This window comes from Anopheles stephensi, chromosome 2 (genome assembly GCF_013141755.1).
Source record: "Anopheles stephensi strain Indian chromosome 2, UCI_ANSTEP_V1.0, whole genome shotgun sequence".
Taxonomy (NCBI): Eukaryota; Metazoa; Arthropoda; class Insecta; order Diptera; family Culicidae; genus Anopheles; species Anopheles stephensi.
In genome coordinates this window covers 71,949,543-72,060,740 of record NC_050202.1, presented here as the reverse complement: position 1 = coordinate 72,060,740, position 111,198 = coordinate 71,949,543, and the positions used below count along the sequence as shown (strand labels likewise).

The window sequence follows — 111,198 nt, the reverse complement described above, 5'->3', positions numbered from 1 at the left end:
GGGGGGGGGGTCGGGGCTTGATGCTACCTTACAAGCACCACTACTATCACCAAATGTGTGGGCTTACATCAAGTGGTTCAGTGTAAATCCACCTGGTGTGACTCAGCTGTGAATTGTTATTTCTCAGATCGTTGACCTTAGAGACTGGAACCGTGAGCTTGTGTTTTGCATGCAGTGAATCGTTGGATTTAGCATGAACTAGTAGCTGGAAAGTTTTTTTTTTTTGCAAAGCGAACCAGAAACAGCTCGTTAGTGGAGTACCGTTGTACCTGCTCCAACTGTGTAATCCACACAGACAGGATGGGATGGGTGTAGGCCACCCGAACATCTTGCTTCCGGGAAGATTATAACGATGTTGTAGTTATCTGTTACTACAAGGAAGATGGCACGTTTGGAGCGTTTTCGTGTGTGTGTGTGTGTGTGTCTGGCTTTTGTTACTGTTACCCAAAAAGTTGGCTTCTGTCGACACAATGCTTGGAAGCTATACGGAGAGAGAGAGAGAGAGAGAGAGAGAGCTTTTGTGTTTAATTAGTTAACGTTACGTTTGTTCTGCACAGCTTTATGTAGCTGACAGTCGAGTCGTGAGAGCAATGATTTAAGCCATTCAATTTTTCGTGCAAGATTATAAATTCTTTTCATTTATACTAATGATCTTAAGCTTTGTAGGCAAGCAGTTGACCATAATTTCTCAACGTCTCGGTGGATTTTTTTTTCTGTCTGTCACTTGCTCTGCTTTCCAAAATCCGGATTAATCCTTTCGGTAATTCGGTAGCTTTGGTGCCGAACATTACTTTCCAAACCACACCCGAATCTTGGGGTAATGGCAACCCGAAACCTCCCAACTCAATTTAACCACTTTCCCAAGGTGACTCGTTTAAAACTGAAATTTGCCAACCACTGCCCTAGCCCGGGTTTAGCCGAAGTTGCCGGTATCTTAACCACTTTCGACACCACGTGTGTCTGCTCCTAATGGAGTTAGGTATAATTCATGGCGTGGCGTAGATCGCTCGATACTTGTCAGGGCGCGGTACTGGGCCGCTTTGTTTCGTGCTCCCAGTCACCAGGTTAAAAACGGGGTTTTGGATGCAGTGGGACAAGGCGAAGAAAGGGTGTTTCAACCATACATAAATCACACCGTAACATACCTGGCCCGGTAATTAGGCGAGCAAACTTCGTCATCCCGATATCCCGATACACACGCACCAGCAAGTTAGTGCCTACCTTACATGGTCTTAATTTGGTGGGAAGAAGCGTTTGGGGCCGGGATCTTGAGATCCGTTTAATTACACGACGAAGGTGAAAACAATTTCCCGACGATACGAAGGTTGCTGGTTTTAAGTTTTAAGCACTCCAGTCCCACTCCAACGCCCGGGTTGTAAATCGGTTCGGGTCCGAAGATTTACTGGAAACTCGCCCGCTCGGTTCCTCGTTCCAAGCGAAACTTCATTAGCAGTTCGTTGCTATCGTCAAGTGCCAGAAGGTTATCCGTGGGTGGGCTTTGCGATCCGGGGTTTTCAGATCCACCCGGACCCGGAATGGTGACAGTTTTGAGGCGAACACTCAAGAAAACCCTATTTGACTATCGTGTGTGTGTCTGGACGGAAAGAAGCCGTGCGGCCAGTTTGACGTTGATCCTTTCGAGAAATTGTCTGCACTCGAGACGGAACCGTAATCATGGATAAGACTACACCCCATTTCTTGTGTGTGTGTGTGTGTGAGTCGCCCAGTTTGTCCGAACGGGAGGACGATTTTGAAGGGTGAATAAAAATAGACTACTCAACCATATTGTATCAGCTATAGAATCGCGCGCTCAAATCTTTGCCTTCGTGGGCGTGATACAGGAAGCGACCGATTCGGCGAGGCTTTCCGGAGATAAAAGTGGGTGGTCACGTAAAAGCTCGCTGAAAACTGAAATATTCCCATCCAGCCGCTCTCTCTCACGCTCACACAAAAAATCTCTCTCTCTCGCGCGCGCCTGAAAATACTGATGCCGCGCCAGGGCACGCTTAATGGCGCATGTGGAAAAATAGCAAAGCAAACTTACGCGATAAAAGCTTTTCCACAATCGATGTACATCGATGTGTGTTTGTGTGTGCGTTAGTGTTATTTTTCCTAATCGCCACTTACAACCATCCGGCAGCGGCTCGTTCACTTCGCGCAAAGCCTTAAAAGTGGCACAAACACGGCTTGTTGGCTATTTTTAAGTATCGTCGCCGTTCAATCGTCAGCGTTTCGCTCGTCGCTTTAATCGGCGCTGGTTGGAAAATGTCCGCTCGAGATACACGTCAACCAACCGCGGAGCGCGATGGCGAGATGGTCGATTGGCAGGAAATTTGATACTTATCATTTACCGAACCGGTATGAGCTTGTGGACTTGCGGCATTAGAAAGCTGCTACGGCAAATGCGGCAAACAAGCGCGCCATTACATGCCCGCGCGTCGCGTGGTGTGGTTGCGCCGAGAGTCATTAAAGCGAGTACCTACTGGTCCATTATCGTAGTCCTGCGTAGTTAGTGGAGCAGCCGGCCGAAGCTTAGCGGTGGGCGAGATTGGATCGCTTTGATCCGTTTAAGAGCGAGTGCGCCGAGTGGAACAGTTTAAGGATAATTGAAGCGTCCGGATGGTAGATAGTTAGGAATGATAGGAATGTTCGTCTCCGATTGCCCCGGGCGCGGGTGTAATTCACGGGTACTGGATTTCGTTTTCTGCGGATCTTATTTCTATCGATTATTGGAATGGTATCAATTTATTTGTTGTGCCATTTCTTGCTTGCCGCTTGCTAGTAACATTACTGTCGAAAGACTTGCCTTGTAATCGGTTTTACCCTGAGAAAACCAATCAGAAATTGTAAATGTCCTGCAGTGAGCTAGAAATCTTTTCCTCCAGAGAGAAGAATTTTCTGATGATAAGTTCTGTATTTGATGGAGGTTAAAGTACAGACGAAAATATGAAGATATGATAACTTTTAAAGCGCAGAAGGAGCTAGTTTGTTATGATGTCCACCCATCTCCAATAGTCCGATCGGTACAAGTTGGATAAGAAAGCTTGTCCTTCATATTCTCTCATTATTGGAAGTTTAGGTCAATCTAGAACCTTCTCCCAACCTCGGGTTGGAGATTAACGAGGCAAAAACCAAAATGATGGTGGCACCACCAGCGGCCCTGCTAACAAACAGTGATTTACGCAGGGGTGATGTACAGATAGGTGACCGCACCTTCGAAGTCGTCCAAAACTTCACCTATCTGGGGTCAAAAGTCAGCACCGACAACAACATTGATGTTGAGTTACGCGCACGGGTGCTGGCTGCCAACCGGTCATACTACAGCCTGAGGAAACTTCTTCACTCTAAATACCTGTCGCGACGGACGAAGCTGGGACTGTACAGAACTTTTATAGTCCCAGTACTCACATACGCCTCTGAGACATGGACTCTGTCCAAGACTGACGAAGCCCTCTTAGCCGCGTTCGAGAGGAAGATGCTCAGAAGGATTTTTTGCCCCGTATGTGTGGAAGGACAATGGAGGAGCCGCTACAACGACGAGCTCTACGAGCTGTACGATGATTTCACTATCGTACAGCGCATTAGACTCGCCAGGCTCCGGTGGGCTGGTCACGTCATGAGAATGACACCGGACGACCCAGCCCGTAAAGTCCTTTTAGGCCGTCCACAAGGATAGAGGAGGCGTGGTAGGCCCAAATTGAAATGGAGTGATGGCGTTGATGCATCCGCCAGAACGGCCGGGATAACGGATTGGCAGACGACGGCGCTGAACCGTGAGCGGTATCGAGGATTGTTGCAGCAGGCCAAGACCGCAAAGCGGTTGTAGCGCCTGATAAGTAAGTAAGTAAGAACCTTCTCCCAATCTAGAGAGGTTTACTGCAAATAGCTAAAATGGATGTGGGCGATTAACTCCAGACTATAGCTTGCAAGTCTTCATTTCTACCAAGGATCCTTGAATTCTTTGAATACTAATTTGCTCTTCATGCAATTGTAAGTAAAACTATTTGCTAAATAGATCAAATATGACGATTACGAAAAGATTCCTCAAAATGAAGTAAAACCTAAACCTAGGCAGGTTTCATAATACACCATTTATTATGGCATAATGAGCATGTTCGAGGAGAAACTTCAGCAAATACAACGGTTTAGGACACGTAATTTTCCTATTTTCAGATCATTTCGCACTTTGATCTTTGTTTTCTGGGTTGGGGGGGGGGGGGGGGGGAGTTTCTCCACTCGCTAATGCCCCGTTGTGGTTGCGCGATAATCTTGCTCTTCAGATAATTTGAAGGTGTTCTGAAGACACACCTGCCCAGATCTTATCGACACGATGCAGATGGTTCGCTTTTCGTCCTGCCCACAATCCCACAAACTCTCCCCGAACCTCCTCGGGATGGCTCCCCCCCCAATCCCCCCTAAAAACTCTCTCCCTAATACCCCTTAATCTTTTCCGACACGAAAGCCGAGTCGTATCGAGATGAACAACGAGGCACAGGTAATATGGTCGGAGGGCGTCGGTATTACCACAGCGTCCGCACGTCCGGCGCACGTGTGGAAGGCAAAATGTAAACACAAAGTACCACCGCCGCCGCCACGATCATCATCAAAAACATCAACGATGAAATAAGCTTTCCCATTATCATCATCATTCGAAGCAACAGCCGCACCTACCCAATAGCCCGACCGTCGGGATCCCTGTTTTGGTTGCCGAGGCCCATCACTACTCTCTCTACTGTTTACTTAGCTACTGCCAAAGCAGCAAGCACGCCTAGAGCGAACCAGCCAACGGGATGGAATAGGGCATGGTCAACACCACCCCACGTACAGACACACCGGGGTATCCGGGGAAACTTCTCGGCCCCGATCGATTCACCGAGTAGCACAACGGTCCAGGAATTCGCCGGATTCCGCTTACCATATGGAGCGTTCGCTGGGAAAGCGCCACCAGCATTAGCTACGGAACACACCCGAGTCCCGGATGTACAATGCTCAACTGATATGAAAATCCCATCCCGAGGGCTCAACCGGTGACACTAAACACATACCATACGCGCCTGGAACCGGGCAAGCAGGACAGCTGAGCGGCGCCGGCGGATGGTGGAAAGTTTCAATTTGATCGCTTGGAAAATTGTCCAACTTTTTGGAAAGTGCTCTCGCTTCGTTCCCGGTCGCTTGCCCTCCGCACTGAGTGTGTGTGTGTGTGTGTACCGAACGCACAACATTCATGGCGACATATTTTCACAAACTTTCACAGGAACCTTTCGGTCCTTTCACTGTGTATGATGATGGTGTGTGTGTGTGTGTGTGTGTGTGTGTAGTTTGGCAAACATCCCATTAATATAGTTCGTCGTTCAGTTCTCCAGCCAGCAGCAGAGCGCTCACAATTATAGAGGCAATCTCGTGAGCATCTGTCCGACGGAGGTTCGTTACTTTGCACGTTGGTTAAACATTTTCAACACATACGGTTCCCCTGCTGCTGGACACACTCGAGTACAGCGATGGTGTGGTTTGCCGATGCAATCAAAATCTATACAGTAAAACCACTTTTCCGGCAAATTTTGCACAGTGGCGTTTGTGTAGGCATACAACAGCGCGCTATATTACATCGTCTCGACAGTTTCAAGAAGATAGCATATTAATCTTCTTTTGCAACGAGCGATGCATTCGATCCGATTCCCGCAACTCGTTTCTCTCATTTCTGATTATAGGACCATTACAAGACGTTCATTCGGGCGTACTATTCTCTCGGTTCAATCAAAATTACGTTCCGATCATTTATTATTTCATAAGTCTTCTCTTCATTCACAGAAATTGTTCTTGATAGTCTGATGAAATGATTTCCCAATGTTACTAATCCCATTCGAAGGAAGCAATGAGCTTTCGCTTTAATTCTGAGAAGAAAGCGCCTGCAGAAATCGATTTTCTAAACATACCGGAAGAACTCCATTAAGGAACGAAAGATGGATGAAATCTTTTATCATTAGCCATTCAATCAGCTTGGATCGATATCAAGGACCTCAAATCGATGGCAGAATACAACTCGTGGCTGAACAGTTATTTGCTATATACAGAGCATAAGGAAAATTAGTTGAAAGTAAAGGTCTCAATCCACCGCCAACTAAACTAAAGGAATTGACCGGGGTTCAAATCTCATCCAGACCGCCTCCCCGTACGCAGAGCTGACTACTTTGCTACGGGTAAAATCGAGTCACAGAAAGCCAGAAATGTCAAGCCGAGACCTCTCGAGGTTTTAGTGCCAAGGAAGAAGAAGAAAGGTCTCAATCCACCCGACATATCCAATTCCTTGGCTGCGCGGATGACATCGTCTACATCGGCCAAACCGGGGCTTTGAACGGGAAATCGGGGGGAAGCCTACCATGGGCCCAACAAACTCTCAAAGTCTAGAAAACTCCAATAATGTAGAAGACTCCATGCAAAATACACAGCAGACTAATACGTCCGACAGTCCTCTGAGGGCACGAGTAGTGGACTATGCTAACACAGGACGCAATTTTTGAGCTAAGGACTATCTTTAGCGGTGTATGTCGAGAAGGAGCATGAACCACGAGCTAGCTGAGCTGTTTGGCGATGGATCAATATCCTCACGGTTGCTCGTCTACTAGGCCCAAGGTGCACTGGGAAGTCGTTGGTTAGATCAGTTGAAGTCTAACCTGTCGGTGGTCTGGCGGATGCATCCCTGGACCGAGTTTCCTGGAAACGGAGTGTACGACACCTTGCTATGTCTAACAGACGTGCTTAACTCTGAGTAGGCCAAGAGGAAGTAGACAGCCCTCAAAAGTCTACCAGATGGATACAAATACCGCCTGGTGAAGATTCTTGCAAACTTTAAACAAATTCTACCCGATATTAATATCCCGCCAGAAGCCTCCACTTCCTCAGCGCTTAATTCTATAAATATGAATGCATGGATAAGATCACGCTTGTTTATTTGTAACGTCGCATATTATGCCAACGTTTTTCCTTTTACCCCTCCGGCCAACCACTACCAACATCCCACGCCGGATGTAGTGAAGCAATCTCACGCATTTGCTTACCATCCGTTTGTCGTCGTTCTCTCGTTTATCGACCGCTCCGGGGAGATGATCCGGACGCTCGTCTTCGAACAAGCACGAAAGACGTCCGGGCTTCTAATTGACCAGATCATACCCACTCACAGCGACACATGCTTAGGCGTGTGTGTGCCAGTGTTACGTAAAGTCACGTTTTTCCGCTTTTCGATAGAATGAAAAGTTCATCCGTTCTTCCGAGAGCGTTTTACTGATTGCGATTGCGATCGGATGTCTTCTCTTGCCTTTTGCTCGATGCCATTCACCTTCACACAGGATGAAGCCATTCCGGGGTGGTGTGGATTTTCTTCATAAACCTTCTTCTTCTTCTTGAGCAGAGATTTTTTAACCACACAAAACCGTCCGGTCGGGTGTCATTTCCTGTTTCGTGCTGGCAAACGTGGTGCTTGGACCTTGTTGATGTTTTTCCTTTTTTTTGTCGTCGTTGCTGCTGCCGTGCTTGCTGCTTCGAAATGCAATCGTTAAACTTTCACCATTATACCGGATGGTGCAAAGAGCAAAATAAGTAGTCACCAAATGGCAAGTGTCGCAGACCTCCGCCCCGGTCAACCAACCGGCGGCCTGGCCAGCGGTGGCAAACATCCGGCGGATACCCGCTCAAGAAACCATTTCCAGCAGTGAGCTCGCTAGGTGTGTACGATAAGCGGTCGTGGTGGAGAGATAGAGTATGTGGGAAGGAAAAAATACCTCCCCCCCCCCCCTTTAACCTTCGTCTCATCCCCTTGCTTAGGTGGCAATTGTCAGCCCCGGTGTGTTTGCTGCAACTGCACATCGTTAATAGAAGCTGCTGAAAGTGCAACGATTCGGAAACAATAGCTAAAGCTTTTCGGGATGGGTGGGTGTGTGTGTGTGTATTTGTTTTCTGTGCTTTTCTTCAACACCCACCACCACCACCGTATGTACGATTGTGTTGTTGTGTTTTTTTAATCTCCCTCTGCCCTGGGAACTGGCAACCGAACAAGGAAGGACACAAGCGTGTGATTTGAGCATTATCGTGTGCTGTGAAATTTTCATTCGCTCTTTTCACTTCCATTTGTGGGTGTCTCTGTGCGAGTGTGTGTGTGTGGTTTTGCTTGCCTTTTGATAACAAAAAACACGAGCTGTTGGAGGCGGGTTGAAAGCAGGGTGAAAATCGCTTGGGTCACGGTGAAGCACCTTTTTCGGGGGTTTTGCAGCAATGCACCCAACACTTGACCCACAATAATAACTTTGCCGTGGGGCGTGCTTATCGTTAAGTAGCGGAGATTATGTTGTCCAATTTCACAGTCACTCGATTGGCAAATATATATTTTTCCCACCCCCTGGAGCTTTTCCGTGTGTGTGTTTCCGTGATTGAGGCTGGCATTGGGTGCATTCCGCACCACCGTTGCAGTGAAGTGGCCCGTCTGTTGTGCAGTGCAATAAATTTATGATCCTCTTTGGCACTTGTTGAGTTGCTGCCAACTGAAACGACGCACAGGTACGAGCAGCGGTTAGCGATGTTTAAACGAAATAGAAGAAATGATTTAATGTGTGTGAGTATTTTTTTGTTTATGGTTATTATTTTACGTCAGTGGGAGGATTATATTAGCCACTGATGTTGGTAGAGCGAAACCCGCAATGACTTTGAATTTAAATGTCAGATAGTAGCATTGAATACTTTGCTCTCACCATGTTTTTTTTTACGTGATCGACAACTATTCAACTCGGAACTAATGTTATTTTTGCTTGAAAAGATATCCCAAATTGGCGTGAAAAAGTTGTATTAGAATTAACCTCATGGACGTGCATGCATGGGAATGATTTTTTTTTTTGGTTCGATCTACTTGATCTTGTGCCCTTATGGAATTGAAACATAAACCAGGCTTCAGTCTTGCCTTTTTATTAAGTAATTTGGTATTTTTAGCAAGCCAAATTTGACAGTTCCCTAGGGGAAAAAGAAAAACAAAATGGGGGAAAAATAAATATTATAAAATGCTTGTTTAAAATGAAGAGTAGCTTTACATACTCTTGATTCGAATCCCCTGCATTGATAGCTGGATATAAATCAGGGTCCAGTACATAGAACAAGCCCAGACCATTGTTTTCCAGTGAAGGGCCGCGAAAATGGATATTATTTTGGTGACTAATTCCACTTTGGAGTTCCACTGGAATCTCTTTTAAGTTCGCCAGCCCAAGCCGGGGGAGCGAGAAGCCTTCTTTTTTGGAAAACTCGGCAGGAATGCATTGAACTCAATCCGATGGTGTAGCGTCCTTCTTTCTCAAAACTTTTTCTAAATTCGATTTGATTTCATGTTTTGCGCAGGGACACTGCGCATATCAAATCGAAAGCCCAGCTCCTTCATAATGTTTCGGTTTAATTGTCCGGCACAAATCATCATTATACATATGATTTGTTGCCATAATTCGGTTGGGTTCCTCTTGCTTGATTCAATAGACCTTTTTTTCACTGTAAGCACACGATGTTAGCTTATGATAGAGGTCAACTTTATTTTGAACTGTTTAGCCAACTACAGTTTGAAATAAAATCATTGGACAATGTGTCATATTAGGAACTGTTACAATTGGAGGTATATTGTATATCCTCCTTGTATATTTAACATTTGGTTGGTTGCCGATCTCGATTTAATTTTTCCCATTCTCGTACCAATAGCTGATACTCATCCTACAGAAATACTATTTAATCTAACTCCAATAAAAAATGTGTTCTTTCGCTCCTTCAACCTAAACCACCCTCGGGAGACACTTGTTTCGCATGGTTAAGAGCTACTATTTTTAAACTTATACCGTATCAAACATGGATGGTGTGAACACGCACAATTCTCTTTCACAAGCTCACTCTGTACACTAACACATCTTCGTCTGCAGCAATTCTCGGTATTTGCCATGTAATAAATGTTTCCCCGGTAAAAGACAGAAGAAAGGCCGCAAGCGCTTCGAAAAACAGTTTGAAACTAATTAATTTCAATCGAATGAACCAACCCCGAGCCAACCAACCGATAATCACTTTTCGTGCGTTACAAAGCAGTGAGATTGATTTTTTCCGCGTAACGTCTTCATACATTTGTGTCTTGTCGGGATCCGATCCGATCCCGGACTCGGAGGGGCTACCAGGGACTGTTGAAAGGAAACGGGCACACAGTCACGGTCGTAAGCAGTCGTAAGCAGGATCAGCCCATTTTATTCTTACACAGCTTCATTTTTTCTCTCCTTCGCATCGCGCATTCGTAACTGCCGGCCATACCATGTACAAATCCTATCTGCTATAAGCTTTAGCTTTGCCGTGCTCAGTCCCTCTCTCAAATGCCACTCTCGCTTTTTCACCTCGGCGTACTTTCTTACACATATTTCGCTTCGCCGTCCCCGTTCCGTTCGGTTCGGTTGTGTCAGCCAGCGGCGTCAGTATTTACGCCAGCGGGACACAGCAAAATAGCAACCCCTTAAGTGCCCCCCAGGGGGGGTGAGGGTGGAATGGGAAAGGGGAGAGAGAATCGAAATGTTGTTGTGTCGAAACGACAAAGTTTCCGACCATCCTTTCGGACATCCGGCAACAAGGTGGATGGGTAGGTGGGAAGAATGTTTGAAGCTTACTTCACACCACACCACCAATTGTCTTCCCCTTTGCCGATTCCGTGTCGAATGTGCACTCGATTGAACACGAACTTGCTAGAAAATCGGATAAATCAATCAATCGATAAGATTTACCATGATGCCTGGTTTCTCGATCCGCTTCCCACTAATATTACTTCCCACCGGCCGTCCACCGATTCCCGTCCGCCCGTTGTGGATGGATGAAAAGTGTCATTCGTATTGAGTGTGACGGGAGTGTGTCGGGCGTGTGGGTCGAGACTGCCAAATTCACACGAATCTTACAAGATCCCTCCTAATGTCCGTGTACCTATGTGTGTGCGTGTGTGTCTCCTTCCACAACGATAATGTTCCCCCGGGGCCCAAAAGCCCGGGAGCTAATAAATCTTCGCTTGTAATGAAGACGACTCGTACACGGAGTCACACGGGATTTTGAAAATTCGATCGATCGATATTTCGACCCCCGGCGATGGAGGCGCCCGGTGCCTCGTGGTTGCAGGTGGAGGCTAATAAATTAAATTGTCCCACGACGCACGAACCATGTGCAGCATGTCGTGTTGTCTTCCGGTGTCGCGCGGGGGGGGGGAGGGGGGAGGGATGGGATGATTGTACTGGTAGCTGGTGAATGTGTTGGTACAATCACGTGCATTACACCAGGGGGAGTAGATGCGTCCGGAGTGCAACAACTGGTGCATGTGCTGGTCGAACATAATAAATGTCAATGAATTCTTTTATTGCTGTTGTTTGAGGGGTTAAAGCTAGACAATCATTTAATAGATTGGTTGTTAGAACGATCCCTAAAGTTCCCTTATTCATCATCATTTTTTACTAAGCTTTTTTGAAAGACGGCTACCTTCTCTTTGCAATATGAGCTTCGGAAAGGAAACAGCATTAATGTAACCCTACCGAAATCATGACACCAAACAGCTAAACTAGAGATGCGAAAAAGACACCACCTTCAGCAATGTGTTGTGGTTACGCCCCTACAGCACGCTTACGACACGTGAAACCATCGCGTCCTACTCCCTTTAATGTTTCTCCCATACACCGCCGAGGGTTTCCCTTTCGACCGCCAGCAACATAACATAAACAATGCTATTGTCGACCCCGAATGGTGGTTGCCGTTGTGTTTGTCACTATGGGTGAAATTCCGACACAGGTTTCACATTTCTCGGCAGGTCCTACCCAGCCCTACGGAGCAACGACAATTTTAGGCAGCCGCCGTACCGCCGGTGCGAATCTGCCCTCGAGCGTCACACTCTTGTGTCACCTTCTTCCAACAGGCTTCACTTCCCCCCTCGCCCTCTCTCTCCCTCTACGACGTTGCAATTTTCCCTTTGAAAAGTGGCCAAATAAATTTGAATCAATTTCCATTCGAAATGTAATTACTCCGCAACAAAACTTGTTTACCACCGGGGTATCATCATTCCCCGGTACGGCGGTCGGATGTTTGTTGTGAGCTAGCGCAATGGAACTGATTTGTCGAAAATATTTGAATAATTTCTCTCTTGCCACACACACACACACACACGCACAAACGTTCACGCACAAGCACTGTCCCCGCAGGGCACATACTAACAATACCGACAATGGCAATTTCCGACGAACCGAAACGACACACTTAACATTGGACACGCCGTGTATTGCACGGCAGGTGATTTTTATCGTGCCGGGCTTTGCTAGACGTCTTGTCCTAGTGAACATTTGCCTGCTGTCTTTGTAGGTGTCTGATAAGAAAACCGAAACAGTTTAGCAGCCAGTGTTAGTGCACTGTGAGAGCGAGGGGGACGGGTGCGTTTCCAACCCAGGGCTGGGAAATTAAATTATGTCTTGTCGCGCGATTAATGGACCCAATGTCGTCAACGAGCGGGGGGCGGCCTAGATGGCGCAAACGGCCGTCTCTCCACTGTCGGAGTCAATTTTCCGGAAGGAAAAACACACGCGCCCGCTGTGTCTAATTCCATTGCCGCCGGTAGCAAACGGTACAGCAAGCCGCCGCCCGGTACAATCGAGTTTAATTGAGTTCGAACGGTCGGCGAGGTGCCTTTCTCGGTTGGTGTCGCATGTCGCACCTGTCACACTGGGGGCATCCCCCATCGGAACGAGATTCAATCGGACGCGTGCGTGTGTCACGCTGTAAAGTCGTTCGCCCTGCCCGGGCCATGGGCAACGCGAGCGCGAACGCCTACGCGTCGATCCAATCCAATTCACGTCACTCTGGCTGATGCACATTTTATTTGCGATTCCTCTTTAGCAGCACTGTGGTGGGTGCGAATGGCAACGCAAATGTCACCTGACGTGTCGTGAACGGGACCCGAACCAGGTGTCGGATTCGGTTGAGGTGCTCGAATGGGTTGCTTTTGTTTTCTTTAGCGCGCAAAGATTAGAAATTCAATTGATTTCGCTTTCTAATGCAACCATCAGTTGGAGCTGTTTGAGGGGGTTTCTGGGCGTTACCAGCCTTGGGCGTCCCACACTGTAATTTTGCAGTGTCATTATTCTTTTTTTGTTGGGAATCTGTCATAAGCAATTTCGATTGAAGATGAGAGCTCTGAACTCTTTTTCCGAATTATGACAATCCAAAGGATGGCGTAGATTAAGGATAACTCATTTAGGTCATATTATGCCTTTGGAAGGACATTCTGGATGATGTGTATTATGAGCTTGCTAGGAAGTAGCTTGAGCTAAGATAGGCTCATATAAAAATTGCTTAAAATCTAGCTTAAAATTGAATCTCTCCTCAAGCTGTACGAACCACACAAAAAAGTATGAACAAAAAACTACTAACACCTGCATAAAGGTATATCTGGAAAGCATCCTTTTTGCTGGAAAATTCCTAAAAACCACATAATTAGATCTTCTAACGAAACGAAACATTCACAACCGTCTTGCAACGAAGCAACTAACTTACTAGGAAATCCTCAAAGAAAGTGAAACGCTCACAGCAGAGCATCCAAGCGGCGGGGGAGGGGGGGGGGGGGGCAAAACTTTTAAACTCCCCAGCTCGTATCCAGTTCCTTCAGCGCGCACTGCTTATAATACTGGCCGCTCCGCTTTCGCTTCCACCATTAATTCTCCCACCGTGCTTTCAGGGTAGGGTTACGGAACGGAAACTTTCCCTTGCCTAACAAGCTTTACCCTTTGGAAGGTGTGTTAATTTTCCCACCGAATCACTTCGCCGGTTGCTTGCTAGCGCTGCTGGGCGTGTACCGGTGTGTGTGATGATAACCTGCCCCAAAGCCGGTCGTAACCGAACGCCTCCGAAAACCCGAAAAACGTTCTAGCGAAACCTAACCCATCCGTTCAAATCGTCTTTCGATCTCGTCGAGGGGAACGAGAGATCCGGCCTTTTTGTGGGGGGGGGGGGAATGGGATGGGAGTCTGTGGCATTGAGTTTTGTGATTCAATCATACTTTAGGCTTACGTAAACGCTCCCCCCCGCCGAAAGGGTTTCTTGAAGGTTTTTCTCCCATTCCAGAAGATCACGGTGGTCCGACACAGCAAATCACACCTTTTCAATGGAATGGCTGATGTATGATGATGGCCTTTCCCTGATGCTGGGGAACAAAACAAATACTCTCGCAAGCAGCTCATCTGTATGGATAGGGCGATAAGTCTGACGCGAACGAGCGCAAACAGAACGCCGTAAACAAACAACGCACCACCACACACACACGCATTACCACAATGCGCACCACAAACGCAGTAGGTCATTTAGAAAGTTCCAAAGTTCACTGATCCTTCCTTCTTTCTTGCGCTGTTGTTGGTGCTACTGTGAAAACAAGCGAAACTACCGAAGGAGGGAAAAAGTTTTGCATCCATCGCCCTCCCCACTGGCTGGCTTTTCCACCATGCGGATGTGTGTGCGTGTGCGTGTGGATATGCCACCAGTCTACATCCGAGCCCGATGCCGCCGATAACGCTATCACGATGAACGGACGAGAAAGTTCGCTCTAATTGGGCAACTTTTTGCTCTATTTTGCTAAGAACACGCACACTCCCGTCGGTGTGGGAGTTGCCGGCGTGTTTAGAGGGATTTTTTTTTTCGGTATGAGAGAAGAACGACGTCAAAATACATATTTAAATCCGATGACGATTCGAATGTATGAGTGTTTACATTTGATGTAGCTTTATTGTTAAAATATTAATATTTTTGTTTTGCTGGTAAATCTTATAGGGTTAAGGTTTGACCTTTAAGTTTTGACTGGCGGCTCAAAAAATGTGTTTCTTTCTCCTAAAATTGTCTTTATCTCTACGAACAAAAACCCCAGTTAAGATTCATTACCAAAAGTCTGCAAGAAGCTTTAGAAAGAGCTAAAGCACCCGATCAGTAGCACACAAAAAACGCTCATAAAAACTTTCCTTTCTACCGATCGGAAACAAGGTTTGAACAAGCGGGAACTCTTACTTTGGGATCAGTTACAGTCGTAACAGCATCGTACGGCTCCCACTTGCCAGCAAACAAACAGACTAGCCTAATAAAAATCTTTTCGCTGTCGGGCGCACCCTTAATTATCCCGATGGCGCCACCTTGTTATGATGTGGCTCCGTCGTCGCCGGGTCCCGAGGGGTCAACTAAAACCAATTCGTCTCGTGTTTCTCGTGCTCGGTTCGCTTCGCGTTTCCCTTGTATCCCCCGGAGGAATTGTGCTGGACCGTATGAGCAGCAGCAGCAGCCTTGTTATATGCCACCGTCTGCAATGTGTCACCGAGCGTGAACGATTCGTGGCCGGCCGGGGGTCTTCCAGCTGTGAGCCGCCGGGAAGACTGCTGTGATCTTGTGTGTGTGTGTGTGTGTGTGTGTGTGTGTTATGAGCATATTTACACATGCTCATGCTCATGCTCGCACAGACTCTCCCCGTCTCCAAATCCAAGCTAAGCCCATCCATCGCACCACACCATGCTTATGCTAACAGACGAAACTAACTAACCAAACTAGGAAAGGGTGCACACACACACACAAATAAGGAAAGCAAACGGTCATAAGCCTTTGGGAGATGGACAGGGAAAGAGAAAAACTTTTGCTGCTCGAAAGAAGACGAAAAAACTTTTCACACTACAAGTGTTTTCGCGTTCGGTCACCGTCACTGAAAACGGACACCGTGGCGACGACACGGTTTTATTACTAGTGACGCATCGTTCGGAGTAATGTTTATCGATTCGGTGGCAGCGAGCTTTGAGTTCTTCAGTTTTTTAAGTTCACCCGTCAGCTTACCACAACAAGCGTAGCGAAGTCTCATGTTTTTGCCCAGTGTTTTATTGTGGCGATCAGGGCGATGCAAAAGCATTTCCTTCTGCTGCTCTGTCACCGCTCATTAATGTTTTCACCGAAAACTTTGTGGTTGACATTTTCGGTCTTGGGAAAACTTCATTAAAAATGAACTCGTTTTTAGCTCAAAGTATCCAGTGTTTTCTTGGATTAAAAGCGTAGGAAAACTAATCCGGACTCGAGTCGGTCGGTTGCTGGCGCCAGGTCCGCAAATGCCACCACCGCTCACAGTCACCCCATTTTGTTGGTGGGCTAGGACAAAAAACACAAGCGGAGTGAACATGCGGTGCAATTGCAGTATTAAGATGCAAATTGAGGTTTTCATCATGTTTGCCAGGAATCAGCAGGGTTGGACTTGGACAGTTATTTGTGGTTAGAATAGCACACTGCAACCTTATATCAAACGACAATGGACACACAATTAACTCACATGAATCGTTCGGGCGGGGAAAAGTTTTCCTCCAAAACCCTCCAAATGCAATGCAAGAAAGCGACCGAGTGATTTTAATTTGTTTAGTCAGTGACAATTTTCTGCCATATCTTTCGTATCCTAGCAGCTCGCAACTTCTCGCTGCAAATCAAATTTTCCCATCACCGACGTGTTCCTGCCGTGCTGTGTGTGCTGCTGTCTCACAATTTGAGGAAGAGGACTCCCCCCAAAAATCCTTCCCGGGAACTCGCATATCGTTCGCATGGCGGCCGAGGTTCGAGGCCAGCAAGATGAGTCGGTGGTCTGTTGGTGTGTATTTGTTTGTGTTTGTGTGTCACACTTTTCCCCCGAAACTTGCCCATAATTTGCATCTCCTTTTAAGATAATGAAACCGGTTTCTGGTGCGGATAATTCTATTATTTATTCAGCGGAAAAATCCATGTCCCCGGTGGCTTCCCTGTTGCCTCTCTCTCTCTTCCACTCTCACCTCTCCACAACCGAGGGCCAAAACTCGCCTTGCAAACACAACAAAACGCTAAGAAACGTGGATCCATAAAATGCCAAAAATTCTTCCATAAACTTCTGGTTGTGGTCCAATCGGGGGGTGTGCTTCTGTGTGTGTGTGTGTGTGTGGCTCGGCGGTTTTTGCAAGTGAAAAGTTTTATAATCACCAGCCAACATCCTGGTGAGGTTGAGGAGTGGGACAGTATTTTCGGGTCACGGCTTCCCTTATGTGGTACGGGCGCTTGTTTGTGTCAATGGGTTTTTTCCCCCGTTTTTGCGGGTGTATCGTACGCTCATGGTTTTTTCCCTCCCAGTTTAGATTTTTCGTAAAATTTTCGCGGAAGGCGATTAATGCGAGTGCCGAGGCCGAAAAGTCACCGGTGCCGGGCCGGTTTGGAGCTAATTTCTGAAATCGTTTTTTTCGTTTTTCCATCTTTGGCCAATCCTTTTAGTAGCGCCGAGAAGAGTTTCCCGTGCGATGGGATTTGGAGCGCGGGATTTTCAAAGCGGCAGCTTAGTGAATTAACATTCCCGGGACCGATTACTCAATCCAGTAACTGCTACCAGGGCTAATAGGGTAACCCGGTTACTGTGGCTAGTATGGTAGTTCTACTCGGAACTCTACTTCGGAGATTCATTTCAATTTCATCTAAAATATTCATAAACCATTAATAGCAACATTATTTAAGCTGGTATATCCAAAAAAAAAGATCCAAAAACGTTCGATTGCTCGTTATAGTCTCTTAATCGTGCAGCTGGATCGAGCAGCATTCGAAACAAAAAGGAGAAACTGAAGCCGTTACTGATTATTAAATAGAAATGTTATTGTAGCGCGGTACAACGAATGTAGCCCGTAAGTGTACAGCGAAAAGAGAGAGAGGACGTATGTTTCTTATTGGTTTTGTTCGAGAGTTTATTTCCCCTGTCAAACTGAGTGCCTTTGTACAAGATTACTGATCACAGCGCGGTGCAGCAGCAGCATCGGAATAATACTTTAAACGAATGAGAAGAAAAGCAAAGCAACTATATAAGCTACGACAATGAGCGAACGATTGTTTAGGACGAAATAATTAAATTTCAAATACCCCAATATAAAATGACTACGAAACGGTGTGTGTGTGATTGTTTGAGATGAAAATCAATTAAACACATCTGAAGCAGAATGTATGTAAAAAGTTCTAAATAAGCAAAAAACAATTGAAAATTGTAGAAAACGATTGTAACGAAAAAAAGAAAGTGATTTAAAAGTCATAAAAGAAAAGACCGAATCGTACATAAAACTCAACCATGTAAATAAGCAGCACAAACAAACATCTAAACGAAACCAGGAATCTGTCGAAAGGCGCAGATAAAGCTGATAATGCCACCGAAGAAAAAAGGATTAAAATGGAAATCCGAAATGGTTTTGCCGGCTTAGAGTGTTCTCCGGCGTTGAGAAGAGGAGCGCGAAGAAGGAAAACAAAAAGCTACACTCGAGCGTGCTATACATAAAGCTGTAAATTTATTAATACTAATATGCTGGCCGGTGAGTGTAAAAGCAAAAGCAAAACGAATCCATAAATCCATAAGCAAAACAATTGCATTCACTCGAGAGCGCGCTCTCCCTTTCTCCCTATTGATAAGACTTGCAAGAGGAAATGATAACAGCACAAGTAAAGCAAAACAAAGCAAAGGAAGAATCAATGCTGAAGCGTTAGGTAGTGTACAGAAGCCATTATCTCTTGCCGTGCGAACGAGAAAGACAGAGAGCATGAGAGTTGCATAGTGAAAATGCACGCCGTAACGATGAACTGATGAAAATGTGGAAAAACAAACCGGTGGGAAGAAACTGGTCGAGTGGTAATAAACAATATGGAAGCAAAAAAAAGTGAACGAAACTGAAGAGAAATGTGACGAGCGAACGAGGGAAGGAGAAAATAAAATGAAAACATAAAAACTTAATGAAAATGTTCGACGATCGTGGTGTGCCGAGCGCAGCAAGATGACAAAGTTAAATCATAATAATATGGCAGGTAAGTGAGTTTGTTGCTTGCTCCAGGGAACTGTTTAAACCTAATCTTGTTTGATGCAATTGCCCTTATTGTTTTTCACCGCTCGGATCGCAAACATAGCGCAAACGATTGTGGAATACGATTAGGGCAAAGGGGCGGAATAATATTGCCCATGGCTACAGTCGCCAGTCGTCAGTGCTGGATAATAGACGATAATGATTAATGTGGGGTTTTGGGGAAGTTTTAAGCCTCTTGGCCGGTGACTGCCTGTATGAGTTGTGCATGCCCTTAGTCAGCCGACTAGACTCGGCTACCCGGTGCTCATTGTAATCGGATTTTCCCGACCGGATCACGACGCTTTCGAACGATCCCCTTTTGGTGACACTCGATACCTCGAAAAGCCAACCGAAGTTGCATCGCTCGTTCCAATAGGTTACGCGCTACAACAATAGCAGTGAAGAGGTTCTAAAGTGAGTGTTCCCCAAATTGAAAACCCTCATTTAACGCTCTCCCTTTTCTAACACAAAATTCTGACACAAGCGTACGAAATGGTATTTTAATTGTTTTCATCAGCCGTACAGCAGCAGCTTCTTAATCTTATCGTCTACTGGCAGAAAGTTGCCCCGTCCCTGGTTGGCGTTCAGGGCTTAAGTCTCACCGGACAATACACCCGCAAGATACCTTTCCCTCTGGTGTGCAAGATGCAGCAAGATGCAGTTGACAAGGGAACTTTTACCCCCGTGCTCGTGCACGGCCTCACTATCAGCTAGCTGGCAGCACTGAAGAAGTCTCCCTCTTGGTGGGTTTGTGATTAGCCGGATCAACTCGCCTCAACTCTTCAACTCTCGGGATAAAGTTGTGGCGGTAAAGCGGTAAAGCAACTCGTAAACCGAGTGGGGGAGGGGAGAGAAAAGTTTTTTGCCATGCGGTCGATGGTTGGGCAAAGTCATCCCAAGAGAGAGAGAGAGAGAGAGAGAGAGAGAGAGAGAGAGAGAGAGCTCGTGGACATTGGAAAATCCGGCTCCAAACACTGGTGAGCTGGGGCTAGTACACTACAACCCTAGCTTTTCTTCCTTGCATGAGCTTTGCATGTGGCGAATGCACTCCAAGATCGTACGGAAGGATGAAAGTTTTCACTTCTTCGTCGCTGTTGATCTTGGATTTTTGCCGGATTAGAGCAAAATTCTTCCGTTGAGGGTTACGAGCTGCCCGAAAGCCGTCACGGTGCGTTGCCTCCTTCTGCCTGCTGACATTGCTTACGGTCGCAATCAAGTAAATGCACCGAAATTGAACCACAATGGCGCTGCACAACTATGCACAAACAAACTTCGGGACGTTCGTGTGTTCGGGTGCTGTGAGTAAAGCGAGACGGATTTATGCTTTTGCTAGTTCAGGATTTGAATAATACTGGGAGGAACGCTTGGATTGCATGTTCTAAGGAAACAAATAGTTTTTATTTTTTTGTTTCTTGTTTGATGGTTTGACTTAGAAAATAGTCTTCTTTCTTGTAACCATAACAATACAACCTTTATATCACTTAAATTAGTTCAGAGTCGAGAAGCTCCTTACTCGATCTATAATTCCTAATCCTAAATCGTGTACCGCTGATTGCCTACCTTTAGGCGCAAAAAAATTTCTTTAAAAAACGTATCAATTCCTTTATTATTTTTACTGACTTTGGGTAAGGCTTTGTTATAAATTTCTGATAATATTTTTAACAAGCAGTTTAATCAAGCCTTCACGGCCATGCCAGCACCAAAAAAGGAAAGTTATAGCCACTTTGTTACAGCTAATTAAACTTTCTTACAAAACTTTCCACACAGCGACAACAGCCACAAGCCAGAGATGAAAACGGTGAGACAAAATTTAATTATGGCCAGAACGCATAAATTCTCACCAACAACCCGACACACAAGAAAGCATTATGAAGAAACTAATGAAATCATAGCTAACAGATAAATTAACTGCAAATAGACGGGGAAAGGGAAAACTGCATAGAGCCATACAATTTATGGTTCGCTACTTTTGTGTTAAACCACCCGTGTTTTTTTTTTCTTCGTCGAATTAATTCTTCACCAAGCCTTGAGGGTGTTTTTATCCTTTGCCCGAGAGTTCGTGATGCAGCACGGACATGTTTATATGATTAAAGATTCGTTTAGCAGCAACAAAAAAATGACATAAAGTAACGGACAATGGCTTTCGTTGCCAGCGCCATCGTTTCTCAAAAGCTCAAAGGCGAAATAATTCTTTACGCCTTTTTTCATTTGGGTTGGTTTGCTGTGTGTGTATGTGTCTGTTTTTACCTCCTTATTTTCTAAGGATTGAAATACATCAAGCCGGTCGGGCTGAATATACTCATTAACCAGTCAAACCCTGCTCAGCACAGATTCGCGCTCGCGCTGGCATTTCACAGAAGAAAACAAAAACAGCTCCACGCATCGAGTCGTTCATTGCCTCTTGGTGGGTTCAACCCTTCAGACCTCGGGATGGGTTGGTTGAAAAATAAATCCAAAGAACGCCGGCTTTCAGGCAACGAGGGTCAAATGAAAGAATGCTTTCGAATATTTGCTTCGGAGGACAGAGATACATCAAACAAGTAAGCAAGCGAGCTAAAAAAAATCAGCGATGTAATTTTCTCACAATGATGCTTCTTTATACCGTTACTGTGAACCGATCAACTAACGGGAGCGAAAAACAAAACGAACGTCCTGTGAAGTAAAGTAAACAGTTTTATGTTGCGGGAAACTTTGCTTAATGGTTTTCGCTTTAAATAGCGTACTCGGTTATTATTTCATAAGTAAACAATTTACGGTTGGAATTTTTACTGAGGATTTTGCTGAATTTATTTCATTATAAGCAGTAATTTGTGTTATATTGCTGGATAATGTAGATGAAGGGAATGATTACTTGCAATATTAAATTCTAGAATGATGCACGCAAATTCACAACACAATTACTTACTTACAATTACGGTTTGGCCTACTGCAACCATCCTGGATAGCGAATCCCGTCTACCAATCCATTATCCCGGCCATTCTGATGCACAGGTCAACTGCATCAATTCATCACATTTTAAGTTTAGCACTCATCCTCTGTCCATGTGGGCTGAGTAGTCCGGAGCCATTCTCAAAACATGATCAGCCCACCGGAGCGAGACTAATTCTCTTTACGAAGATCATCGTATAGATTCTAGAGGTCGTCACTGTAACGGCTTCCAGCAACGGGCCCAAAGGAATCCAAAATCCTTGAACGCATCTAATAAGGTTTCGCCAGTTTTGGGCAGAGTCCATAACTTGGACAAAGTCCTTGCCTCAGAGACATATATGAGTACTGGGACTATAAGTGTTCTATACAGTTGCTGCGTCGTCCGTCATGACAATCATTTGAAGTCGAGAAGCTCCCTCAGGCTGTAGTATGATCGATTGACCGCCAGAAACTCAACAAACTCAACTCAACAAACAAACTGTGAGACCGGTGCCGTTGTCACCTCGGCTAGCGGACCACGCCGCTTAATTCAAAATTTATGATATTGTCAGTGCTGACAATTGGCCCCAGATAGGAGAAGTTTTGGACGACTTAAAGGTGCAGTCACCTATCTGTTCATCATCCCTGCGTAAATCAGTGTTTGTTAGCAGGGTCGCTGGAGGTACTACTCTTTGATCTCCATCTTGAGGCTTTGTGCCGCTTGCTCGATCCTCTGGTCATCATTATGTCATCAGCGTACGCCGCGGTCTCGATTGACTTATGGTTCCGGTTCCGGAGTCAGGGAGAAATTCGCAGCACAATTACCTTTTAATTTTTCTAATCACTTCTGAACAGTTTTTCTACGATATACACTTTTGAAATCTGATCAATCATCAGCGTCAGTGATCGAGCGTTTGATGGCAATTTTAGGGTTAAACATTAAGAAATGGCCCTCAAGCGACTATTGCTCTTGTGTTTTATCTTCCAATTAACACTCAAAAGCACCAGTCCGTGAGTCGAGATTCGCTTTACTCACTCATTGATTCAAATTATGCTCACAATCAAACACGACCTTCTTCGAACGATCCGTTGTGTTCGAGCTTCGAAAAAAAAATCCAGAAGAACCTTTTCTTAATTTATCCCCAAGGATTATTGTGTTCCCCCCCCCCCCCCTCTCTCTCTTTTTGGTAACTGCGCAACTGATGTCCTTTCTGGACGAAATCTAATGTTCAATCTTTCCGTTCTGCCCACGGATTATAACCGGAACGTTAGCGTAACATTTAGCAAATCATTTCACGTTCTTTTGCATTTCGACTGTTTTTGTTTCCTCGCCTTCGTTATTTTAGCTTAAAATCATTCGCGAAAAAAATAACAAATAAGAAAGGTTTGTTTTCGCCCATTGCTGTCTTATCGTGCTGCTCAGAGCCAAACGAAAAAAACAAACAAACCAAGACCACGATCGTTTGGGAAGCTTATCCGCTTTGCTTTGCATAATCGCTCGTCGAGAAGGACACCGGCAAAAAGCCGTCGAAAAACGCAAACATCTCGCTGATGCGTACGTACCCCACACAGCCAGCTAATGCGTTTTCCCTCAGCGCCCGAGACCGGGAATGAGCTAGCCACGGGGAGCGATTTTTACCGCAACGTTGCTACCGGTTGGTAACCGCTTATGTTCAATTAGTGTTCAAAACGGTGCAAATGGGCTATAATTAAGCGGTGAAATAGCTGACCTATAAACAACACTTTTAGACCGCTACCGTGGCTGGCGTGTCTGCGTGCCTGCCGGTTCGCTGCTTCATCCTTTAACCACCATAACAGCTTTGAAGTGATGCGTATCGCTTCGAAACGGCCGAAATGAGGATAATTTTTCTCTGTAATGAGATAGGTTGGTGGTGATTTATCGCGACCGGGTGACTCGTTTTAAGGGTTTTTTTTTGTAGGTTTTTTAGTGCGGAGGTGTTTGAAAATTAAAACGATAGCTTACCTGGTTTTGGTTTTGCCATTTGAGTGGTTGGTTTTCATTGTGTGCTTTTACAATTATACTAATCAAGATAGTTTAAACCATTCTGAAGCTATGTTGACAATTTAATACTTTTTTTAATAGAGTTACTAAGGACTGAGATAGTTTGAATACTTTCACGAGCCTTTTAAATCTTATTTCTAGCTAATAGTAAACGATGCAACCATTCTTCTTCATTTAAGTTTACTGCACAGTTTGTTATCCTTTTTTAATTAATTTTTCCTCCTTATGTTTGGCCTTATCCCATGCATTCGCAGTTATCAGCAGAAAAATTCCAATTCCGCGCTGAATTTAAATATTTACCAGCCAAGTTGTTCCGAGAGTGATTTTTTACAAGATTGCTTTTATTTATAATATTACAACAAACGCATTTAGGTTAGTATGAGTGTCGATCGACTATCTATCGGGCTGCGTTTATACTAATCAAGCTCAGAGCTGTACTTGAAGCTTTAAGCCTAGGCTACATGATGCGAGATGTCAATAAGATTTCGATTAAAAGGGTGGGAGACATGCGTAATCTACACGTCAAAAAGATTTCACCTCCTCGAGCTGAAATCTCGGAAATATTTCGCTTCTCTCCAGCCCTCTCTGTCACTTGCTATGCGTTGCCATGGTAGTTTTCGGTTGAAGAAAGAGATAGCATGAAGTGCTCCAAACAACGCGGATAGATGAACCGAGACGATTTTGACCATGTAGCCTGGCTTTTACATCAAAATAATGTAGCAGGCCTGTTCTGGTCTTCTTCTTCTTCTTTTTCATTGGCACTAGAGAGGTCTCGGCCTACCATGTCTGGCTTTCTGTGATTTGATTTTACCCGAAGTAAATTAGTCAGCCCTACGTATGGGCAGGCAGTCTGGATGGGATTTGAAACCCGTGTTAAGACCGGCGCCGTCATCTCCTCGGCCAGCTTAGGTTGGGTAATGATTTAGATACAATAAGGTAAAAATTATGAGATCCCCAATTAGTTTTTTTTTTCTGAGAAGTCAATAGTACCAACAAAAATCTGATTTTTATCTCAATTGGTTCATCCATTCACCAGTACAATAAACTCATTCTGACTGCAAACAGCAGACCCAATGATAGTAATTAAATAAAAAAAAGCGCGATTCATTCTTCCATAAAGCTACCATAAGACTTTTACACTACTTAAGCTCACTTGATGCACTTTTCTGTTTTTCCTGCTCACTGGCCCTTTTTTTTTGTTGTTGCTGTCTCGCGCTCGCTCATTTATCTGTGACTCCTGCGAAAGCTGATTAAAATCACCAGTTCCCATTACGCGGCGAAGGGAAGGGGGCAATTATTTTTGCTACCGTTGTTAATTATTCTACCCTGCTGCATTATAATGCGGATCAGTTTTCCACACAAACACACACACACACACAAACACACACCCTTGTGGGTAGAAAAAGTCCATCCGCAAAATGAGCGTCCCGGGTTTCGGCCCTGCGAGAATATAACGGCGAGTGAATTGATCAAACCTCAACAAGTCCTGCCGCTGACAGTCAAGTGTACCGGGATGGGTAACCGTTGGCCGTGGGTACTACTTGTACCAAAAATATATCCCCCATTCAAACCATTCCCTTTTGCAGACTGTGAATGGCATTGCTTCTCTTCAAGCCCTCGCTCCGCTACTCTCTTTCTCCTTCTTGCGACTCCACCTGCGTACAAAATGTGTGTACGGGGCTCAAACATTAATGTATGCATGTGATTATTTTTCATTGTCCTGCTTATTATGCTCACGCACTCGAACTCCCCTTGAGAAGCTCCTACCACTCTCCCATTCTTGTCCGATGGTTCCGCGAAAACGGACAACACTCGGCCCGGCACATTCGTCGGTTTGGACTTCAAAAACACGTTAACCGCACTTTATTAATAAATAATTGCACAGTCACATTTACACCACACTCGCCCAGTGGAGCGCTGGCGGTGGCCTGGGTTCGTGCCTTCGCTAGTGAAAAGCCACCGCACGCAGCAACGCCAGTTAAATACATCTTTTTTACTGAGACCATGGTTTACCTCTCTATTTATTGCACATATCTGCAGGCGCACTTAAGCTCTCTCGCCAACCCGCAGGGTGAGCAATGGGAAAGCTTTCACGGGTTGAGTGGAAAAGGCGGGACAGCGGAACCTTGAACTGGCCATAAATCCTAAGCCCGTTACATAAATCAATTAAAGTCATGTTAGCCAGCAGGCAGCCGGATTGTGCGTTAGCCCTTTCTTGTGTGGCTGCGAAATGCAATTGATCCGGTTCGGAATGGTTTTCTGGCTGGTTAGTTGGCGCTGGTTGACCTGTCAGGGCATGGGGAGAGAGAAAAGGAAGGTTCATGGTCAAAGCGACAGTTTAGAATGTTCCTTCGCGTGCAAATGTGGCTTTGAGTTCGTTTAATGGACAGCGGCTTTTTCTGCACTGCAGTGTCGATGTGGTTTTGCTTTGGAAATGGGGTAAACGGACGGCACTGATGCAACATAAAGAGAGAGAGAGAGAGAGAGAGAGAGAGAGAGAGAGAAAGAGCGAGGAGCACTTGCAGACACACGCAGTCGAGCGTGCGCTGATTGGAACGTTTCAAACGATACGCCATTGAAAAGATAACAGTTTAAAAGGCAGTAATGGCAATACACACCGCTGCAACGCTAGGCTCGTGTGAGGTTAGCAGCGGGCACGATTTGTGTTGGTGGTAAGCATGTTCTTTGCATACATTAGTCGAATAGGTTTTTTTGTACATAGTGTTAACAATTTCTCAAGTATTTTTAGATGAAACCCCAGGTTTTTTACGGTGCAAATTATTACAAATTAATTTCTAGTAGTTTTTTACGAGTTCTATGAATTTTCACATACCCAGAAGTAAATTATATTGTGATATCAGACGAATTCATGAGAACGTGCTGTGTGCTCGAGTATCAATTCGCTTCTGTTTATTCACTGATTTCTTTTACATAATACATTACAATAGCTTATTCTTGAGAACTCATTTGGAAATGTTCAGAACAGAAATTCAAATACATTATTTCATGGAACGTAAAACCATCAAGAGTAAAATTGCTTTTCTAAATTATATATTTGCACATTTTCAAACACAAACACAAAAATACATGTAAAACCTTTAAAAACGGGACGGATTCAATTTTTTGTTGGAAAAACTCAAAAATCTATAGAAAAGCTTCGAAAATCTTGACCCTGCGTTCTCGTAAACCTACCAGGTCTTTTTGGTTTATTCTCAAAAGCAGTTGATTACAAAATTTCAATATCGATCCGCAAATGCGTGAGGGAACTTGTAAAATGGGTTCAAATTATTTCGTAAACCATAAACTTAACAACAATTCAAAAAAGTAGGAAACCAATACAAAAGATTATATCTGTTCCTAAGTTTTCATCAAGTTTTCCTTCCTAAACATTCCTGAATGTTTAATGATAATTTGAGGCTTTTAATAAAACTTATGAGTTTTAATTAAACTTACCGTCCAACATATCCCGTAATGGATTCAACCAACCGGTAAACAATAAGACGGCGGTTCTCTTCTGTTTTATGCAAAGTTTATCATTTTCCATCCCAAAAGTCCCCGCTTGTCTAGGGGGGGAGGGGGGGTAGTTTTACTTTTATGTCACCCGGTTGCACACCACCAAGCTGCCCGAATGCTCGCCACATTTCCCAAAAACACTTGCCAGAACGAACGGTGCTTGAGACGCACACCCCGAAATGTACCAATTCATTATACTGGAAGCTGTTGTTCCATTAGTAAAATTGGTCAAACACAAGAGGAGGAAAAATACTTTCCCGGTGCTATTCCCGGTCCGCCGGTCATCCTTCGTCATTCGGGGTGCCAACTTCCGGCACAGACACACACACTTTTGCCCCTCGAAAACAATAAGTCGCACTCACCGGCAACTGGCACCCTGGGCGCTGGTATTGCACAGACGACATGACGGCCATCTGTGTGTGTGTGTGTGTGTACAGCACAAGATTAACGGCTAGGCCCGGGAAAGGAAATGAAGATAATCAACCGAACGGTTCTCGGTTCTCTGTCGACCGAAACGATCCAACCATATCTAGCGCCAGGCAGAGCAGAAAGGGGTACCTTAGAAAATGCGAACGAATAAATAGCTCCAACTTACGCCTAAAGACGCCTATTCCCGGGGATAAAAGGCCGCCATTCCCGGGGATAAAAGGCCGCCATTCCCGGTGGTCCCCGGGATCTCAACGTGACAACAGTTTCCAGCTCGTGCACTCGAGCTGCTGCTGGTGATGGGAAAAATAATTAAACCAAATCAAGAGAAAGGGAGCGAAGCACACAAAAAAAACACCAAACAAATCGGGTTGAATTGTCGCGTTTTGGGTGACGCGGTGTAACAAATGCCAAACGGCCGAACCGGACGGTTACAATTTATGTTGTAAAATAAGCGAAATAACCGGGCCGCGTGATTTCTCTCTTTCTGTTTCCGCTCACCAAAAAAAAAAAAAAACAATTGTCCCCCAATTCCAGGTCCCGGACCAATTTAGGAGCAGGGAAAAATAATTTGCACTATTTTGTATTGCCTTTTTTTCTCGAACGAAAAAAGCCTACAAAAAAAGCTTCGGAACCGATGGAGACGCCTGGTGCTTCACGGTTTTCTCGCGGTGAGAAATTTATGTTTCAATTTATTGCGTAACACGATTAGTGACTTTTGCACCTCGCATCGGGTACGGAATGCTGGGTTCTGTGAAATCGTGCTGGGGCGACACTGGTGCAAAACGAGCCCAGAGACAACAACAGTACAAGTAAGGAGGAATTTGTTTCACTTTCTTCCCGTGCTGTTCGGCTCCGTCGTCCGCGGCTGGAAAATGCCAACCCGAAATGGGGCAAACCGTCGCTGAGATTATCAGATTATACGACAAACGACGATTGCGTCGAGTGACAAATCAATCCGTGGGCTGACCCGCCAGCCAGTCAGCCAGGCTCATTCATCCAGCAAGCGTTAAGCTCGGTGGATTTCACGGTGCTCTGGGCTTCACACCAGCGCACGTCAGCGCAATAGTCACGCGGCAGCACGTGGGCACGGAGAAGTAATGCGAGACCCTCCCCCCTCCCCCCCACGCCCTGGTTCGTTCGACTGCTTGCTATGTTTTGGCTTAATTTTCTCTCGCTCTTTGGTCTTCAATGAGGTGCGCGGTTCGGCAAACGAGCCCGGGTAGATGGTATTAAGTTTATTATGCTGATGGTCGATAAGGATAAGCCGTAGAGAAGTACATCAAACGGAACGGCAAGCATATCCGTCCGGCGGCTGATTATCGGCCAGCAGTCGGACTGCTGGGAACAAAATTTAAACGGCGATGATTGAAAAGCCGAGCCCGTTATTTGAGTGAGATCGATTTCTCTGTGTGATGTGATTTCAGGATCACCTCTGAAGTTTGAAAGTGAAGTTTGGTAGTGAAGTGATTGATAGGGCTTATTTAGATTAATATAGGTAAAACACCGTTTTCGTTTTCTTGAACTCAGTTAGTCCATTCCTAAAATCCCTTTTGATGCCTTACCTTCAGTAATTCATTTCAAACATTTTTCTCTACAATGAGCGAAGTAACAATAGCACACCTTTGACTTTGACACCCTGAGTACACAGTTTGATCAGTTCTCAGCATTCACTGGTACGACGTACAAGCTTGTTTAGGTTGTCCAATTTACTACTGGACTTCATAAATGCGATGAGGAAGGATAGATTTAAGGTTTGACACTACGGGGAAACGGTCTGGATGGGATTTGAACCCCGGTTCGACGGTATGAAGACTGGCGCTGATATTGCCTTTACCACCGGATCGTCCCCACACCGTTCTAACCAATCCAAATCCATTTAAATATTGCGTGAAAATCATACTTTGGTCAGTTTTTAGAGCTGATGCCAATGAAAGCTTTTCTTGAAATGAAAAAGCAACTATCAGTTTACCAGCTTCAATACTCCAACTCATGTAAGAATCGGGTTCTTCACGTAGATTTTTACAATTATCTCAACCATCCAGGTTATTTCTTCCTTAAGTACACGTTTTTGCGATATTGAATCGTATCGATTTATGACGCTCTGCGAAGTTGAACTAACCGAGCCTCTGAGGTCGCTCCAGGTGTTCGTTGCTTGACAGAATACGCTGTACATGTCTTATGGTCACCTCAGAAATTGCAATTCTAGACTAATTAAGGCTGATGTTCTCTTATAGTTTACTTATTGTTTACAAATATCTACCTATGCTACTGTAAGAACTGTATGCCTCTGACTTATGGTTGGAAGGTTTTTTTGTTACCGATTTCAGTCGAAGAGATGCTTGATTAATGATTTATTTTGACTATTTATTTTTACTGAATGAGTTGATGATTCCATAATTATCAAAATAGGCTCATTGAACATAAAAAGTGAAAATAGAAGAATCAGCAAGAAAATGGTGGAAGCATTGCCAAACAAACAGGGTGATGCTATCCTTATTTCGCTCAGTGTCCACGTACCGATCAGCGCCGGTTCAGTAAAATCGAAAACAATCCACCATGCCACTGAACCACACCGAAAAACGAAAATTGATGCATGAAATGTAAATCCACCCCACCGGTTCAATTTTTGGTGCTCAAACAATTTTCCAATTAATTGCTCAAACGACCGGGACAAAGCATTAATAATTCACGGCCAGAACAATTCCATCTGCGTGCTGACCTCTGCTTCGACCCGGCTTCAATTTTTGTTTTTTTGTTCTTGCAGCTTGAAGCGCTGAGATGAGTAATAAAACATCGCCGGCAGCAGTGAAAAAAGTACAGACGGTAGCAGAAAAAAAAATCCCGCCCCCCCGAGGCCAACAACTTCATTCTCGACAGTCATTTGTTTTGTGTGCGGTGGAATACTGCAAAAATGGATGGAAAAGTTCCGTAGCTGTGGTGGTGGTTTTTCGCATTTTCCTCAATCTGCTTTGCTATAATGCTCTTGCTAAAGCAGTAAGCGCTTTTACAGTACGCCACGCGGTATTTCAATTAATTTTAATTTATTTATTACACACACACGCACGTACACACATTTTGTTTCATCTGCTCAATTCACCATCAAAACAATCAATTCAAGCGAAATAAATCAATTCGCTGCTGCTAAACAAACGCGTTCCTCCATTGTCTTTAAAGCTTCAAGCTTTGACGTCGGGGAACAATAAATCAGATGTCACTTAAAGAATACCGGATCCGGATACAATCCTTCAGATGGTGTGCGCTTTAAGCGTTCCGCCCGAAGGCACCGTGGCTTTCACAACAGTGGCCAACAGTTTGGTAAAAGTTTTATTGCGTAAACAAAGCACGGTGAAGCTAAATATCGTCTAACCGTTTGCTGCTCCATGTTCATCCTTTTGTCGTCGTCTTTTCAAGACCTGGGCCTGGACAGCGCACCTGGTCGAGAAAGAAGACACCGTGGATACCGAGTGGCAATACGTTAAATATTTACCCCATTGCAATGGAAAAATCGGAGCCGAAAGTTTCGTCCACGAGAGAGAGAGAGAGAGAGAGAGAGAGAGAAGGAGAGTTCGAATGTTGTTTGTTTGCCCCACAGGCATGACAATTTCGAGCGTGGTCTTCAGCTTCAGGCAAAGCCTCAAACCGACGATTGCGATCGGGGAAATAATCGATCGATGTTATTTTTTTTTTCGCCTTCGTCGCTGAAGAGTGAAAGCAACCCGTTGACAGCACAATGCACCGGCTTCAAACAACCACTAAAACATATTTCATTTCCATTGTTAATCCACCGTACCGAAAACCCCTTGAATGCATGTTCCGAGTCGTGTCCACCGTCTCTGTTCGGTGTCCTCGGTAGAACCAACCGGGAGGGTAATTGTTTTACGATTTGATGATGATTAATTGTAGATCGTTTCCGTTCGCAAAACAGGGGACCCAACATCGTAGCAAACATCGTCCAAGTCGAGACCCTCTCTCTCTCTATTCACGGTGCTTGGTTTCGCCTTTCTTCCTTGCTTCCGACCTTCCGAGCTTTCCGAGAGTTCGGGCTTGAAAGACGAAAGTTTTGCTTCCCAAAAATTCCCAAACACGCTACGAACAGCGAGCCAAACCCAGCGTCGTCCGGCCAAAAATCCGATCCCAGAAAAGCCCCGGTTAAACTTTAAGCGATAACCAGAGCAGAAAGAGCGGAGGGTGGAAAAGACTCCCCTTTTGGAATGGTTTAAACCTTTGTAACTTGCTGACCGAAATCAGACGTGCAACTTTCACCCAGAAAAAAAAAACAGCCGCGAACGAAACGAAGGTCCCCGGTAATGGGACGGAATACTTCGGATGTCCTTAAAGGATGACCTTGTCACATGGGCATGGTGGTGGTGGTGGTCATGGGCCGCGTTTGGAAAATTTCCATCAAGAAACTTTTTTTCTATTCACCGTCAATCTGCATCCGGTGGAGTCGGTGTGGCGTCGTCTTTCGCGTCCAGCATCCGTATCGGGATGGTTTGACTGTTTTTTTTTTTTTTGCTGCAGTCGGGACCGTCCCATCAAGTCGTGGCGAACAAGTTTATTGTTTGAAGCCAGTCGGGAAGGTAACACACACACACAGAGAGCACAATAGCAACAACGGGTAACAACGTCAGCGAAACAACCGCCCGGTACACCATAAATTAAAACTAATTGTTTCACGCTGGTTTTGCACACCGGGCGGTGGTGGTAGCGCTGTCTGTTCGGGAAGAAGATAAGCTCGCACCGGGCGTTCGGCCGAGGTGGCCCCACATTTACACGGTTTAATAACTCTTTTACATTTAGTGTAACAGTGGAAACACGAAAGGTAAGCTTTTTTTAACCCCTTTTTTGCTGTTCACTTTCATCGTTGGTACATGAAAATGGGAGAAGAATCTTTTAAATACTGGCTGAAGAATTATGTCTACACGTCAAGCAACAAGCGCCCAACTATTCGCTCAAAGTTTAGCGTTCATTTCTGATATCATTGTGTGCAGAGTATGCTGTAAGTATTAGTAGTATTTTGTTGAAATATTTTCACAATTCTTATTCGTTTTTGGTTTAAATAGACTTTCTTCTTATTTATTTACTTGTTATGTTCTACTCCTTTTCAGCTTAACGGCTTGTCAGGACACACCAGCCATATAATGTCTTACTAGACTTGTTAATACCAAGTTTAAGATTGACCAATTGATAGGAACAATAAGGGAATGCCAATTAACATAATATCCTATTAACAAATTTTTATTTAATTTTAAATTCGTTATAAAACCTTATTATAAAGTCTAAGATGAGAGAAGTGGAGGCGACAACGGTGCCGGTGTTCTTACGGTCGGATGGGAGTTCAAATCCCTTCGGGACCGCTCCCCCCCGACTATTTGGTCCCTGGACTGGCTATTCAACTACGTGGTAGCATTAAATCTAGTTAGCCAAAAATGACAGACATGACCTTAGACAACGGCTAGTACCTTCAACTATATTTTTCATACAAAAGCTAGCTGACGATTCGTTGAAAATTGGCGTTACAAACTCATTTGTACGGTGCTACTGTGTAGTAAAAACTGTCCATTTGGAGTCTTCTTGTCGTCTATCACCAATAATTTGTAAGCCCAACAACAACAGCTTAAGAAACTATAGTAACTAAAAAGGAAACTAATGAGCGATAAATATTGTTGAGATTGGTTAAAAGATGTTAAACTATAATGCTTCAACACGGCTTATTTTGAATGTCCCAAAAATGTTCTCGCTAAGAGAAGCAAGCTATATTTAGTTCGCAGAATAAGCACCCAACATAATGTTAGCTCTTCAATGTTCTTACTAAAAATCCCTTCCGTTTTTTCGGTACCCCTAGCAATGCTTTGTGTCTTCCAATATTGAACATCGTGTATTGATTATTCAAGGCATCAGCTTCATTTAACCCGGGTCCAAATACATTAGCGACTACAATGAAGCTCACACCGGAAAGCTGATTAAAATACTGGGAATTACAGCGAAACCATACCAAGACAGACAGACAGCCGTCACGCTCGCCAGACTTATTGAAGGAAGGGACTTAAAGAGAAAGAGAGAGTGAGAGAGAGCGAGAGAGAGAAGCAAGAGACACAGATAATTCTACATCAAGAGAAATCGTTACAATGTGCCTTTTGACTGCAGAAAATCATGATAAGCCAAATTATATTTAGACTAAGAAGACATCTAAAACACATATAACAAACAAAACAACCGAATGCTAAACTAACTCCAAAATAATAATGAATAACTAAACCACGGCTATCGATTAACAGTATCATCGGGTAAATGTTTAAAATCAAACCTTGATACTTCAACCATAAAACAAAACCATTTCCCTTACCGTTTGCAAAATAAATTATCACTATGTTGATCCTGTGACAGACAGTACGCTGCCAGCGAGCGAGAGAGAAAAAAACACCTGAAGAAGTAATCCCCTGACCATTGCTTCGCCGTCATCCAATGGATTTGTTTTAATAAGAAAACGAGTTAAATTTGATTAAAAACTTTCACCAGCTTCCGCTGATTTTGCTTCGCCGGCATTGTGCAGTGTAATCTTTGTTTAAAATATTCCAACACTTTGGACACGGCCCCAGGAGAGGAGCACGGGGCCACCCGTTTTTGCCCACCGGCAGTAAGAAAGCGCAGCAGCTGTAAAGCGTTGTACTTCGCCTCCTGTTTTTTGTTTGCCTCTGTTCTGTATCATTTTATATCTCCTCAACTTCGGTTTACTTCTTTCGCAAGCACCCGGGGATCTACGGTCGCCAATCAAACCGGAAACACTGCACCGGAAGGTACGGGGCACACCAGCACACACCAACACACACACACACACCGAAAGGTAAGTTACGGTTGATGAGGTATGGTGAAAATAAATTGTCTGTAAAATGAATGAAGCCGGTGGTGCAAGTTTTCATTTTCTCCCTCCCACCATTGGGGGGTTTTCACGCCCAAACCACAAAGCACCGGCCACCGAGCTCGAGTCAATTCCCGCCACTGGGTGCAAATACCTTTGCTGCTGCTGGTGCTGCTGGTGGCTGATGATTTATAGCCATTTCTGCGCTTCATCGCCATCGGACGGACGACGGCGGTGACGGTTTTTGCAAATGCTAAGCACGAGATTCATCTTTCAGAGTGCTGCAGCTGCTGGTGCTGCTGAACGGTTCCGGCTGTCCTGTGCATTTGATAGTTAAATTGATAGAAAAGTTAGAAAGCACACGAAACAAGTACACAGTCAACGTGGGGCGATCCTTATTGATTTCGAGGGTGCGAGCAGGCTTGGCACAACAACAGTACCGCCGACAGTGTTCAGCAATTGATTGCACATTTGCTCATTGGGGAGGAAAGCGTGGAAGAATGAATGTTTGGGGAAAATTTATCGATGGCTAATCGTTCGCTTCGTATCGCTTTCAGAGTGCTTTTCTTGCGTAGATCGATATCGAAAGAGCTGTTATACAATGAAAATGTATGAACCGATGTAAACTGAACAGAGAATGGTTGGACTTGGTTTGAAAGCTGATTCCTATGTTGGGCTGTAAGAGAAAACGACTTCTCGACGCACTTCGAGGTAACCGAAGCTAGGACTAAACTCAACTCTTCCATGTTCCTGGCATCGTAGAATTTGGGCTTCAAGACAAAACGTAGTTCAAATCCTTTGCTAAACATCTCACAGGATATACATCGCAAGGTGAACTATCGAGGAAATGACAATCAACAAAATAGTTCAGGTACTGACTACTCAATGCCCAATTCCCCAACCGGTGCCACAAGGACTCAAGATAATAGTGATTAAACCTGCTTGAAGCTGAGTGATCTGCACCTCAAATATTTAATCATGGGTCCCAATCCCATCCCGAATGTCTCCTTATATGCAGGACTATTCAGGAACGGGTAAAAGCAAGTAACAGAACGCAAACAATGGCAGGTCAAGACACAGCTCCGGGAAGATAGCACTTTTTATTACGGGGGTTCCGAAAATAAGATTGTTTCATCATATTCTAACCCACGGTGATATTCATTCTACTCAGTAATCGTACAAGCACTGAATTCCCCTTAAGCTGTACTGGGCGTTATAAAGCCCTCCCAGAAACCCGGTTAGTCTTCTCAGGAAAAGAGTATCGACGTAGTAGAATGATGGGCATTCTGTCCTGCTTAATCCAACTTGTAAATTCAATTGTCATCTAGGCTGTATAAATCATAGGAAGGACTAAATATCCTGTCTCGAAAACGTATAAAGCCTGCAACTTCTTCGCCACAGGGCTCTTCAACTTTTATAGATCTCAGTCAGCTATAACAGTCTTCTTTGAGTTGATTTTACCCTTAGCTAAATAATTATAAATGGTTGACTGTTCTAAATAAATGTTCGGACAGAATTTCAAGACCATAGAGACAGCGGACGATGAGAGAGATTAATCCGAAAGACGGTTTCTTCCTCTTCTTTAGCCTTATGACCTCCTAGGTCATGTCTGTCATTTCTGGCTTACTAAACTTATTGCTACTAAGCAGTTGGCAAGTCAGTCCTCACTACTGGGAAATGGTTCGGATGGGATTTGAACCCTGGTACTGTCGTATGAAGACCACTGTTGTCGCATCGAAATATTCTAATTATTCAAGATCGACTTCAAAGAAATGCTTTCATACCATTGTTCAATAAACAAGCCGATAAGCGGCACCATAAACTTGCGATCCATGCTTTACAAGCGACTGCAATCGATTACAACTTAAATCCAGGCTTTTCACACAATTGTCCGGATAGCGCTGCAAACAAGAAAATCCCTCCCTTTCATATCTAGCCCGGAAGAGAGATTTAAACGGACATTAAGAAACAGAATATAAAACAACCCGAAACCGGTCCGACACTACAAACTACCGCCCTAGCAAAAGAAATAAACGACTAAACCTGCTCCAGCCCAACACGGTCACGGCTAAAAGCGGGCAAAGTTCTGGGAAAAATTATTAGTCCCATAAATGGCATGATAAACGGTGCCGCCCAACGGTCGCCCCATTGCACGATGAGCATGAGCCTGGTTGCGCCAGCAAATCGAAACCATTCACCACACACACACATACAGGCCTGGTACAACGGAGGCATCTCATTCACACGTGTGCAACCGGCACCGTTTCCTTGTTGCTTGATTTGCTGCCAAACAGGCATCGTGGCCCGTTGGCGGAGGAGCACTGGATAAGTTACAGCGATTCCAGAGAAACACCCGCCCGCCGTCCATTCGTTTTCCACCCCATCGGGCCCGTGTGGACCGTGTCCATGTAACAATACCCGATCAAACCGAACAGTGCCGAGTGGTCACTAACCTGTCACGCCAAACCCAACTCCCTCCTACCCAACCATTGTCACCGGATGGTCACCTAATGATGAAATAAACATGGGGATTTTATTGTCAAAGTAACGTGGAACTTGCCTTGGACAATCGCACTTACGCTCAGCTCCTCCGGCGGGCTCCGTTCCCCGAAGTGCCGGCCAACCCGGGGATGAAGCGAATAAAAAATGGAAAGTGCTTCCTTTTTCTTCCTGCATCTGTCTCGTCTAGGGAAGGACAGCGAAGGTAAAGCTCAGCATTCAAAAGGGGTTTCAGTTTGTTTTCCGGGAAAAACGGGGAAGCTTTGTAGAAGCATATTTTAGTATTACTTTCAAAGCGGGCTTCAATCGCCTTGAAAAATGGAGAAACGCAACGCACAGGATAACAAAGTGTCAAACCGTGGATCAAACGGCAATCTAAAATCTCGACCATCAATTGGCCGGTCGGTCGGTGGGATGACGGAAATAGGCTGGGTTAAAATGCTATTTTTAACATCGGTGATAAGACGTGGATGGAACGATTATCGTTTTGTGTAAATAGGCCAGAAATTTTGTACAAAAGGTACATCACTACAGCGTTGATGTTGAAATAGGCTCAAACGGGATGATGATCGTGTTTGTGAGCAAAGCTCGAATAACTTACTGCTTTGACTAAGATCTTCAAGAAGCTGTAGTAGGCTATGGGAACGACAGCAGACAACCAAAGTTTTCTTATTTGAGTTCTTTGACACTGCAAAGGTATCGGTCTGCCATTTCTTGGTTTCTGTAGCTTGATGTACCCTTAGCTGAATAATCAGTCCTGCGTACGGAGAGGCGTTCTGGATGGAATTTATACCTCGGTCTTACCTTGTGGAGACTGGCAAAGCTAATGCCTCGTCCATGATGACCAGTCTTCTCCATATTACAAGCTTTTATAGTAGAAACATTAAGATACGAATGATTTCTAATGACTCAAAGTCTCTATAATCTCACCAAGCAATCAATCTTTAACCGATATAATACAAAAATCGCTAAGCAATTCCTCCTAAGCTTTTTTTTACCTTGTCTTGGCGTGAATTGGTGAATAATCCTACAGACCAATAAAGTGTAATTACTCAAAGTTCCTGTAATTGCAATTGCAGTGCAATTTCTTAATTGATCTTTGAATAGAAAATAACTGCCCTATTTAACACATTTCAACTCCTTCAAAAAGCTTCGCAAGAAAGAGCTTTCCAATAACGCCTCAACTCGGTTAACTTGCAAGCCTCAAGTGTTGATACTTTGGCTACGGCCCTTCACCAAGAGCCCGAAACCACTCCGATACTGAATTGATTGATCATGGACGATGATGATGATGCTTTTGCTAATGGAATGAAACCGAAATGCCAATCCACAAAGGAATGTAAGAGCGCCCACCTTAGCCATCAAAATGTAAGATTTCGTGCCAAAAAAAAAAATGCCAAAAGAGCGTAAGCTTGCCATTTTTCCCGATCCCCGGGCCAGGTACGACTCTCAGGAGGAGAATAGCGAACAGGAGAAAAAAGTATTATCACCCCGACACACACGCAGCGCTGTCCATTAGGTGAATGGATTGAGATGCAGTGAAAATGCGGGCGGAAACCACCGAAAATGTAGAACGAACGTCAACAAAACGGCTAACCACTCGTCCGTAAACCGCCCCCGGGCTGGTCAGCTGTGGAAAGCGGGAGGACCGGTGTGACCTTCGGGCAAACGGTATCACGCGCCGTACATTTTCCACGACTCTTTCCGCTGACTAACGAAACCAAAATGAAGTCCACGCGACCCCAGCCCAGTGGCACGGCGTGGCGTTCTTGTTTTTTTTTTTTTTTTTGCACGACGGGATGGTTGAAAAATGAATTTCAGAGAGTCAGGATTCGAGGTTCGGCAATCTTAAACTCAATCGCCACCGGGAGGCGAAACTGCACTGGAAGCGAGTGTGCGAGCCAATCATGCACTCCATGATTCCGGGATCCGAGCGTTGTGAGCAAGAAACCGCACCAAATGCAGCAGCACAAGCTCAGCTCAGCGACACCCAGGGACACCAGGCGAGTACGGTGGGTGAAGGTTAGCGCCGCGTCGAAAACCCATTTGGCTGTGGTTAACCCATCGGAATTCCCGGAAGAAAATGGAATAATAATGGATTATTGCACTCTCTTGCTCGTCGTGCATTGGAGCAAGACTTTGGGAGGAGAAGTGGCCACAGTGGTACACAGTTGGTCGGTGGGAAAACCAGCGCCACGGGTGGGGGGATGTAGAGGCCGAGGGACGAACAAGTAAAATAATGGTTCACGAGTTTCGACCATTGAACGGCCATTTGCTAACAACAGTCGTGGAGCAACAAACGGGAAGCACAAGAAAAAAGCCCCCCTCGAACAGAACAGAAAAGCGAGTGCGAATTTTCCACGAAAGTTTCCCAAACCCACCCAGCATTCGCCTGCGTTGGCTTTGCTGATGCGCCCTATTGCTTACGAAACTCATCCTGACCGACCGACCGACCGAGCAAGCAGAAGAAGAAACCACACTTCCTTTTCGCTCGACAACGGCCAGCTGAAAGGGAACACTTTTCATCGGAACGTGGTTAACTGGTTACTTTTTAATTTAGAAAATGGGCAAAGGCTAAAGTTTTGCAAGCGAGGTAGGTTTTACGCTGGTCCCTTACCATTTTATTTAAGCGTGCGTTTTTTGTCGGTTTTTTCGTTTTGTTTCATCGAATAACCCCTTGCTTTGGATTTTGGGTCTCAAAAACAAAAAAGTGGAGGAAATGCGAGAGCTTGCACGAAATATAGCAAGAGAATGAGAGAGAGAGAGAGAGAGAGAGAGAGAGAGAGAGAGAGTCAAAGATTAAAACTAGTGCTACGGCCCTTTGGATCGAAAAAAACCCGTTCCTTCGAGTCAGGTAAGAAGCAGCGAGGCGAAGGAATTGTACTTTGCGTAATTCAGGGCCATTTTAAATACCTTTTTTATAGTGTGCATTGCATGATGCAAAATTGCCTTTTGCTTTGGGAATGGCCTGAATTAATGCTTAAATATTAAAGAAGTGCGCTGAAGAGTAAGGGAGAGCTTAAGATAATTCAGCTCACTCGTTCCCCTTACCATGGCTCGTATTACAAATCAAGCTCGCTACTTTACCATTCAATTTTACTGAAATGAGGAGAAAAAAGTGAGAGACTTATGACTCTAAGTATGCTCCTTCACTTCTAACACTTTGTTGACGGATAATGGACATGTTAGGAAAGTCTTCCCCGACGCACGAATTACTATCCAGCAATGGGTAGTAAGCGAGTAAGTCATGTGGGGAAGCCAGAAAGAGTGAGCTAAGATCCCCTTTACCTGGTTGTAAAGCTCTTCAAAATTAGGCTCTTTTTTCACTATGAAGCTCGATAGTCTAAATGTAGGTCTGTCCTTTGGTTTTGACTATCTGCACTCACTAGGTAGCTCTGTCTTCGCTAAATAACTCTGTCCTTCATAGGTGGCTCTGCCCTCACAAGTTCCTTCTATCGTCGCTATGAAGCTCTACTTCATAGCCTACTAGCGAAGGTAGATTTTTTTTCCGTTTATTTATAGAGGCGTTGGGTCTTAGAGACCTCATTCGCCTCTTTCCTGTCTATTGTTACATATGTGTGGTAAAAACTATTGTGAGTATGGCTTAACTATTGATTAACTATTTTGTTGCTGATGCGAAAACATCGGATGAGGCGGTTCTGCAGTTGTATGTCGGGTGAGAGTATGATGGCTAGGTCGGTATCAAGTTGGCAGATGGCTTGATGTGTAGTGTAATGGCATGGCAACCGGTAAGGATGTGGCGAACGGTGATGTTGACGCCACAGAAGCTTCAAAGTGGAGGACTGGATCTGTCGAGAAGGTAGGAGTGTGTCAGGCGAGTGTGATCAATGCGTAGGCGGGAAAAGACTCGTTGGATGTGGCTGGAATCGAGATCGAGCGGAGTTTCTTGGAGAGGTCTAGGTTGTGCCAGATGGTGTTCCAGTGTAGAGCGACTATTGCTTTTGTGAACCGTATGGTGTCTTAGCGCGAAAGAGTGCTTTGTGGTTCGGCCGGACGGAGCCGACTTTCGGTGGTCAGCCGGTCGGCTTTTTCGTTTCCGTCGATTGCGGAATGACCCGGAATCCAACAAAAACTATTGCAGGTGATGAGGGAATATCGTCTAGGATCTGGATGAGCGAAGGTTGATCTCTCTAACTTTTCATTTGCTCTCACTGGATAACTTTACACTCACTGATTAGCTTTATCTTCACTTTTTGGCCTAACTTTTTTCAAAGTAACTCTGTCTATAATTTGAAGAATCTACACTCACCAGGTAGCTCTGCTCACAGCAAGAAGCTTTGTACTCACTATGAAGTTCTATCCTTAAAAAGTAGCTCTCTCTAACTTTGAAGATCTGCCCCTCACATAGTAGCTCTGTCCTCACTTTGCCTTCGCTAGAATTTATAGCTTCCTATCATACAGTTGCTCTGTCCTCAGAAAGAAGCCCTGTCCTTGCTAGGTAGTTCTTCCTTCCCAAATAACTCTGCGCGCTGAAGGAGCTGTAGGGCTGTCCAGCCTTAGGGAGCAAAGATCTATCGGAACATAACTCTAAAATCAGAGCAGAGAGAGAGAGAGAGAGAGAGAGAGAGAGAGAGAGCAATTGCCCTTTCTTCTTGGAAAAGAGCTACTTCAGACGACACCATGCTTCCCTCAGCTCTGTGTGATTGCCCTTTTATTTAAAACTCGTGAGAAAAATGCTTTGATAGACATTAGAGCAGAGAACATAGTTGTTTATGTAAGATTCATTACAAAAAAGTATTGAGTTATTACAAACATGTTTCATTGCCCCTTAATGCAAGGTGACAATAATAACGATAATTTTATAGGATAATTTTCACCATCTTTCAGCACGATGTAAACGTCCTGCTGTCACAAGATCTGCCCCTACCGCCGTCACAAAAATTAAATGCGCACCTCGCGATCGTCCCCCTTTTCACAAGTGCAAACATATTACCCCACAAGCGAATTAAAGTGCGATAAACAAATAATGCCATTCACTGGCAAACCTTCCAACCGAAGAAAAAAACCCGGTTCGCTCTACGGTGGCTGCAACGAGCACGCTAAAGCTAAATCAAATCGAACCATTTAACCGTCACGGGTAATGGTAGCGCAAACAGAAATCCAGAAATCAAAAAAGGGAGGAAAAAAACAACCCCCCACGCCAAATTTAAATGGCACAGTAAAGTGGTTTGATTTAGTGAAAAGAAAGCAAAATGGCAGTAAAGCTGGCTACTGGTTGGCGGTTGAAGCTAGGGTGGAACACAAACAATATTACGTTCGCATGACGTTCGATTTTGGAAGAGCGATTCGCGGGATACGTGCGATGATGATAAAAAACGTGAAAAATTTGGCCGTTTCGAGCGCTCAATTACTTTATTTTAGCTTTATTTGGGCGTTGGGAGGCGAAATGAGCAAAAAGTGTATGGGTTGTATGCGCTTTGCTTTTAAAATTACCACGGTTTATGATGATCGTGCTATTTATGATGCGTTGGAAATGAAGCTACTAATTTCAGGCTCTGTAATCGTTACTCGATCTTGGTAAAGGAAATAAATACAGCTTATGAGTGGTAGTCTAAAATTAAATCCAAAACTCAATATAGCTCAAAACGATGTTAGAAGCCGGTAAAAAAATGCATATGAGTTAGATCCTTGGAACTACCAGCGCTTGCTTCTATTTTAAGATACAGTACCTTTCTAACAAAACTGTGGCATTGGTTTTACGATAATGTAGAATAACCCTAATGATTCTTTCTAACAAAAAGATCTTCCACGAAGGTTGGGTAGCTGACGTGTAAATATCCTGAAAGGCTCTTATTGAACAACCAATGTGTGTGGATTGTAATCCAGCATTTGGTTTTCTTTTCAAAGCATCCATGAAGTTGAGATTGGAAATCGTCAGCAATCCATACTTGCTTTAGAGTAATGATAATATCTACAGTGGCGTTAAATTCAGTAAGATCACCTTTTCATGAGATCTGGATGAGATTTTAACTCCGATGTGAAAGCTGACGCCGTTATCGCTTTGGCCTCCTGACTGCCCCAAAAACTCATTCTCTTTCTTCTTTTCCACCAAACGATCTCTAAGGTGCACTATTTATTGGAGTTAAGAATTCCACGTAATCGGATAGTCAATCCTCACTATTTGGGAAGGGCTCAGATGGAATTTGAGCCCCGGTAATGCCCTATGAAGACCGGTGCCGTTGTCGCATCTACCGCAGGGCCGCCCCAACAACTAAACCCTCTGTAAAATGACTCTTCGGACATACAAAATTTCCTTTCGGCAAGACCGGGTATCGAATCCCATCCGGATCATACATTCCCCGTAGTGAGGACCAAATATGCAACTACGTGGTATCAATAAGTCTAGTAAGCTTATCCGATGGGAAGCAGGACCTAGCATTTCGTTAAACGAAGAAAAATAACATGCTTAATATCAGAGCTGGCCCGTGATGAAGTAAAAAAGTCTTCAGAGGAGATGAAAGAGTCCTACAGTTATTAAAACAGATATCCTTGATCGACGTTCCTGATAGTGTTTATTCTCATGTTTTAACAATTAGTTATCGAAATGATTTGTGTTACTAATTACATATAAAAGATAGGAAGGTCTAGAGATCAACTATTGCACCATTCTGTCAGCAGGCTCTTCGGTCCGAATTCTAAATGAATTCCATACAATTTTAGACACCTTTACTCTACCCAGCCAGGCGGCAGTGCTTTAAATCTCTAACAAACCACATGCAACAGAGCAACAACAAAAAAACACAGAGAACCGCCAGTATCGTAAGTGTTTGCACGATCCCTGCTATCTATCGGGCAAAGCTGCAGGCCTCCACAGCGCCAAACCCCCGGGGTGTGTTGTGTGGTTGGCTGGTGCTTGCTCAAACATTTGCCCAGCGGTTGCCTAAGCAAAGCGATTGCGATAGTATTCTGGCTATGCGCAAAAACTGACGCGCGAAAGAATTCCTCCATCACCGGGTGTGTCTGTTTACCTTAACCTTGCCCGGGACCTGGCCGTTCGGTGACGAAGTGTGCCGGGCCCAGCCTCAATTTTCTTCCCATTTCCCAGTGTCACACCGACGCGCTGTAAGAAATCTAACACGGCAAGAGGAAGCCGGGCAATGTAAAGGCGATGTCCTCGGGGGAATGGGGTGGGAGAGTAAAACAACCAACCATTCAGCCAACGCAACCGGGTGACATTTTGCATGTGTACACGGGGAAAAGCTGGCATCGGGTGGATTGGAATGCTGCAACAAAAAAAAGGCTCCCCATAAAAATCTCAACAAAACGAATGCCGAAAGCAGAAAGCGCTGGGCGCTGGGACATTCGAAATGGGTTCTTTCAAAGAATGCCTGTTTACTCGTCGCTTCTCATAATACGATGCCCGGGAAGATGTGACATTGTGCAGGGGGAGGGATGGAGTTGCAAGATTTGTTGCTCTTGAACCGATCTTCAACTTTAACCTCAGTCTCGCAGTCCCACCTTTCCTGTCGGGGTTTTTTTTTCGGAGCGCACCTTTCCCTAAAGCACACACACACACCCCTACCGAAAGAATAAACATTGTCTGTTGCCTGGGTGGACCAAAGCAAAGGGTTGGGAAGGGGTGTATGGGGCGGAGGGTGGGTGGTGAATAATACATTCGAGACCTGCAATCAGAAGCGGACGCACTCACCTGTAGCAGAGCAAACGTTTACCTTCCCATTCCTTCCAGCTCGCCTCCTCTGTGTGTGTGTGTGTTCTGAAAAAAGGACTCCTCCCTTCAGGGGAAAGACAGCCTCCTGGATGCGTTCTATTCATGTGTGTGTGCACACACTCAAAAAAAACAAAACCTTCGGGGGCCAAGATCTAGTGAGCCGTGTCGAACAAAAATACGAGAAATATGGGCGATTGAAAATTGAAAAAGGAAAAAAGCACACCACACACTCGCACACACTCGGACCTCTGGCCGTGTACTTTTTCAAACCGCGCTTTGTCCTTTGTCTTGGTTCCGTTGGCTGCATCCCCCATCTGGTCGCCGGTTAGTGATACTCTATTTTCTTATTTTTCACGAGTAAATACCGGCCTGTCGTAGGCAGTGACAGTCGGGAGGGCCCTAAAAACCCGGCACACATAAACATACCGGTGTGGGGGCACTGCAGTAAGGGTCACTGGTTTTTTTTCTTTTGGCTAATGTACAGCTGTGCTTATAAGAGCGCAGCTGATAAAATTGAAGCAGAAACTACAGTTTAATGATCGTAATTTACCATAAATTTTAAACATACATTTGATTTGGAAAAAAAACCTGTAGTATTTTTTTTAATATCAGTCTTGACTTAATATAAATATTTACATTTTTTAATATTAAAATAAGCTTCTACTTATTTGCTTATGTGCTATTTGCAAGTAGCATTGACGTGGACAGGTGGCTGCCATCACTAAGAAATGTTTACATGTATAAGCTTTTTATGAGTCCTGACGATCACTTCGGTTTGCCAAAAACTTATATTGGTCACTGCTGAGGCCGATCGACACAGGTCTCAACGATCGATGACTCGATTATCATCAAAATATTATAATGTTTTTGCTAAGGCCACCAGCTTCTTAACCTAAGTGATTTGAGACGGTGAACAACGTAGCCAGTCTTCACCAGTGCCAGATCAACCTAGGAGTGGAAGGGGTCCTCTTCGGTTAGGAGGGCTTCGTCGGCAAGGGAAATCCTAATATCTTGATCCACGACAGGACCGTGGATCGAATCCCATCCGGAAAGCTTCTTCATACTCAGGACTGAGTATCCAGCTAACTGACTGACTATCCAGACATAGTAAACCCGGAACGACAGGTTTAAGAGCTTGTAGTGTGAAAGAAAAAGAATTGAAAGATCACATAGACAATCAAGTCTGCACAACAATAATCAACCTTTCCAGAATTTTTCTCGCCATTTAGACGAATATTCTGAACCTTGGAACAATGTCTTGCCACGATAAAGCAACCAGGCGACCGTCCGAGCTCGCTTCGGGATATGATGCTTTTGCACGGTTTAGCGAAAAAAATGCTTCCAAACCATTGTGAATTGTATTCTATTTCAAACTCAGCTTTAAGCAACAATTTTTGCTGCATTTATCGATCAAACAAGTCTGTAGGATGGTAGCAAAATAATCAGCCTGATATTAATAATCTATCCCGAATGATTATTACTAGTCCACCTCGTTCCGGGGCTAGATTAACTCACAGCTCGTGGCCATAGTTGCCTGTTCGATTCGTACAGCAATTGGCTCCAAATCAAATGACAACCTTCCATTTTTTTAAGCACATAATTTCAAAGTGTCTCCCACAGCAAAGGGTTGAGACTAAAGACAGAACAGTAAAAGAAGAGGATTGGAAGGATGGCTAAGTCACATGGAATCGGATCGAATTAAATTGAAATAAAAATCGAACTTAGGCCATATTTGTTATAGTGTAACTTATTTGCACCGTGCGCAGAGCTTACTACCCTACTCGGGGTAAAATTAAGTCACAGAAAACCAGCAATGGCAGGCTGAGATCTCTCGAGGTACTAGAGCGAAGGAAAGAATTCGGCGCCGGTCTTCATACGGCAGAAGAATACGTGCCTAGGAAGAAGTAAAAGAATATGCTTTAAATCATTCGAAATTGAGATGACATTCGATCCGGTAAAAGCATTAAACCCTCTGCTATTTTATTGGACACAGTTGTACGTTCATTCGATAGTTTATCGTTTTGGGATCGGCTAGTTTTGGGTTCAACTTATTTTCTTACAGTGAGTTAGAGACTGACTAGACAATCGTGGGACCTTTCCGACTATCTTTCACAATCTTTGTACTATTTTTTAAGACTATTCACACATAATAGCAAAAAACGAATTTAAAGAATCATATGAATCCTGGTGAAAAGTGTTCACTGTGCTCGGCGCTCTGTGCAACGTTGTTTGATACCAGCATTAAAAAACAAACCCAACCCGGGTCGAGCAATTCAAAGTGGGCTCATGAATGAGCGGTAGCTGGGGAAAAAAAGTATTAAATAATGTACACAGGAGAACCGTTTCCATTCGGGTGGTGGGCCAATCGCATGAACCGTAGGCACCCTGTTCGCTGCCATTATCGCATTGCAAATGAAGTGAAAATTTGTACCCATTTTCACTGTGCGCGTGTACTGTTTGTTCCCTTTTTGCCTGTATTTGTAAGTGTAAGATGGCACAGCGAACCGAAGAAGAAAGCAAAAAACCCTCCCTGAAGGCAGCATGTGCCATCTCAATCGTTCGTAACGGAACAACTCTCGCCAAAGACAATAGGAACGAGAGGAATGTTTTTGTTTCCCCCTTTTATGTGCTGTGGAATGTGTTTTTCCTTCCTTCCTTCCTTCCTTCCTTCCTTCCTTCCTTCCTTTTTATCTACAGCTCTCTTGGCCAGCTTCCGAAAACCTTTGTGGAAGTAAGCTATCAAAACGATAGTTTTCAAGCACATTCCGCCCCGCTTTTTTTTGTCTGTGCTGCTGGATTTTTATTCCACTTTCAGCTGACAGAGCTTAGAGGGTTGTTGTGTTTTCCATCAACCTCGAATAGACTGCGCTGTTCGTCATACTTCACACGAACCGATAAAAACAAACCAAACGCAAAATCACTACAAAACTACAGAAGAAACCTAATGAAACCCGGTGGTGGTGGAAAAGATGTGAAAGTTTTCCGGCTCGCACTATAGCCCTAATGCAGACACCCATACAAAGCAAACCAACAAATGGTACCCTGCACATACTTCTGGCCGTAAAGGAAGAGGCGGCGGTAGCGTGCCGGGAAAACAAATTATAACATACAACGGTCGGAGAGAGAGAGTGAGCTGAAATAACACCGAAAACTTAAATTTAAAATTACGCTTGCACTGGTGCTGCCGCTACTACCCAACAACAGCTACGGTTCGCTGGATTTTGATTCGAGTTAGTTTTCTTGTGCGCACACTTTGTCCGCTCCCGGGAAAAAAACTTCCGGGCCTTCCGTCGGCCAGGGTTTTATTATGCGCTCAAAAAGATTGTTTTTTAGATGGCGCTGGAGGTTGTGTGTTTTTTTTTTTTTTGTTGCTTCTCTCAACGCTCTTGCTGAATGATAAGAGTTGTTCGACTATTTGACGTGAGTGAAGTTAAATAGAGTTCGGGCAACTCGTTTAACTTCTTGCCGATACCGGTGGTGCGTCTCCATGGCGAATGTGCGGATGGAGGCGCCCGGTTGTTCACTCACTCCCGGTTGGTTAGCTCACATTAAACGGAGCCGTGCTAATCATGAGCAGCGTTCATACGGAATGGGTTGTAAATGTTTCAGCGAGCTCTTTTAAAGTCTAATTTTTGAACTGTTAACAGCAAAAACATAGCTTTAAACACGAACGGAGCAAAAGCAATTCGTCTTAAAGTTTGATTCCGAACACAGGAACACAACTACGCACATAGTGGTACGATTGGTTGAGCCAAAAAAGCACGAAAATAAAATACCAAGAAAAGCATTCCGTTCTGACCACACCATTTCCTCAATCACACATACGAATGCATCCCCACCACTGCTAGCCCGACTGCACAGCGTCATCGAACCGTCAGCGAAGACCGATTGCGGCTGGCCGGTCGGTGTTCGATAAAGGCAAAGTTTTAATTGAATTGCTGCTTGCTCTAATTCGTCTTCTGTCACTTTGAAGACGGATTTTGATTCGTGGCCAGCGCGGCTGGCCGGATGTCCGGCTGGCTTTCCCGACCACTGGACGACACTTTCGAAGTGCGAAGTGGCTTTTTTCCCTGCTTCCGTCTGGCCACACACACGCATGTTCGCGAGCTGATCAACTTTTCGCATGAGCGACTAATTGGTCTATTGTTTAACTGATGGAAATCGTTCCTAGTAAAGGAAGCCCTAGGCCTTCGGAAATGTTTCATCTCCTCAACCGCACTCCATTTCCACCCCACACAAAAAGCGGTAATTTTTGCCACTAGCTCTATCTCTCGCTTTGTTCCAAACCAAATTTTCCATCCAATTGGTCGGTGCAGATCGAACGTCTAAACCGGACCGGACGGTCGGAAGATGGGTTAAATCCCACTCCCCCACCCCCAGCAGTCAACCTTAGTCTGATCGCATTCCGGCATTCACTTCCCGCCGTGATAACAAAGAAAAGTCAAAAATGGAATCGGAAGAAAAATCGGACCAAATAGACAAACGATTGAAGTTTCGGTCCTGTAGCCGGATCGGTCCAAGAAGACAGCGAGCAAAAGTTTTTCATTGGACGTTTAGGACACTAGCACCACGTTTGTCCAACGGTTGGGGGAAAAAAGCTCTCTCATAGTGTGCCAAAAGTTTAAGATAGAGTCCGTGTGTGGTTTTTCCCGAGATCGGAAGGATTGAATCCCGGAACGAGTCATTGCACATTTGCTCGATTTGTCTTCTTTGTTTTCAGATTTAAGAAAAACTGTTTTCTCTTCCCAGAATGACCTGAGCGTCGTTTTTTTCGGGTTAAGAGTGCATTGGACAAATTGAAAAAAATTCAGTTAAATTAAGCTGCATTATGATGAAGCGAAAGCCGCTTGAGCGAGCGATTCTGAGCTTAGCAACCCCTGAAAGTATGCAATTGCTTAGAAAAGCACCGAAAACCTTCCGTTGGGTTTAAATTTTTAATCCATCCATTAATTGTTTTTAAAATAAATAAACCATTTTCGATCATTTTTTTAGCAAAGCATTAAAGTATTAAAAATAAAACAATAATCCACAATAAGCTCCAAGTGGCATTTTTGTTACACATTCACCTCACTCAACTCAACAGTCGCCCTGACAGGCGTAGAAAATCTTCCACCAAAATAAAAAGCTCCTCTACATCCTTCACTTTAGCAACGCTGTGACCGATGTTTTTGCGCTTATATTAAACGTAAGACATGCGGAAATACTACGTCGTTGACAGACTGCTGTTCGGTACAACTGTTACGGTGGAATTGAAGCAAAACCCCTGCACCACATTCCACCTCATTCCACGCAAGCAAAACTAGTTCCCGCTTCTTAGTGTCGGCATTTACACAGCTAAACAAACAATCTCACAACTGACAGCAAAACCAGGGCAAAAAATGCAGAAACTCGTACAAGAAAATGTAATTGTAAGCAAAAAAGCCGGCAGCAAAGTTAAAGAAATGTTTCACCGTGCAAGGAAAAACGCCAACGCCGACTACCTCTTGCTTGTGGACATTTTGTACTACATTTAGTGGCGGTGGGGGAACCCCTCACACCCAGCAGCTATCTTAAACGAAGAAAAACAAGCAAAAATGGCGTGTTACTATCAGCAGCCGGCCTGAAGGACGCAACTATAACGGATGGGAGGTAGCAAACATGATGGACCAGAGCCCCGGTGCGGAGGAAAAACGCCCAGTCTGGACTAACATTGCTTTCCTTTTTATGTTGCCTTTTTGTTTTTGGTACTTCCACCCCTAGCACAACCCACCAGGCGAGTGTGAGTGGGACACACACTAATACACATCGGGACGAAAGGACAACCACCCCGGGAATGAATCTTGATGATTAATCATTAATCTTGCCTGTCATGTTTACATACGGGGTGAGTTTCCGCTCTCAATCTTGCTGCTTGCTTGCCGTTGGCTTCTTGTTGTTTTAACGCCACCTAGCCCGGGTTCCCGTCTCACATCTTCCCATTACGCACAAGCTCACGTGCATGTGTGTAAACGGTGCTTTAGAGTTCCGTTTACCACCGGATGTAGTAGGCCTTGTTCCTTGTATGTTCCTTCTCTTTTCCCAAGCTAAATCCCGGCGTGAATGTGTGTCCTTTCGGAACAAGTTTTTTACTTCCTTTCCCTAACTAACGGGAGGCGCAAAGCAAAAAACAAATAAACCACCAACGGAACGCACACGGAAGGCAAACAGCTGTAAAACTTCCGGTTCGCAACGCGTCGTACCAACACGTGGGATGCAGTACGATAAACCCGATCCAGCTGGCAAGGTAGTACCGGTGGAGTGGTATAAAACCACTTCACGCTATGGCTTCTGTCCTGTCCGTCCAGTTGTATTCGGTTCGCACCGTGAGACTTTTGTTGTGGTTTGAAAGCTCATTGTCCTTTGCTCGCTTGCTTGCCCGGCTGGCTGGCTGGCTGGCTGGCTGACGAACGGTACACAAATCCTTACCAAGCTTCGGGGCTAGCTGGCAGGGTGGGTTGGGAGCGTCGCGAAAGGGCGTTGAAAGATGTCCCACTGGGCAGCGTCAATTACGGGAATGTTGATGGAATGATGAGCAGTAACTGAAGTTTGTCCGACGATATTGTCTGGATCAGCTTAATCCGCGGTAGGATGTCACCGTAGTCCAACGTAAACCATTGCCCAGGTTTAATGTTGAGTTTTAAAGCAATCGCGCTGCTTTGCATAAGCACGAGGAACAATTCGGAAAAAGGGTGTAGTTTTATTACAATTGCCACGCGGTTTTAGACTGCTCATTCGTATGCCGTTTGGCGATGAACATTGCTCGTTCATTTTGCGCCTAAATGTAGGCTTTTGTCTTGCATGTTTGAAATGGGTTTTTTAAAGAGTAAAAAGAATTCAAACATAAATCCGCGAGCGAGAGAATAAAACAGCCGTGATAGGCAAACGAGACTCTGGCCATAGTTCTTACAAATTAATAGTGACAAAAGATGCAAATATGCTCACGAGCATGAAGAAACACGCGTTCGCTCCGCATTCGCCAACATTCGTCACGCCTTTTAACGCTTCCTCTAATCTAAGCCATGCTTATGTTGCTTCAACCGACCGGCGACCGTGCGCTTTTCGGTCGGTCTTTGTGCCGAAATGGACAACGCATCGGCTGCTCCCTCCAGCTAGCTCCCAACTGAATCCCTGAGCGGGGAAAGACGCAAAAAAGCGTATGCGATTTGATTTAAGCGTTACAATTTATCTCTCACAAGCTGTCTGCCGGCCTCCGGTCCATCCATATTCGGTTACGTCTGTCCGGAAGAGAATGCGTCAGTCAAATGCGGAAGGCCGGAAATAAATTGTGCTTTATGTGCGTTCAAAATAAAATTTATGCCATCGCGCGACACACTCTCACCAGCTCGTCTGATCGCCTGACGACTGGGGCTGCATTTTTCGAAACGACTAATTTATATGGTGTAACGTATGTTAAACCAAATTGGGCTTGTATCAGATTTCCATCGATGATTTTTTGCATGGAAGAAATTCACATGCTTCTTTTCCTGCAGCAAGCGAGCTCTTGAGCTTAAGTTTCAAAGGAAGAAGGTAGTCGAAAAAATAATAGATCCATCTCGCGATCTATCGTTATTCCTAATCCGATGCTGCTTTAATAATACTATTTTATTCGCACTCCTATCTCCTTCACACCCATATATCCTTCTACTGTCGCGCCACCTAGCGGACGCTAGTCCAACGTCTCGACACTGAATGCTGATGTACACAGTGCAGACCAAACAAACGTAGCACCTTATGGTTCACAGTCGGCGTTTGGTTTAACACACAAGAATAACATAGCGCAACCTCCCCAGAGCCAATCATTGCCACATTTATGACTCTCTAGACAAAATCCCAAGCAAAAATGAAAAACAAATTCTCTTAACAGCTTTTGTACTCCCATTGCCGATGTTGTGGCTGGGACTTTTGCATTTTTTTATTACTTTGAATACCTTTTACGAACGTTAGCAATCTAATATTTTAATTTCGAGGACCTTGCCGGTTCTCTCTTCCCCTCCCCCTCACGCACGGATGCAACAGAAGATGTGTTGGTAATTAAGACTTTACTCTCGCCTGCCTCCCTGTTAACCGCTCGCCTTTTCGCTCTGGTCCGCTGCGGTGGCGGTCGTGTTGGATTGAGCGGCGGCAGCACTCGACGGCGCTGCAGCCGAAAAGCCGTACATCGGCTGGAAAGCTTCCCCATCATCGCCCTCCTCTCCCTCCTCATCCGAATCGAACGTGTTGTCCGGGATGTCGTACAGGCGCACCATCGGCTTGTTCGGATCCTTCATGATCAGATACTTGCCGTCCTTCTGCTTCATGCAGATGTCGATGATGCAGCGCAAAATGCCCCACGCATTGTCCATGCTCAGATTGATCTGGTTAGCGAACTCTTGCGGTTTGAACTGCTGCGTGCCGAGGATGACGTGCTTGGACGAGTCGCGCACGTGCGCACGGGACACGTATCCGAACTTGAGCTGATCGGAACCGGCCAACAGGGCCTGCACCGTCCACTTGGCCAGCTTGCACGAGTTGTTGCGCAGCTCGTTCGCCAGGATGGCACCGCGCTGCGTGTCCAGCTTCTGGCGCCACTCGACGGCATTCGCAATCTTCGAGTCCCACTCGTTCAGTGCCTTGATCGTCAGGAACTGGGTGTCGCCCTGTGGCATCTTCAGCACGGCGTCATGCTCGCACCGAGCCACGAGCGTAATACCATTGTTCAGATCCCACTTGCGATAGCGGTAGGCAACGCTGGCCACCTCACCATCCTCATCGTCACCGATGAACGGGTTGGGCTGGTCAAACTTATACTTCGGTTCCTTTTCGCCGCTCTTCAGCACCTGCTGGCTGAAGTTGTGATTGATGAACGTGGCCTCGATGGCCAAGTTACGCGGTGAGTTCAGCGAGCTTCCATCCTCCTGCGGTGGCTCGCTTGCCGTCTCGTTCACAGTCAGCAGATCGAACTCGGTGTTGTCGCGCTTGTCCATGAACAGCTTGCCGCCGATTTTATCGATCACAATGTCCCACGAGTAGTTCGAGCGTGTGCAGCACATAATCGTGGCCAAGATGGCATCGGTCGCGTACACGTTTCCTTGCGTCTTCGACAGCTGACGGATGATCGGGTCGTCCGTCGTCGTGACGGTGTGGAAGATACGGTCGACGCTCTGCAGCGGACGCTCGTTCTTAACGTTGACGCGATCGTACGTTTTGTCGTAGTACTCGAGCGTACCGCAAGTCATGATGTCCTCGCCTTCCTTCACGCTCGGCAGCGACAGTTTGGCCAACCGCGGGAAGTCCATCTCTTCGATCGTTACCCAATCCGGACGTACCGTAACCGAGGCATCGCGAATCTTTGGCGGTGGTCCACGCATACCCCACTTACGGGTAGTACCACGACGCTGGTCACGCAGCTTGGACGCACTCTTGGAGAGGGTGGTCATGCCACCGACCTGCACGCCACCACGGGCACCACGACCGCGACCCGAGCTAAAATACCAAACCAAACAAAAGGATATTAACATTGAGCGGAGTTCCCACATGAACTCCATCGCATTCTTTCGCGTGCATACCGATTGTTGCGCATGTTGCCACGGAAGCGACCCCGCTGGTGCGGCGGCTTCTGGATCCTCGCACTATCAACCAGATGGAATGTCGTCTCATCCTCTTCGTGGAAGTAAGCGTACTGGCTGCCTCCACCGAACTGGGATGCGTACTTATCTACGGGCAAGCAAAAAAGCAAAAACGTTTCACATAAAAACAAATTAAACCCGAACCCTGTACTGTGATGAGGGGCGCAGTATTTTGAGGTTATGTTACACTCACTCGAAAACTTCTTGTCCGTCTGGGCCGTGCCCGTCCAGTCGCTGATCTTTCCTAGACGGTCGCTCTTGCTGAACGGCTGGTACGGAATGTCCTTGAACGCTTCGGGCAGCTCACAAGGACCTAAGAAAAACGACACAAGCGTACGGTGTTAACATTTCTGTGCGTTCCGGAACACGGCTGCCGGGATGACATGGATGCACATTCCTACCCCAGCTATCTTCGTTGCATTGGAGTTGCGGCGCCTCGAACGTCGCAATCTCCGGCGTACAGCTAATCGTTTCGCTCATCGTAAACACACTGTCCAACACCGACAATATGCCTAGTTTTACCGAAAAATCGACAAAATTAGGCCACACTACCGGGGAAATAAGGTGCCTTCTGTAGCAAACTTTGCAAAGCGACCGAACGTGGCTGCTTTTCTGGATGACAAGCCGAAGTGACAGCTGTCAAACGCCGTTATCAGGGTTGTACAGCGGTTCGTGCAAATGAAACAGAAGATTGAAAAATAATAGACAAACCAAATGAGCTTTATGTCGCACGACTTTCACTGACTTAGAATCATTATAATTATTTTAATACTAAGAAACTGTAAGCTTGGACTTCCAATAACAGTTTAAATCAAAACCAATAAAAGGCTTTTTCGAGCATTTATTCCGCTTCCAATTGAACCACCCTGTGCCAGCAGGGGAAAACAACGAAGACACAACTATTGGTCAATTGACAGTGAAGAAAACAACACACATATTTACAAAACTCAACTTATCACTAAACCTAGTCAACTCCGTTATCTTACATCGTATCCATCCAGCAGAGTGCAGACGGTGGCATTTAATTGAACCATCCACTCATCGAAAGTTACCAGCTAGTCCGCCAATGCCAATATGCTGGTGCTAGTGTTAGGCGACCTACACATTCCCCACCGGTGCAGCAGTGTTCCGGCCAAGTTCAAGAAGCTGCTGGTTCCGGGGCGTATACATCACATTCTCTGCACGGGCAATCTGTGCAGCAAGGAATCGTACGACTATCTGAAAACGCTCGCCAACGATGTGCACATCGTGCGGGGTGATTTCGACGAGAATACCAACTACCCGGAACAGAAGGTCGTTACGGTGGGACAGTTTCGAATCGGACTTTCACATGGCCATCAGGTGGTACCGTGGGGTGATCCGGAAGCGCTAGCGCTCATCCAGCGACAGCTCGACGTGGACATACTGATATCGGGCCACACGCATAAGTTCGAGGCGTACGAGCACGAGAACAAGTTCTACATCAATCCGGGCTCGGCAACCGGTTCCTACAACCCACTGGACACGTCCGTCATCCCGTCCTTTGTGCTGATGGACATCCAGAGCACGACGGTCGTAACGTACGTGTACCAGCTGGTGGGGGACGACGTGAAGGTGGAACGAATTGAGTATAAGAAGAATTGAACTCGGGCAGCACGAATTTCCCTCCCGCTGGGGGAAAAAAAGGCCGCCAATAGGTACCATAAAAATCGAATAACACGACAGATGTTTTGAATTTGAAGTATGCATAAATATAATTGTATTCTGTATTGAACGAAACACTATTTAACGCGGGAAAACATCATTTTGGTGGTGCTGCAGAACTGACGGAAAGGTAGCGAAACGAGCGTGCGTTTAAAAATCTCATCCGAAACCGAACACCATACTAACAACAAAATCACAATCGGCAAAAACTGTTCGTCTTTTACATTCTTCCACGGTGTCCGCCGTTTCGGTAGTCCGCACGTCTGATTGTCATCGGCCAAGTGGAGCTGGAGTGATGGAATGATGGTCAGCAGTCGGAAGCGATCTCACGACAGATTGCACCTATCTTTGGCGGCACCGGTTCCACTGCCATTGCCAACGGCGATTCGGCGTGGGGTATTGGAGGAATTACGGTCCTGCTGACTTTGCCGCAACTGGGCCTGCTGCTGTTCCTCTTCCTGCATGGACAACGCAATCGCACGGGCTAAGGCCTCATCCTCCGACATTCCGCCCTGGACAATGGCAATGTGTTCGTTTGCACTGGCGGTATGTGTTCTGATCGCACTGCTGCTGGTGCTAACGCTTGGTCGAAAGGCTGCGAATGGTCCGCCAGATGAAGCTGGTTTAGCGGTTTGTCGCTGAATGGCGGCCGTTGCTACGAGATTCCGTTGACCCGCCGCTGGTCCTTGACAGTCATGGTCCGTCGTGTGACGATGCTTCAGGCAAAAGTTTAACCGACACACGCTACAGTTCACGGGGATGAGTTCCTTCTTCTTGCAGTTGCGGTACGAGCAGCGGTTGGTGTATATTTTCTTTCGATCCGATTTGCAGAACCGATCTATGTGCGCTCCCACGGTCACATCGGGCGACACATCGCGGGGCGTCGGAACTGGATCACCGCACAGGGGACAGATAGGAACTTGCACGTCTTTTTTGTACGCTGAAGGGCACGCATGGTCCTTGTAGCTGAAGTGATCGGAGCTGCAATACAAAGGAACAACAAAGCCTTAGCTGATGACATCCTTCACGGAGAACGAGTCAGGCAAACACTTACCAAAATATGGCACCACAGGCGTCGCACTTCATCGGCAAAAAGTCCAACTTGTTGCAGAACTGCTCCGAGCAGTGTTTGCCCAAATTCGGGAACTCCATCGTGATGGTGGTCGAGAGCGTCGATTGGTCGATTGTTCTGTGCTATGTACCGAGATGCACAGTTCGTTTCACTACCGATGAGTCACTTCCACAAGGGGTTTCACTTCGCGCCACTGCGTCACAGCATTCAATAAACAAGGCGCGGAAGCTGATATGTGTATTTATGCTAGGAAAGTGCACAAAACCTGCCTGAACATTCGCGTCCTTTCGTGTGATGACTTGACAATTTAGATGTTTAGGTGTTGCTGTTCCTCTTGTCAGCCACCAACGACAGACGATCTGACCTTGAATGTGACACTGTTCGTGAATCAATAGTTATCTACAGTTTTGTTGAATCCACAACACTTTTGAACGCTTTTAATGTAAAAGAATAATTTTTATGTTGAAAGAAAATCGAGCAACACCAGTTAAAAAGGAAAAAACAGCCTTTATTTACATTCAACCGATTGTACCGACACACTATCCAACCCTGACGCTATACCGACTCCGCTGACAGCTGTCACATCGCTCTTGCGCCATTTTGTTCGGTAACGTCACCGGCGCTCGCTTTGCTTTTTTCCTTTCGCGATTTGTCAAAAAACGCGATTAAGACGGTGTGGCCGTACGGTCTGTAACTTTCGCCGTAAAAATCGAGTTTTATCTTGCTTTTGCGTGCCCAAAAAGTGTATGAACATCGACCTAAAGTGAGCCGGAAACAAGTGTACCCCAATTCACCATGTCTCGCTACGTGCAACGTCCGGAAAACGCTCTGAAAAGAGCGAACGGTAAGTAGGCGGGTTGTGGTTGGTTGGTTGATCGAGGGGTTGCGTATGCCCCCCCCCCCCCCTCCGTATTCCAATATGGACGACACGTCAAATGTCCACGTTTTGATGCGGTGTGTGTTTGTTTGTGCCGGTGGTTGATATTTCGCTTGCCTTTGCAGAATTTATCGATGTGGGCAAGAAGGCGCGTGCCCTGGACACGCTCCAGGAGGTGTTCCGGGCGAAGAAATGGAACTACAACTGGTCGGAGTCGGTGATCGAGCCGGTCATGTTCAAGTATCTGGACCTGTGCGTGGAGCTGAAAAAGTCTCACATCGCGAAGGAGGGTCTGTTCCAGTACCGTAACATGTTCCAGCTGGTGAACGTGGGTTCGCTTGAAAATGTGATCCGCGGTTACCTGAAGATGGCCGAGGAGCGCACGGAACAGGCGCAGCAACAGTCGTCCCAGGCCATCCTGGACATTGACGATCTGGACAATCTGGCGTCGCCTGAATCGATCCTGATGAGTGCGGTGTGCGGCGAGGACGCGCAGGACCGTTCCGATCGTACGATTCTGCTGCCGTGGGTGAAATTCCTGTGGGAAAGCTACTGCCAGTGTTTGGAGTTGCTGAAGGTGAACTCGCACTGCGAAACGCTGTACCACGACATTGCCCGGATGGCGTTCCAGTTCTGTCTGAAGTACAACCGCAAGATGGAGTTCCGCAAGCTGTGCGAGAAGCTGCGCAAGCATCTGGAGGACATCTGCAAGGTTTCGTCGCAGACGGCGAACGTGAGCATCTCGAAGCCGGAAACGCAGCAGCTCAACCTCGAGACGCGCCTGCATCAGCTCGATTCGGCCATCCAGATGGAGCTGTGGCTGGAGGCGTACAAAGCCATCGAGGACATTCACGGGCTGATGGCACTGTCGAAGAAGACACCGCTGCCGAAAACGATGGCACTGTACTACACCAAGCTGGCCATGGTGTTCTGGAAGGCGGGCAACCAGCTGTTCCACGCGTCGGCCCTGCTGAAGCTGTTCCAGCTGTCGCGCGACATGAAGAAGAACGTGACGGCCGAGGAAATTCAGCGCATGACGACGCACGTGCTGATTGCGACGTTGGCCATTCCGCTGCCATCGGCCCACCCGGAGTTCGATCGGTTCATCGAGACGGACAAGAGCCCGATGGAGAAGGCGCAGCGTTTGGCATTCCTGCTCGGTCTGCAGCAATCGCCGTCCAGGGCACTGCTGCTGAAGGAGCTGATCCGGTTGAACGTGCTGCAGCTGGCAGCGCCCCAATTCCGCCACCTGTACCAACTGCTGGAGGTGGAGTTCGATCCGCTGAATCTGTGCGAGCAGGTGCAAAAGATCGTGGACGACATTGAGGCGGACCCGAACTCCGTGTACGGACAGTACGTGCAAGCGCTGAAGGATGTTACGCTGGTGCGTTTGGTGCGCCAAATTTCGCAAGTATATCAGACGATCGAGTTCCCGCGCTTGCTCGAGCTGGCCAAGTTTGCCGACTACCATCATCTGGAGCGCATTTTGGTGGACTGCGTGCGCCACAACGATATGCAGATTACGATCGACCATCGCAACGGGTGCGTGCACTTCGGAACCGATCTGTCAGAGAACCAGCGCGAGGATCATCCGGACGGGCCGACGCTGCAGTCGATGCCCTCGGAGCAGATCCGTTCGCAGCTGGTCAACATGTCGGTGGTGCTGCATAGGGCCATCGCTACCATCAACCCGGATCGCAAGAAGGCCGAACGGGAGCGGCTGCGGGGGCAGATGGTGCACCAGTACAAGGAGAACGCGGACAAGGAGCACCAGCGCATCCTGCAGCGGCAGAAGAAGATCGAAGACCGCAAGGAATACATCGAGCGCATGAACCAGGAGCGCGAGGAGGAAGAGCTGCGCCAGCAGGAGGAGCAAGCGCGTATGCTGAAGCTGGCCGAACAGCGCCGACTGGAGGCGGAGAACGAGGAGCGCGAGCGCAAGCGGCACGAGAACGAGCTGCAGATGATGAAGGAGCGCAACATGAAGGAGAAGATCGAGCAGATCAAGCAGACGGCCACGGGCCAGAAGCTGCTGAAGAAGCTGGACGAGGAAGAGATCCGCAAGCTGAACACGGAGGAGATTGCGGCCCGCGAAGCGGAAGAGCGGCTGAAGGAGCGTAAGGCGCACGAGAACAACCTGAAATCGCAGGAAAAGAAGATCGACTACTTCGAGCGGGCCAAGCGGCTGGAGGAGATTCCGCTCATCGAGAAGTATCTGCAGGACCGCTCGGTGCAGGACAAGGAGTTCTGGGAGAAGCAGGAAGCGTCCCGCATTGAGGCAGCGATCGCCGAGCGCAAGAACGCGGAAGCTTGCCAGGAGCGGTTGAAGCGCATGTTGCCCGATCGCGACGTTTACTGGCAGCAGCTGAAGAACGAGCGGGGCAACCAGTTCGCCGAGAAGCTGAAGCAGTTCAACCAGGCGCTGGAGGAGGAGCGCAAGCGTCGGTTGGCCGATCGCGTCGTTAAGCGTCGCGAGGAGCGCCGTATGAAGTGGCTGAAGGAGAAGGAGGAGGAGCGGCGCCGCATTGAGGAGGAAATTCGCAAGCAGAAGGAGGAAGCGGATCGCATCGAGCGCGAGCGTCGTGCCGAGGAGCGCCGCATTGCGGACGAGAAGAACCGACAGCTCGCGGAGAAGCAGCTGGCCATTGCGGAGGAGGTGGAGCGCAGGAGAAAGGAGGAGCTGGAGCAGAAGCGCACCGAGGAGACGGAAGCCCGTCGTGACTGGCGTACTGGCGGTGGTGGAGCTGGCGGTGGCGGCGCTGGTGGCGCTTCGGCCGCTGCAAGTGAACCGAAACCGGAAGACAGCTGGCGTAGAGGACCGGCAGCAGCTTCCGCTAATGCCTCCGCCGATGAACCGAAGAAGAATGTCTGGCAAGGTTCGGGCCGATATGGACCGGGGCCTCGCGACCGCGCCGGTGCTGGTGAAACGGGTGCTAAAGACAAGTGGCGCTCGGGACCGGAAGATCACGAGAAGGAGCGCGACGGCGGCGGTATGCGCCGGGGCGGAGACATGCGCCGCGGACAGGACGACCGTGGACCGATCCGTCGCGGTGGTGATGACCGTGGTGACCGGGACGATCGTGGCCCAATGCGTCGCGGTGTTGGCGGTGCTCCACCATCGTCTGGAGCTCCGCGCCGTGGAGATGATCGTCCGGGTGATCGTGGCTTCAATCGCGATCGTCGTGACGATCGTCGTGATGATCGTGGCCCGCGCGGCGGTGACCGTGATCGGGATAACACTTGGCGGCGCGGCCCAGCCGAAAGCAACGATGAGAACCGACGTGGCCCGGGACAGCAGCGTGACGAAGGACGACAGGACACCTGGCGCAACACCCGACAGGAGCCTGCACCCAAACCGAAAGAAGAACGACCACAGCGTGAACCTCGCCCGCAGGAAAATGGTACAAAACTGAATGATCAGTTGGTTGGTTGCTTGCTTGGCCCGGGTTCTTATTCTGCTCTTTTATTCTTCTCTTTTCCAGCTCCGCCACGCAACAACGCCGGCCCAGACGACGACGGATGGACGGATGTGAAACACCGTTAATTATGTTAAGATGTGTGCTGCTCTCCCGGCTTCCACTGTCCACTTTACTACTACGGGGCTACTGTCTGCGGCTAATGCTGCAACTATTTCACCAGCAGATCGGAACTTTAGCAACAGGTTCGGAACACATATAACCCATTGAGACGCGCAGCGCGAGCGAAGTGAAAGGAAAAGAGCGAAGGAGAGAGAGACAGTGGCATCTCTATGCTTAGGTAACTTCACAATAAAGTATAATAATTAATCCATACGAAAAAAATACTTATTCTGTGCGTTCGTGCATAACGGAATTCAATGTAATCATTACTACTGTCCTCATTTTGCTATCGAACATGGAATGCGGGGGAATTAAATTAGTATTATGGGATGTTAATAAAAATGTGTTTTTCTCAACAAACAAGACGCTTCAGTATTGGTTAGAGTTAGCATACAGCGAATCGTCGCTCGTTAGGTTCTGTTGGGCTGGTCATGTCATGCGAAAGGCACCAGATGAATCAGCCCGCTAAAAGCTTTTTAGGCCTTCCCTTAATGCCCTTTTAAACAGGTTCATCCACTTCCGTAAAATCGTTCGTTTCGTTTTCACCAAATTTATCGTTTTATTCACGTAAACTGTAAGTTAGCATAGCACAAACGATTAATATCGCTACTTAAATGAAAACTCGTGACGCACACGCGCACCTCACACCGCAAACTTCACCTCGCAAAGCTCAAAGTCCTGCAGATCGATGTTGATCGCGTTCTGCTCGTACTGCTTCACGTACTTCCGCACCAGCGCCTCCGTATCTATGCAGTCCAGCTTCTCCTGTATGCGCATGCGGAGCGGATTTTCGATCGCATCCATTATCTGGTACCGCAGCAGATTCGGCAGTATGTTGACTGCGGCCTCAATGACGTAGTCGAGCGTACCGGCCCCATCGCAGCGTACCTGGATGTTGCCGAGCTCGAGCTGAATGTCTTTCAGCTTGAGCTGCTTGCGCAGATCCAACGGTTGCTCGACCTGAAATTCGACGCGTATGTGCTCCACCGTAAACTGTGCCCGGCCGGCGTGCGACAGCATACCGCGCCCGATCGACACCTCCCATTGCGTTGAGCCAACGATGCGCTGCGTTGCCACGTGCATCCCGAGCGTGGCCGAGTTGTTCTGCATCGTGACGGAGATGTCGCCGTACCGGTAGAAGTTGGACCCTCCGCTGATCCACGTGTGCATCGTCTGCATGCCAACGATACCGGCCGTGTTGTTGTAGTCCGGCACGAGGAACGGATCGAATCCCTTGGCGCGGACGATGCCGCGCATCTCCCCGATCGCCATATCAAGCGGTGAGATCGAATTGGGCAGAACGAAGTCATGCTCGACCGTTATGTTCAGCATCCGGCTGTCGACCTCGTCACGGATCTTCGTGTACGCCTCGGACAGCATGAACGGTTTCATCGTGTCGTACACCAGATTGGACGCGGAGTTGACCACACTCTGGAAAATGCTGCCCATGAAGCCAAGGTTCTGAAAGTCCATCGCCATATCGTCGAACGCAATGTCCAGCTCGATGTCCTTCGTGCGCAGCGTACCGTCCCGCTCGACGGCCAGCGAAACGTTGGCTTTGGTCAGCACGTTGCGCATCAGCACCGTGAACGGACCCTCGGCACGGTTAAAGAACGTGCTCATCGTGTAGTTCCCGTTGACCGTGATCTCGTCGATCGAAATCTGCGTCGTGACGGACATGCTGTTCAGCTCGGTGTGGAAGTACCGGATGCGGAAGCGGGACATCCCGTGGGCCAGCACATTGCGCAGATGCATCTTGGCGAAGGAGAACGATTGCTTTATCTCCGGAATGGGCATCGGATCGGGAATGGTAGCGCCCGGCAGCCCGACCGGATCCTCCTGCTTGTACAGATCGATGATGGCGAACAGTTGCTCCGAGAGCATCGTTTCGCCCGCCAGCTGCATGTCGGACCGGTCGCCATTCTTGGGCGCCGCTGGAAAGACAAAAACCGATGAGCCGGACAGTCCGCAGTCCGCGCGATTGCGCACCACGTCGCTACATACCGTCCGGGGTGCACACAGCCACACTGATAAGACAGATCAAATTGATCCACAATAGGGTGATTGCTCCTCTTGCCATCGTCGCTGACGATCGCCGCAACACAAACACACTGCCACACGGCGAAACAATTCTCTAGCACACAAACGCAAACGAACGCAACAGATTGAAGTTTATGCGTCCAATGTCGATTTACAACTGGCCTCGGCCGCTCCCGAGAGCAATCACGCTGCCAGCGATCTTGGAACGGCCGGCCGCATCTTATCACCATTATCGCAGTTTCTTACGGACGGCCGATGACGACGATTCGATCCTCGCTGTGAGCTGTGAGCTGTGTACCACCGAGGGGTTGGCGGATCGCCTGCTACAGGAAGATAGTCCGTGAGACGTCCACGGCCGGCCGGGTCTTATCAGCTGCGTGCGAAAGACCGTTCGATTTGAGCTGTGGACCGAAAACGTGGAATTTGTAAATAAACTCAAACGAGTGGATTTATTTTTAAGAAGTGGTTCAAGTTATAGATTAGTCACTCGTGTGCTGCTGCTGGCTGAAAGTGGAATTAAACATGTGGAACAAAGGTGTCGATTAATGGGCAACAGTTTGGTGTTCTGTTGTGGACTTCAATTATCTACAGCCAAACAATCGGACTAGAGCGACCATATTGCTCTCCTTGCCGTCCTTGGTGAATAAAAAAAAATAGTCGGGCTCGTGTGATGAAGGTGGTATGATCCAGTCGAGATTTGAGCCCTTAGCTATGCGTTGCACGTTCTTTTACTTTACGGATGCGATTAAAAATTTATGCTATATATTCAGATCCAGATTAGAAGATAAATTTTGCGAGCCAAGAGTGGCAATTTTGAAAGTAGTTAAGCTGATTCGTCATGGACTGATTTATTCGCGGCAACTTCAGTCGAATGTGTACCTTTGATAAGTGCCGTTGTACGGAGGCACTTAAACGCGCCAACTTGATCGATGAGAGCTTTTTGTAAAAATCAGTATCTTAGAAACTGGTCAGATTTTTTTAACCGATCTAGAAACGGAATAAGATCAAAAATTAGAATAAGAGATTGAAAGTCATATAAAAGAAAATATGTTCTCTTCTTAACTCCTATATATTTTTTAACGACTCCTTACGTCATTTCTGGCTTGCTAGACTTATCGATACAACGTCGATACGGGGAGGTGGTCTAGATGGGATGTGAACCCCAGTCCTGCCTGAGAGTATTTCTCGATAAATTGAAGATTTTTAATACCCGAATAATTGGGTTTTAGCCAAACTTTAACCAGACTCGGTACCATAAAAAATTATAGATACATTTTTTTTTATACGTTTATTAAAACAGTACTGGTCCGGTGACTTAAGTTTTGTTTTATTCAAGAAGAATGAGCCTTATTCCTTAAAATTTCTAAAAAAAATCAAAACCATAAATATGTAAAGTAAGGCCGTTGACAGTACAGCGTTAAGCTGTCAAAATTAAACATAAATAATTAAATAAATAAATAAATAAATAAATAAGTAAATTAATAAATCTATCCGCCGATTATGTCCCGAATGAGGCACATTGCAAAGAGGAAATCACCTTGCAAATACGTATGGAATCAAAAAATAATATCATAAAGGGTGGATAAAATGGCTAAAACCTTAAATTTAGTGCTTAAACTACAGTATTCATAAAGTAATGTATGAAATGATAATTTATTAAAATATAAAACAAATCAATCAAAGCACAATTTTGTGTTTCCGGAAGATTATTATTATCCTTGTGTTATTGAAGATTGTGTTTGCAATGTAACTGGCTTAATACTAATTTCGCATTAGTTTAAGTCTTCTATAGGTATTTTGGACCTGTTACTTCTGATATTCCATCGTGTTTAAGAAAAAAAAAACTTTTTACCGGGATTCCAAAATATATCATCAAGCCAATCATTTAATGACCGAGTAAACCTGATAAAAGCACAATATATTTAATGTAAGATTGAACCTGATCAACACATTTATATTATTGACTTTTTACGGAATATTAGGTTTTGGTCAGAATTCAGCCATTTGTTAGGGTATTTGTGTTTAATATTAGGAAAATTTAATTATTACATTGAAATTGTAAACAATTTAAAATAAATTTTATAAAATAAAGTGACATTTAAACTAAATCACACTAATGACAAAATATTTACAGTAAGTCAATGGGAATATTACCTGGGGTTGATAAAGAAAAAATGAAAGCCCCATATGTACTTATCCCTTGACTAAAAACTACTGTACCTAAGCTTCAGCAAATATATTAAAAAAGTTAAAAATAAGTTCCAAAACTTTTATTCCCTTTTTTTCTGTGTACCCAAACACACACCAACAGAGGGAAGAACAGTTTCCGCACCAAATGTTTTCCACTAGCTTCTTGAAAGCACAGCAAAAAAAACGAACGTATAGTTAGCCTTCTTTTACCGCAAGCACGTGCTACCGAAACGGGGGTTTGCGGTTGGCCGCGCTGTTTGCCGCATGTGCCGTTTGAGTTTGCATTTCCGGCTGCAACATGCTGTTCACCTACCCATACACACACACTCTCTATAATTTATCCGAACTGATAGGTTTTGATGTGAGCTTTAAGGATTTTTTCTGAGTCGATCGATTGCAATTGCGAGGTGGCCATTTTGTTGCCTTATCGTTGCTGGTAATTACCAAGCTCCGAATGGTGATGCAATTTTCCCTTCTTTATTTCACCTGTTACATCGCAAACACAGGGCCATTGCTTACAACCGTACATTAATTCTTCCTAGATTTGCTAGTTTGAGTGACATTCTGTCACTTTCATGCTGGTGGTGCGCCATTTACGCCGTGCTTCAAACCATAAAAGAACACACCGAATCCGGGCGTGGACCGGGCGGTTCGATTTCTCCCGCTGCACCGCGGAGTTCCGGGGTTTTCCGGGTGCTTTGAAATTATGACGAGCCGAGAGAGAGCGGGAACGTTAATTAGTTTCCAGCAGCTGCCGGTGGTAGCGGTTTTATTGTTCCGGGATTTCGCTTTTTCGCAACGGACCCGCTGCAGCAAAACTGGGACACAGAGAGAAGGCACATTTGTGAAGCTTTTCTAAGGACTCGGAACACCGTCCGCTACACTGCCGTTCCACGTGACGGGCGCCCGGGACTAGTTGTGTAGGTAATGTATTAATTTCGCCGTAGAGTAGCAAACGCAAGCGATAAATATCGCTGGCGATGGAATAAATCCCGCGAAAATCAGTATCCAGTCCCAATCCAGTAATGGGACAGCAGGATCTGAACGGGACCGGTGGGGGGGGGGGGGGGGTGGTCTTAAGGGATTAAACCGGAAATGCTTCCGTTGATAAGTCTTTCATTCGATTTTTATTAAATTGCAACCTAGCGGCCCTGTTGTTTCCCGCTCTCCACGGTCTTTGTGGGCCCGGAAGACAGGGCCCGGTAAGCGCCGGCGTAAGGTATGTACTAGGCATAATTATCTTTACGTGAGACGAATTTCGATGCCGGGCTCGGGTGTACGTGAACTTAAATAATGTTTTATCCTGCTCCGGCTCCTCAACGCAGGTTCGGTCGGTGGTGCGAAAGGTGAAATGGTGGGAGCCGGAGGATGCGAACGCCACGCCCCAGCTTTGGCGATGGCGATTACGTGCGATGATAAATTCGAGGGTTAAGGGTTATTGTTGCCACCCGGGGCAGGTAATCTAAAACGTGATTTAATGTTCCGATAGAGCAGTATTTTTTGCTTATCTTATAAATTATAGCATCGTTGGGCGAAATATTATTGCTGCGCCGCTTCTTGTACCGATTTGCAGATTCATCATACCGGCACCGGTTGCGGAGGGAGCGCGAGTTTTTAATTATTATTTTGCTACACTTTGCTAATTGTTTGCCTCTGTTGTTTTACAACTTTTCCTAATATTAACTGAGAGTTTTTTCATTTGTTTTGTAAGCTTTTTTTAAATCCCACTTTTGCATCAAATGCCAAGATGAAACTTACGTGAAATAGTTACAACTAGAGTTTGGTGGTGTGCTTGAAGCTGGACTAGGCCCCTCGGAATAGCGCCTGTGGGCTAGGCTCTTTTGACTAGGCTCTTTGGAGCAGGCCACTTGGACTTGTTCTAGACCCGTTGGACTATGTGTTGGATCCAAGGGGCCTTGTCCAATGGGCCTAGTCCAATGGGCCAAGTTCAAGGGGCCTAATCCAAGGGGCCTCCAATTCCAAGTCCAATTAGCCTAGTCCAAGAGGCCTTGTCCAAGGGGCTTCATCGATGGTGCCTTGTCCAAGGGGTCTATTTCAAGGGTCCTAGAACAAGGAGCCTGCTCCAAAAGGCCTACTCCAAGAGGCCTGCTACAACGGATCTTCTCCAAGGGGCCTTGTCTAAGGAGAAGACCCATTCTGTCCATTAGGCCTAGTTTAAGCGGCCTAAACCAATGAGCCTGCTTTAAGGGGCCTAGTCCAAGGGGCTTATTCTAAGGGGCCTGCTCATAAAAGCCTGCTCGATAGGGTCTTGTCTTAGGGGCCTTGTTCAAGGGGCCTTGCCCAAGTGGCCTTTTTCCTAGGCCTTGTCCAAGAGGCCTAAACCAATGGGCCTGCTTCAAGGGCCCTAGTCCAAGGAGTTTAGTTCAAGGAGCTTGCTCTAAGGGGCCTGCTCCAAAAAGCCTGCTCCAAAGGGTCTTGTCTAAGAGTCTTGTCGTAGGGGCCTTGCCCAATGGGCCTTTTTCCAAGGCCTTGTCCAAGGGGCTTAAACCTGTGGGTCTGCTTCAAGGGGCCTAGTCCAAGGTGCTTGCTCGAAGGGCTCTGCTCAAAAAAGCCTGCTCCAAAGAGCCTGGTCTAAGGGGCCTTGCTCATGTGGGTTTTTCCAAGGGGCCTTGTCCAAGGGGTCTAGTTGAATACAAGGGGTCTAGTTGAAGCGATCTGCTCCAAGGGGCCTAGTCCATGCGACCTGTTTCAAGAGGATTATTCCAAGCGGTCTCGTCAAAGGAGTCTTCTATAAGGGGTCTAGTCCTAGAAGCATAGTCCAAGAGACCTGCTGAAGACCTGAATAAGAAACCTGCTCCTAGGGGCCTATTCCAAGGAGCCCTGAACCAAGTTTCCCAGGACGTCGTCTAAACCCTGAGCATACCGAGAAGAATGAGCAAAATATTATTACACCCTTATTTCAAAGTAAAGTAACAACTTTGGCACCCTGTCCGATTTGCTTTATTATTCATCTTTCGGTCAATTCTACGGACTCGGTTGAATTAACTTCGCAAAAGAAGTAAGCACTTAACGAGCGCCGTGTCATTAGTGTTGAGTACTGAATCAATTTAATTACATAATTATTACAAATAAATGACAAAAGAGGTCGACCAAAACCCGTTTGACACCTTCCCAGCACGAGCAGTACGCCATCGATATTAATGGCTTTTAATCCGATTTGACTCAATATCGAGCGCCGACCCTGCTGCTCGTCTAGTGTTGTTTTGCAATCAACTAAAACAAACACTCTACAAAATAGTCAAACTGCAGCAAGCGCCACCGGCTGCCTGATTCGGCTGTCACCGAACGAGCGATTACAAATTCATTAGCAGCAGGAGCGTTGGTACGGTTCCGTCACGGCACAAGGGCAAGATCAACAGTTGCGCTTGTTCGTACACCGCCCAGAAACATCGCGCCCAACCCAACGCGCCGGGACGGAAATAGGAACGGAACTCGTCATCAGTCTCGAGCCCGGTTGCCTTCGTGGGGGTTGCCGCACGAAGCTGGAAGCAACATTTTCCACACTTACCGTCTTAATACTTTCTAATTAGTTCCTGCGGCGTTTTCGCACCTTTCGCCAGCAGCCATTCCAATTTTTTTTTTGCTTCTTCTGCTGGTGCGCCTCCTGGTGGTGTTGATTGCATAGAAAATGTGGACTGTGCTGGCTGGCTGGCTCCCGTTTCCAGCCGCGTCAACTCCTCAACTAATCCTTTTCATCTCCTTTGCTGGCGCAATCGTTTTAATTCATCGCACCAGTGTCAACTGGTTGTCGCTTTTGCTGAAAAGCAAAACTTCGCTAATTTATGCACGCGAAAGGCAAGTAAATACAAGAAGCATACCTTAGCACACCTCACCTCGAGCAAATCCCCCCCTCCCCATCCCTTCAATTCCCCTTTTTGCCAGCTTTTCCAGAGTGGTGCAAGAAAATGCTTCACAATAATCCAGTGGCTGGATTTGGGTGCTCTGCTACGGGGCGTTGTGGTGTGCGGTGTCTCGTCGTGTTTCAGATTATTTCCAGCGAAGGATAAACTAGGGTATGAAAACGTGATGAACGTATAAAGGAGAGAAAATAAAACAAAACGCACCGCCCGACTCGGGCTGCTTACTGAATGGATGGTTTAAAATGCGATGTACTAAGGAGCGCTGGCAGCTACAGGAAGGAAAGCTGCCTAGAAGCATCACCACGACGGTTGTGACAGTTTCCATGAATGATTTAATGCAACTAGCTTTTCCTTGGCGCACTTTTACCTCACCTCTGATTACGTATTCAGGGAGCTCCAACCGAAAGGCACACACACACACACACACACACACACACAGCCAGAGCATCTTGTGTGAGGGTTAGTTTTATTCACTGATAATTACCACACTCTGCCAGCCAATGCCACCCAAACCTCTTTCGGGCGTTTGTTACTCGGTTTGTTACAGCTTCATTCAGCCCGGTTCTGATGAATAGTAGCATTTCGTGCTTTTTTACTTTATTTTGTGCAAATAGAATGTACAACTTTCGAGTGCCGAGGTGCGAAACACATGTCATGTGCAAGTTGAGAGTAGCCAAGCCTTTCAACTCGCTTCAAGTAGCGTCAAACTCGACATCCTGTAGCCGGGCTGAAGTTTCCCGATTCCGGTGATCGCACTTAGAAGCTACCCAACTTAACATCATGCCAGTGAAGTTTAGGTGAAGCTTTGCTAGCTTTCTTGCCTTTTTTTCGTGTCTTGGTCGTTCACAACCGTTGTTGGGAATTATTTTTGCAACTCGAACTACACCAAAGCCCGTTAGTGTGGATCGCATTTGGAAGACACGGTCCTGTAGCTCGTTATGTACCACGCGAGTAGGCGAAACGAGCTGTGCCTAAATTTAATAAAAATTTTCCTTCTCTAGTGGTACAAATAAGCTTCCAGAAAGCAATATCTAACATTGGTCTACGATTAAATCAGCTATTTTTAGGACTTTAGGACTTAATGGTCTTAGACGCCAAAATAGCGTTCGAATCCCGAACATTAAACCCTTTGGTACTACGCTATATACCGGCTATTCTTGCGGACGCATCAACGTCATCACTCTACTCTACTACTTTAACCAATCAAGCCTCCTCAGTCCATGCTTCATAGGTTAGAAAGGTTTCAGGACTGATGATGAGTGGTAATTTAGTATGATTTGAATAGAGTCCATGTCTCAGAAGCTTATGTGAGTACTGAGACTATTTATCTGCCCGGCCAAATATTTGGCACATGAAGGATAAAGCCTTAAATTTTACTCTATGAAATGATCAAAAACTCTACCAATTGAAATCCTAAAAGCTGTCTTCTTTACTGTCAACTACAGCTCTCTTCCACGGTTAACAACGAAGAGCCATGTTTGAATGCAAGCGCCTAAAGTTATGCAAAATTATGTTTAAATTTGTCACAGCTTAAAGACGGTCATATTCTACCAGTCGGACGCCTAGCCGTTGGAAGTTAAATGTTTTAAATGAAATTGTGATTGAACATGGCTACAATCATTGGCATTTAAAGCGCCCTTTGATTATATCTCAACCTTCCTGCCTTGAAAAGGCAAATGATCCCCGTTAGCATTTTTTCTCATGTTTGCTTGTGGTTTTCCCTGACCCTTTTGTTTGATGATTTGTAGAACACGTTTGAACGTTTTTTTTTCTATTTACGCTGCGCAGTTAGATGTATCCATTTGCATTCAAACAAATATTAAAAGTGATAAAGTGAAATGAAAGCCTTTTTTATCAAATCACTGAAACCAACCACATAACATAGAACTATTATTCACTGCACACTATATTCTATCGAATTGGGTTTTCATTGAAACCTTATATTTATTTTTTTGTATTTAAATCAAATAAAAACGGTTATCCAAAAATTCAACCCTCGTTCCAGGAAGGCATACTTTATGAATCGTAAAATCGAAACCAACTCAAACCAGTAAGGGGCAAGCCATAATAAACAAGCATCATGCGTTGTTTTTTACACCAATATTCCTCTAAATGTGGAACGCTACCAATCCCCTTGATTTTGGTGCTGGAATATTTACAACAGTAGCTCCCCGTACAAACAAACAAAGAAACGAACGAAAAAAAACCGCTCTCTGGTTTAGAAAACCATGCAAAGTGTGTGAAAGCTGCGTTACTAATTCTCTAAAATTCAAAGCCTGCGCTAAAGCTAAAAAATGCATACCTCACGTTTCGGCTGCCATGCGTTCACGTGGACTCAATGTAATTGCCTTTCGTGTTTCGACCAAGCCTGGTTTTTCACCTGGAACTTTGGTGTTTGATGTAGCAAGCGGTAGCAGCAGCAGCAAAAAAAAGCAAAGCAAAACTTAACAAAACAAAATTCCACCGCAAACGCCAAACATCTAATATTTATCTTGTTTTGATGGTCTGAAGTTTGCGCTGCCAAAACAAATCCAAAAAAGCCGCCCTCGAGATGGCGAATGTCCATTTCAGACGGCATTCGTAACAATGCGCAAATACGTGAGCATACCACACGCTCGGTACGATGGCACGGCAGTATGCTGGTACACAAATAATGTAGCAGACGAAGAGCAAAAAGCTTAGAAACAAACACCAAGACATTTAGCGTGAAAGCTTTTTCTGAGAGTGAAACCGAAGCGAGAGCGATCGTAGCCAGAAAGGCTTGATCATGGAGTACGAGGAAAAAGAAAGAACCAAACCGAACCGTTGGCGAGGTAATTTGGGGTGGAAAGTTAGATAGATTTGGCATAGAACGGCACTCGACAGTGTGATGATATGAGTGTGTGCATGTGTGTGTATGTGTGTGCGTTTTGTCCTTTTCACCGATTTTGAGTAACTCTCGGAACTGCTTCAAGACACTTGTGCGAGATTTATCATCAAATGGTAAAGTTTTGCGCACTTGTGACAATGGTGACGCTGTGATGTTGTTTGCGATGCTCCCCCCCCCCCCCCCCCCCCGTGGACATTTTCGTGGTGAAAAACTTTTCCCTTGCCGCAGAGAATCGACTGCACGGCGATGGCGAGAGCAAGCAATTGGTGAAGGATGAAATAAGAACCTTTCCTTCAAATTACCAACCAAACGATGATTGCTAGTCTGGCGAATGGGGGCACGGAATGGGAACATGAGGGGGAAAAAACACCGAGATAGTAATTTTTGCTGACGCTCGACAACTTCGATCCGTCCGGTTTCATTTTCCGAGCTCTCCATCGCTCTCCAAACGATGATGATCATGATGATGACGATGCGTAGCCGACTTGGCTTCATTTTAAATCCGCTTCATCCCCAGGAGCCAAGATCGCAATAGTGTGCGAGCGATTAAATGGCATCTTATCTGAAATAGAAAATCTATCCTTGTGTCCTTCATTCCCCGCTGTCCAGCCCGGGGGCAGAGCCTCCCCTGCCGGAAGCTTGAGAGGTTTGTCATTTGAGCCAGTCCGGCAGGTAAACGGAGCTGGGGAGCAAACGGGGCAGAAGAGCAAAAAGTTTCCACCATCGAACGGACGGATTGATTGGTGCCGGGGAACGAGTTTTCTTGCGACGCGGGTAAAGTTCTTCGTTAGAAGAACGAACGGCTTCCTCTAATGGATTTCCGGACTCTTCTTCCGGACGTCCCGTTGACCGGTTGCCATTTTCTTTTCCTCCAGGTTGCCGGGTGGAAAATGCTTAAATCAACGTATAATTAGTGTTCGATTTTAATCTCGTTTAGCCAGGGTCTTTTAAAACTTACGATACACTGTTGACTCAAACCGAGCCAGCCTGCCTCGCAGAAGACTCGGCGCGGAAAAGGAACGGTCGTGTACGGTTAGACAAAATTAAACAACCATCCCTCGATAATGAAACGAAACGAGACACTCGCCCTATCTTCATCAAAGGTTTCTCCGAAAATGTGATTGAAGTTTCACTGTCCACCTTTTTGCCGACGGCGGCGGCTGGAGGTTGAACCGTTGGCCTACCCCGAGGCAAACAATCACGGCCAGTGTCACATGTCCATTTTATGATTAGTTTGCTCGCTCGCTTGCATGCTTGCTGGCTCGGAAGTTTTTGTGTGACTGTGCAACCAAACACAGGGACACAGGTGTGGCTTACGCTTTTGAAGGACTGAAGACACATCTCGCAACACACACATGCATGAAACCGAAACCGTATATGAGTGATTTAAATTAAATTCTTGAGAAACTGGGTTTGCTCAGGTGCTTGCAAGGGCCATCGATCGAGGGTTATGGATTCGTTCGCCATCGGCACCAGATATGGAGCAAATTGGATGGCTCGATGGTAATTTTAATTGGGCACACACACACACGCACTCGTACCTGGGCCGGACGATGCATAAATCAGTCGGTGATGGGCATCGTGTAAAGAGTTGAGAGTTGGAGAATTATTATCACCCCCACCTGACTACGGAAGCGACTGGCGACCGGTTCACCGTGACGGATGGGTCAAGGGTCCTCTAGCTTGCTTTTAATGCGATTTTCAAGAGGCAAGATATGTGATACCTTGCGATAGTATCCGAACTAGGTGCGACATGTTGGATGATTTAGGACGGAGCTGATTTATGCAATTTAAATTTAATTGATTTGTTTGAGAGGTTTGGTTTGTGAAACTGTTGTGGGAAATTTTGGATTAGTTTGGGTGGGTGTTTTATTGTATTTGCGTGTAAATTTTGGGTCATCAACTCATCTATCAACTCTCTCTATCTCTCTCTCTCTCTCTCTCTCTCTCTCTCTCTCTCTCTCTCTCAATCACTAAGCTGACGCATTGGCAAAGCCTTTGAGGCAAACAATTATGATTAATAAATATAAATAGGTGTATTAATAGGTGTAATATATAGTACACCAATTTGCTACACACAGCTATTAAGAAAGTCAGAAAGTAAACAGTTAAGAAGTCAACAGTTTAGACCGAGGCAACTTGAGATTCACAAAATATAGCGTTGGTGATCGCATTATTTAAATGGCGGTGGTATACGTTACAGTAAGTAGTTAAGAATTTCCAAAAAATCTATCAGCTCTATGTTGATTACCATTTTCACAAGAGGAAATGATTTATCAGACATTTTTTAACTAGTACAACAATTACAAATCAACTAGCACAGTAATATTTAGTAAACTTTATAGACCGAGCAACAATCTTTGCATCCAAAAGGTCTAGGAAAATGGCCATATATTTTGTATAAAGTGACCAATTTACAAAACTATAGGTACAATTTGTGCCTGTCTAAAAATCCCTTAATTGGGATTGGCTTAGTTTTGAATTTTGTTCAGGAAGTTTCGTCACAATTATTTTTTTCGTGGAAACGCTGTACAACACAGCTTAGTGGTTCGTTGCTATCGACCTGTCCTTAGCAACGTCCATCGTTACGCCTAAAGGTATGCAATTCGTTCTGCCAACATTCACGCGAATGATTTGTTTGCTAATTGTTCGGTTTTTAGCGCTAGTGTAAAATATTTTTAAACGCCACTTAAACTTCTACCACACCTGTTTTCTACGAAACGACCTCGCCCGAATGCTAAAATCACATTCTATCTCATACTGATAATGAGATGCAATTTTCAAAAAAACACACACACTCCCCATAGAAAACGGAATGTTTAATTGGTCCTTCAACAGATCCGGCGATAAACAGGCCGCTTCTAGCTAAACCGGCTCACCGCCTAATTGAGATTGAGGTGCTTGAGGTAGAAATACAACAATTCACCGTTAATTGACTGCTAAAAAGCAAAGCCAAACCTCACACAATTGGGTCCATCATCATCAACATCTCGTCCCGTCCCGTCTATTAGCTTGTTTATCGGAGAGCTTTCCTTTTTTCCATTCGCACACAGTACTCCTATTTCTCTTTCTCTCTCTCTCTCTCTCTCTCTCTCTCTCTCTCTCTCTCTGACTATTTATGCTACCCTGGTGGCTGGAGTGCAGGAAAGCTATCAGAAAATGCCCGGTTCTTCTTTTTTTTGCAGAAAAACCGCTGCAAGCACTTTTCGCGTCGAGCGGGGATTTCGCTTTTGACGAGCAATATTTATTACTTCAATTCAATACTTTTGCACAAAATGAAGTGGGGCAATCAAAATAATCGTTCGAAAATTTCCCGCCGGCGCCGCCATCCGGTGCACACTCGCCGCGTGCGAGTGTGTGAGGTTTTAATAGTGCACTTGGCTGCATTCGAACGGCTCTTGTGCAATAAAGCTGCATCCGCGATTGATGGCGCAATCGATTTTTGATGTGGTGTACGATTTTATTAGCGCGCAGAAATAAAAGCGAACGAACGAAAATGCGAAGGAAAAAAAATCAGCCCTTCGTTGATGCTTTCTTTTTCACTTCATCCATTAATGCATACATCAACGTCAAGTGCACCAAGTGTAGTGGGATGAGGAGAAGGGCGAGGGGAGGTCATGGGTGGGGGGAGGCATTTTCGTTAATGCAATCCTTGACGCTAGGAATGATGACTTTTTCCTTTGTTGTTCCACAACTTTCCACCAGCAAGGCGTAGCACGGTGCAGAAAGAATCTCACACGCACGGCGCACATTTCCGTGTTCGCTCTATAGATTGCACAAAAAAGATAATTAAATTGTAAATTGTCGGCCAAAAATCCAAACGAACATTTCGGTTTCGATGTTTTTGGTCCGTGCCGTATTTGACGAGCCCCGTTGCAAATGCAGAAGCCGTTTTTTAATCCATCAATAATGAAAGACCATCTCCAGCAACTGGGACTCGTATCAACTCGTAAATGATCGTGAATTATAGAGAAAGAAGTAAAAATATATGCGATATAGCGATAGCCGCTTTTATGAAGACGGATACAGGATTGGAAGGGTTTTTTTTTGTTGCTGTTGCACAAAATGAACGCTGCATTTAAGCACGTTAAATATTTGGGTAATAATTTATGTACCGTACCTCCATCCGCACACAATCTTTGATTGATGGTAATTTTGTTTAAAATAGCTTTTTGGCTGAACAACCTGCTTGGCCAGATCGACTATATAATGGCTCACTAGCCTTATTGATACCCTGTAGCTGAAGAGTCGCCGTAGAGTCTCGTTTTCTAAAGTCTCAAAATAAGCGAACATTTAATGTAGTTAATAGGGTTAAACGCTCTTCAAGGTGTGAGCATGGAATTAGCATAACATTTTACCCTAACCTTCAGAAACATTTCTCAGAAATAATTTTAAAGAAATAGCTAGATTACCCAACCCATAACGATTATCGAACATGAATAAGATTTTTGCCAACATGATAGTTGGTAATTTTGGTCAAGAATATGGTGCAACTTGAAGCCAAGATCCAATAAGTGCCAATTGTTTTTGAATGTGTTAAAAATCAGATTTGTTCTACATTGAAGCACATTTTGTGAAAAATTCATTATGGAGATCATGGAAGTAGTTCCTGCAATGTCCTTTCACTCGTAAGAGGCCAACATTTTGTCAGTACATCTTTCTCTTGAATTCAGTTAAGAAGAGCTTTGGATCCATGTGTCCATGAAACATACTGAGACTATGTTCAAGAGGTCTCGGCCTGCTATTTGTGGTTCCTATTACCTGGTTTTACCCGGAGCTTAATAGTCAGTTTTACGTACGGGGCGACGGTGGTGGATAGTATTTGATCTCCGGTCCTGCCATGTGAAGACCGGCGCAGCTATCGCCTCGGCTACCGGACTGCCCCGGTGACTATACATTTTCTAAACAGTTCCGTAAGTTTGCTACATGAGTTTCCACTCTAAGTGGAGAAGTTTGTTTGTTGCATGTTTCTTAATATCTTAGCTGTTATAGGTGCTGATAATTGACCCCAGATAGATGGAGATTTAAACTACATCAGACGAACAAAGCGTATTCTATCGTGTGAAATTACGAAAGAATGAATACCACTTAACGAACCAAATATTCAAATTGTTCTAGGAAGCATTTTAAGAGGAAATTCCAGAATTGTAGAACGGAGATTGCCTACTCAACAGCTCAAAGCAAACTTTTACTACGAGGAATCTGAATCGGCAGTCACAATTGAAGTTTCTCAACTGAAACATCCGTTAATACAGCTCAATAAACTGCCGATTCTCTTACTACAATTAAAAGAGCATAAATGTATGATACTCTCAACGAAATAAATGCGCTCAACATTATAACGAGAAATTTTTAAAGCTTTAAATTGTCTCACAGATACACACACAGGCGCGTGCTGCTTTATGTATGAGCCGCGTTTTGAGTTGTTCCACTTCCTTTCCCAGCGCTACAATAAACAGTCGAATGAATTTGCTTCAAAAATAACCGATCCTACAACGGGTCTTATAATGCGTTCGCTTTACACCTCACTTAACATATGCGATTACGCATCGGCGTATTCATTGATTGCTCGCGCAATATACTTACATTTCAGGGATTTCGAAAATCGATAGCACAATTTGCCTTCGTACATATTTCTTCCAGCCTGTGCGATGTGCTCCCGATAAGGGATCGCAACAGCAGAAAATAAATCGGAGCATCGTTTTTATTTACATTTTACCTTTACGCATTACCTTTTTCCGGGTTGGTCCCATCCAAGCCGACGTAACGTAACGCACGCGTTCCATTCACAAAATCATTTCCGTTTGGGGTTGGGTGCACAAAGCACAGAAATCACGTGCCAGCGGTTAGGAAATAAACGTGCTCGCCAATCTTACATTACTACTCAATTATCTTGTGCCAATCGCACGGTTGCACCAGGGGCCTAAATACGAGATATGGCAGGTGCCCATTCTCGTTCCCCGACGGAGCGTCGCGGAGCGAGCGAGGGACGATTTTCCGTTTATTAATTCATTTTCCCAAGCAGTCGCACACCCCGTCGAGTCCCAATTTTCGTTCGGTAAAATAACTCCTGACCCCCAAAAACAAAAAAAACCCTTACGTTCCGATGCCCAATGTTGATTGTTGATCCTTGGGATTTTCAGGGGGGTGAGGGGGACAAAATGGACGAACGAAGTTTTTGCGTGTTTGTCCCACCATCGTTCTCATCCCGCTTATGCGATACGATTTTTCACACATTTTCCCCGTGTGCTGGCTCGGTTCTTCTTCTTGCTCACCGGGAAAGAAGGCCATTTTCTTCAATTTCGAGATTTTCCTTTGCCACCCTGTCGATCGAACAAGCAAGAAAGGAAGAAAACTCTCATACCCATTTTTTTACATCATAATCGATTTGCCATAATTTTGTCATACGATTCGGGGATTTACGAGTGAAAGCAAAACCAGAAATGGTTTGCGGGTGTACAGAGAGAGAGAGAGAGAGGGATATATAAAAGCACACACATACACTATAAGAGACCCAGACCCCAACATCAATCCCGTGGACCGTTTCGTTCAATTCCTTTCGGCTTCGTCTGCTTTATGTGTTTTGTTTTAGATTCATCTTGCCTATCTCGCCGCACCGAACGTACGATATGACGGCCTCCCCCCCTTTTATTTCTTCGGGAGTTATGGAAAAATGGAAACAGCTTCCCTCCCTCAGTCTACCACCCCCAAGCCTCGTGTAGCAAACGTTCTATTGCGAATTTCATCAAAGTTATCAAATTTATGATTGCCTTCGTTTCGGTTCATGAACGTGTGGGTGGTTGGAACTGGGCATGGCCGGGCGGTCCCGATGTTCGTACCGATTGTTCTCGGAACAGCGAAACAGGCGAACATAGGCAGAAGCGACAAGCGACATGGTTTTATACTTTCTGCTCGAATTCTTAATCCTCGACGAAGCCGGCAGGCGAAGGCGACGAGGATGATGATTCTGTGCCCGAAACTGGCAAGCAGAACATCGGTGGGTGGACTTTGAATTTCAATTTCGTTCCTTAAATTTTAAGCCCCCTGTCTGAGCCGGGCCTAGATCCTTGCTAATTGATTGGATTACGGGCCACGAAGAAAATGGAAGTCGGTCGCAAGCAGCAGAGAGTGAGAGAGCGAATATCTTCGCCCGGTGATGACCGCAGCAACAGCATCCTTTGGGAAGCTGGGGGTAATAGGGACAGGGGGAAAGGTTGGGCAAGAACCAGTAGATTCCGGGATCACTGTTAATTCGCTAATTTATTACCCGAAGCTACCCGGGATGCCAATCACACTGGGTGCGCTCGGTACTGGATCTAATTAGCACCCTCGATCCCATTCATCATTATTAGGCCCGACCTTGGGGGGGGGGGGGGAGGGGTGGGAGTTCGATGGGTGTAAAGAAGGGAGTTTTTGGAGGTCCTCCTTCTTCCTCCAACAGCCCTTTTTTCCAATGTGCCAGGTTCAGGCATTTTCAATCAATTCATTTTTCTGGCCTCCCAACGCCCCATAAACCCCAAGCTGGGGGAGGGTTTTGGGGGAGCGATTTTTAATATTCTTAATTGGTACAGTTTTTGGCTGCCGACAGAGATTTTCGGCTTCTTTTTTTTTGCTTCGTCTCCATGCGCCACTTTGTTTTCGATTTTGTTAGCGTCGTTTTCCTTTTTTGGTGGCCTTTGACCGTTTTTTATATTGATGCTCTACGCCAGGTTTTCATGCATTCCGTATCGACGAGTGGTGTTGACAGTTTAAGGGGAGTTGCCGCAAAGCAGCGAAGAAGGAAAAAGAAGCCACACACACCCAGGCGAAGAAGTAACAAAATGCGGGCCACCAAAAGTCATCAGGCAGCTGGTCACGGGTGTCTCCAAGGTGAAGGCAACCACGAAAACGAATTACCGGGTGAGGCATAAATAAAGGGACCGAGGTGGCCACCCTCAACTCCTAATCGAATCGACACACAGATGCGAACTGTATGTGTGTGTGTGAATGCGCCCTTTTTTGCTTTAGTTTGCTGGCATCTAAACGAAAGGAAATAAAATCATGGCAAGATGTGAAAAAAATGGGAAGCTCCACTGAACCTCCATTTTAGCATAATTGAGAAACGATTGGAAAAATTCTCTCTCTCTCCCCCCCCCCCCCTGATTTAGGTATGGCCCCGTTTTTCGGTGAAGTAAGGGACATGAAAAATGATCTACAAACATACCATTTTCCTTTCCGGTGGTCACTTTGGCCGTGGTGTGCATTGGCCCGGTGCAAAAGCCCTCAAGATCGGGGGGGCACCATTTCGGTTGGTTAGGGTGGTGAAAAATTAATTAAACGTGTTTTACATTTTTCGGCCGGTTGTTTGTCGTGTTTGCTTCTTCAGTCGAACGAGAAAGAACATTAAAACATGGGTTATTCGCTTGGCAAACTAACAAAGGCAAAAAATTATTAAAAGTATTTTTTAACATTTTAATCGATGCCTCGTCAATTGCATTCCGATGAGTCATGGTGCCAAGAAGGAAGACAAAGAGGTAAGCTTGTGTGGATAAAGAAATGATTGTTAAAGATGAATATTGAAGTATCCACTAGCGAGAAACTAGTGAGAAACAACTGAATCATACTCGATCACTATTGAGAAATAATTTAAAATAATTAATAAATAGAGCAACGACAACAAGATAATTACATGAAACTTTTACTGGTTTTCCTCTTCGACTACCATAAGACAAAAAAGACGTTAAAATTAGAGTGGTTTAATAAAATTTCATCACTTTTTTTAAATTAGAAATAATTGAACTTTGCCTTTAAAAAAGTCCGAGAGGCTCTATGGTTATTAGCTGACACATTAACGATGTCTTAAGAATAAATCTCATATTTCTCACATACGGCTCATACTGAATTAAAGAATAACATCTTCCGATAAATTTTATTACAAAAATACTCTGTTAACCCATGCTAAGGCCAGCCGAGAGTCTCTACTCTACATTAATTCGTCTTGGACAAGACATCGGCTTGAGAGGGCTTCGTCCTGGACATGGTACGCGAATTATACACAACAATGTCCACCTTGTCTGGAATATTCTTTTACAAGAATAATCAAGCTGCTAGGTCTTGCTGGCTGTATAATTGCTTACTAGACTTACTGATACCACCTAGCAGAACAGTTCGATAGTGGCCCGTAAGGGATTCGACAACTGCTGGTGCTGCTGTGTGAGACCACCGCCGCTACCATCACTTTGAACCGAGCTGCCTCTTACAGGATGTTCTTCATCGTTTGAATGGATGTATGTTCTAGATGGAGAGTTTCTGCCATATTTCAAGAGTAAACAACACTAGAGGGATATCAAAGGCTCAAAAAGGTAAATATAAATTTAAAACGGTGTTTGATGCCTATTGTGATACTTACCGAGACGTACAATAGAATGTTTCTACTGAATTTCTACAGAACAAAGAGATGATTCTTACGCGATGAATTGTTCACCCTAGACGAGATCAAAATTCGTATCCCTGAGATAATATGTTGATGATGATTCTTCCAAATTTTAGTATTGTTATACCTAGCAGAAGTATCGAAAGCAGCTAAAGCTAAATAACCGGAACGCACCTTCATATAAATGAAAAATTGGTAGAGAATCAATAGAAAATGGACAACCTGGCCCTCCGCCCTATCCTATACGATCCTATAAGACCAGATTGACCCTAGAAACGCTGTTTGGTAAATCTTTAAACGAGAGTTGGTATGATTAAAAAACACAAATTAACTATTTAACAACATAAAATATGCATAAAGCCGTTGTTATGCATCCCCATTTAAAGCCAAATGAAACAATTAGTTTCCACCCGCTGTTGATGGTAGCGTTTTCATTCCCTCATTTTTATTTTTCACCTACGTTGTTCAATTATAAAGGTACTCGCCGTCGTCGCTTTGTTTGCCACCCTGTCTCGCCAGATCGATTTTTTGTTATTTTACTTTCCCCATACTGTTACGGAAGGGGGCCATAGCTTAAGCTCTATTAAGCGCCACCAAGGTTTGGGAATAAAATCGAAGTAAAGAACTCATTAATTGCACGTGAGTGTGCTCTCTCCCCCCTCTCACCTTCTCCATGTTCCAGAGTTCATGCGTCCTTTGGTAAGGGTTGTTGTTTACCGTGTCCACCCCCCCAACTTTCCACTTGCTATCGTAAGTTTGCTATTTTCAAATTAATTAGCACTTTTTACTGGATCACGCCCGAGTATCGTTTGCGTTTCTGCTCGGGCAAGCAAACAGCAATAAGTGTTACTCGGGAAAACTTCAACTGTCGCGAGTTGATGATGATGATTTAATTTGTCCAGCACTCGAACGACCTTTCGACCGGGTCGGGCGGGCTAGTGCGAGGCGGTAGGAGGGTTACGCCTTCATGAAACAGTGATTCAATGGAAAGGAAGGTTAAGTAGAATATTTCCTTTTCCAACGAACAGTATATTACAGTCTTCCATTGGTCTTTATGATTTCATGAGCTCGGGACGGTCTTAAGCGCCTCTCAGATCATTTACAAGGAATCGAACTCGACTAATGCTTACGCTTCTTCACGTGCATCACTAAGCTCATGAGCGATTTGCTGGAACAGGAACAAAAGCTAAAAACCTTTCAATAGGGTGGACAATTTATTAATTCCTCGTATTCACCCCCGGGTTGGGTGCTTCATAATAATCGTAATGCATTTAGCAAACACGTAATCAGTCAGAGTGATTCATGTGTCCTGTAATCGGCAGGGCCGAGCGCTCTCCATGCTATATTCTCCGAAATTCTTAGACGGACGGACGGACGACATCTCAAACCCGACCCGGCCAACGCTTCCGCTTAATCCTTTTCAACAAATTGCATCTCCCGATCCTCTTACGGTTTTGCGGACATTCAATGGCAACGGTGGGGCCAAATCAATTTACTACCTGGTGCTTTTCAGCTCAATCGGTAAAGTACGTTGGTAAAATGGGCAACTGCTTAATGGATGCAGTGCAGATGGTGCATGTAAAGTCGGACAAACAACACTCCAGGTCCAACTCTGGAGACCTTAAGATCGTGCTGGCTGTGGTGACGCGGGAGAAGCGATAGGAAATGACTCCCGAAGACGATAAAAACCAACAAGCGCACAACTAAATCGATATAACGAAAAAAAAACCCGGATGAAAATGTCGCTTTTTCCTTACAGGATGGCTGAACTGGTTGTAGGGCGGAGAAAAAAGAAATCGCCAAATCTGTATGAGTTAAGCTGTATTGTTAGGCGAGAGCGTGTTAGCGAGATTGATTTCGAATCTTGTGCCGGATTTACCGATAGTCGGGATCGGATCAGCGCTAGGCCAGTAGTTGATCGAAAGCCGAATTTGGGGAGGCGAAAAACTAAAACCCAAAAGTATGAGCTCTCTGTGATGGTCCCGAAAGAGAAGAGCGAATAAGAAGCTGCCAGAAGTTTTTCCTTCACGCTGAAGGGTCATCCTTTAGCAGGGCCGTAACCTTATCAGGCTGACGGATACTACACCGGGCGGGTAAGTATCCGTCCAATTTATGGGTGAAGTGTTTGGAAATGATTTTGTTTTTTCCACTCCACTGGACCCGCCTTTTGCCTCACTTGCTGGGGCGTGCTGGGGCGGACGACGCGTGTTGATTCAATTTCGTTGAATCTCACCCATTCTTCTTCCCCCGCTCGGGATTCCCGGCCCGTCGGACGGTCGTCCCCCCGTGGTCGCTTTTCCGTGACGTAGTGAAGAAGTTGTTAGGTGGTGTTAAGGGAACAGGAAATTAAATTGACAATGGGGATGGTGGTGACTTTTATCCCGATCCGCATGCGGCCCTTCGGAGCGAACGTTCGTTGCTTTCGTATAGTTCGCCTATCTCCTGTTCGCCTATTCCATCACCCGGAACACTGAACGCACGACAGGGAGGGACGACTGTCATCCTGTGTCAATATGATGACCGTCTTTCGGCACAAAATCTACGACCGGACACCCACCGGTCTCCGACGCTTGCCGGTGACACCAGGGTTTGATCTGTCACGCGTGGATCTTGCGGTTGCTCGGGCAACCTGTACGGCCGTCTGTTTCGCTGTTTGACAACCGACGGACAGGCCACGCGTAGGCGACGCCAAAGAAGCTACAAACGCAGCGCGTAGCTCGCCAAAATCGCAAGACGCATCACGACCTGTGGTCCGTCACGTAGTGTGTGTGATTTGAGAAATTTAATAAACCTTGCCAAACGTACTGAACGGCGCTACGCCAGTCAACGGAAAAGGCTACGCTTATTAGCACACATATGGTCGGAGACCACTGTGAGGATGGACTCACCACACGCACACACATACACGCTGGAACTCTTTCAAGAACGGTAATAAAATTCGGACCAATGTGAAAGGTCCGTGCGGGAGCTGTCGTGTCTTCGCTCCGCTGATTGTAATGGACGTGGTAGTGGCCACCCCGAAGATATTACGGACCGAGATTCTGTTGATGGTGCGTTTTTGATCTGTCCCGTATGTCAACACTTGTCCTCGGGGTCGAGGCAACAAGATCGACAGCGTCTGAAATGAGGTCTCGTGACTCCGGACGGTCCCTACAGATGCCACCCCTTGCGTTATGCCCGTCATGACGGGCTGTCACAATTGTGGACCAGTAATGTCTGACGATACCGGGTAATATCTTGCCTCGCACTAATATCAATATATTACCACCCTCTGGCCACGCCTGCTGCACGTACTTCACCCACGTTGCACGTCTGCTTGCTGTCGCAGTAATGGATTCTAAGCTTCACATTTGATTCAATTTCTGCGAAACGATTTATTGAACGCTTATCGATTGGTGAAGGGTGGTGACCCGGTCATCCAGCTGGGTGTGCTGTGGGTCAACTGTGTAAAATCTAGTGCTCAATATTGCTATCTGCTCGGTTGGTCAGCGTATGAAATATTGAACGTTGGTTCCATTAAAAAGTGTAATCAGTTTCAGATGAAATTGGCTTGAAATGATTCAGGAACGGATTGGTCGGGCTGGTTTTAATTGCGGACACTCTCTTGGTTCAGGCAATCAATATTGCAGGCGGGTAAGGAATAGATTGATTTTTATGGAAACTAAACTCGTCTGAAAGCTGCAATGTTTGTGTGGATACTTTGAGGACTAAAAACTGAGCTTAAGTTTAAGTAAAAAGTAGCATAAAGAAGGAAGAAACGTTTCACTTCCCATAAGTTGTAAAAAAACGTACGTAACTCCCTACTTTCTCCCACCATGTCAAGGCGAGTGAAGTATTGATCAATGAACGATCGCTTCCAGCCTCTCAGGCCATAGTCCGCTTTTTTATGGGTTTGCTTAAAATGAAAGATTGATACATCACGCCCGTCCGGGTGTTTTTGTGAAAAAGCGCACACAAGCAGGCAAGCATTAAAAACCGAACCAGGGGCGGTTGTGGCAAGAATGGGCATAAATCTTGCAGTTGCCATTCGGCTCGTTAAAAATCCCACCGGGACCCATCATACCTACGGCGCCCATCCCAGTTTGCCGAGCTGCTCGTAAAAACCGGCTCCGTTTCCATTAACAACTTTATCCCTGAAATCACTGGGGCCTGATGGGTGAGAAGAAGGCGCCCAGTGGCCAGATCACTGCTCGTCTTGGGTTCATCAACAGCGTCATCTGCCTCGTTGATGGCAGACGCTCGCAGACCATCGGACACAGACTCGTCCGTTATCGGACGTGTTTCTGGGAGATACGTGCAAAACACCAAACTGCCGCACACACACACACACACTCACACCCGACCGTTGTTGCATCCTTTCAGAAGGATGCCTTAGCGATTGACGGATGGAAACATGAGCCATGGGTGGTAGGAAGGGAGGAGCCGGTTCCAAATTTAGGGAACTGGACGATGCTTAATGGCTCACTCGAGTGTGGAACACGATTAGAACCGGCGGTGTTTGTCCGCTGCCGGCACACTGTGGATGTGAAGGATGCTTTATTTTTGATCCGGGGCCTTCATAATTCGTGCTCGTGTGTTGTTGCGAATGATGAGTGAAACCTTTTGAAAATATTCTCACATCATCATCGTTAACTTGTTTGCCTTTTTTTCTTTTGTTTAGCGAGCATATCTTTGCGCCTTGTTTATTTTGCGTTAGCAAGTTGAGTGGTGAAATGAAGAGATAGAGCTTTAAACATTTTGTTGAAAAATGCTAAGCTCGTGAGGTATAAATCTTTATCAGAATAGAGTGTTAAAGTGTGAGTTTAATTTCCAGTTCAATATTTTTGGACGCTTCACTCTGCTCTGCCTAAACAACGGGCTCAGAACCAGCAAGAATGTACTTACATGCCTGCCGCTACATCATCCAACCGGTCGCATAATTCATCTTTGCTCTGGAAGATGCTCGGCACGATAATTAGACCGTCCATCCGTCGGTCCGTCCGAGAAAGCCCAAACATGCCAATCCGTAACTAATTGGTGTTTTATGTTAGCCCATTAACATTTTCCCAGACCATCTACCAGGATACCATCCGGGCAATGGTGCTGGTTTCAGCATCAGGATCCACACACACACTATTATCCCGTACCGTCCCATTGTCCAACGATGTGGTGTCAGAAGTCAAAAAGACTCCGTACGGATCCATCCGTGCATGGATACGTGGAGTAGACCTTTGCCGGAGCAGGGCACAACAAAAAGCATTCCGTTTAAAAATGATCGTGTAACAACCATTTAGCGCACTCGGCCCTCTGTGTGTGTGTCTCTCTCTCTCTCTCTCTCTCTCTCTGGAGCGCACTAAATTTGCGCTTAGAAGGAAATTAATTAGAAGGGAAGATTGGTGGTTTTGCGCCAGAAATAGTTCATGTGCGCCTCTCCACTAAACGTCACGGCGACGCGTCTCGTGCAAACCGACACTGATAAGGGCGCTTGACCACACGACCACCATCCGACGGGGCACGCTTGATGCGTTGCGCTTGCACCAAAATAAATGATTTCCTTCCCTACCCCAAAACGGGGTGTTAAAAAGAGTTGTTTTTCGCTCGCTCGGTACACGGCTCCGAGGCCGATGTGTCCGTCAACCGAGAAGCAGTTTCACACGTGCCCGTACGGCGTGGTGCGATTAAAGCGAACCGCTAGCTTTGGCTGGCTGGCTGGAACCCTTCCAAAGAGGAATGTCATGTTCTCAAGGGCGCACCTAACAGCAGAGGACCCTTTTGTTGCAAGATAACGACGGTATGTGTGTGTGTGTGCGTGCGTGTGTGCACGAAACGTGTTCGCATTACCGAACCTGCTGGGAATCAAAGGGATCGTCGTTCCCGCAATTCTAAACCCCACCAGCACAAGCAGCCAAGTGATTGACATTCAATTACTCAATCACTTTAGTGACTCCGGGCTGCCGGATTCGGAACCACTAACGCCCGGTGTGTCACCTCTTTTTGGGGGACCAATATAACTAACTTAACTAACGTACGCCCACTGTTTGTTGGACTGTTGCTGGATAGCCCTTTATAGAGGGTACGGTGCGATGCATCCATAAAAGGCACCCTCTTATCTCGGTACTCTCCTGTTTGACAGCTCGTCAACGAGTGTGCTCGGCCATTGATGAACGTATGGCGACCGTAACATGGGGGCATATTTCCATATGTCAATGGTGATAGCGGCGTGATGGTGTGATGGTGTAACACTGCCAAACCGTGGTGACATATGATGCTGCATGGTAATGCATCGTGCGTTACGGCTTGCTGTGTGCGTCGCCCGGCACACTTACTCGTCATAATCCGGTTACGCATGCGAGTGTGCGACGGTACGTCAGTCTATTTGCGTAATTGAATGTTGTGCGTGGACCTTTCGCCCTTATTACTCGTGCGGTTTAGCATTCGAGCAAGAAATCTAAACGTGAATTTGAAAAACTTTGATGTACATCATTTGAGTAAAAAGCTTATATAAACGTATAAACGGGTTGTATTGAAGTTAAAAAATTTTCAAAGAAAAAATCTCAAATGGTGGATTTTTCTTGCTAGTTTTTTCTTAAAAACAAACAATTTAATTCATCATAAATAGGAAATTACACACTGAACAAGCTATCAGAAACAATTAATTTAATAGTACGCTTTAATTGTTCTTGTAGTTATATTGAACAGTTTTTGGATTTGGTTTCATAGTAACTTTGAGTTTATCCGGTTAAATATAAATCTGAGAAGAAACGAACGATTTTTTTCATTTGCAAGTTATTTATCTTCATACCGAACAATACACTTCCATGTAAGAACTCGTTTCCGTTTATGAACAACCAGGCGTCTCCATCGTATGGGTCGAAGGCGCCCGTCATGAGTACGCAGCACAAATTCTGAATAAACTTTTAAAGTTAATAAAAATGTATGAACGTATTTTGCAAAATTAACAACCTACCGTTATAAGCAATATGACCAAATCTTCTTACAAGAATACATTTATTGTGCCGTACTTCATTTGATTCAAAATATTTGTTTTATTGATGTTTTTTTATTGCGTAAAATTTTTGCAAAAAAACTCTATGTAAAACAACTATTTTAATTGTTTTTCCAAATACCTGGAAAACCAACAGCAATCAACTTTTCCCAGTTTTAATGCATCGGTAACAACAAAACCAAATTTGACTGTCAACGACCAGGCGCCTCCATTAATGGGAAATCAGCAAATAAAAATCTCTTTTGCTTTTAAAAACAGTTTCTAAACAACCATAAACTCAGTTTCAAATAGAAATTGATCTTGTTAGCCTTGTATGGCTGCATATGAAGGCTAAAAAACTTTACATTACGTAGATTAATTTAAAATTTTGGCTTGACTGTATGTCTACAAATACTAACCAAAAAACTGCCAGCCCTTTAGCGTACGTGTTGGTGGTCGCTACCAATCCCTAGATTGCAGTTTTTACGCTTTGAGTAATCCAAAAATTCAAAATTCACCATCACAGTGGTAGCAGTGGCTTATGGCTTTGGAAATTTCACCGAAACCGAACATGTGTGTGAGCACAGGAACCGGTAATTTCACTCGCACCGCATTCCATTGTCGATCGTGCATCCGTACCACGCACGGCGGTTATTGCGGTTTGCAGCGCTCTTTAGCTGCAGCCGGGTGCACTCTGGGCGTCTTGTTTGCGCTTTCCTGGCTGCTGGCACCCGGGCGCCACCTCAGCAAATTGCATTCACAGTGTGCGGAGCCGGACCCGACTTGGCAAACATTGTAACAGGTTGGAGAGCAGTTCTCTTGTTGTCGGCAGCTGTACAGCGTCGTCAAGCTCCGGACACGGGTGTAAAAGCCCGTCATCACCGGTTGCACCGTTTCGGGGTCCCACATGCCGTACGGAGCCGTTTTCAGCAAGGGCTGGTTTAAAGATGCGACGAACTAAAACGGGACAGCAACCGGAAGTTCAACGTTCAGGTAAACTTCCGAGCGCAATCCCGTGTGAGTGTGCGGTGTGCAGCTTCTTTGTGTGCGCCACCTTGGGTCTTCATCAGCGCTGGCGTGCTGAGCAAAGCAGAACAGACAGCATTTTTGATTAAACTCATACTGTGCCAGCGCCCCCGGGATCGACTAGTGATAAAGGTCTTGTTGTTTTGCTTCCCTTCTGATGATTCGCCTGCGGAACGAACTCTTGGCCAAAAAAAAAAAGAGGCAAGCTTTCGAAAGCTTGCAATAGTTTTTTTTTTAAACATTGTACATTGTTCATACGGGTGCAAAATCATACTTTGGCTTCCACTTGTAGGCATGTGTTCGGTGCTATTACCGCTCGGTGAAAGAAGTCATCCGGGTGCTGAATAGGACCTTAGTTGTAGACTTTACCTTGCAAGTATCGCGTTTAACTCTACGCTACGGTGTGCTATTGTTTCCTGCGGGCCTTTGTTTTGTCTCGAGTACCGTGTCCCATTCAGTATCCCGTTGTTCATCTGTTTTGGGCGGGCGGGAGTTGCTTTTGTGAGCATGATTCTGCTTGATAGATTTGGACGGTGATGACTTCAACCGACAAAAAATCGGTGCTTTTGAACTGTGCTACAACTACGTAAAGATAAAAAAAAGGTTCGTTCGCGATAATAATTATCTTTATGTGAATTTACAACTTAAGGTTCAAACTTATTTAAAATTAAATTCCCTCAACGACAGACAATAAATAAGCAAAAAACAATACTTCAATCACCCTTAAAGTTTCGAGTGCATTTGGCACTAGATTTTTAAACCCTCCCCATCAAACAGAATACTGCAGCGGAAATGTATTCTTCTCTCAAGCTTTTACACGTTTCGGCACGCAATAGCCTTTAAAACAGTGCCAGTACAACTTTATCAATTCGTTCCCATCATTGATTTATCTCAGGCTTTATTGCATCCAATCCAATCGAGGAAGCGTTCAATGTGTCACGGTAAAAGACATTGACACGTCTCCTACGTCCTGTTATCTGCGATCGGTACCTTCGAATGTCTCCTATAAGATACATAAACATGCGTTTGTAGCTGAATGCGTGAAGCAAAACAAGAACGAATCAATTTCCCTGCTGCCATCACGCGCAAACAGTGAAATTCGACGCATTACGTATCTCGACGTACGATGCATACATTATCTTACAGGACCATAAAATCTGCGAAACGATGCGTCTTGACACGTTGCCGGCAAGTTGGTATGGTACGACCAACACACACGCATGGTGAGGTAGCTGTTACCTACCTAGCTGGTGCTGGTCTTACAACACCTCACCTGGTCCTGGTGGTATAATCACGGACACTCATATTTTATGCCCTGCATTCGCAACGAACGCCCCGTAACGCGTGCTCTTTATGGCCGCGGTACCGAGCCAAGCCTTTCGATGGCTCGAATCAAGTGCGAGGACCACACTTCGGAGCGTTACGTACGAGGTTATACTCGTCCAAATGCAGCACCGCTCCTGTGCTGTGACGAGCCATTCTATACCGGCAGAGTTTTACGAGGACAATTTTCGTGCCCCCTCGTGCGCCTTATCGTACACTTATTCTTCTACCGAAGCGCCGGCATGCGGTTCCCGGTGTGAAAAGAGTTGGACCAGGCAGGCATTAAATCTTCTTATGAATGTAAACAGAGTGTGTGAGTGTGCGCCCTACACGGTTAATGATTTATCAGAACAAGGGAATCGTGAAATATATTAAGCCACTGCAATGTAACGCTTCGTGTAACTCAATGTAACAGCACAGAATTCATTGTAACTTTTCCATTTAAAATATAAATCACTTTTATATGAAATTTTAATTCAAATTCTCGTCACACCGTCACTTCGGTTCCACACAACTCGCTTCCCCACAAGCACAATCAGTCATCACAACTGTTGCAATTTTTCGCAATTAAAATTGTTTACAAGAACCGGTTCTTTGTTCGGAGTTAATTTTGCACCGGCTAGCACCAGCCACCAGAATCTACTTATGCAGCCCTTTTCTATTGTTACATTTTTCCTTGCCCTTCTCTTTAGTTCCCCGGTGCTAACAAACACAGCAACAAAAAAAAAATGAGGATGCCAATTGTTGAAATGACATTTTGTATCACACAATACACGCCTGCCTGGCTGTGCCGTATTACGAGAACAATCGGTCGCTAATGAAGGCAGAATGTTAATCATTCACTTTCCCGGTGGAAACTGTGTAATAAGGTTTGGGGCGAATGGAAAAGGCAACGATTGCAGTTATCTGCACCGTACACCAACTTTCCATCCTACCAGCTTTTATTGCTTTTCAAACAAGAAATCTACAAAGTATCCACTTTACGCCCGCTGAAGATTGTGGTGACGCGTTCTGTGTATCTGTGTGTGACCTATGATCTTTATTAGTGTGAAATTAGTGGAACTCGTTGCTGGGGCAAGTGCACGAGACAGCTATCGCACTGGATGTCTTAATTACAATCCACGCTGCTGTTGCTGCTTTGCAGCGTATTGTGCCTCCCACTTGGCTGATCTTCAGCGTGCCACTTAATTATCACTGCCAAGCGTCACTCTGTTATGCATGTATAAGCTACTACCCAGGCAACCGTCACCCGTGTGCGTTGGCGCACACTACTGACAAGGTGGAAAGTAGTCACCGAAAAGGCCTGAGCCTGGCTGCGCTTAGGTGGAATTATTTGAACCAAGCTCAATCATCGCTCTGTTTACCGGTGTTCCGGAAATTGTACAGTAAACCGAAGCAAATATTACATTGCACCGTTGAGTGAATGATCGAGCGAAGTGGGGGTACATTCAAAAACCAGCCAGTATTTTGTCACGTACAGCTAATAAACTGCGTCCTTAGCCAGTGGGTACAAAGCTTAGAGGGAAACATAAATTTTTCTCTCTCTCATCTCTTCTTTCTTTGCGAGATGTTTCACGAGAACTTGTTTTGGCCATGAAAGCGCACTTGAGCACTGTTATTTTTTTATTTGAAAAGTTAAACCAGTCGAACCGGTGCAACCAGGTACACCAACCGTGCACGTGAAACGGGTGAATGATGGCAAAAAAAAACCGAATGCAACAACGATAAGAAGATCCCACTTCAGCCTGCGGGATAATGAGAAAAACTGTACAATGACGTGACAGAGTAATTGGGCCTGCTCGGACGAATGGAATGTCTGGAACGGTCCGTGTCTGCCGGTGCTTAACAACGTGTGAGACAAGCAGTGCAAAAGCCTTCCGTTGACAGCAACAAGGCCCTCGTGCATCAAGGGTAGGAATCGGCCGGTAGCATCCCGAGCCATGCGCTCCAATATGACAGATCATTAGCAGATGTGGCTGACGGCTGCTGCTCTATTCGTACACAACACCAACCACCGCTCGAGGGCTTGCCTTTTTGCCTTGCTTCCGTTTCGCTCGCTGATTTCCGGGTTGAGTTGCTCCCTTTTCTGCTCAATCCTTCTCTCTGCTATGTTATTTAGTTTCTAGGCCAATTGTGCTTCAAACTTTGCCCCCGGGGAAGCTAACACCTCGGTACAGCAATAGGTATAATTATTTAAATTCCACCGAGATTAATTTCACGTTTCATAACTCGACTTTTATTGTCATAAATTGTTTACATTAACTGGTGGTGGTAGGAAGGGATTTGTTTTGTATGGATGATTTTTAAAGCAGTCTAAATCAATCACTGTTCCCGAGTGGATGAAGCGGTTGTCTGTTGTAATCCCATTCTAACTTTATTGGTTTATCTGTCAGGTAGAACTTGAGCGACCGGCCTAGCTAGAAGCAACAGGGATCCGGCTTCCAAAAGCTTCAAGCAACCGGACGCACCGGATGCGGTGCATGTGGTGTTTGCTGTTAGCTTAAGAACGAAACGGCTTGTGTTTAATGCGTTCCCATGAAAATTTACTGCTTACCATCGTTGTTGCCAGCGTCCCGGTGAAGTGAAGAACCAATATTTACGTACATGCTTCAACGACACGGCCGGCTTTCCACACTCAAGAGCTAGAGCCCCACATGTTGCAAGGTACGTTGCACATCGCCTGTAACCGAACCGATGCGACGAGCCAGTTTCAGCAGAGCTCGAGAAACACTTTGATTTGAAGATTGCATTACTCAGACGACACTAGCGAGCGTGATGGGGTTGTACGATAGCCGTTATAGATTTCCTCGTAACTGTAACACTTGGAAACACAATTTCTGGTGGGGAAAATTCAGTGAATTTTAACACTTTCAAATGTGTTTTCGGGAGAAAAACAAAAGCACCATTCGATATGAATCTTTGTGCATTATAGAGTCCACCCTACTACGACTATTTCTGTTGGGGCCTTTAGAATTCCGTGCGTGGAATTGACTGCTATTATTAAAGTTGTGGAAATGTCTATTCATAACACTTCGACGAGCGAAAATGGACCAGAAAAGAAATTAATTAAGCAAAATATAAATTTACGTAGGCATTAATCAGCGATCCCTTTTGAAGGGAATGAATTATATGAAAGCTGCCATTCATTATTGCATTTTATTGAATGAATACTGTTGATTGATATTTTTTATTGTTGCACACAATCTATCCGTTGTCCCAAGCGGGTTTGAATTCGCACCAGATATGCCTGCTATTTATCTTCTCTTTTGTGTATATTTTTTGTTAATGATTTTTTTCTTTTCTTTCAACTAACTGAAGACAAAACTTGATCAAAAAGTATATTAAAAAATAAAAATAAAAACTCCCGACAGTAAAAAATATTATTATAAAATTTCACCCAGTTCAATCAATACTAAGGTAAAAGAAAGAGGCAAACGAACGTACCACATTCGATACCACGCGGCTCAATTATGTTCTACGTATGAAGGATGTGTTTCTAATCAGATATAAAATAATAACTGTTCGTGTCAGTACGGTTGGCGAACGACGATCGAAACCATTGCGTTAGTTTATTACAAACATGCCCCGTACGCAGCGGTAACCGAAACCGTGTGGCGGTGCACGTGCAGCTAATCGAGCGATAAGCGATGTAATAAAACAATAAGCAGCATAAATTTTGCGCAAACTGTTGTACGTGATTGGAATATCAAAACGGGCCGGCCTAATTCGGGTGTTCGAACAGTGTTGTTCGATTGGTCTTTGGGGATGTTATGGGGTGTGCGTTTGCGTGAGCCTAACGCACGAACCGCAGGATAAGGGTCAGCCTTCCGGTTCCGCTCATACATAAATAATTAGCTTCACTTTATCTTCAATACATCAAATAATTTGCGAGTCGCTTCACAAGAGTTGGGAGCTGTTAACATATTTGTGTATGAGTTTAAAATTAATGGTTGCTGAAATGAGAAGAACAATGTTTAGCATTATATTACCTTTAAAAAATGCTGATACCGAGTTATATATTTAATTTTACCGGCGTAAAAATGTAGCCATCACAAATAAACTATGCAAGCTATAGATAAAATAGGTCAAATAAATTGACCAACTGTGCTGTTTTACTAAGAAGTTCAGCAATTTAGCGGATTACAATTAAATTAATTTATGACTTCATTAAAGTCTGTAGTAGTGGCAACAGCGGCGCCGGTCTTCACACGGCAGGACCGGGGTTCAATTCCCATCTGGGCCGTTCGTCTATAGTATGAACTTACTGTCCAACTATGCGGTATTAATAAGCCTAGTAAGCCAGATATGGCAGGCCGTTACCTAAGAGATCGTTAAGCCAATAAGAAGAAAAAGAATCTATTCTCTATATTACAAGAAGCTTCTTTAGATTCATTATAAATAATAATCTTGCCCAGATTCAATATTATTAAACGCTCACCAATGAACCTTTCCGTTGAAGACCACCCTCAACGATATCATAACTGATCAACACCTCTTCTTATGGCCCAAAGTTTTCAACTTTCGCTTGTAGAACTTGTCAAGCCGAATGACCTTTCCTCGAGTCACCCTTAACATACACGATTCATTAGACGATACGTTTCAGTGAAACCAAACCAAAAAAATACGAACGGCCCACCAGAAGCAACAATGTCCGCATCGAACGATTATGGACCAATCTGAACGATATTAGCCGTACACCGAAACGTATCAAACGTCAGTCGTTCGTAGGTTCGAAGGTTGCAAAGTGTAAACAGTGCCAGCCCAGCGAAGCTTAATAAAGCGGAAATCGGATCGAAAATAGCCGCTGCAAACGGTCCATCTTCACACCGGGCAGGGTGAACGTGTGAGCTGCGTAACGCTTCGATACGGACCGTCATTACGTTGGGTCGTTCGGCCCACCGGCACCCCGGAGGTCATAATGCGTTGCGGTGTCCGATGAAGTGGAACGGAGTTTTCAGAGAATTAATTAAGCATGTCAGCGAAAATGGTACGGAAAAAGGATCATTCCCAGATCGGAAAATCTAAATCGTACAGTGGACTGGGACTTTCCCACCGATGTCGGGAAAACCGTACTAGGCACGTTTTTTTTATGAAAGAATTATCGCATTCGCGGCTCTGGTATCGCACAGATGATTCTGCTGGATCAGCATTCTAAAAACGGTACACAGTATAGTGAGCGGGAAACAAGTGAACGATGTAAAGTAAATTTTTATACGAAACGAAGAACAAAATCCTGCTGCCCAACCCAATGGCAAATATTGCAGTCAGTGGGAAAGGTATGCAAAGAGGCAAAAAATAAATGCAGAACAAGGCTAAAAGATGCTTTCATTCCGGCGATGAGTGGCCACAGTGCAATAATCTTTCTCATAATGGCTAACTAATGCGGTCGCATTCACTACGGAAGTGCGGAAGTTGGTTTGAAAGAATTTCAAATTACAACACGGGGCAAGTTAAACGAACGTAGCAGAAAATTCCGACACCGAGGAGAGGGAAAAATTGAGTATTTCATTGTGTTTCAATTTCAATCTGCCTCGGTATTATAGCATCATTTGGTGGTGAAACAGCACGAAATGTGATTAAAAATTAGTCATAACGATAAAAATTTACCTTTACGATCAACTGTTACACGCTAGCGGAGCATGAAGGTTCGCTTAAAGTTGAGTAAACTCTGGTTATTATGGACAGTGTAACGCAGGATCGAATTGTTATTTAGACACGGTGCAGAAAACGATTCATCGATATTTTAAAGCATTTGGCCGTCTTCCCTACCAATAAATCGATTATTCTCAGCTATTGCACAACTAGGTCACTCATGACGAGAGTTACACAATTGCTATATCTGAATAACGTTATTGTTATGATCTTTTATTAACTACAAGCAACCGTAAACGGCTCACAAACAAACAAGTCAAACATTATTAAACTTTACTTTTACTACTGTCTGGACCTAATTAACGCTCTATCGGGAAGTAAAACGTGGAACTTTCATAGATAGAAGCCATACTCGCAATGATAGTGATAGCAACATGCTTCGCTATAATCGAGCTAATCATTATCGTGACTTGCCTCTCCGAATACAAAATATAAGGGACATCTTTTCTTCAAAATGGGCAGACAGCATGCTACTGAAGTTATTTGCAGCACAATATCACTCATCTCTGGCACTGCCTTGCTTGAACAGGTCGTCTCATCGTAAGCATCCTTCGGCTGCAGGTCGAAAATCCAACGCTCCAGCACTTTGTTCCGGCCGGTGTAAATGTACACCATAAACTTGGAGATCTGCTTTGCTTCTAGGAAACCTGCAACACCGAATGGAACCATTTCCTGTACTACACGGAACCGGAACCACATTATACACGGGAGCAGGCGATACTTACGTTGCGTATCGACCATCACTTCGTCCACATAGGCTTGAATTTTCTGGTTGCACGGTAACATCAACGGTACACCGTCGTACATTCCGCATCGAAATCCTTCCCTAAAGCTTATGCCTCGCTGGTAAATGATGGAATAGACGCTGTGCTCTGTGGAAAAATAGCAGGACATTCACGAAACCAAACATGTTTACATTCGCGATTGTCGCCATTGATGCCCGCACTCACTCAAGATCACACCTATATCCGACGTGGACGCGTGCAACGTGAAGCAAAAATCTTTGGTATCATGCATTTTTTCGATTAATTCACCCATATACTAACAAAAAATTAATATTTCTTCTTTTTATAACAGAAATTTGGACAGATGCGCGCACTGCGGTACAAGCGACTGATCGGTAAAATAAATTTCCAAACTGACACGAGCTGTCAAATGATCCCCAATGTTGACATATGAGTCGCCGAGTGTTAAGATTGGGGACATTTATTTGAACTTTTATCCTGAACTAAAGTTTATGCAAGTGCAAGATTTGCTGTACAGTAAGTAAGTGGGTAAAGGAAGTCTCACTCCAAATTTCACTTCTTTCACGACTTTGAATAAGTGATATTGATAACTCTGTGCAGATCAATCAGCGCATCGCGCTCTCTCTTTCTCTCGCATACATCTATCTCTGTTTCTCTAGTGCGCTCGTTTTCTCTTTCTCTCTCTCTCTCGTTCTCTCAAGCTGTGCAAACGCTTATCATCAAATACCATCAAATTAAAGTAAAATCAGGCATGAAACATAAAATGGCCAGTTTATCAATTTCTCCAATTTCTTTATAAGCGCTTGTGTATACCGTCGATCATCAGCCTTCTGGTTTGTGTTATTTTTTCTTTACTGTAATTTCAAGTAAATACACTCCACGTGTACGCTAGCTGCCGATGCCTGTATATTTATGATAAGTATCATACAATTTCTCGAAACACCTCCGACATTATGATGAACCCTATCCCGGACGAGAATGCTTCGGCTGGAACTTAAATCCACCATCAAGCATTGTCAGTGTTTTGAAATTCAATTGGTCTCCCTAGAATCGAAATGGGGCAAACCGCTCGGGAATACATGCTTTTACGAGAGCCTCGGATGCTGCTGGGAGCACCATTGCGCTTTTGGCATTTGCCGTCATAATGGATATGCTTTTGCTGATGCCGCTGAACCGATGGGAGGGCAGGCATAGTCCCAGCCGTCCCTAATCAGCTTTTACCACTTTGCCACGTTTCTTCGATTTTTGAACCTGCCGTGCGGATGGAACCACTGTCCGATCGATGGATTTGTTTGCCGCAATCCATCCTTGCTGGAAAAGAGTGGGCAACGGTGGAGTGGTGGAGAATACCACGTTCACGGATTCGTACGGACAGCTTACGGCACGAATGTACTGAAAATATGAACGGATTCTTCTCCCTCCGGGGCAACATGGTTGCTTCGTCGGTTTCTCCCGCATACCGTTTTCCCCGACATTGGCACCGGTGATCCGATATGGTTGGTGGGAATGGATCCTGTCAAAAGAATTATTCCGCCAGGGCGAATCCTGTCGATGAAGCTCCTCCTAGGAGAAGCTTTGGCTAATAGCTTCGTACCGGCAGTGTGTTCTACGGTCAAAATGACAAGAAGCCACATTTGCCTTGGGTAGAACAGTTCCTACGGTACCATTATCGTTGATCCTCGCCAAAATCCGTGGGCTGATGGATTTTTCCTGCCCCATTTTACCTTTGCGACAGCGGAGGTAATAGACTGGATCAATACATGGCGAAAGAAAGCTACAATCAGAACAGGTGATCCGGCCATGCTGGATCGTTTGTTTTACGGAAGGTTTGATTGAGCAGTTTTCTAGTTGTTGCTATTGCACTAGATAAAAGTTATAATAAACTCTTTGTTTTGTAGATAAGGCAAGACAAAGCCAACCCGCAATGCTCCAACTCCACCCCGGCAAACCGGTGTGACCGTGTACCGACCAAGAATGAATGGTTCTGGTGCGCGGGTTCCCTTGTGATTGTGCGAGTTTTCGACGGGTAGCGCATAAATCTTGCCGTTCCGTTCCGAGTTTCCGTTGTGCTCGTTGTTTAGCGAGCATCGTCGGTGCTGGAGCAGGACCACGTACCGTGGACTCCCGTTACCCGGTCGGACTGGAAAGACATACGCCTTGACGTTTGAAGGCGAGCTTCATGTTTCTTCCCTGCTGAGCGAACGACTCCGGCAGGATTTGATCACCATATTGTGAGGTTGTGGTCCCACCGGGGGCACAACTGCGCACAGGCTGGCTGCAGGGTGTGCTAGAGAGATGAAATATTTTCTCTCCGTTTCGTATCTAAAATGATAATGCTTCCCGGTGACACTGGTACACCGCGGGTACGAAAAAGGTACGTTTCGCACTGCTGCGGACCGAGCACATGAAACACAGGAGCGTCAGGAGTGGGACCAGTAAGGGTGTGTGATTAGAAAGGACACTTCTTCTGTTTGGCTGATGACACTCACGCTCGAACAGGAAGAAGTGGCATAAATAACAGGGATATGCTCACCACTAACGGGCACATCACACGCGGCCAATAGGTCCGGTCTGGCCAGGCCGTGTGAGCGAAACACGGTCGCGACAAAGCGACCCTTTACAACACGAAGTCTCGTCCATGTCACGTTGTGCCGAGTGTTCGGACCCGGGCGTACATTTCCGGTACCGAGCGTCGTGGTACCGTGTATTAATAACGTCATTGTCATTGGAACTTGCCCGTGCTTACGATCCGTATCGGAACGGAACGGTACTGTGTTGCAAAACTCGACGGTGGCGGATGATTAATAGAGGGACTCTGATTGAGGTACAGCGCTCGGACCTGGGGGGTGCCAACTGACGGGATGGAGCACGAAGCTCCATATCACTTTTACAAACAGGCCACCCTCACTCGAGCCTACCGCATCATTAGCTCACGAACGACCGGAACAGTTCGTGCGTTTGACGTTCAGGTAACGTCGAGAGAATGTTGTTGTTGAGTGTCGGGATGAGTTCTTCCCAGAATCGGTGTGATCCTCTCTATCGGATTGAGCCTTGGAATAAAAGTTGTACAGAAAAATTAATATCTCTTAGATAAATTTATTCATACAAACATAAGTAAACTAGATTTTTCTTTATACGACAAAATGGAGAAAGGAGTAATATGTCCTCCATGAAAACAATAATCACAGTAATAACCTAGATCACGTGCCCGCCTGATTCTTCCACAACCAGCAGTAGGAATGTAATCTTCAAGCTAACAACACCAGCGCGGATATATTACTTCAGCACAATTACGAAAAAGAAACGCCATGCAGAAAAATGACGACATTTTTAGCAAAATTACAAGAAAGTTGCACCGTGGCAGAAAAAAAAGGTAAGCACAACCATCGGTAAACGGTGTCGCTGGCCCGCACCAGGATGACAATGTTGATACTCACGTTGACCGTGGCTGATGATTGAACGGCTGACGGTGGTGATGCACCGTTTTACGTTGCCGGTTTCTGTCTGTCGTTCGCTTCCTTCCTACGGCTTGCGGCACTCCGAAAAGGGATATGCAAAAGTGTCATCTTCTTGGGCGCATCCTGCCCAGCACAGAATGATGGGGGCCGCGCGTAAAAATTTCCTGCCCGTCGCGTCGTTAAAAGTCCGTTAGTCGTTCGACCGCTGGAGCAGTGCAGTGCACAGTCGCCGGGCACGGATGAGGCCCACCGGTGCCACGTACGCGTTTGACGGTGCTCGTAAAAATGGGTTCCATTAACAACTTTATCCGTGGCAGCTTTCCGGTGCTTATGCTGCTGCGTATCCCGGTCCCCATCGTTAATGCTTCGCTCACCCGTAACATTGTCCATTTGTCACGTGCTAGTTAGGGCTAGGGTGGGGGCGAGAGTTGCTTTTTTTTGTGTGTGTGCATTGGACAGCCAACACAAAAAAGGAAGGTGCAAAAAGAAAACAATGTTCTGACAAATGCGCTCGCGTTTTGTGATGTTTGCCACTTTTTTGTTGTTGTTGCCGATTGCAGGAGATAAACTGAGACGGATGTTGTTAAGGTACGTTGTTGGTTTATGTTTAACTGGGGATGTAGGAATATCGCAAATAATACTGCACATGGAATGCGTTTTTAATTTCATAAAGCGTAAGCGTCCAGCTAGACAAATAAGGATGAGTTCGTGGCAGTTTAATAAAAAAGATGGGAAATATGAAAATATTACGATGAGGCTATGTCAAACAAGGTACAGTAGGCAAAAGACCCATAGGCAGGACTGATTATGTCGTTAGGGGTGAAATCAAGTCAAGGAATGCCGGAAACAGCTGAGGCTGAGACCTTTCGAACTTGAAGTACTAAAACAGAAGAAGAGAACAGAACTATCGGAAAAACGTAAGCAAATCAAGTAAATCAAACAAGTAAAGAAGGAATTGAATAGGTGCATACAAACAAGGAATGGCTCATTGTACCTATATTGATTATATGGAACGACGAGCCTCTCTACCTCGAATCTGTACCGACTATGAGAGACAGGAGATCCCGGGATCTGAGGTTAAAGGAAAATATGATCTAAGACATCTAAAGGGGCTTAGTTTAGTCAGGAGCGTCAGTACTTGTGGACTATTACGCTCGAATGCAATCCAAATCTAAAATTAGGCAACGATGAGATGGCATAACATAGGATGGTAAAGAAGTATTAGAGCGACCTCACAGGCGTACTATTACGATTCTAATGATTTTTGATAACCAAGAAACAGACACGCATGTGTTAGCCAATGGAAATCGCGCAAAACTATGATACAGACATTTAAGACAATTGATATTATTGAAGTCTTTAAATATTCTACGAACGAGACCCAAGGTCCTCATCACTGATTTGCATAAGGCCTCATTATATTTTCCTAAAGTAGAATGAAAATCCAGTTGTCGTATTTTACACTTCTTAAAATTCTTGACTTATTTAATTAAAAAACGGCCTTTTCATAAAATTTTCACCCACCCCATCAGGAATGATTGATAGTTTGGGCATCGATGATTCAGTGCGCCGATTAACACGTACGGTCACGGTCGACATCTTGTCGATCGTCACATTCGCACCCAGCAAATGGGAGGAGGAAGAAGTACCGGTGGCATTGATTTGTCAAATTCACAGCTCACGACGTGCAAATCAACTCATAAAATATGCCACACGTTCCGTCGACTACCATTCGTGCTAAACGTGAACATCATTGAACTTGACGGCACGATTACTGGCTGCTAGGGGCAGCAATTGGGAACCGATGAAGACCGACAGTTTAAAACTGTCGGAAGGCATCAGGGAGCAGGAAGCGTGCACTGGAATAGGACTGGATGAATAGGAGTAGCGATGACTATTCGGTGTATTAAATTTTACTTATTGGATTGATTGCGGTCGATAATTGATAGGTGATATTCGGAGTGTTCTATTGGGTTATTGGGGGCTTTTTGACACTTAGCTCGGAAGAATTGTATACCAAGAAATTACGACGGTTTATAACAAAAATGTGAGCTTTCAATGCTTTCTCTAAAGCCCTCTTGCAGCTAAATTGCAATAACATCGAACTGCGGTTGGTCCAACTAAGAACCAATTAAATTTTTCCGTATGACTCAGTACAGTGTTGCATACACCCCCCCTTTGGTACTCTTTTAAAACCTCTTCTTGCTTCCGAATTTTTCATATGCAAATGTGTATCCCTCTTCCGAGAACAAAACTTGCTAGACCCTGTGAGATAATTAATTTTCACCAGAATCGTTGCCCGCACGCTACAAACTTTCCATGCCATCGAGTGTGCAACAGCGGCAAAGGCGATGAATAGATTGTAGCAAATAATTTATTTCCCCCATCATTGTGGCGGACAGCGTCAGTCGCCGAGCGTCAGCTTTCTTCCCTGCTGCTAGGCTACATGTGTTTGATGTCAAAATTAATGTGGAATATTACATGTCACCCTTCAGTCTCATAATCTTTAATCGGATTCCTCCCGCCACTTCCTGTCGCCCCCGGGTGCCATCTTCCCGTCGTCCCAAGCGTGGACACAATGATAGTGACAGGCCGACGGGCGCTCGCCATTTGCAAAAGTGCCAAGAACAAGCAACGGACACACACACACATCGTCTCATCTGCACAGTGCACAAAGACGCCCCAAGTCCCCGGGATCACACTCAACAAAGGGATACGTGTGCACGGCTTGGTAGCCGACCCCCGCATTCAGTAGCCCACCGCACAAACATGGCCGTGCACCTTTTTGTGCGCCACACGAGACACGATGACACATTTTCTGGCTGGGACAACTTAACTCAGTCTCAACTCCCGGGTCTTGCCGTGTGCGCTGTATCTGTCGAGGGGATTTGCCGAACGAACGATGACAATTTAATATTCATAGCTCACTTCTCTCACGCTCCTGGTGACGGGCGTCTTGACGCGTACGGCGAATTTGCGTGTGTGTGTGTGGTGCGTGTGTTAGAAAGACAGCGAGCCGGTTTTCCGAAGGTAGTAGGAAAAAGGCGTCCAAAATGGTGGTCCTTTCTTTTCTTCTTTTCCCCAGTCTGAATGCCCCCCGGTAATCTGTCCCACTTCCTTTCGTAGGTCCCACCCCCGGCCGGCTTCCCGGTACAGTGGGACACAATCTTGAGCATTTTCCTTATCGTCGGTAAAATATCTCCATTAGTGCCGTTGCATCGTGTGTCGTGTTGCATACAGTGCTGGGGTGGGCTGGGCTGGGATTTGAAGTTTTGCCAGCACCCTGGCCAGGTTATGGGTTACTGGGTGGGAAATTGAAACTGGCGTGCAAACATGCTGACATGCCCGAGTTCATGTTGAGAGATGAAGATTGTTGAGATAAGTTTTCGCACAAAGGCCGTGTGGCGATACGATCGAAGATACTTTCGATCGCCCGTTATTGTGGTTGCTCTGTTGCTTGGCATTGCTTTCTCGTTGCTAGGTAGCAACAGAGTAAACAAAGTCATCGTGTTTGCCATGGTGTGACGTTGCTTCATCGTTCTGGACGTTATGAACTTTAAGCTGTCACCAAAGTTAACGCAAGGCTAGAAGCAGGATTATTTAGGATTCTATTATTGGAATCATTTTAAGTTGTCGTACAATTGAAATATGTCAAGTGAGATCTTTTTGGAAAGAGATCCTCAGGTCCTCAGTTCCTCTTCCCAAAGCTCCTCTATTAATATCAATACAAGCTGTGTTTTTAACAATTGAAAACACCAATGAACCAACCGCTTGTTCGGGTGGGAAATTTCGACTCGCATCTGCACATTTCATCCGCACAGCGTTATGAAAGAAACCAATCCCGAGCAATTCCTCCATCCGGACCGAACCACTTTGGCATTGCACAAAGCCCGTGCACGGCCGAGCGCATTTTGGAGCTGCTAATGAAGCGCGAAGATAACAATCGAATAACATTAAATGCGAAAATTTAATTACCATTTGAATTGAAAACCAACAATCGCCGCAGCTGCCGGCCCGGGTCCGGGGCAGGGCCGCGGCAAAAGCGGGTGATTAATTCCCGCGGGAAAACTTCTCGCTGGACAAACGCCAAACGGGGCTTTTCGCCAAACCGTTCGCTGCACAGCCGATTCCGCCCAGTGTCGGTTCAGCTCGGTCCGGCTGCAAATGTCCGACTGGTCGTCCGAAAATATCCAATCGGCTACTTTAATTAACCGGCAGAGGTTCGAGGTTCGGCCACCGGAAATCAGCCTACCGGAAAACGCACTTCACCTGTATCGTTCCTCGCTCACACACACCAGAGTATGCTGCTGGTTCGGAAAATAAAACCCCCAGAAATCCCCCAGTTCTGCGTTTGCTACACTTTTAGGAGCGCTGGCTGGTTCGCAGCGCGATTAAACGCTGTTGTTTTGTTGTTTTTCCTTTTGGTTTCATAAAATTCGAATGTGTGAAAAAGAAACAAACGCAAATGTCCTCTTCGCCGCGTACGCTAATGACGCTCAAAGAACTGACGAGGCGCAGGAAAAAAAACGGCGAAAAGCGCAAACGAATCGAATCGAACAAAAACATAGGGTTGAACGGGGGTTAAAAAATCACGGCGCAATTTACGGATGTTCCGGTGCGCTTAAATCGGATGCGAAATCGAGAATTCGACGGAGGGAAAGTGAATATGAAAAATAAGCGAAGCTGTGTGTGTGTGTGAGAGTGGACGATTGCAGATTCAATGCACTTTTATGCAACAAAAATAAGCTTCATGAAGAGAGAGAGAGAGAGAGAGAGAGAGAATTTTAATGAAAGAGAAGAGAAAATTGTTTAGCCATTTGGTGTGTCCGTCTGATAATACAATTTTCATCCCCTCACGAACACACTCACACACACACTCACCACCACAGGAACGTTGTACAATCACGGCCTACGCGTGCGGAAGCTTGGCATTTAATTAAATCGATGGAAATCACTTTTGTCAGGAAACAACTCCATCTCCCCTTGATGGTGGTGGTGATGGTGAGGTTGGGCTTCGTTGGGCTAACGATGTTATTTCGCACTTTTGTTTTGCTTTGGCTTTATTTTGTGTTGACCCTAGCATACAACACACAAAAAAAAAAACGGGGGAAATAACTTACCTATTATTTGCATTCAACTGTGGGTGTACGGCTGTTTAGATAAGGCTTTAAAAATTGTTTTAATCCTCTTATTTAGTTCGATGTAAATGAACTTTTCTCGCTTAAAGTATATGAACCGTGGTAACTATTTTTCCGGACAGATTTTTCTTTATATATACAGTTCTTAACACTACTATACCCACACCTTTTTTTGGAAACAATATGGCGTCAAGCCTTAATAAAATCGAATGAAAGTTGGGTAGTGAAGTTGAATTTGCTGTGTTTTTCTAATTTTTTTTATTAATTTACCTCGATGAAATGTGGACCAGCTTATACCAACACAACTTCTCCGCTTCGAAACTTCTTCACTCTAAATACCTGTCGCGACGGACGAAGCTGGGACTGTACAGAACATTTATAGTCCCAGTACTTATATACGCCTCTGAGACATGGACTCTGTCCAAAACTGACGAAACCCTCTTAGCCGCATTCGAGACGAAGATGCTCAGAAGGATTTTTGGCCCCGTATGTGTGGAAGGACAATGGAGGAACCGCTGCAGCGACGAGCTCTACGAGCTGTACAATGATCTCAACATCGTGCAGCGCATTACACTCGCCAGGCTCCGATGGGCTTGTGACGTCATGAGAATGACTCCGAACGACCCAGCACGTAAAGTCCTTTTAGGCCTTCCACACGGACAGAGGAGGCGTGGCAGGCCCAAATTGAGATGGAGTGATGGCGTTGATGCGTCCGCCAGAATGGCCGGGATAATGGATTGGCAGACGACGGCGCTAAACCGTGAGTGGTATCGAGGATTGTTGCAGCAGGTCAAGACCGCAAAGTGGCTGTAACGCCTCATAAGTAAGTAAGTCAGTAAGTGTACCAACACAAAGTTTTCGATTTTTTGTACTCATGGGCGTGAATCCTCAAGTTGCAGTTGTCCGGTGGCAGAGGTAACAGCTGGACTGATCTTCACCCGGTACGCCTGGGGCTCAAATATTGATCAAAATTTCCTTTATAAAAACATGGAAAATGGAATCTTACTAGTAAAAACTGCATGGCAGGGAGCCAAAAACGTACTGTAAAATAATTAAAAAATAAATTTACATCGAAAAAGTGTGTCTTAAGTCGCTTGATTTTTTTAAAGCTTTACATTAGCAGAGAATTTTTTTCCAGGTGTTCGTATAGTTAAGTTAAATCGAGTAATTTTGAATTCCCAAAAAAAAAACCTTAAAGTGTTTGTAAAACTTTTTCTTCCTAGAAAATCAGTTATGGCTTATTTTAAATTAACAGGAGTTTGTGAATTTGCGTTACGCACTGTCCAATCAATGCATGATTAGGCAATGTTAAAGAAATGCTCAGATTGGTGTTAAAAGCTATCGTTTTAAACCTTCCAAAGCTACCACACGCTGTTAAAAACTCAATAAAAACGAATCGATCATATTTTCACCCAAAAATGCAATGAAAAGCTTTATAAAAAAAATTTTCCTTGTTTCGTTCCCCGAAAGCTGCACAACATGCAGCGAAAAAACAAGCTTTTCATCATTTTCTATTTTCCGTCTTCCGGCGAGAGCGGCCAGCCAGAGCTTTTATTGATTGGCCTTCGTTTTGGGCTTTTTCTTTTTTCCCCTTTTTCATTCTTTCGGGGTCTTTGTTTCGGGTGACAAATGACACATCACCCCGTATCGCCTCATCGCCGGGAGGTGCAATTTCTATCCGATACGGTACATTTAACTTGTTTAGCCTACGGTGCCTTTCCACGGAATCTAGCAGTGAAACGTGCAATTGCCATCGAACACATCGACAGCACTCGGTCCTGGGGTTTTTTCATCCACGGCGCACGCGAACCTGGTGTGGCTTTGGTGGTGGTGGTGTGACTCCGACCGTGCCGCGTGATGCTTGTGGGCAGGCAAAAGCACAGAGCATTGGTTCGAAAATTGAAAGCCTTTTGATGTGAAATGTCAAGCGAACTGTTTGTATAATCGATGTGTTTTTAAAACCAGTATAAATGGCCGATATAAACTAACCAGGAGGGAGAAGAATAAAACACCTAGTAAAAGAATATTTAAGTAATTTACTTGATCAAAAAAATGGTTTCGTAAGATAAATCGGATTGAAAAATTTCTCCCAAGAGGACACTTTTCCATGGAAGAAGCGCGTTTGCGTTTACGCTTTTCCTAACGCAGCCAGTGGAACATGAGCGTAGAAATTAAAAAAAGGGGCACTGCCTTATCACATGCTAATGTTACCCTTGATTATCGGTTTCTAAGGCGGAAAATTGGAAAATTCTAATATCGAGCCAGTAATGGCGTCGCGCTGAGCGTTATGCAGCGTATGTTGGGGCAATCGGCTGTAATAGCACCGTTATCGGAGGTTGCGCTAATGTATTCATGATGTTGCAGGGCCACCAGGGAACGATTCTTTTAAAACACATTAAAGTGGGAGCTTTCTTTGATCAAATGCGTTGCGTTCTAAGGTGAAAATGAGATTCACTTTGGCGGAAGCAAAAAAAAAAAAAAAAACATTCCAATTATGTGAAATGCCGAACGAAAGTCAGAAGGCCAATCATGGCTTCAAATTCGCCCCGGGAAAAAAGTATTTACAAACAGCAAATCTACACCACACCGACAACTTGTTCGATTCAGCATGTGGAGAACCGGTGAAGTTGTTCGAATGATTCATTCCGAATGTGTGGCATTCGGTTGCATCACGCTAGAGCGTCCTGATGTTGCGCCCTCGTGTTACCGTTTGCTTTTCGGGTGGAAGGCTGAAGACAAATTGAAAACTCCCATAAAACATGTCACCCTTCTCTGCAACAGCAAACCGACGGATGGAAACGAGCTTCAATCCTTCGCCTCGGGCCTCGATACGATGCTCCCCTTCGCACAAATGTGCAAGATTGTGCATACCTTTCCAGGTCTTCGTAAGCCCCAAGCTCGACCTCCCGCACGAGGTGCACAGATGTCTCTGTCGCTTGGGCGACAACAGCGACGACGCCACCGTACCGTACCAAAGATACAGGCCAAGTCTAACGATTAAACAGTGAGCAAACTATTGCGCTGAGTGCTGGTATCGTTTCGCAAAACTAACTACACCGTGGTTCACGGTGCCGCTCTGAGCTCACGGAGAGGGTGGTAGCGTGTAATTTAATTGAAACTTATTGTTTGCAGCATTTATTTAAGTTTATTTCTGTTTGCGCCAAGTTAAACTTTCTCCCCCTAATGTGCTTTTATGAGCTAGAGGCCCGTTTCGCCTGCAAGGTAGTTTCGATGTGGTGTGTGAGTGTGTGTGTGCACGCGCTCCAATCTGCTTCGGGATGGAAAAAGAAAGAAAAATCGCCCAAAAAACCACAAACGCAAACTGGTAGACGAAATAGAGCAGCCGGGCTGAGCCGTATCGGAAATGAACTGTGTGTTCGGCTGAACGACAGCGCAGACACACACACACACAAAAACGGCAACAGCGAAAAATAAAACTTCCGTCCAAAAGTTTTGCACTCGCACTGTCTCTCAGAACTCTGGCGGAGGCAACAAAAAAAACCTTCCTTCAGTTCCTTTGTGTTCTCCTCCATTGTAGATGTGTGTGTGTGTGTGTGTGTGTGTGTGTGTGTGTGTGTGTGTGTGGGTGGCTGGCCTGTGTTTCATCTTGTTACTGGGTGAGCTTTAGCCGTGCAGACGCCGGGGGTAAGCATATTATGACGCTAGCGCGAGCTCCTGGATGCTCGAAACGAACCGGAACCGGAATTAGATCCGAACCGCAACACATGGCGGCGCGTGCAGGGTGCAAACGTGGCGAAAGAACAGGCAATTACATACGGGATCGGATAAACCAACCCAGGGAGGAGTGCTGGTGCGACAGGGCGTAAGTGGGAAAAAGTTTTTCGGTACGTCTAAATAGATTTCTTGTACCTTGGTCTTTTTCCTGCTGCTGTGTGTTTTTTTTCGTTGTTGCTTCTTCTCTTCCGTTTGTCATTGTCTCTTCCTTTCACCCGTACTCGCACACTGGTGGCGGGCCAAAAGTTTGAAAATTGATTGTTGAAGCGGAGAGCTTAAGCTTGATGGTGATATCTTTCCCGGTGTATTATGCTGCCAAGGGTGTCTACGGAGACACCGGGCCGGGTGAAAGCACATGCAATGGAATGTTAATTTTGTTAGATGGAATATTTGAGAGTCTCCCTGCCTTGAGTTTGCTTGCTGTTTTAATGTCTATTTTGTTGCTGCCTCTGCTCAAGTGCGCTTATCCAGCGTTAGCGCCGAATGTGCAGGTAATGAAAAGGTATTGTTTTGCGGAGCTATAGCGCATACCTGGTGGTGAGATTTTGCTAGGAAGAGATTAACATTTTTTGTTATGGTAAGTAGGTAAGTTTGAGCAATACGGCCAGGCCGTTCTTTATGAATAAAAAAAAAAAAAAAAAAAGTAGGTAAGTTTGGTTAAATTCACTTGCAACTTGCGAATTGTGTCTTATGCTGAAGAGTTTGCGATAAAATCAATTACTCTTTTTGTAGGTACAGTTTAAACTGAGGCAATCAATTGAAATGTCATATTAAAACGTCGAAAGCTCTCGAGAAACTTTTTGAGTGACATGTATGTTGGAAGTTTAGTATGATCCTTAGCGGAGGGTTAGATATTGGATAACTTAATTATTATTTTCGCAGGCTCTATGAGTTCAGAAGATAATGGTCTGCTAAATCGGGCATGAAAATGGGTATTTGGAGGGATTGTTTTTCTGTGGACCTATACCCTCCAAAGATCTCGACCTATCTTTACTGGATAGTCAGCCCTGCAAACGAGCCCCTATATAATTCGTCAATTTGATGCCCCTATTGAAATCTCAATTTTATATTTGGAGGGATAAAATAAAAAAAAATCCAAATTGAG

The 111,198-nt window shown here is 45.4% G+C and overlaps 6 protein-coding genes across 6 annotated transcripts; 2 read left to right on the top strand and 4 right to left on the bottom strand.

Annotated features, from left to right (window-relative positions):
• Window positions 1–52,704: 52,704 nt before the first annotated feature.
• Window positions 52,705–55,078, bottom strand: LOC118504684 (eukaryotic translation initiation factor 3 subunit D). The gene is made up of 4 exons (XM_036039498.1): window positions 54,851–55,078; window positions 54,643–54,762; window positions 54,390–54,537; window positions 52,705–54,306 (listed from the first exon to the last, which is right to left on the bottom strand). The coding sequence occupies exons 1-4, from the start codon at window positions 54,927–54,929 to the stop codon at window positions 52,905–52,907; spliced, it is 1,749 nt and encodes a 582-aa protein (XP_035895391.1). The 5' UTR covers window positions 54,930–55,078; the 3' UTR covers window positions 52,705–52,904.
• Window positions 55,079–55,340: 262 nt separating this feature from the next.
• On the top strand, window positions 55,341–56,207 carry LOC118504687 (vacuolar protein sorting-associated protein 29). Its single transcript, XM_036039501.1, has one exon. It carries the CDS (start codon window positions 55,524–55,526, stop codon window positions 56,070–56,072), a length of 549 nt encoding a protein of 182 aa, XP_035895394.1. The 5' UTR covers window positions 55,341–55,523; the 3' UTR covers window positions 56,073–56,207.
• Window positions 56,164–57,740, bottom strand: LOC118504686 (AN1-type zinc finger protein 2A). Its single transcript, XM_036039500.1, has 2 exons — window positions 57,187–57,740; window positions 56,164–57,113 (listed from the first exon to the last, which is right to left on the bottom strand). The coding sequence occupies exons 1-2, from the start codon at window positions 57,282–57,284 to the stop codon at window positions 56,459–56,461; spliced, it is 753 nt and encodes a 250-aa protein (XP_035895393.1). The 5' UTR covers window positions 57,285–57,740; the 3' UTR covers window positions 56,164–56,458.
• Window positions 57,741–57,832: 92 nt separating this feature from the next.
• On the top strand, window positions 57,833–62,019 carry LOC118504683 (eukaryotic translation initiation factor 3 subunit A). Its single transcript, XM_036039497.1, has 3 exons — window positions 57,833–58,048; window positions 58,207–61,482; window positions 61,564–62,019. Exons 1-3 carry the CDS (start codon window positions 58,000–58,002, stop codon window positions 61,623–61,625), a joined length of 3,387 nt encoding a protein of 1,128 aa, XP_035895390.1. The 5' UTR covers window positions 57,833–57,999; the 3' UTR covers window positions 61,626–62,019.
• Window positions 62,020–62,193: 174 nt separating this feature from the next.
• On the bottom strand, window positions 62,194–63,918 carry LOC118504685. The gene is made up of 2 exons (XM_036039499.1): window positions 63,664–63,918; window positions 62,194–63,593 (listed from the first exon to the last, which is right to left on the bottom strand). Exons 1-2 carry the CDS (start codon window positions 63,737–63,739, stop codon window positions 62,302–62,304), a joined length of 1,368 nt encoding a protein of 455 aa, XP_035895392.1. The 5' UTR covers window positions 63,740–63,918; the 3' UTR covers window positions 62,194–62,301.
• A 33,381-nt stretch (window positions 63,919–97,299) lies between these two features.
• Window positions 97,300–98,106, bottom strand: LOC118504682. The gene is made up of 3 exons (XM_036039496.1): window positions 97,967–98,106; window positions 97,742–97,888; window positions 97,300–97,663 (listed from the first exon to the last, which is right to left on the bottom strand). Exons 1-3 carry the CDS (start codon window positions 98,052–98,054, stop codon window positions 97,410–97,412), a joined length of 489 nt encoding a protein of 162 aa, XP_035895389.1. The 5' UTR covers window positions 98,055–98,106; the 3' UTR covers window positions 97,300–97,409.
• Between the last annotated feature and the right edge of the window lie 13,092 nt (window positions 98,107–111,198).

What these genes read in the sequence shown, in the direction of transcription:
- LOC118504684 (XM_036039498.1), bottom strand. Translation starts at nt 54,929, where the DNA reads ATGAGCGAAACGATTAGCTGTACGCCGGAGATTGCGACGTTCGAGGCG. An exon ending in GACGGACAAGAAGTTTTCGA is followed by an intron (nt 54,538 to 54,642) that starts GTGAGTGTAACA and finishes GCTTGCCCGTAG; the next exon opens with ATAAGTACGCATCCCAGTTC. An exon ending in GGCAACATGCGCAACAATCG is followed by an intron (nt 54,307 to 54,389) that starts GTATGCACGCGA and finishes TTGGTATTTTAG; the next exon opens with CTCGGGTCGCGGTCGTGGTG.
- LOC118504687 (XM_036039501.1), top strand. Translation starts at nt 55,524, where the DNA reads ATGCTGGTGCTAGTGTTAGGCGACCTACACATTCCCCACCGGTGCAGC.
- LOC118504686 (XM_036039500.1), bottom strand. Translation starts at nt 57,284, where the DNA reads ATGGAGTTCCCGAATTTGGGCAAACACTGCTCGGAGCAGTTCTGCAAC. An exon ending in GCCTGTGGTGCCATATTTTG is followed by an intron (nt 57,114 to 57,186) that starts GTAAGTGTTTGC and finishes TTTGTATTGCAG; the next exon opens with CTCCGATCACTTCAGCTACA.
- LOC118504683 (XM_036039497.1), top strand. Translation starts at nt 58,000, where the DNA reads ATGTCTCGCTACGTGCAACGTCCGGAAAACGCTCTGAAAAGAGCGAAC. An exon ending in CGCTCTGAAAAGAGCGAACG is followed by an intron (nt 58,049 to 58,206) that starts GTAAGTAGGCGG and finishes TTGCCTTTGCAG; the next exon opens with AATTTATCGATGTGGGCAAG. An exon ending in ACCTCGCCCGCAGGAAAATG is followed by an intron (nt 61,483 to 61,563) that starts GTACAAAACTGA and finishes TCTCTTTTCCAG; the next exon opens with CTCCGCCACGCAACAACGCC.
- LOC118504685 (XM_036039499.1), bottom strand. Translation starts at nt 63,739, where the DNA reads ATGGCAAGAGGAGCAATCACCCTATTGTGGATCAATTTGATCTGTCTT. An exon ending in GGCTGTGTGCACCCCGGACG is followed by an intron (nt 63,594 to 63,663) that starts GTATGTAGCGAC and finishes TTGTCTTTCCAG; the next exon opens with CGGCGCCCAAGAATGGCGAC.
- LOC118504682 (XM_036039496.1), bottom strand. Translation starts at nt 98,054, where the DNA reads ATGGGTGAATTAATCGAAAAAATGCATGATACCAAAGATTTTTGCTTC. An exon ending in GGATATAGGTGTGATCTTGA is followed by an intron (nt 97,889 to 97,966) that starts GTGAGTGCGGGC and finishes ATTTTTCCACAG; the next exon opens with AGCACAGCGTCTATTCCATC. An exon ending in AGTGATGGTCGATACGCAAC is followed by an intron (nt 97,664 to 97,741) that starts GTAAGTATCGCC and finishes TCGGTGTTGCAG; the next exon opens with GTTTCCTAGAAGCAAAGCAG.